The 144179-nt window shown below is 40.1% G+C and overlaps 6 protein-coding genes and 1 long non-coding RNA gene across 13 annotated transcripts; 1 reads left to right on the top strand and 6 right to left on the bottom strand.

The window, feature by feature from the left end:
* Positions 1-12024: 12024 nt before the first annotated feature.
* LOC145445431 (uncharacterized) lies at positions 12025-17143 on the top strand. The gene is made up of 6 exons (XM_080323622.1): positions 12025-12127; positions 12188-12382; positions 12453-12656; positions 12713-12845; positions 12903-12982; positions 16338-17143. The coding sequence occupies exons 2-6, from the start codon at positions 12239-12241 to the stop codon at positions 16596-16598; spliced, it is 822 nt and encodes a 273-aa protein (XP_080179748.1). The 5' UTR covers positions 12025-12127; positions 12188-12238; the 3' UTR covers positions 16599-17143.
* Positions 17144-47912: 30769 nt separating this feature from the next.
* On the bottom strand, positions 47913-51063 carry LOC145445421 (uncharacterized). Of its 2 annotated transcripts, XR_013917019.1 has the most exons (3): positions 50808-51063; positions 50521-50609; positions 47913-49571 (listed from the first exon to the last, which is right to left on the bottom strand). It is a non-coding gene; the product is annotated as an uncharacterized LOC145445421 (long non-coding RNA). The 2 variants fall into 2 exon arrangements; XR_013917017.1 differs by having other exon boundaries at positions 50521-51063.
* A 29258-nt stretch (positions 51064-80321) lies between these two features.
* Positions 80322-91965, bottom strand: LOC145438596 (uncharacterized). Its single transcript, XM_080315938.1, has 3 exons — positions 91682-91965; positions 89210-89377; positions 80322-80777 (listed from the first exon to the last, which is right to left on the bottom strand). The coding sequence occupies exons 1-3, from the start codon at positions 91817-91819 to the stop codon at positions 80595-80597; spliced, it is 489 nt and encodes a 162-aa protein (XP_080172064.1). The 5' UTR covers positions 91820-91965; the 3' UTR covers positions 80322-80594.
* A 10881-nt stretch (positions 91966-102846) lies between these two features.
* LOC145441306 (uncharacterized) lies at positions 102847-103707 on the bottom strand. The gene has a single exon (XM_080319135.1). It carries the CDS (start codon positions 103705-103707, stop codon positions 102847-102849), a length of 861 nt encoding a protein of 286 aa, XP_080175261.1.
* A 7257-nt stretch (positions 103708-110964) lies between these two features.
* LOC145434346 (uncharacterized) lies at positions 110965-122301 on the bottom strand. Its single transcript, XM_080311713.1, has 4 exons — positions 122128-122301; positions 121405-121578; positions 113203-113370; positions 110965-111396 (listed from the first exon to the last, which is right to left on the bottom strand). Exons 1-4 carry the CDS (start codon positions 122260-122262, stop codon positions 111145-111147), a joined length of 729 nt encoding a protein of 242 aa, XP_080167839.1. The 5' UTR covers positions 122263-122301; the 3' UTR covers positions 110965-111144.
* A 4428-nt stretch (positions 122302-126729) lies between these two features.
* Positions 126730-140499, bottom strand: LOC145434030 (uncharacterized). The gene is made up of 4 exons (XM_080311311.1): positions 140328-140499; positions 131646-131753; positions 128930-129004; positions 126730-128123 (listed from the first exon to the last, which is right to left on the bottom strand). Exons 1-4 carry the CDS (start codon positions 140392-140394, stop codon positions 126799-126801), a joined length of 1575 nt encoding a protein of 524 aa, XP_080167437.1. The 5' UTR covers positions 140395-140499; the 3' UTR covers positions 126730-126798.
* LOC145445395 (uncharacterized) lies at positions 136287-139249 on the bottom strand. 6 transcript variants are annotated; one of them, XR_013916995.1, is made up of 6 exons: positions 138068-139249; positions 137664-137739; positions 137211-137297; positions 136969-137038; positions 136845-136908; positions 136287-136782 (listed from the first exon to the last, which is right to left on the bottom strand). XR_013916995.1 is itself a non-coding variant. In XM_080323607.1 (5 exons), the coding sequence occupies exons 2-5, from the start codon at positions 137698-137700 to the stop codon at positions 136896-136898; spliced, it is 207 nt and encodes a 68-aa protein (XP_080179733.1). In that variant the 5' UTR covers positions 137701-137739; positions 138068-138218; the 3' UTR covers positions 136287-136895. The 6 variants fall into 6 exon arrangements, 3 of the variants coding, with proteins under 3 accessions (XP_080179733.1, XP_080179717.1, XP_080179726.1); XR_013917006.1 differs by lacking the exon at positions 137664-137739 and having other exon boundaries at positions 137211-137282; XR_013917002.1 differs by lacking the exon at positions 137664-137739 and having other exon boundaries at positions 136287-136717; positions 137211-137282.
* Positions 140500-144179: the final 3680 nt, after the last annotated feature.

The following is a 144179-nucleotide window of genomic DNA, read 5'->3' as shown; positions in this document are numbered from 1 at the left end:
GTTTGATATCTCCGGATTCGTAGAATCAACACATTAATTTGATCATCTATATTCTACAAATAGGGAATATAATGAATCCAGAAACAGCCATGCAATACTAGCTCATCCAACATCCTTGATCTCTTTCATCATTCAGATATTGTATTGTCCTCAACTGTCTGGGTTTAAACATTAATTATAGCAAGATAAAAATCCGGATGTTTTGGATAAATAGGCATATTGGCATCGGCGATTACCATGCATTGCACGGGACTATGAATCTACAAGAGGTGCGCCACAGAACCCTTTTAAATTGGAAAATGGGCCACGGCCAAAGAAGGGTTATGAGCCACCGATCTACGGTGTTTACCTCCTCTATGACATAAGAAATGTCCTAAAAGTGCGCGTGGATGAGCGAATGAAATATGAGGTGTATGATCCTATTCAATTACGTAGCTAGGATTGCACTCAGTACTAAAATGGACTGAGAGGATACGATGCAAGTTATGGTGGGCGAGATAAAAAAAAAATACATATAGCATCTGGGCAGACGGAAGCAATATAGAGGATTCTGTCTCTGTCCATCTGGCGATAGGTTTCGTAACATTATATGTGCTGACCATGCCACAGTAACCCGATAACGTAATCTCACTCCTTGCTTACCTTCTCCATTTCCCACATTTCGTAGCAAACGTTACTCATAGTCATGCATTGAATAGGTAAATGCCGGTTTATTTCTATATTGAAGCGCCTGAATTTCTCCACTCCCGAGCAGTTTCATAAGTATAACTTAGGTTACTTGCTATGGATGCGACAATACCGGTAAAAAAGGTGACAATATTCTATGCTTAATGCGACACTAAATAGTACTGCTGTCGGGGCTAGCGAATGACTTTGCTAACTTTGCTAACGCCCTTTATGTCCCATAAGACGGCATCATTAATTATAAATAATACATAGCCAGTAGGCTTACGAATGCTGCAAATTTGCGGTCGCAAATGCTTTCCATAAGGAAATCATCCCAGGCTACCTCAAATCTCTTCAAATACAAAGCATACCTGGAGTTAACCGCCATGCGCCTACACAAACACAGATTACTTGCTCCAGTCAATGACGATTTGTAACTGCAACGCAATCTGGTCATCAGTGCAACAAAGATGGGGTGGCATTGTTGTCTGGCGATTAGGAATAATTATTAGAATTTTGACTGCAGCGCTCTTTCTCGTCGCCTCGTCGGCAGGTGACAATCGAACAGCCAAACGACCTTGATATGTCCATGTTTTATTCTTGGAACATTGAAGATGACAATATTATTTGTATTGGATTTTGTTTTATTGCCTTCTTGGACTATAGTATATCAACTGAGATAGTGATAGAGATCTTTGCCCTCATTGAGTTTAGCACTGCACCCAGTTATTAAATTCAGCATGAATGTATTCCATACAAAAGCAACCCATAGGCTATTATATAACGTCGCTGTGCTGATGCGGGTCACAACACTAAACAGTATCATCCTGTATGAAACGATGAAGAAATATTCTGAAGATTTCTATTTGTAGCTCTCAAATACAAATATATTGAGTTAATCACTTACACCAGGGGTTCTTAACCTTTTTTCGTATAGCGCCCCTCCCAAAAACTATCGTGCCCCAATTCCCCCCACCTCATATTGTAAGGAATGTAATAAAGACAATGGGTAAGAGGGAGGTCCGTAACAGCACTTCGTCACCCCCCTAAAAAACGATTGTCTTGCGCATCCATAGCGTCATAAACCAAACTTCTGGGGGCTTTGCTCCCAAGAACCCCGTCGCGTGATTGCGATGGTCAGCAAAGTTCGTGTGGCCTGGTCGCCCTAGGCGCCAAATTTTCTATAATGCATGACTGAATAGGTGGTAATTGCATATATATGTCGCTATGAACTTTTTATCCTTTCAGCCCTCATAATCAGATTTACCAGTAGCGCTGAGTGCGCTGTTGTATTGGTAAATAAAGGCAACGTAATTAATAATTGAACGTATTCGGGCGTGCCCGTTGATACAATTAATTCGTTACATGTTGTTATTTTGTTACCCCTTGTCCGCTATATAGTCAAAAGAGTCCCATATTGACCGGAACTACATATGTCTTCGTGCATCGCGGCGTGGTAATGGCCGACGCCAATTTCTATTTTCTATAATTATGCGTATTCTTCCGTGGGGGAGTCGTCAAAACATGATGTGTAACTTATCTTCATTCACCGAAATAATTTAGGGCACCCTTCGAGCTCACCGATTGGGGGTTTGGGTTGCAGCAGTTTTGGTCCTGGTAAGAGGTCAAAGTCCAGTCGGTCTTTTCGGAACGTTGGTGTTGTAAATATTTCGCGTTTTAATCGCGCTCGAGGACCATTCGACTATAATAAACCATATAATATTATATATATATTATTCATGGTCAAATAAAGGTTGTTATAACAACAATCGGGTACGGTCTCATATCTTGTGGTTCGAACCATCCCGAATTCACATCTGCGATTGGCAATACGGGGTGATTAATGGTATTGGATTTGGTCTTAGTCCTTTGTGTAACTATAAATAAGTCAACTGAGATTGGGATGGGTATATCTGCTCACATTGAATTTAGTACTGTACCCAGTAATAATTTTAACATTAATGTATTCCAAACAAAGCCACTCATATTATATAACGCTCATGTGAAGTTGTGAACCACAACACTAGATAGTATCAACCTTTATGATACGATGAAGAAATATTCTGACTATTTAATTTTCAAATTCTCTAATACAGCAGGGAAGATGTGGTACCGATGGATCAAAAATTGCAAATTGATCTCTGGCCCTCAAATCTTCAGCCGAGAATAGCGGATCTTTTGCTATCTCGACACTTTGATACAAGCTCTAACTATCGCGGGCATTTAAATGGATATCCTCCTTTTCAAAAAATATTTATAAACGTTTAAAATTTGTTGCTCGAATGTGTCATCGGTCCCCACTCGGTGGGTCCAATGGCACACGACCATGGTACCTATGAGACATACGCTCAAAACTCAATTTTTTCAACTTGTTTTGTTGTTTACTCTAATCTAAGCTACAGCATGCCAATGAAGAATGTTTCGTCGTCATCTACAAGAATAAAATAGATTATATCAACTTGAATGTTGCGATAAAATCACGTTTTGATTTTCGCCGATATTTACAAAATTAATGCCACATACACATTACCGGAAAATCGACATTTTGACTTTCAAATACCTCGTAATAGCGATGAAAAACCACAGGTAACTATAATATACAACCTCTACACGTGTAGGCGTGTTTCTGTGGTTAAGTGATTAGTTGATCCAACTATTTTGCTGGATTTGGCCACGGTACCATAGCTCCCCCACCCTATAAACATTATAATTGAATTGAAAATAGTCCACTCGAGAATGGTATTGATTCAAAAAATATGTTCCATTATATACCCTGATACAAGCCCTATAATTCACATCAAAAATTATTGCGGGTTTGTTAGTCTGGAAGGTGATATAGAAGAATGTATATGTCGATCCAAATTTACTTTGCACCCCCTAAAACGTAAATCGTTTGTCACAGACCCCATAACTCACGCAGGTCGAAGTTTTTTTTGCATGTGAGGAAAGATTCTGCCAGCATGCCATTGTAGACAACGTCGCGTAATGTAATCACGGGATTATCACAGAGAATTTTTCAAGTATTTTCGGTCCCAGTGTTTCATCGGCACCACATCTTCCCGATATCTAGCTATTCATTTCGTGCACAAAGTTTCAAAACTTATTTCATGTACAAGGGGCTCTCACTCTCAAAAGTGACATACAGTGTCTTCTTCTTCGATTTTCACATGCTGTGCGCTGCGGGACATAATACCTAACGCGAAACATGTTGTTGAAAATAACCCTAGCAAGCGTGACGGCAGTGTTTTAACGGGAAATTGGCGATCTAAAAGTACGCGCAATTCGTTTTACATGAATTATAAAACCCACTACATTTATGAAAAAATATATGTAGCAAACATCGTCGCGTAGCGCAACCAAACATTTCGGAATTTTACATGTTTCGTTTAATGTTAATTGGTTCTGAAAACTCATTAAGGACATGTCCTACTACCACATCATCTACTGCGAAGCCATTATTCTTCAGCGCCTCCCATGTCGCCCCCTACGCGTTCCGCCCCTTCAAAATCGCCAGCGCCCCTTGGGGCGCACGGCAACCCTACCATAATGAAGTGTATCATCAGTACAACGTTCTTAAAGGAGAATCTATTCGGATATCGATGCGCGTTATTTCTGGCATCACCAGAAACGGTTGACTCTATGCACCCACGCTATTCTAAATTCCACTGGGCCGGCGTTGCTTTGAATGCATCATGCTTTGAATGAGTAGGCATAGTATCATTATCTCTAAGTTTTTTACCATTTGGACTCGTGGATCAGTAGCGAGATACTATGGTTTCTGTGGTATATAACTCCAAGAACGAACATCCTATATTTCTTCGATTTCAGCAACAAACCGAAGAGTGTAAATGATGTAAAAGGCACTTCCATGCACCATTGTAGCCTGGAGAAAACGAGTTAAATAGAGTAAATCTGATGGAGAGAGATTCGGGGAACGTTGTGATTCATTGTTCAGCTGGTAGCGCCGACTTGACAGCCGGACTCAACAATTTCCACGAGAACGCGTTACGGGTAGCCTATTATCTGACATAGAAACAGAACGCCAAAATGTTGCAAATCCATAGTATATTATGAAATAGCGATACAGGACCACTTCGTCGTTGGCGGCTGCACCTATAATATGTTTGTACCTGGCAAAACAACACAAGTGACCTTGACTAATAAAATATTTTATCTGTTAAAAATATTCCAAGATGATATCAAATTATCCCCAGATAACGAGTGTTTGTTGTTAAATAATTCAGATCATCCTCATCGAAGCAACGAATGTAATCCCAGTGAACGAACATCAACGCCTGACGTCGAGTATAACGGTAACGATTAAAGCAAAATAGCCAGCAATACTCGTCGACACAACTGCGGCGTAATTCCGGAAATCCTAGGACAGATATTCAAAGTACTGTTCGTCATAGGAGAGGGCTGAAGACCCCCTCAAGATAAAAAAAAATGAATAATACCAAAGAGCAATATCTTTCCGATACCCACTTCCGTAAGATCGTAGGGCAGGCATGGCGTGAAACAGCAGTAAATAGCCAGCGTCGTACGGTTGGTCAAATTACGAAACCACTGACCAAAACAATCGGAATTCTCGTGTTTCCCCCGCCCACAGTTTAACCAGAAGAGCAGAAATATACAGAATATGAACACCAGCAAAGCCCACCACTGAATCAGCACAGAAAGACTGACGATAAAGAGGAGTTTTGCCATGAGAAAATCAGCCTTGCACGCGCATGTTATGCATCTCTGGGTGTACTTAATTGGGACCGGCCTTGATATCGCATACGCTTCGTACGGCAACTGCAGGGCGACGATAATTGACAAGAACGGCACTAGAGGCGACAAAATACGCACCACATCATCGCTTTCTTGCGAGTCAAGCTTCAATGGAAATGCGTACATGTTGAGCAAAAGATTCGGTACAGATTCATAAAAGCCTTGATATAGTTTCGCAATCACCAATTCCTTGTTACTCAAGTCGTTACGGACAACCGATCGGTCTTCCACAGAACAGGATGAATAACAGACGCATATGGAATACCGCAACGCGCCAATACTGCATAACGTTATCATTTCCCCGAAAGACAAAGTCATCAATGCTAAAACCGCGACCGTACGCCCGTTATTCGATTTTCTACGAGTGTATATCATCGCGACAATACGAATCCAACTTGAGAATTGGGAAATAATAATAAGTGTGGTACATTGTCTTGAATATGCATAACACGGTCGATTTATGTACGGTAAAATTCGGTGCTTGTGACCAACCACAAATCTTTTAAGTCATAGTAATTGCACGACGCCAAATCGTTTCACGTTTCACGTTTCTTCTCATTTTTATTTGAAAATTACTCGACTTACTAGTTTCCAAAATTAAATTATCGAACGGATTAAGGACACTACGAACGCAATTTTCTAAGCTGCATTTAGCAACCATGGTGCCTGGGCTGTGTTTTGCTCAAGTTGTTACAATTCCACCTTTAAATGTGAAGAAAACGCATCCTAATACTACTCTCTAGTTGACAAGATTCAAAGAGAAAAAGTGTCAAACATGAACTTGAATTTGTCGACACCTACAAATATTTGGGTATCACGTTCGACAAATTTCTCAACTATAAGCAACATATCGATACGATTTCCAAAAAGTGCTCTAACAGACTGAATCTAATCAGAGTCGTGACTGGTATCGCATGGGGAGCGAGTGAAAAACCATTGCTGCAGCTTTTCAGGGCGCTGATACGCTCACTGATTGACTATGGGTTACTCGCATATTACTTCGCCCCAAAAAAGTATCTGGACAAGTTACGCACCGTACGAAATCAAGCTCTCCGCCTCTGCTGCGGAGCAAGGCGCAGCACCCCCATTTGTGCACTGGAAGCATCATGTGACGAACTTCCTCTCCATCTACGCCACAAACAGCTTAGCCTTAACTATCGCTGCCACCTTAAACGTTACCAGGCTCACGAACACCCAACATTAGGAGTGCTTGAAGACTCTTGGCAGGAGATATATAGCCTCATGAACCTAAAATTCACTACCTTCAACATCGCCACCAATGTCGAGTCTCTGAATAACCTTGTCCTGGAAAGAAAAACTATTTCAGATTTGCCTCCATGGCTGATGCAATCACCTAATATTGATTTAGACCTTGCAAAAATCATTAAAAAAGATATCGCACCTCTGTCACATAAACCCATAGTCCTGAACTTCATATTCGAACGATATAACGATGCCACTGAAATATACACTGACGGCTCTAAATCAGCAGAGGGAGCCGGTTTTGCATTTACCATCCCGTCGCTGATGATAAACTTTTCCCAGCCGTGTTCCACCCTTAAGTCAATCTTCTCCATAGGAGCACAAGCCATTCTCCACGCTTTGAAATGGATCTGCCAGAATGGCTCATACACTGTAAAAATTATTGTTGTAAAGTACCCTGTAACCAGCTTGTAATGGCGGACTGCAAGCTTGTGGAGGTTGTAAACGCCAAAGGCAGGCACATAACAAGCTGTCGTGCTTGTAAATTAACATGCTTCAGAAATGATGTCCAATAATGGTCAACGCAGTTTGAACGTATACTTGAGACATAACTCATACATGATGTCAGACTGACAACGCAGGTCGAACACCCCCGGATATGCCCCAGACATGCCCCAAACATGACGTTTGAGTTGAAACGCAGTCCAAACTCACCCTGCATGATGTTCGATCTGCAACCTTGTCCGAACATACTCCAAACATTTATTAAACATGATGTCATGTGTCAACACAGTTCGAACACACCCCAGACCTTTGCCATAAATGATGTTTGTGTCTCAAACTAAGACCGCAGCACTCTCGCCACACATATCCCAGACATGATTTTCGAGTGACAACGCAGTTCGAACACACATTCGATATGACCCGACACGATGTCGGAGTTGAAATGCAGTCTGAACCTAATCCATACATGCCTCAGACATCATGTCCGAGTGTCAACGCATTCCGAACACACCCCAGACATTAGAACCGCGAATTATTAATATGTTCCATAGCGTTATAATGTTCGTTCATTGGTTTCCTCATCATCAATACTTTTAATTATCATTCTTATGTTCATTATATTTCAACATCGTCTGTTAAATCATCCTGATAAACCGACACTGATACGGATACTGCTTGTACAATGTACTGTACAATATAAATACATGCGTTATGGTTGAACGGTTCAGGAAAAGAGCGCGAAAGGAAGACGAGTATGGATATGGATTTGGATTTGAAATAATCGGAAGCAATGATTTTAATCGGGTTTAAAAACAATGGATATTGATTTAAAATGTATTTGAAGATGAATATATTTATACTTGGACATGTAGCGTTTTGTAACATTAGATGTTGATGCGATGATTCGAATAAATTTCAGCCTTTTTCTGACTTGGACTTGGATTGGGATCCCGGATTTGGAACAAAATTTGGATTTTAATATATCACAGAACGGCGCGAATGGCGAATCACCCATTTTCGTGCAGGTGGAGGTCCGTCTGTTTCACTGTTTATTGCAATTTGGGATGAATCTGTGGCCGTGTCCTACCGAAAGTTGCGCGTTTATACCGCCGTTTTCCAATAGAAAGTCTTTAATATCTCATGTGAATCGTTTCCACCGAGAGGAAAGCACATTCTTGTGCAAAATTGACCGATGCGACCGCGAGTTTGGTACGTGTAGAAGTTTCGTTGTACATGTTTATCGAACGCACAAAGAAGTCATAGAGAAGTCAACAAAAACGGCAGATATTCAACTTCAAGTGCCTATTGCTGAGAAAGCAGATAGTGATGATGGACAATTGATGATTGAAAGTCAGAGCGGTACTGGTACATTTTTGCAGGAAGTCGCAAAAAGAAATATAAATTTCGAAGACAGTTTCTTCTTATTTACGTTGCGATGCCGAGAAGAATTCACTTTACCAAAGTCGACGTTTCGCGATATCATGCTGAATGTTGTGGACATACTAGATAAATATAGGATCGAAATATCTTCGCAAATTTCTGCATCCAGCATGAACTCAACTGCTGCAAGTAGTAGCTCTCGTTTGGTTTTGCCAGACTTGGTCAATATGATGAATATTACCCAAAGTGACTGGCGTTATTCCAACGTGTTAGATCGATACGGCTTGATCAGACCCGTCACGCACCAATTTGAGGATCAATGTGAATGTCAGTATATTCCAATACTGAAAACCTTGCAATCGTACATTTCTCACAGAGATGTTATACAAAGCATAGATGATAAAATGCTGATGCGTAAGGGCCCTGATGAATTCTTGTATGATTATACTGATGGAAATATTTTTCTCAATAATGCATTTTTTTCGTGGCCAAAGGGAATTGTTGAGGATTCATTTATATTTAGACGACCTGGAGTTGTGTAATCCTTTGGGGTCTGCTCGTGGGAGTCATAAGCTATCAGTTTTCTATTTTCAACTGGGAAATATTGAAAATAAGTTTTTGTCAAATATCCGTAGCATTCACCCTGTGCTCATAGTAAAGTCTTCTGTTGTTAAAAAAATTGGTTACCATGCACTGTTGGAGCCATTACTCTCCGACTTGAAAATATTGGAAACTTCTGGTATCGACGTAACTTTGTGGAATGGTTCCAAGAGACATTTTCTTGGTGGCTTGGCAACGATAAGTGCAGACAACCTCGCAAGTCATGAGATAGGCGGCTTTCGCCAATGCTTCAGCTCTGGCTACATATGTCGGTTTTGCACATGTCATTATTCTGAGTTTCGTGAAATATCTAATGATCGTATGTTTACCCTGCGAACATCAACGAATCATAAAGCACATGTTGAAGCAGCACTGGCAACAAATGAAGAAGTATTTGGAGTGAAAAAAGATTGTGTTTTTGAAAGCTTGCTCTCATTTGACACTGTAAATGCTTTGCCCCCAGACATGATGCATGACGTGTACGAGGGGGTCCTCTCTGTCACGTTGGACTACATCCTAACCAATTTGATCTACAAATTCGTCCCAAAGCAGCGCTTTGTGGAACGTGTAATGTTATTTCCGTATGGAAGGCATGAGATACGTAACAAGCCTAACTTTACTGGAAAAATGAACAGGCTGAGTGCGTCGCAAACTTGGTGTTTTTTTCGCCATCTTCCGTTTTTTGTTGGTCATGACATCCCTGAAGGGAATATGATCTGGGCCTGGTATTTGCTCCTATCAGAAATCTGTGATATTTTATTTGCTGAAGTTACGAAGAGGGAAAATGCTCATGAACTGGTGTATCTCGTTACTGAATTCTTCGAGACTGTAAAAGAGACAGCACCCGAGATTATAAAACCTAAATTTCACTTCCTCTTGCATTACGGAATAATGATTTTAAGGTATGGAAATCTCAGGAATGTCTGGTGCATGAGATTTGAGAGTTACCATCAACGATTGAAGAAAATTGCCAGGGCAAATTCAAATTTTAAAAACATTTCCTTGTCAGTCGCATGTAGGCTACAGTATCGAAAATGTTATGAATTTTGTTCGCCTGATATTTTGCATGACGATGTGCCAAGTGTTGACTCGCGGTCGTTACACTGGGATTCGATTCCAAAAGAGTATGTTGAACGAATTGAAGCCCATTATGAGGTCGACAGCCAGACGGTGACTAGTGTCAAAGTGTTTCATGACATGTCTCACAAATATCAGGTTCAAGATATTTTTGTTGTTGAAAAAACTGCTGATGAACTAACATGTTGTAAAATTGAGTATATATTGTATGTCAATGCTGAGTGCTTCTTGTGTACCAAATTGATAAAATCTATTCAGTTTATTGAACACTTTCATAGCTACTCCATGAAAGAAGTTGGGTATCGAGTTTTTCGTCCCACAGACTTGATATATCATGAGCCCCAGCATATGTACGTAATCAATACCAGGAACTTGATAAGATTACGTCGTGGTGTGTATAACTGAGGAATGCAATCATTTGTGGTTTGATGTAATTCAGGTTATTTATATAGTCTCGGTTGCTATGGCTGACTCTGAAGAACAGTACAAGTTGAAGGTGACCTACGGTGACCCCTCAAGAATGTTTAGAGTGTACTGTAAATCAGACGTTAAAACGGCTGTGTTACACGAATTCCCGGAAGTTGACGCTGACGATGCCAACATTGAATACTACGATGAAGATTTTGGCTGGGTTGAACTTGATTGTGATATCGTCGAAATTTCCAATGGCGGTATGTTGAAATTGAGTAAGAAGAAAAGTTCAGGTAATCGAGTCCCATAGCTATAGGTGCTTGGTTACTTGGTATTGGTGTCTTGCAGATTCTTTGAAAGCTGCAGATTCGCCTCGTGCTGGTCTTTGCAATTCAAATTGTGGCACCAGTATCGTGAATGTATCACTGACCGAAGAGCAGGAGAGTAGTAAGTATTTTGTCACATTTGCCGGTGTATAGTAGTGTTTTTGAAAATTTATCATATCGCTGACAAGCTTACGCGTACTTAGACGAGTCAATGCGTCAACACGATGAATCTTGTCCTATCCATGTATTATGGGCAGTTACTGAGTTACGCACATTATTAACCGTCATAAATTAATGCTAAGTATTTAAAACCCCTCCCTTTTCATCTGTCCACCGCATGTAGAAATAGAAGTCGCCACCTATGCACGAGCTTGGCTAATAAACCCTCATGAGGGCTGAGAATGCTGTTTTCTGGAATTCAGTCGCATTTTGTTTTAGTAAGTGGTATTTCAATTACAGGCGATATAGGCAGTGATCTGGCAAATTCTGAAAGACCCCATAATGTTTCGCCAGTCGTGAATGCGGAAGAATGCACCAATAAGGCAAAAAAGTGGCCAGGTTCTGAATACACGGTGCGCCTACCACAGTATTTGCATAACCAAGTGGAAAAAATGCAAAAGTTGCAGTCAAAAAGCGGCATGGGGCGAACTTTGAGATCAGCTATTGTGGATCATCTGTTCAAGGATATCGTGGAGTATTACGGGTGTGTATTGGCCAGGGGCGGGCAACATACGGCCCGCGAAGGGATTTTGTCCGGCCCGCGGACTGTTTTCGGTCTAACATGATAATGTGGCCCGCGGCCCCAGTCAGCCGAGATTCCCCAAGACTGTATGTTATTATATACGTGTATGCGCAGCGTGCGATAGTGGAGCTTACGCGTAAGCTCGTCGAAGCGATAAGACTTGCATTATCGCCATATATCGCGCAAAATAATTCCAGTCGATTGTAGCTTTGTGCTCCCTTCAGATGCTATGGCCATGTTTTACTCCAGTTCGGCTCTGTTACTTCCACAGCCCAATTCACTGTGTACCAATTTTAGTGCAATCGGGTTGATTATATACGTGAACGTTTCGTTCAGACTTTCTCCACCAACGCATGCAAGAAAAGAGGCATGTTCAGCTCTAATTCGGAAATATCCAATTCTGAAATTAGTTACGGCTGATGAAGATAATTTTCTTCCGCCATATGTAAGTTTTGAGGCTTGCAGTGTGGAAATATCACACTCTGTCAAATTCGATACAATTTAGCACTCATGGATAACGAGACTCAACGACAAAATATATAACGAGCATCGGAAAATGAAAGACACAGACGATCCGGTTCTCCTAGCAAACAGAAAAAAGTTCGGACGGACTGGCCCGCGGAGACGGCTTCCTGCTGAAGAATCGCCGACGGCAAGCGCACGATGCAAGAAACCCAGAAGTTCTGATGTTGCAGACGAAGTATGAAACTGCTATTTCAATGGAACCTCAAAGTTGAGAAACACCGATTCATATCAATTAAAAATTTCAGGAAATTGAATCTTTGACCAATGATAAAAGTTCAGCTGAACACAAGGCATTCATATTGTCTGAATCGAGTTCGTCAAACCCAGCGAAGGGAGAGCTATTGAAATCCATGAAAGCCACCTTCAAAAGTCGCCGGTCTGACATAGAAGCCTGCATGCCAACTGCTGAAATTCTTATGGAATATCCGCTTCTGAGAGAATCATATTGGGTAAGAAAAATATCATTTGTTCGATTTCTGTTTACTGGTAATTGTTGATGTTTCAGCTATTGGAGGAGATGAAGATCATAAACAATGGTCTGAATATACTGGACAATATCCAAGAAAAAGCAATATTCTCTCAGCACGCGACAAAAATAAACTGGAGTCGCGTGCCAACCAGCATTACAGCTGTGATGGGTACGATGCTTCAAGAATACAAATTATTGGATGTCTCAAAATAATAATTTTTTTCAGATTCTGTGAAAATGAACTGGATGGTCGGTATACCTGCAATGTTCAAAGAGTCATACGACAAATTTTTGGTTATAGATCAGGTTCGTACCATATACATACCGGCATTGCATTACTATGAAGATAACCTTGCTGCGATCATTATAAGCCAAGAGTTCGATATATTAGAGGATAGCAATACCTCAATATTGTAGTTCAGTGGTTCTCAACCTTTTTGACCTCGCGGCACCCTTTGAAAATTGAAAATAGTTTGCGGCACGCTAGCACAGTGGTTCGCAACCTTTTTGACCTCGCGGCACCCTTCGAAAATTGAAAATAGTTTGCGGCACGCTAGCACAGTGGTTCGCAACATTTTTTGACGGATCTGTAAACTGCCAGAATACTGCATTGTCACACAGGCGCCGCCATGTCTGCTGAATTCAGCCTTTCAAGCACGCGATGGCATGACAGCAATTTCGTTTTGTCATATGTACAAACTTCAAATCGAGTCTGATGTAGTACTGATCATTTCCTGTATCCTAGAATTATTTTGCACATAATTTCAAAATTTAGAAGAAATCTCTCACGGCACACCGGTTGAGAACCACTGCTGTAGTTCTATTGGCAGCCACCTGCAGCTCAATTCTAGTTCCAACAAACTGGGACAATAACCTCAGCGACGGGAAAATTTGTTAGCTGATATAATTTGATCAACTATACTTCTCAATTCTCATATTCGGCACCTGTAACATAACGTTACGTTGCACTTCGAGCCTACATTTTAACGGCAGTACTGATACGCGACTTAACAATCGCAATGTGGATGGCTATGTTCGTCAAATTTTTGAACGGGACCGGCACTTCCAAGTGGGTTCATTTCTTCTGGTGATTAGGAAGACGATGAGGATATGCCGAGTAAAGCGAATTCGAGCGGGGTATTGATTGCGGGCAGGACCAATGTTCCCTCTATTTTTTACGAGTCAGCGCGCACTCACTGCGCGGTTACTTGGACAACAGTACGTAACCAGTGTTGCCACTCTAGGTTCCAGGAAAAACACAAGATTATGTCGTGAAAAAACACTAGATTGGCGAAAAAAACACTAGATTAGTAAATTGCTGGAAAAATTTGCTGTTGCCAAGTAATCATGATGACCAAGGTACAAATCCATAGATAAGAAGTGTTCCGCACATGAATTCGATACATATGCATGATATACTGCATGATTATTCGACGATAATTAATGAAACGAATTGATACTACTGCATAATTATTCAACGAAAATTAATGAAATGAATTCAATAGCGCAAAAAAAATCAAATATTGTCGCTTTCGAATTGTACGGGGTCATAAAAATTTATCATTCGATTGTACACTATGGACTATGGACTGACTGTGGAAATGCTCTGCTTTACGGGGTAAACCAAAATTGCATCGACAAGCTACAAAAGATCCAAAACATCGCTGCTCGTTTGGTAACTCGGTCAAGGAAGCGTGATCACGTAACGCCGATTCTTAGATCCCTTCATTGGTTACCCGTGAAATTTAGGTCTGAATACAAGCTTCTTCTGTACGTCTTCAAATGCATGGAGGGAAGTGCACCAACGTATCTTCGTGAGCTAGTGACAATGTATAATCCCGGAAGAGCGCTACGTTCTCAGTCCCAAATGCTCTTGTCAGTTCCAAGAGTTAGAACATCGACCTACGGTGTGAGAACCTTTTCTTCCTCGGCCGCCATTCTGTGGAACAATCTTCCAATTTCTATCAGACTATGTGACTCGCTATATGTTTTCAAACGCAAAATCAAGACCGTTTTATTCACACGAGCGTTCGAACTAGAGTAGTGTTCTTTCCGCCCTACAACTATGCACTTCGTCTTTTATACATATCGTTTACTTTTATATTTTATTGCCTTTTATGTACAGCGCCCTAGTGTAGTAATGACATATTGTTATATTCGGCGCTCTATAAATTATTATTATATTATATATATATATACACCATCCATCAAACATGCGTATCTTTTGTGTGGCATCTTCCTCACTACAGTACATCTTCAACCAAACAATGGGGGGTGTTCATGTCCATGTGCAGCATACTTCATTTCCACGAATGCAGTGGAATGTGGCAATGCTAAGAGATTCGTCATGAGCTTCCCCAGTAAAGGGAATTTTGATTCACCAAACGCATTGTGCACAGATTTCAATTTTTGCAAAATTTCTGTTGGAGGGCACCTGCAACTCATTTTGCGATCTTGCCAAAGCAGCCCATTCTTCCGACAAATCATCAAGCTCATCAAATAATATCACAGAGGGAAATTGCACAGCTAGAGGAATGATTGATTTTACTATTCTTTGTGTTGATTAGGCTGTTAATGGATTCTATACACTCAAGTATGCTATCTTCGGCAAATGAAAATCTTGCCCGAATCTGCAGACTGAGTTCAACAAAAAACGACAGAGCATCAGAGCGAAATCGCTCTTCATTTTTTCAGAGACTTTCGCTCATAAGTACGAATTCACAGCGCACCCTGTTACGTAATAGTTGCTTGTTACTACACCACCACATAGTCGCTGACCTCACTGCAGTCGCAGTGCATTGAAAAGCCCAGATGTAGGCGAGCCGCGCCAAAAAGTCGGCAGTACAGACGAAGATATACGGGCGCATGAAAAACGAGGGAGGCCGATGGTGAAAGAGTGCGAGTGTGAAAAGTCACCCGGAAGATGACGAAAAAGCAAAGACCATGAATTGTTACAAATGTTACTGTCGTGGCGCACATGGCCTTACTAGGCGAAAAGCGCCACTGTAGTTATCTCAATAAAAACAAACAAACACCACCACATAGAATTATTGAAAACAAATACAGCCAGAGACACTAAATCAAATAAATAATTTAGCGTATTATTTAGTAGTCTAACCTTAGAATATTCATTGTTAGCACAAATGCAGAAAAACACTAGATTGGCAAAATTTTGCGAAAAAAAAAACTAGAACACTAGGACGACCGAAAAAACACTAGATCTAGTGTTAAAACACTAGGAGTGGCACCACTGTACGTAACCACAAAAAAAAAAGGTTATCACTTCGAATTTTTTGTGCGCAGCTTAGAGGGAACATTGGGCATGACAGCAATTTTGATTTGTCTATTAACGTCACATCGAAGCCGATTTAGATTAATGATCATTTGCTGTATAAAGACTGGAAGTATTTCGCGCATAATTTCCGAATGTAGAAGAAATCTCTTGAAGCACCCTTGCGAGACATAAATGGCACACTAGTGTGTCGCGGCATACCGGTTGAGAACCAGTCTGTTAGTAAGTGGTGTACTCGTCATCGATGGACCAATTGCACCAGTTTGCCAAAAAGTCATTGTTGGACCAATTACACCAGTTTGCCAAAAAATTACTCTTAGTCGTACTACTCTCATTGCCTTCAATATACAGATGTGCCTTTCTTTTCAGGATGATTCGGAATCACCAAACCCAATCATACATTTGGACACTGGGAAAAAGACATGGACGGTACACTTTGATGGGCTTAAGATTAATGACATTGTAGATTTTGCATATGCTTTGGCTATCATTCTATCGCTGCATTGGGTATTTAATATCCAATTCGAGCGCAGTGTGAATAACACCTTGCATTTCTTATCCATCTGCATTGGCAAAATCAAGGGACTGCGTGTACCATCTGCAGTCACTTCAATCTGTGATAAAATGTGATATAGAAAGTGATTCGACTGATTTTACCACTAATGGACATTGATGTAAAAGTGGTTATCAAGTTTTCAAGGAAATTTACCTTTTTTGGAGTGCTAAATCACATTTTGAACTGCTCTGAACTTAATTTTTACTCTGCTACTTCTGTAAAGTACAAATAGAAGTGGAATAAGTTTGTATCTGCCAAATTAACTGTTTCAGAGTACTTGAGTACTTTCCATTCATTTATTATACTACGAGAAGTATCAGCACGTGGCAATTGCTGCCCCTGAGCAATAAATTAGGACATTAGGTTTTACCCAAGTTCCAATGCTGAATAATGTGATCTTGCCTTTACTTTGACCTCTTCAATCTTATTAACATACGTCTCTGATGGTCAAGTCGTGACACTTTTGTTATTGTTCCATACTGTGTTATTATACTGTGCTGACTGCTGGTGTTACTACTGTTCCTGCTGCATGTGTTGCTTCTGCTTCTATTCATTTGCTGTATAAAAATGCCCGTTCTTTCTATTGATTTGTGATCAATTATGACCACCGTGCATCATGTCAGTTGTAATGTCGGCTACTGCAAGTATCAGGTGCAAGATTATAGGTGAGAAAGAGAGAGAGTTACAAGCTTATGGTTGTAGTGAGCTTACAGGGTTATGGCTGTAGTGAGCTTACAGGGTAATGGCTGTAATGAGCTTACAGGGTTATGGCTGTAGTGAGCTTACAGGGTTATGGCTGTAGTGAGCTTACAGGCTTATGGCTGTATTGAGCTTACAGGCTTATGGCTGTTGAGCTTACAGGCTTATGGCTGTAAGCCTGTATTGGAAATCACCAGGCTTATTGTCGTAAATTTACAACAATAATTTTTACAGTGTACCATCAAACATATCTGATTCTCTCGGATAGTCTGAGCGTGCTATCCGCTATGACCAACTTGCAGGCACAGCAAACGCAGAATGTTATATTTGAATGTGGTCGCTTGCTGAATCAAGCGGTTCAGAAAGGCGCCATTGTTGTCCTGGCCTGGGTACCGGGGCATGCTGATATCGGTGGTAATGAGTTAGCCGATAAATTGGCTTGTCAAGCTTCCAGGACCGACATCGAAAATACCCCTTCTCAGACGCTTCGAGACGAAATTAGCCACGCTGAGGCGAAGGCCAAAGTACACCAATACTGTAGAGCGACCTGGAACGCCGAATATGAACGAAATGAGCGAGGAGGTCACTATCGAAATTTCCATAGATCATTGACTGATGGCCACTTTCCATCGATGCATCGACATAGGCTTTACGAACGATTAATATTTCGGCTTCGTTCAGGCCATTGCCGCCTGAAAGCGCATTTATATAAAATTGGATGTAGCGACACCGACCTATGCGACCATTGTGCAGTACCTGAAACAGTCGAACATTTTTTGCTGCACTGCAATCGATATGATTTTCATCGGAACTTTTTATTTGACAGAGGGCGCGCGAGCTCGGGATCGCTGCAACACTCGAAAATCTACTGATCATCCCCGAAATGTTATCCCATGTTGCAGAACTTGTTCTATCTTGTGGTACTTACTTGTAAATCGGTTCTTGCCCACATTTTGGTATATCGATCGCTCATTCTAGTCCGTGACGCACCTGGCCTCACAGGCGAAAAGCGTCACTCATATTTTCATCAATAATAATAATAACTGCAGGGCGACGATTATTGACAAGAACGACACTAGAGGCGACAAAATACGCACCACATCATCGCTTTCTTGCGACTCAAGCTTCAATGGAAATGCCTATATGTTGAGCAAAAGATTCGGTACAGATTCATAAAAGCCTTGATATAGTTTCGCAATCACCAATTCCTTGTTACTCAAGTCGTTACGGACAACCGATCGGTCTTCCACAGAACAGGATGAATAACAGACGCATATGTAATACCGCAACGCGCCAATACTGCATAACGTTATCATTCCCCCGAAAGACAAAGTCATCAATGCTAAAACCGCGACCGTACGCCCGTTCTGAATATCGTCCCTTCTCCAGTACTGAACAGTGCATTAGATATCCGTACCGGTATCCAATATCATGAGTAGCCTACATGCCTAAGCCAGAAAATAACCGGATGCAGGATAGGCGGCGGTGCCTTGCGCGTCTTTATTCGATTTTCCGTGTTTGTCATTTGTTTTTGAGGTTTTTCTTGTTTAAAAAACGCATACGTGACTTCACCATGCTTAGAATTGGTAACTGACTTAAAAACTGACGTCTAAATCGCATCGTAAAATGTAAAGGCGGATTAGTAGTCGTCGAGTAATAAGCAGTGCTGTATGTTATATGATTGAAAAATAGGCGTGTTTACAAGATACCTTATCTATTATAGAGCAGGGCGCATATCAGGCCATATCCACTTCAGTTAGCACAATTTTTTGTCACACCCTCCGATCGACTCGGATACATCAGTCCTTGCACCAGTGGTACGTCAACCGCGGTGCTGATTTTATTGGACTGCTTACGGTACCGCGGTAACATGAACGTACAAATTCTAAATACCACTAGAGAAGCATTGAAACCAGGGGTCGCCAACTCAAAATGGGTCGCGGGCCACTTTTCCGAATTCCTAGAGGCCGCGGGCCGCAGGACATGAATATCGATATAAAAGTTGGCAACGCAGTTCAACAACCACATCTGTTAACTCTACGTTATTACAATGCTGTGCTCTCTTACATGGATGACGGTTATAGTCACCACAAAGAAATAATATTTTATTGAACAAAGACAAATATAATAAAAATTATCATGATCATCAATTTCGTTATATTTTGAACTATGAGCTGTACACGATACCTGACAACACTCTGTAGCCGCTAAACAGGGGTGGCCAACATTTTTGGTATTCATGGCCGCATTTCGATTACTCATTTAGCCTGCGGCCGCATACCGGTGGTTTGTCGTAATAAACTAGCTGGGGCCAAATGCCCGGGTTAAATTGTCCATGTCCATTGCCGGTACACTCCGAACTATAATCCATTTATACATATCGGCTTACTAAGCGCACCGAAATCGTTAGTAGTTATGTTGTAAAGAGCCACCGGAACCGCGGTCCGTAGTCGCGCGAAGCGCGAAAAAATTTTCATGTTCATTAGTGGATTTCGTCAATATTCGTATAGTTTCACATATTACTATAAAATATTTATCCTTTCTCGGCCAATGTGATCAGATTCACCGATAGAGCTGATGCAGGGAGTATCTTAGAAAACGTAGGGTTGTTATCAAAAGTAACGACAGCCACATAATTTCCCTTCTACTGCCGCAGATGGCCACCCCTGGATTAAAGAATCAATATTTGGGTTAGCTAGACACGGTAGGCCTGCTTGCTAGACAACTATCTCCTCGTAAAGCATGGTCTTTCGGAGAGCCTGAAGTTGTTTTTACTGCGTCTCGGTCTTGGCAGTCGTGGGCCATTACATGTCAAGGCAATATATTATAGCCATTCGTACCGGCAAATTCTTCATCCAGGGAATGATATTACTATGCCGAAGCCGTATCAACTAGTAAGGAATAGTGATATTTGGCACAATTGGCTTACTTTGAACAACAACAACATTATGTTTCAATTGAAATAAATTTCAGCGTTTCAAAATGATTTACTAAGCGTTTTTCTGATTTTTTTTCAAATCAGGTCGCGGGCCGCAAAATAGGACCTCGCGGGCCGCATGCGGCCCGCGGGCCGCGTGTTGGAGACCCCTGATTGAAACCGTGATATTGATGGATGACCGAGAGTGATAGCTTTTTCGTGAAAATATAAGAATGTAGGGCTGAGCGATAATATGGCATAGGCGGCTAACCTATTTTAGTTATCACTATCAGCGTCAGAAACCTCGCAGTCATAACAATAAAAACGTGTTTAACAATGACATCACGGATATTTAATTGTGACGTCACAGTGGATTGATTTTAACAATGGAAGATATAGGTTTAATATGACTCCTTGTTGAAAACGGCTTCCGACCCATATACAGACCAAAAAAATCCAGGACTATACATAGATATGCAGCATTTTTACGGCCGACCGCCATCATCATCAGAATACCCATTCAGCACCAATGTTCTATATCTACTTTCTAGAACTGTTGAACCGATTTTGGAATTTCCAGCTACCCCACATCGTATACGTCCACTATATTGGGTGTAAATCGTCCGTAGGCTCGCATCACATGTTTTTAGAATGTCATGGCATAACTAGGCAACGTTTAAAAAAATATACTTTATTTTTAAAAAAATGGCATTTGTTTAAAACACTGTTTAAAACATGTTTTGAACAAAATGTTCTAAAACACCGTTTATTTTAAATGCAACCCTACTTGTATCACATTTAATCACAGTTAGTCAGTAACTAGTTATCTTCCATTGTTTTACGGAATACTCAAGTCATTAGTTACTGGACCACCTACGTTTACTGTTAAAACTGTTTTATAATTTGGATTGTGACAATATCGGGATAAGTTTATACCATTATTATGACTGAACTTGTAATCACACCCGTATCACTGTAACCCGGCGTTTTCAAACTTTTTCAGACCCGCCCTCGTTTATGATAGTGAAAAATTTGGCGTCCTCCTTATCGTCATATCACAAAATTCAACCAAAATGCTAGCAATCGCAACAGATAGTTTGATGGAATGGAAGGTTATGACTGTTGATGAGAGATTTCTCAAATATCAAATCGAGACTACACGCAGAGCAATGCTTGTTTGATGTTCATGGTGTTTAGACTACGTTGGTCATTATACACCTGGCCGATATTCTTTATTTTGATTCCGTATTTAACGACGTTTAGCACGGCTCACTTCTAGACTTTGACAAGACACCGCTTACTCGGATCACGGGGCGAGGAGTCTAGTTGAATATCCAAGACTCGGTTAGGAATTCTAGGGTCGACCCCGGTCGGACTCGAACCCGCTACTTATTGATGTTGCAAATGTTAAATCATATACCGCTATATGACATTTCGCCAGATCAGTTCGGTTTTCAGTTGACCGCAGCTTCGCCCCCTCAGTTTGAGAACCACTGCCGTATGCGAATATACATTGGAAGATTGCTCACATTTGTTGTGTCATTAGTAGGGCCATTTAAAGTCATTAAAGTCATATTTTTTTCTATGCATTAGTAAGTCGTGAAATCAATTTTACCGCAAAAATCGCATCCATATCAGACATGGGTTGATTACTTTATGAATGTAATCGATTGCGATTACGATTACTTCGGAATCACGCGATTACGATTACGATTACGATTACAGCAAAATCAGGATGTAGTCGATTACGATTACGATTACATTGAAAAAGTAATCACGATTACATTTGTTTTGCTTAGGACTATTATCTTAAATGATATATGGGAAGACAATACAAGGATTGCGATGAAAAGGCTTAATGAGATATCAACTTTCTTCATACGTCTTGCGTCATTTGCTTATTACGTCATAATATATCAATTGCCAACTTTATAGTGGATGATTTATCGCATCCAGCGATTTGCATTATTGCCAGGTCTTTACCTGCCGCACCCCAAATTCCTTAATAGAGTGTGGAGCGTGCTCGAAGGGGACTCAAAAGTATTTCGTAAACCAACATATATTATAGAGTATTTTCGATAATTTAATTAATTCTTGAAAATGTTGTTCGAGCTTTGCGATTCAAATGTCTCTAGTACAGGGGTCACCAACGCGGACCAAATGAGTCGCCCGCGGTCGCTGTAGTAGTGGTGGCTTTTTGGGAGGGTGAGTTGGGCGGTCGCCGGGGAGGGGGGATGGTCGAAGGGCTCGCCTTTTTGGATTATACGCTTTTTCCAAGGATAATAACGAATAAACATGGAAATCCGTGTAAAGCAAGAATCGGATGCCGTACAGATGTGTCAATCATCATCAAATCTCTGCATTTGTTAGAAAAGTACCATATCCCGATAATCATTACGTCTCTGCATGCGGTAGAGCTACTTAGTTTTAATGTAGTCTATCCTTGCACACATGAAAAAATAGACCTGACCGAATTCAGCACCTCGCCAAACCTTGATAGATAGATAATAATACCAGATGCGAAAGGGGGGTCTGGGGGGCGAAGCCCCCCATAAGTTACGGATAGATACTTATAGGGGCCCCCCGGTAAGTCTCGCCCAGTCCCCCCCCCCCCCCCCCGTTCGTATGGCCACCACTGCCTTGTTGCAAATATCCAAATGAGAGATTTGAAAGTTGAAGCTCGTTTCATATGAGCAGCAGTTGAACATGGGTCGGCTGACGCCAAGGAACATACGAACGCAGTCGCTCGGGGCATTGGTTGTCTTCGCCCACGCGGCGGCTCAACGGGAATCTATAGTTAATATTCCCGAGTCTAGACGCCGAGATTGGCGCTTCTGCGCGCACGGCAGCAACGCAACTGAGCTTGGAGGAGCTGGTGTGAGTCCCTGCGAGTGAGCGTTTTTTTATTCTTGGTAAGGGGCGGAAACCCGGCCCAGTTCTCTGATTGTCTAACTCTAAGTGAAGAAATCCAACTGAACATGGATAAACGATGGGAGTACGTGGTACCCCGTCGGTCGTCACAATAATCAGTACACACTACACAAGAAGTAACTTTTTGTTTCAAAACAGTTGGTGACCCCTGCTCCAGTAGATAGCTGGGTTTGAAATGCATACCTCTTCCCTTCAAAAAAAATATACATAGGCTATATTTTATGGGAACAGGCATTTCGGAGCCGGTCATTAGCGCGCCACGATCCCACAACACACCAAAAGACATATGCAGTTTCGGCCAACACGCCACTCCACGGGATGTGATACCAAAGAAATACCTTGGCCGAAACTTAGGGTATTCGACCATTGTCAATAGCCGCGCTGGGCGGGCGTGACTAATAACTCCTGTCCTTCCAATCTGGACCCACAATGCAAATGTCACCCGGCGCATCCACAAAGGAATAAAGCCATGACAATTTGTGTGTGCGTCTCACAAAAGATATTCTATTAGTCTGCTACGTTTGGGCGAGTACAATATATTTTGATTATACAACGGACTGGAGGTGGCGAATTAACAACATAAAGTCATTATAACAACATACCAGATGCTATGAATATGAATTACGTGCCCCAGCTTTACAGGTACATCTGACACTCGGGGCTCAGAGAGGTTATAAATGAATAGTAATATAATGCAATTACCAATATTATTGACGAAATTCAGTATTGAAAATTGACCAACGATTGGACAGGGGAATTGCTGATTCTAGCTACAACCCACGCTAACATGTCAGGCTATATCAGCGGATGGTTATGGCGCAAGTCCAAATGCTAAGTAACGAACTGTGAAATAACGATTGACGCCCGTTTCAAGTAGTTATATGAGAATAAGATATAGTTAACATAAAAATTCTGCCTTCAATTTAATACATATACAGCGAGCTGCTATTTATTTGTAATGCTCCGTTGTGGAAACTGTAATGTTTTATTCGACGAGTACAACATTCCGAATCTTCGTCAGGTGCACGTGCGTACGTAGGCCTCCTGCTCGCCAAGCAGCAATGGTAAACTGCGTTTAACTAAGCACAACCAAACATTAATACTATTAATAAGTTACTATTTGAAACTATAGGCAGAGTGGTGATCAATATCCTGCTGCGAGGTAGCGGCTTCTGTAGTGAATTGATAACATGATATACACCACGAGAGGTGTTCTTACAATCACACTACAATGTCCATCGCATGTCTGTTTACTATGTGGGGATACTTCTTACGCAATGACGAGCGGAGCTAATACTTCTTACGTAATAATGAGTCAGTGGCGTTTGAAAACAAACTTTGTGCTATCGCTAACGTGGTACATTATCTCATTCTTGTTCACGAATATTTAGTTCATGTCATAGTCCTTGTACAAACAAAAAGTAATAGTTCTTTCACAAAAAAATCGATTAGATATGGGAAGTAGTCGATTACGATTACGATTACTTCGGATTTTTTTCGAATGTAATCGATTGCGATTACGATTACTTCAAAATGCTGTAATCGTCGTAATCGATTACGATTACTAATCGCGATTACCCCATGTCTGATCCATATGGGGTATATTAAGAAAGTTATAAAGTCATATAAAGTCATATTTTCCTGGTTAGGTCATATTTGAGTTATAAAGTCATATTGTTGTATACTTTAAATAAAAAGTGCCAATTGAAGCAATTACGCACTAAGAAAGTAAGGCAATTTCTGATTGAACGAAGGCAAACTGTAAGGTTAGCCTACATAACATTACAGTCGCAGACCTATGAGGTCACACATTGCATTATGAGGTCACACATTCCATTGTGTTGCTACACAATCTGTTTTACTTCTGTGCACTGAAGTGGGACGTCATTTGAAGTTCAGAGACTTACACAAGTGAAAGAAATAGTCAACGCATGGGAAGCTGAAGGAGTTATTGTAAAGAGCGTCAAAGATTCAGTGAACGATCCAAAGTCGACGAGTCAGTTAACAGAAATATGCCTCCACTATAACAATATTTCAAACTTGATACTGAAAATAAAAAGTTGTACGTACACTATTAAAGACGCTCATGCTGATCTAAATGCCCTCGATTTCGGAAAAGATCCGCTTGAGCTCAAAAATTACTTTAAGAACCGACTGGACAAAAACGATGTGAAACAAATTATGGAGCTACAAAGACAAGACATTTCACCAGCGCTGTATGCAAAACTGCAGAAGTGTCAACCAACATCAGCGTCTGTGGAGCGCTCATTTTCCTTACTAAAGTCATTTTTACGTCCAAATCGTAACTTTAAAGACTCCAACATTCCACACTACACGAAACTGTACTACAAAAGTGGTTTAAACTAAAAATAGATGTGTATTACTGTTATGTTGTTCATGTTTTACTCGTCAGTTTCATGAGTGACATTGGTTACATAAAAAAATACACGATTTTCGCATAAAGTCATATAAAGTCATATTTTCCCAAAAATAAAGTCATATAATTGATTTTTTAAGGTCATATAAAAATGGCCCTAGTCATTAGTCACTTCTCGGTGGACCCGATCTTCTAGTTCCGAAAGCAGATACATGCAATAAACGGCTAAAAGTATGTAACCCCTCCTCCTAATCGTCTCTCTGAAATAAATCCAGTACTTTGTCTGATCTTCGTTTCCGACGTCAAATTGATCTAATTTCGACATGTCTTGAAAGTCGCGATTTCTACTTGTGATTGCGTTGAAAACGACGGCTTCACTTCTCTTCGAGTAATATATGATGACTGGGGCATTTTTTTTTTTTGACCTAAAAAACGGAAGATTTTGACCTAAAAAATCTAAATTTTGACCTTTTTTGACCTAAAAAAACTGAAATTTGACCAAATTTTGACCTCACGTATGCAAATTAGGTGTTTTCGCATATAATGTTAAAATTGTACTACTTATCTTCATTTCTGGTTGGAACTGTCTATCCTTACAAAGTAGATTGGCCTGAAAAAACGTTTTTGGCTCAAAAACTGACAGATTTTTACATGAAAAACTAGTATTTTAACGAAATCTGGCCCTATGAAGAATTCCAGTAGTTACATTACGTATTCTGGTGGAAATAATTAAAATTTGTTGTAGTACAACGAAAGATCCTTTCCTACATTCTCGGGTAGAAAGTGTCTGTCCTTACTACGTAGCTTGCCAAGAACGGAGAAAGAACGTTCAACAGCAGCATTTGTTGGCTGACAACACTCAAGTTGTGTGCACACTGCTGGTGACAAACCGTGTTGCTTCATTCTGACAGTGTTGTCTATATCACAATTTTTCAGCTTGCGCTTCTTGATATAAGTACCATGCAATGTCCAAGCAGTCTTGCTTTAGCTAGGATATTGCGGTACGTTGACCATAAAACCATGTCACTATTTGTTTCATTTGACCATTTATGATTCACAATGAGCAGACGATGGTCCGTTTACAACGGTAGGCCTATAAAGTAGGCTACAAGCTGTAAAATATGAAATGATAAGTTCACCGACAGCGCAAAATCTACGATACAAACGAAATGCAGAGGTCAAAAAATGTTTGACTTTGTAATCAATTTTGACAAATTTTGACCTAACGCTACAATTTTGACCTAATTTTGACTTTTTTTGACATGTAAAAAAAAATTGCCCTAATGATGACTATACTTTTACCACCTTTACCCAGTTTCTGAATATGTGGAGCATGTGGCACCGTCGATGGGGAGAAACTTACTGCGACACAGAGCACAGTATCGGCATATTCATCAAAGATGTATAGTAAGCATATCATAGACATTAATATGTGAAATTATTCACGTAAAATCATAGACCTCGTTGGTTCCTACGGTGTAATAAAGGTTTATTTGCGAAGGCTATTCTTCTGATACAGACCTTGCTAAGTATAAATTTATTCGACATTTTGCATTTCACACTCTTAGGTCGCGTCATGTTGGTCTTATCCTTCAACTTGCCTGTCACAACCATTTGCATCAGGTGGAGATGCTAGAGGATGCATATTAAAAAATATTATTATTAATAAATTCATTTTATTAACTAGTCTTAAAAAAGAATACCCACAAACTTTTTTATATAATAATGTAACAGTGAAGGCATGACATCATTACGCTGTAAATTACTGAGCACGACGACATTGTACTCCGTGGATAGACACCGACACCAACAATTGACTAATGCCTACGAAATTCATCAGCAGAATCTTCTCATTGCCGATGAAGCATTCGGGGATATATTTGAAATACGCTTCATCCCAGAATATGATCGACAGGCCGGCTTGCAAGAGCTGATCTATCGCGAAATAGCACACTTTTAAAATGGAAGATTCAGTGCCGTCGTACCGCAATAACGGGGTGAAAATGTAGTACCAGGCTAACAGTCTGATACTTGAACGCTTTTGGAACCACCGCGCGAAGGAGTCACGATTATCGTTTTCTTTATAGCAAACAAGTACCAGCAAATGCACAAACCATTGACCCACTACAAGGCAAAGGTCCACCATCCCATAACATACGTTACTTGCATTAAGAACGTCATTTTCGCGGCGAACAATGCAGCCCGACTCAAGCAAGTGAAGAAAAATTCTCGAAATGAACTAGGGATGTCTCTGTATTTCAGATATACTACATGCGGCAGATGCAACCCGACCATTATTGATATACTGAATACCAGAATAGGCAGGTAAAATTCAAATTTGTCTAAGTCAACCTGCTCGGCATTGGGTATTTGTGTATACAGATGAAGACAAAGTTGGGGAATTGACTTAAAAATAGTTTGCAGTAGTTTAGCGACCATATAATATTCGGCTACGTCCTCCCTCCATTTCGCGACATCTTTCGTGAAAAATCGTACCGCAAAATAATACAATGACACCAATCCAGTCACAAGATAACCGAATAGCATACTGAGCATAATGAGAAGAGGAATCAAAACTCCGTCCGACAAGTTGGCGTCCTGCCAGTAGACTATAGTCGTATACGCTGATGTCACACAGTTCATCAACATCAAGACGTTTATCGCTTCATAGTCAATTTGATTCCAGCAGTAGCCACAGATTGCGGAGCATATCCTCCCGAACATCATGCCGAGCGATTGAGCTGTCTTTACAAACGGGTCTGAGATTACAGTAAATATTCAAAATTGAAAGCAACATATATGCGGTTCTGTCAAGGTGCACAGGAGCGTTGTAAAATATAGTGAAACGAACTAGAAATTATCAATTTATCTGCACAATATCCGGATATTTGAGAAAAGACAGTTTTCCGGCAAAATAACATAATGATACGTTTTAATATTTTGCGAGCTATGCAGCTTTAATATATACTATGAAGGTGGATGTTATATGTTGATTTACAACGCGACGCAATAATTATTAGTAAATTTAATTATTATAAACCATCCGCTCGATGATGGTGTGATGGAGTTTTCCGTTCGTAACCCACACCCTCACCCACAATTTTGTTTTATGTCAATACGAAATACGCGGAATTTATGCGGATTCCTGATACCCTCCCTCTTTCATTCATTGATATTACATAGTCAAGAATGAGGAAATTGGCGACTAAATTATGGGCAAATCAATGAAATCTAGCCTATAGTACTAAAGACGCAATCCCGGTTTGAAAGAATGCATGAAAATAGTGAGATAAAACTCCATTTAAAATACGATTTTCTACGAGTGTATAACATAGCGACAATACGAATCCAACTTGAGAATTGGGAAATAATAATAAGTGCGGTACATTGCCCCGAATATGCATAACATGGTCGATTTATGCACGGTGAAATTCCGTGATTGTGACCAACCACAAATCTTCGAAGTCATAGTAATTGCATGACGCCCACTCGTTCAACTATGGACTACGACTGCTCGAGTGCTACTGAAAAGTAGAAGTACGTGTTAGACCACCTATGCCGAACATAGACCATCGTCCACACATACAACTTCGTCCGCGTGCTCGTAGATTGAAATTCAGTATCGTCGTTTCTCGTAAATATCATTTATGTTGAAGCATCAGCATTCACAACCAGCTCAGTACATGACTATCATCAAGCTCGCGAACAATATGCCTACAATATGACCTACATTCTCATCCGGCAAAACGACATGAACGACAGCCAAAGTTGATTTTCCACCATTCCTTATTTACTTTTGATATTGGTTAAGCATGGTGCGTGTGTAATTCATCTCTCTGTGTACTGCGCCTTGAAATAAAAGACGTCGATGCTAACAAATCGCATCTCACTCAGCTTGCAACTTCGCCAGCTTATACCAAAAAATGCTGTTGCACAGTAGCGACCAGTCACGCCGCTAGACAAAACAAATGTTTAGTGAAGCGTTTTCAATAATGAAGGAACTCTGTATTACGAATAGGGCTGGGCACAATGATTCGAGTACTCGAATCTGAATCGAGTAATAATATTAATGATTCGAGTCGAGTAGTAAAAGGTAATTTTTTCGAGTATTGTAATTATACGCTCCTCGCCTCTGAAAGTTAATTTATCAACGAGAATTATACTTTCGATACTAATTTCCACTGTTGAAGCCTTGAAACCTTGATTGTCCCTATCGTAGCATACGAAACATATGGTACAGAGTTACGAACATTTCTGGAAATATAACATTTCCGAAGTCATGGTCGTCCCACAATATTGTCGCCAAGTGAAATGAAATCGGTATGGTCGAAAAAATACCAAATTATCTTGCAGTGATGGATAGCAGGCATTATTATATTCTTTATGGTGGCATAAAAGGTAGCTTACACGTTTGAACTTTGACTTGTTACATTCTGGTATGACGTCATAATGAGTGATACTCGATTACTCGACTCGACTCGAAGCATATTACGTTATTCAGAATCGAATCACTCAGCTACCCGGTTTTGCCCAGCCCTAATTACGAATCAGCGCATCCTACGACCTACGCTGTTTTGGTGAGAGTAACTAAAGCAGACTTGGACAACTAGATAATTTTTTGAACTTTTCCAAATCAGATCAGAATTAAAATTAGAACTATTAAACAGTTTTTTCAAATTAGATTAGAATTAGAATTAGAGCTACTCATTTTTTCCAAATTAGATTAGAATTAGAATTAGAGCTACACATTTTTTCCAAATTAGATTAGAATTAGAATTAGAGCTACACAGCTTTTTCAAATTAGATTCGAAATAGAATTAGAGCTACACATTTTTTCCAAATTAGATTAGAATTAGAATTAGAGCTACACAGTTTTTCCAAATTAGATTGGAATTAGAATTAGAGCTACACAGCTATTTCAAATTAGATTAAAATTAAAACGACTGAACTCGCAAAATCTTGGACATTGAATGAAATCGTGAATGTGATATAAATAGTTCATATCAAATCACAGTGCGTTCCCATAACGATGAGATGGTTAACGTCTGTACACCAAGCTTGACTCGGTCTGCACTCGCTCAGGGTCAGCAACACGCGGCTCACATGCGGTCGGCGACCTGATTTGTGATTTTGGAAGAACGCGAAGTAAAGCATTTTGAAAGGCTGAAATTGATTTCACTTTTAAATTATAGTTGTAGTTTCAAAATAAGATATTCACTTGTGCGCAACAACACTGTTGCGCACTAGTCGAGACGGCTTCGACGTTGTACTAACCAACTAACGCATGGCTATTATTCGCCACAATTACTACTATGATTGTAGGCAATGTTCCCTCTAAGCTGCGCACAGTCGCTATTGCGCAGTGCCGACACTGTCTCTGCGCACAGAAAATCTATGCTGAGCACAAAAAATCCGAAGTGTTGCCTCTTTTTTAGTCGTTACGCACTGTTGTCCAAGGGACCGCGCAGTGAGTTTCTGAGTGCGCGCAGACTCGTGACAAATTAGAGGGGAAATTGATTGTGAGTACGGTGTAAGCAATGCGATGGTGACTTGTCACTGGATTTCCCTGCGCGAGAGGGATTTTCTTGTTAACTCGCTGCAACATGTCGCGGACAACGAGGCATTTTCAGAAAAACAATAAATCAGATTAGAATTACAATTATAACGTGGGACCATTTCACAAACTAGATTAGAATTAAAATTAGAGCATCGAACATTTCACAAATTAGATTAGAATTAGATTACCTGCATTACGATCTAATTTAGTGAAATTAGACAATTAGAATTATCTAATTGTCCAAGTCTGAACTAAAGGCACCGATGATCACGCGGCCAAGAATATTTGTGTATGGAGGTCGTTTCGAAATCCGTCCCGTAGCGTCTTCAGATGTTTTTCTGATAACGCGCAGCCTTCAACTAATAATTTGCTGTCTGTGTGGACTTTCACTGTTCTGCTATTCCCTCGTAAATTTATTCAACTGCATATCGCAATTAGAATATGTTGATGCTCATCTTGGGCCACACTCTGAAACACACATTGCATCCATGCCCGCAGAATGCAATGTAGACCATCAATAACCAACAACAGCAACCGCATCGTGCCGTCGACTAGTACGAGAGCTAGTGGACATTGATTCATCAGGAAATATTGCTCGATATCTTCCATCGAATAGCAAAATTAGCTCAAAATGAGCCTATAACCCATTGAGCAATACTTGAGTTTGAGAAGCTTGACAAGACTCCGCTGCCGTTCACAACATTGGCGCAATTTACAACCGTGATAAGTTAATGTATTTGAAATCGGTTGGACCAGGATGAAATGAAATCAGCGCAACGTAACCGAGTTGAGTAAGTTATCCTGCAGTTAACGTCTAGCCCAGTTGGGAATAACATCAGGCTATCAATACATTAGGGGCCAAAAGCAACAGTCTGAATATGACGCAATGACATCAAAATGCGACATCTAAAGCTGCCAAAACAGAAATCAACAGCATTAATTTCGATTTCAGGTGACTACGATTGAGAATGTGACATAATTCCAACCTTGGCCATGACCTAGCAACAAAAAGAATAGGATTCTCATTGACTTTTCATGAACCCCAGTTTGAGCACCCATGCTATGCACCTAATCGACTTGTTTCGTTCATTACACTTTGTAATTATATTACATCCGCGTATAGTTCCCAAACAAATGGGACTACAACGCAGATGGTTAAATGTCATGCCAAACATGAAGTAACAGTCACATCGGATATAGGAGTAGAAAAATATTTATGTTGTGGTAAGCATATCAAGGAGTCACATTATATACAAGCCTCACACACAAATATGCTTGACCGAACTTCCTCCATCGAGCGCCGGTATCACACGCATATCCCCTATCTATATACTTACCGGAGCTCAACAACCGCATTTAGTAGGTCAGCTCCCCCGTAAAATTTGCTGGCAACTATCTAAAATTCCTTCTCTGCCTGACTGGTTGTTTCAGTGGGGAAAGTGCAACAGCCAAGAACTGCGCGCTAGAAATTTGGCAAAAGGCTAAGAATCGATGTCGTAAGACTGACCTAGATATCACAGAGTTGAAGTGGATTGGTAAACAATGTCCCAATGTTCTATCTGCAGCTCTAATACGGGTCTTTCAAAGGAACATGATTGCCAACAAATTAATTTCGCAATTTCAAATTCCCCTTGAAACCTCATCCTCTATAAACGGTAATTCGCATCACAGACTGTTGACTCGGCGTATTAGATGGCTGAGGAAACTCTTCCAAACCAACTCTGGTGCGTTTGCTCATTCAAATGTACAACTACTTCATTATTTCCACCCTTCGCTATATATCGCACTGTTTGAGCGAGGATAACTTCAACCGGAGGAGGATCTGTGACGTCGATATCTCCACGTTGATCAGTGATGTGAGTGTTCATTTTTACGTAGTAATGTTCGGAGAATGAATACTCATAATACAGTACCAGAAGCGCTTTGGTCTGTGTGACAGAGTCGAAGTATATTGTAGAGAGCTGTAGCATGGCTTCAAATTCCGCAATAATATCATTACCGCGGTATGTGGGTTAGGCTATTTTATTGAATATATTCACAGAGACTGCCAAATTTGTAGAAAAATAGTGACACTTTTACTACAGGTAGGCCTATACTATTTTTATATATTTTAAGCACATAATTGAATAGTGTATACCTCAGTGGCGGCTCGTCCTATAGGGCAACTGGGGCATTGCCCCACCTAAAATTCTGTTCAATAACAATTTAACCATTTATAGACGCACAGCAATCAATACATACCGAGATCACAGCGAAACCCGCGTTCTTCTTGTGCTTTCGCTTGCAAATGCCCATACATAGCGAAGTCTCTGCGAAAATCGAATTCTCTTCTGTGTTTTCGCTTTGAGAATGCCTAGCCGGGGCTTGCCCCGGTAGCGCTCATAACAAGCAGAGATGCCACTCCTGGGTTTTTCCACCCAGATCTGGGTTTTTTGAGCATCATCTGGGTTTCTGGGTTTTTATCCTTGAAATCTGGGTTTTTTTCAACATCCAGTTCGCCAGGTCAGTTTTACGCTCGAAAATTAATTATTAGATTAGTATGGTCGCAATATCGTAAAATGCACGCACTTGAGTTCACCATTGTCAATGGATTTTGCTGTTATTGTAACGACAGAGTGTTGAAAATCTATTTCACTACTAAAATGAGAGGCTTCGGCTTGATGCGAGGGAGCTTCATTGAATGGTAACTTCCAGGTCGCAGAAAGTCATGTTCCTATAGGACGATTGCCAGTAGCGAACTCGGCACTTGGTGAACAATTCGGCATGTATCGATAAATGTCATGTAACTGTATGGTATGCACAAGCACATGAACAGACCAGGTGATAATCCGACTAATATAATCCTATTGTTATCTGAGTATATTTATAGTTCCAACAGGGACACTCAGAGAGAGAGAGAGAGAGAGAGAGAGAGTTAGTTAGTTGGACACCCCTAGCAAGTTAATAGGAGGCATTGGTTTTCAGCACATTCGAACCCTAACCCTAAGTCCCTAACCCTGAATTTCATGATTTGGCAGTTATTTATTTCCACTATACATTGGTATGTCTGTGATTACTCCAAATAAAAGTGACTGTCGTAGGATTAATCAATCGAAAGCTACTTTCAATCTGTTCAGGTCTCTGAAAATACATGAAATCATCCTTAGAAATAGGGAATGGATGGCATTGTATTGAACTTTCGCAGCGCGATGATATAATTAGTACCGGTACACTATTAAGTCTTCACGCTGCGCCCCAATTGTTTCAACATGTTTTTTGGTGCGATTCGCAGTGTTAACCAAGCAAAATGTGTATTATGAACTGTTGTAAATTCAATATCAAAGGCTTCAATGACTGTATGAGTGCATTCGATGACTATCAGGCTCCATTTTCACAGCTATCTCGTGTCTTTAGAGTGAAATATAGGATCTGGGTTTTTCTGGGTTTATTTCGCCTCCAATTCTGGGTTTTTCCGAAATATTCCAGTGGCATCTCTGATAACAAGCTTTCACTATCTATTCTCTCAAAGCCGCGCACAATAAAGAAACGGTGATTTACTCTCTCCTATTCGTAAAATGGCCGAGCAACCGGGGCAAATATGCCTGTCGTATCTATATCTGAACTCGGTTACCGTAATATGCGTTGAGTCGACCTTTGCTGGTATAGGTCGATTTTGACTGTGTTTCGCACCATGATAATTCTTGAAACTTGGTATGATATGTCGTGAAGGTAGTATTTAACACTGCTCCAAGTTTCAGGCTTGCTACTTAAAGATAAGGGTAGTAATTTCGTTTCCGAAGTTCAGTGTGTGCTGATCTATCATGTACAATTGTACATAGTACAGCAAACAGATTTTACTCAAAAGCCAGTATTGGTCTCCATTGATTTTGACGATGTTCTATACCGAGATCGGTCATGACATTTGGCACGGTAAGTGTTAGTATCGACCGCTGTAACAAGTTTTAAGTTTGTCACTGAACTATGTGGGTGGTAATTTCGTTTCCAAAGTCGAGTAAGAGCTGACTCTTCATTTATCGCTAACAAATTTACGCAAAAGCCGTTATTGGTCTCTATTGATTTTAACGATGTTCCATACCTAGATCTGTCATGAGCTTTTGCACGGTATGTCTTGATTTTAGTATCGAACGCGGTGCCAAGTCTTAAAGTTGACACTCAATGATTGAGGCAGTTATTTCGTTTTCGAGGTCGAGTATGGTAGAGATGCGCGCTGATCTTATACTTAGCCTACCTACGTCATTGCGGATCTCACGCAAAAGCCGGTGTCGGTATGTGCTAATCTACAGTCTGCGTTCCCATAACGAGATCGGTGATGATATTTCCAATGGTATATATCTCGATGATCGCATGAAACAGCTAACCAAGATTCTCGGTTTGCATTCAAATATTCACATAATTTTATGTTCGCCAATGTCCATTTCACTGTGAAATTGTGGCCTTCAAACCATATGCTTACAATTTTCTGTCAAATGCGATAGCTATTTCATTTTCGATGTCGGCTAACAGCTGATCATTCGATCAGCCTATTCCTCGATCTATTTTAGTCAAAGTTCGGTGTTCGTCTGTTTGTATTGATTTTGACAGTGTACCATACCGGAATGGGTTATGACAGTGGTTCCCAACCGGGGAGGAATTCCCCCCTTGGGGGGAATTTTGCAAATTTTAGGGAGGAATTCCACTTTAGAATTGTAACGGACTTCCCAAAATGTTCATGTCCGAACTGTCATGTTGGCAACCAGTTATATCAGAGCGTATGCTCCTTATAGCTGTTTTTTTGCTGAATGTATGTTCAAATGCTATTTGAAATCTCTTTCTCCCATACAAGTTCGCCCTTTTTTTTTGAACTAGTTCAGATGTGCTACAGTTCGCAAGACAATTTTGTAGGCCAGCGACGGCCTTTCAATCAAATATATTCCAAGCGAGCAAATGTCGTGCCGAATCTATCACAGCAAGGCCTCTAACGAAAATATTCATCTTATATTTTCATGTCAACATTTTCATAAAGTGACAAAATATTCCAACGTCATCGATTCAAGTCAAAGAGATCGCTAGCCGTGCTTTATTTTTAGTGAACAGCTACTCGATCGAAAAAATATATGTTAAACTTGGTGCAATGTTGCCGAAACCGAATGAGTGTCCTAAATTTCAATGACCTGAAGCAGGAAATCTGATCACGTGTATGTGATATATCAGGGTATATATCAGGGCTGTAACCAAGTCACGAGGCTCCGAGTCACAAGTCAATTTAACTTTCATAGTTTTGACTCGAGTCAAGTCGAGTCATTTTCAATTCACCATTGAGTCAAGTCCGACGGTCCAAGTCACTGAGCATAGGGTCGAGTCCGAGTTATGGTATGATGACTCGAGTCCGAGTCCAATTCCTTGTGTTGACTGCTCAGTTTCCTGTTAAAGTCTTGTTAAATTCACTTTTTATAACTCTGTTTGGTGATATTGAATGATTTTGATTTATAGCATACTAATTTTACTCACTTTGAGCAGTTTATTGTCGCATTCTCAAGTACCAGGACCAATAGACGAAATTCCAATAGGAAGGCCACTTTACTGTTCTTCGAAATTACAATGAAATGTCGCTCTTGGTCGTCTTATAGTCAAGAGTCATATGTCTTGGTTCGAGTCATGTACAATGACTCCAAGTCGAGTCAATACACAGATTGTCTCTATTCGAGTCGAGTCGTTTCCCTATTTTGAGAAAATGACTCGAGTCAATTCGAGTCATCATAAAATGCTGACTCGAGTCCGACTCGAGTATGGTCAATCCTGCTATATATGAAATTACCAATATTATTGGCCAAATGCATACGCACACTTGATAAAAAAATCGCGAGACTAGCAAATTTATGCATACTGATTTTTCACAGCAGTTATATTCGCGATTGGTGCATGATAAGCCGAAAACACAAATGGAAGTATGGGGGTCTGTTGAGTCAAGCCTTCCAGAATTCGTTTGATTGGGACCAAGATCATTGTTTTCGGAGGTCTACAAAGTATTGTTACAGCCCTGCTAGAAACAGACACTCCGTACCTCCGGTCTTATTCTTCGGTCAACAGCTGATTGCGCGGTAAAAAATGACCTTTTTTATTCATCGGGCAGATTTATCCTAAGGGGGGAATTTTGGCTCAAATTTCGGCCAAGGGAGGCACGAGATGAAAAAGGTTGGGAACCACTGGGTTATGAGATTGCGAACGCTACTTCTCGATGATTTCTTGTAACAGTATACTAAGGCTTTTATTCATGTATTTATTGATTAATATATTTTCCAACGGCGATTTCGCAGCAGACTTATAGACAGTAAGCCGTATGTGTTGTGTCACAGTCTCCAGTTTCAATGCCAAAATGTCCTATGTTGTTCCGAGACCGAAGTTCCGAGGCTGCTGTCCTTAGTTGTTCAAAGACCATTCAAATTGATGTTCTGGATTCAATATGACAGGCCCAATCTATGAGATAACAATTGCGTATGTGTCCGAACTCGTTGACCTTTCCAGATAGGCTTACGCAATCTCTCGAGTTCTAGTCATTGGAATTAGTCAGGTCAAGCCTCAAGTCAAGCGCGAACATGAATCGTATTGAATCTTTGCTCCGTATGTAGTTTACGCAGTTGCCTTTAGAGCGAAAATGAGAGGTCTAGAAGTTGTCCACTGTCCAGTCCATTGATCCAATCGTACGCCGGGTGCCTCCGCTTTGGTTGCCTATTATCACCTGGTCGTAACCAGAGATGGCCACAGTCCGGTTCTGGAGCCGGAGCAGGATTTCAATGTTTTTTTTACCTGGCCGGACTGGATCCAGATTTTGAATTTGGGGTGACGGTCGGATTTTAGCCAGATTTTTTTGCTGTGATATGATTAATTAGCATTGTTCTGGCAGGATTTTTTCGGATTCCGAACTGGACATTCACCAGCCGGATTTCTTTGGACTCTGAATTTCCAATTGCAAGCCGGATCCGGATAGATTCGGATCCCGAAATTTTGGAATCCGCCCATCTCTGGTCGTAACCACCAGCTCAGTGGTCGTAACACACCAGGATCGTGTACGAAACACTTTCGGACGGGCTTAGAAAAATTAGGGTCAATCGATTTGCGTAATCTCTAAGTCTACCATGAAATCATAACGCATGCTACTAAGGATGACCTGATACTTGATTCGTGGCATAGGGCGATTCTTAGTTCACGTTCATTTTGTAAAATAATCCTTTGATTAAAAATAAATGAATAAAACATTTGTTACCACACTTCAAGTCACGGCTCACCGGCAAACCTCTCGCGGCACCTACGTTAAAATCACTGTTGTCGGGAAATTCATGTGACCATCATAAAGTTACTTTTTTACGTTGGAAAACGCCATTGTGACGTCATCTTGATAAAAGTCGCTCGCAGCCCTTGCCCCACCACCCGATATTGTCACGAGCCGCCACTGTTATACCTATTGAAATGATCTTGAATATTTTCGGCTGACACTCGTCAAGCGTAATCGTCAGCAACTATAGTAGAGAATTAGAAAGAACACTGTACAATCGAATAGTATTATATTCATATTGAAATGGAACCCGAATATTTTCGGCTGACACTCGTCAGGTGTAATCGTCAGCAGCTAGTAGAGAATTCAAAAGAACATCGTATATCAACTATCGTAGCACAAAATTTGACTTTACCAGCATGAATTGTCGAAATGTCTCACAGCTTTTAATATCATTTAATACATCTACATCGCAAGTTCCAATGAGAGTTTGTGCTGTTACATCATGTCAGACTGAAGTTTCCGTAAAATTGCTTAAAATAAGACTAAGGCCCGGTGGTTGAATGTCATGACATTCACTAGAGGCTCCACTAAAAAAAGAAGGGTGTAAAAATACTTATGTTTGCAGTAAGCATTTCAGGGTCGAATATTACGTAAAATTCGACAAGTCGAGATATGGGTGAAGTGCGGTCCGTGACGCGATTCTGACTGGCCCGCGAAGAGTAGTCTGGAATTTGGAACATAAAACCTATTCTTGAATACTAATGTGTGTGAACTGAAACCATAGGCTGTATAATCTGAACCGAAAATGCGCTTACTGATAAGTCTACTCGTCTATCTGCCGTTTACAGTGATTACGTATGGACTCAAAGTAATACAAATATAGCAAAGTATGCCGTGACAATTAAAATGAAAAGTAACGGTTTTCAGATAGTTCAAAATTTGTCTGTTACCATTGTTAAATTGTGAATTACCCGCACCGTGCTTTAAATTGTCAAGTCATACGTATCCAATCCCTAATTCGTACAACAGGTCAATCGGAGGACACTAGTCGCGGTCACCAAAAACGATGAACAGGCATATTAAAAATAGAGGTTGGGGCTCAAGGCGGTTATTTAAAGCAGATTTGGAGCAGTAAATATTAGTTTACTCGATCATGAGGGAAACCCGTCATTTTCGTCTGTGGTGAGCATGGCGGTCGTCGTGTTAAGAGCTATATTTTGGATTCGCATTATGAGAAAAACACAGCGAAATACCGACACTCGTCAGCTGGCTAAGACCCAAAGTGCACTGATTTGAGGAAATCGGCCAGCGAAGTTCTCCAAACGACAAGGCTAAATACCACAGATCGGGACCACAACTAGTTTTGTAATATTCAAAACAGACATGGGGTGATTACTTCACGAATGTAATCGATTGCGATTACGATTACTTGTGAATACCGCGATTACGATTACGATTACAGCCAAATCAGGAAGTAGTCGATTACGATTACGATTACTTTTCAAAAGTAATCACGATTACTCACGATTACATTTGTTTTGCTTCTTAGAACTAATTTCAGAAGAGATATTAAAAGACAATATAAATAAGGCTTGCGATGAATAGTTCTAATGAGATAAAACCTTTCTTTATTAATCATACGTGATTCGCTTGTTACGTCATAATGCACCAATTGCCCACCTTTATGCAGGACTATTCGTCGCACCCAACGATTTGCATTCTTGCCAGGTTCGTAACTGCCACACCCCAAACTCTCCAATAGGACCGGGAGCGAGCTCTAAGGGGACTCAAAAGCATTTCGTAAATCAACATATTTTCAAGAGAGTTAATTACCTTGAGAATTTTCTTCGAGCTTCGGGATTTAATGTCTCTAAATAGCTTGATTTTGAAATGCATACCTCTCAGCCTCAAGAAAAAAAGCATGCATAATTTATAGGACTAGGCATTTCGGTGTCGGTCATTACCCCGCCACGACACCAAAAGACGCATGCAATTTCGGCCAACATGCAACTCCACAAAGTGTGCTACCAATGAATGACCTTGGCCAAAACGTTGGGTATGTGTCCATTGTCAGTAGCCGCGCTCTGTGGACGTGGCAAATAGTCCGGTCCTTCCAATCTGAGCCCTACCAATGCAAATGCCACCCGGGGCACTCACAGAGGAATGAAGACATGACAATTTGTGTGTGCGTCTCACGAAAGTTTTTCCTTTAGTCTGCTACGTTAGGGCGACTAAAGAATCTTTTGATTATATAAAAGACGGGAGTTCACGAATTAACAACATACAATAATGAAATTATAACAACATACCAGATGCTACAATTATGAATTACTTGCCCCCAGCTCTACCGGTAAATCTGAATGAATAGCAATATAATGCAATTACCAATATTATTGACGAAATTCAGTCATTAACTTGAAAACTGACCCCCTATGGGGCCCCAATACCAAGGGTTGTAATGACTCGAGTCATGACTCAACTCGAGTCGCGCTTTTTTGGTGACTAGACTTGACTCGAGTCATTTTTTTGTATTGACTCGACTTGTACTCGAGAGTCATTTTGCATGACTCGAACCAAGTCATATGACTCGAGACTAGAACGGCCAAGACAGACATTCCATGTAACTTCGAAGAATAGTAAAGTTACCACATTAATTGTATTTCGTCTATCAGTCCCGATACTTGGAAATAGGGCCGTAAAGTATGAAAACTGATGAAAATTACCATATTATGAATACGAGCCATTCTATATCACTCGAGCAGAGTTGAAAAAAGTGGGTTGAATCGGATTGATCAGAAAACTGATCTGTGAACATAACGACTTGGACTCGTAGCCTACTCGAGTAAAAAATATGACTCGGACTTGACCCTATACTAGCTGACTTGGACTCGGACTTGACTCGGGGGTAAATTGAAAATGAATCGACTTGACTCGAGTCAAAACTAAAAAAGTGAGATTGACTTGTGAATCGGAACATTGTAACTTGGTTACAACCTTACCAATACCAACGTTTGAAGTGGGGACGAATTGCTGTTTTGGTCCTGATTGTACCTACAACCCACGCTAACATGGTGTATAAGCGGATGGCTATGGCGACAGCTATACATGTCGAGTGAAGAATTGTGAAATAACGATTGGCGCCCGTTTCAAGTAGTCATATGAGAATAAGATAAAGTGAACTTGAAATTCTACCTTCAACTTAATACAGATACTGCAAACTGCCGTTATGCCGTTACGAGAAACGGCAAAGAGCGGCTCAGTTATGATATATAAACGCAGCTGCTGATTTTAACCATCGTAATGTTTTATTTGACGAGTACAAAACTTCAAACCTTTGTCCGGTGTATGTACAATACATAGCCTACGTATACTACATAGATAGGCCTACTGCTCGCCAAGCAGCAACGGTCAAAGTGCGTTTAACTATAAGCATAACCAAACATCAATGCATAAGTTACTATTTGAAACTAGGCAGAGTGGTGTTTATTATCTTGCTGCGAGGTAGTGGCATCTGAAGCGTATTGTTAACCTGATATACAGCGTGGCTCACACTGTTCTAACAATAACACAAGAATGTACATCGAATATTTATTTACTACGTGTGGATACTTCTTACGCAAGGACGAGCAAAGCTAATAATTCTGACGTAATAATGAGCAGTGGCGTTTGAAAATCAACCGCTGGCGCTATCAATAACCTGGTATAATATCTCTTCCTTGTTCACGAATGTTCGGTTATGTCATATTCATTGTACAAATAAAACGTAATCGTTCTTTCACAAAACAAATCGATTAGATATGTGAAGTAGTCGATTACGATTACGATAACTTTGGATTTTTTTCGAATGTAATCGATTGCGATTACGATTACTTGAAAATGCTGTAATCGTCGTAATCGATTACGATTACTAATCGCGATTACCCCATGTCTGATTCAAAAAACATTTTGACGTCTCCATATAGAAAATAAGACCAGGGGTTAATAGCATTTAAGTTAGTTAAGAATGTTTCATGTTTCATGCATTGTTTTGAATATTGACACTGAATAAATGCATAGTGTTTTTTTGGTCAATTAGCCCTCTTTCCTCATAATCTAATTTTAACGCAACCACTTGGCATCTTGCGTTACCAATGTAATTTATTGCTGTCCATTTAAAGGTAAAATACGCCACGGAATATAGTTTGAACTTTTGGCTCGGCACGCCAACTTATTTTGGCTTGTCATTTGGCCCGCCTGGAAATTAATTGTCCACCCCTGTACAAGCCTGACACACAAATAAACCTTCATGACGAAATTTCGTCCATTCAGAGCCGGTACCATACGCCTACCAGATATGAGCAGAGTTTTCAACGTTGGTACTAAAGTAGTACTGGACGTGCCGTCGTAAATATCAACTCAAGTACTGTTGTAAGTACTAATTTTCGACTAAGTGGTAAAGTTAGTATTCCAGGCCTATCTATAGAGAAAATTAAAAACTCTGACGCATAAATAGTCTAAATATGTATCCACTTTAGTAAGTAGTGAAAGTAGTAAATACACCGTGGAACTATAAAAGAGTAGAAACAGTTCGTTACTGAGCACCTATGCACACCGCAGTTAAACTAACGCGGAACTCTGATCGACTGCTTGATCACGTGGCGAAAGTGAAACGGCGAGGAAATGCGTACCAGAAATTACGAAATGATCTAAGAAGAGATGTTGTAAGAATGACCTCGATACCATAGAGATGGACTGGAACGTCACAACTCGTCGAGGTCATTTAGTAGTCGTTCGTATAAGATGACTTTCTGAAAAAAAATGTCCGTGACCAAAGCAAAGTATTCTCAAACTTTGAAATTTAATTTCAGACAATATCATATCCAGAGAGCAATTGCCGCTCAATTATTAATTCGCCAGATTAGAAAATGAAGGGATATTTTCAGGACGAATTTAGGTCAGACTTGCACAAATTTTTCATTTAGTTGGTTGATGGTCTATTAATTAACGGTTCGAGTATTTCTAGTTCTAGTGCTAGTTGCGATTTTTCAAAATTGAGTAGTTCTAGAGTTTTGGTCGTAGTTGCGAGTTTTAAAAAGTGAGTAGTTCTAGTTTTAGTTGCGAGTTTTGAAAATTGAGTAGTTCTCGTTCTAGTTGTAGTTGCGAGTTTTGAAAAGTGAGTAGTGCCAGTTTTAGTTCTGGTTGCGAGTTTTTAAAAGCGAGTAGTTTTAGTTCTATCGCGGGTTTTGAAAAGTGAGTAGTTCTAGTTTTAGTTGCTAGTTTTGAAAATTGTGTAGTTCTCGTTCTAGTTGTAGTTGCGAGTTTTGAAAAGTGAGTAGTGCCAGTTTTAGTTCTGGTTGCGAGTTTTTAAAAGCGAGTAGTTTTAGTTATATCGCGGGTTTTGAAAAGTTAGTAGTTCTAGTTATAGTTTTGCCTTTTGTAAATGCAGTGGTTTGTTCAAGTCTGACTTAGAGGCTTTGCTTTCATTCAAACGCGTACAGTAGGCCTATTCACTTCCGACCTGCCTATCACAGTGTCTGCACTAAAAGCACGAGGATAATTTCTGTGAACCAAATCAACTGGATGACGATCAGTGACGGAAACATTTCCACGTTCCTAATCAGCGTGGACGCCGTCTTCAACAGCAGTGTGAGCATAAATGAGTAATGGAAATTATTCTTGAATCACTAAGCTGTGGGTTGACACACTTGAAATAGTGCGCCATCACCCAAAGTGGAAAAGCCTCTCTGAGCGCGAGTCGGTTAACAGTTATCGTTATCCAGACATGCCGTTCAAAACCGCTTTACTAAAGTTAACAGATCGCGAACCCACAATGTGATTGTCCCGTTGACTCGATTCGACATGCTGGATTCAAATCCTATGCTGCATCAAAAAAGTGACTAGATGTGCACAAATCGTGATTGAAAAAATAGCACACACACTATCCATATCGGTTTGACAAGTTAGTGAATGTATACACGATATACTCCTCAACTTATTGATATAGCCCAACTTTAAGCGGCGTTTGAGGTAGCGGAATCCTTCGACCATCGAACTACCCTTATTTCAGTCACAACGCTGCTGATAGAAGTGGGACAATGAACTATACATCTTCCTCGCTGGCAGGCCTGGGAAGATTATGTAGGAATTTTCAATATCCGATGAGGATTCATGCATACCTACCCATTTTAAATATCGTGTTTTAATTTCGTGCGCAGTAATTTCGGAGGCGGCTATTCACACTGTAAGAATCAAGATAACTAACCTGCGGATAGATACGCAGCACGTGATTTACGGTCGAGTGATTCGATGGTCGTTAGATTTGTTATCGCTTCATAGCATTAAACGGCAACGAAATTGCTAATCCCATAAATCAAGACTGTTGCGCTCAAATTAAATAAAGCTGATCTTTAAGGCAATTTTTTTTACCTAAAAAACGGAAGATTTTGACCTAAAAAATCTAAATTTTGACCTTTTTTGACCTAAAAAAAAAAATGAAATTTGACAAAATTTTGACCTCACGTATGCAAATTAGGTGTTTTCGCATATAATGTTAAAATTGTACTACTTATCTTCATTTCTGGTTGGAACTGTCTGTCCTTACAAAGTAGATTGGACTGAAAAAAACGTTTTTGGCTCAAAAACTGACAGATTTTTACATGAAATACTAGTATTTTAACGAAATCTGGCCCTATGAAGAATTCCAGTAGTTACATTACGTATTCTGGTGGACATAATTAAAATTTGTTGTAGTACGACGAAAGATCCTTTCCTGCCTTCTCGGGTAGAAAGTGTCTGTCCTTACTACGTAGCTTGCCAAGAACGGAGAAAGAACGTTAAACAGCAGCATTTGTTGGCTGACAACACTCAAGTTGTGTGCACACTGCTGGTGACAAACCGTGTTGCTTCATTCTGACAATGTTCTCTGTATCACAATTTTTCAGCTTGCGCTTCTTGATATAAGAACCATGCAATGTCCAAGCAGTCTTGCTTCAGCTAGGATATTGCGGTACGTTGACCATAAAACCATGTCACAATTTGTTTCATTTGACCATTTATGATTCACAATGAGCAGACGATGGTCCGTTTTCAACGGTAGGCCTATAAAGTAGGCTACAAGCTGTAAAATATGAAATGATAAGTTCACCGACAGCGCAAAATCTACGATACAAACGAAATGCAGAGGTCAAAAAATGTTTGACTTTGTAAACAATTTTGACAAATTTTGACCTAACGCTACAATTTTGACCTAATTTTGACTTTTTTTGACATGTCAAAAAAAATGCCCTACTGATCATATTTTGAAAGCTACAGTCGCGCTGATTCCTATAATATACATTAAACTTTCATCAACGCAATGGAACCACCACGAAATAGCCTTTAAAATTTGAAAATCGGCAGTGCCTAACAGGTCAAGCTCTATAACGCGAGTGTAATCATGGATTCGATTAATTTAAAAAAATGGATTCATGTATTCAGCCAGTATTGCAATATAGTTGTGATAAATGTCCTCTGCCTCATTTTAGTGAAATGCAGTTGCTATCGAGCTTATGTCGTGTGCTGGCAATAAAATAAGGACACATCATAATATGCAGTTTTGGAGTTAATTAATATGGAATCGTCAACAATGTAGAGTTATAATATCCGTCAGATTATATATATGGATCCGATCGAGGCACGCACAATGTATAATGCGACACCAAAGACACAATGCGATTGTAGCGAGTTGTGCAGTGGTATAATCCGCGGTTGTAACACCAGGAGTAGCTGGTCCGAGTCCGAATGAGGTCGACTTCAGTTTTCCAATTCCCAAGTGTTAGAGGATTATCTAGGCTCCTCCTCGCCACTTCATCCACGTAAGCGGTGTATTACAAAAAAGCCTATATAAGCCGTATATATCAGTCGGCAGTTACGGAATAAACATGAAGAATATCGGCCTGGTGTAAATGACCGCAGTAGTCGACAAACACTTTGAGTACCTCAAAACCAACCACCCAACACAATGCGACACAACAAACAGATAGGACGATGCTGAAACGACCATTTACGGTGTCTTAACCGGCAATCATTTCGACCTGGTGCCCGAAGGCACAGTTTTCAATATTAATATTGATCTCCTTTCCATTACTTTACAACCGTTTCTTTTTTAAGTTGATTCTGGTACATGATATCTGATCTTTCGCTGAGTTAGTTCGGCGACACGGGGGATCAAGAGCCCAGAATAAACTCCGACGCGAGACAGGAACGCCACTTTTCCCTTCATTTAACTATTAAATACGGTGGCGAGATAGCGCATGGGTATAATCCGCGGCTGCAACACCAATTGGTGCGGGTTCCAGTCCGACCGAGGTCGACTTCCGAATTCCGATACCCATGTCTTGGAGGTTTATCTAGGCTCCACCTCGCCACCTCATCCGCGTCAGCGGTGTCTTACAAAAAGCCTAGAGGTGGGCCGTGCTATAAGTCGGAAGTTACGGAAAATAAGAAGAATATCGGCCTGGTGTAAATGACCATAGTAGTCGACAAACACCATGAATACTCCAAAACAAACAACACTGTTAAATATGATTGAAAGGTAACCCGACACATCCACAATTGCGGGTATTACGTTGGGCATTTCGGAAATACTTGTAAATAATTCTGGTTCCCCTGGTATAGGCCTATCACTCTAAATTCTAATGCGTGCAGCGGAACGCAAACTTACACGCCAAATCCGTTTTTCTTAACTACCACACAACGTGGCAGAGCCGATGTGTGTCTGGCTATCCTATGTTTCGTGGTGGTGTGTTCATGCTGACTCGTGCAGAGCTCGAAATTAATACCAGCCATCGATGAACTTTTACTCAGCTTGGGCTCAAAAAATATTATATTGCAACGAAAGATGAATACGGAACATTCATTTGCAAACGATAATGTGTGAATTTCTAGCTTGCACAATTGAAAAATTTAAGATTTTCCAAATAGAAATAAGAATTACAGCTTCAAAGTTATCATAAATCAGATTCTAATTAGAGCAAAGAAACATTTCACAAATTGGGGTAGAATTACAATCATAGCGACACATTTGTTTTCACAAATTAGATTCTAATTAGAGCAACGAAACATTTCACAAATTGGGGTAGAATTACAATCATAGTGACACATTTGTTTTCACAAATTAGATTCTAATTAGAGCAAAGAAACATTTCACAAATTGGGGTAGGATTACAATCATAGCGACACATTTGTTTTCACAAATTAGATTCTAATTAGAGCAAAGAAACATTTCACAAATTGGGGTAGAATTACAATCATAGCGACACATTTGTTTTCACAAATTAGATTCTAATTAGAGCAAAGAAACATTTCACAAATTGGGGTAGGATTACAATCATAGCGACACATTTGTTTTCACAAATTAGATTCTAATTAGAGCAAAGAAACATTTCACAAATTGGGGTAGAATTACAATCATAGCGACACATTTGTTTTCACAAATTAGATTCTAATTAGAGCAAAGAAACATTTCACAAATTGGGGTAGGATTACAATCATAGCTACACGGTTGTTTTCACAAATTAGATTCTAATTAGAGCAAAGAAACATGTCACAAATTGGGGTAGAATTAAAATCATAGTGACACATTTGTTTTCACAAATTAGATTATAATTAGAGCAAAGAAACATTTCACAAATTGGGGTAGGATTACAATCATAGCGACACATTTGTTTTCACAAATTAGATTCTAATTAGAGCAAAGAAACATTTCACAAATTGGGGTAGAATTACAATCATAGCGACACATTTGTTTTCACAAATTAGATTCTAATTAGAGCAAAGAAACATTTCACAAATTGGGGTAGGATTACAATCATAGCTACACGGTTGTTTTCACAAATTAGATTCTAATTAGAGCAAAGAAACATGTCACAAATTGGGGTGGAATTACAATCATAGCTGCACATTTGTTTTCACAAATTAGATTCTAATTAGTGCAAAAAACATGTCACAAATTGGGGTAGAATTACAATCATAGCTACACATTTTTCACAAATTAGATTCTAATAAGTGCAAAAAACATTTCCCAAATTGGAGTAGAATTAGAATCATAGCGACCCAGTTGTTATCACAAATTAGATTCCAATTAGAGCAAAAAAAAAACATTTCAAAAATTGGAGTAGAATTACAATCATAGCAACACAGTTGTTTTCACAAATTAGATTCTAATTAATGCAAAAAATATATCCCAAATTGGAGTAGAATTAGAATCATAGCGACATAGTTGTTATCACAAATTAGATTCTAATTAGAGCAAAAACATTTCAAAAATTGGAGTAGAATTAGAGTTATGGTAACACAGTTGTTTTCACAAATTAGATTCTAATTAGAGCAAAAAAACATTTCCCAAATTGGAGTAGAATTAGAATCATAGCGACACAGTTGTTATCACAAATTAGATTCGAATCAGATCAAAGAACACATTTCAAAAATTGGAGCAGAAGTAGAATAATTACTACAGTATATTTTCTGAATTAGAGTAGAATCCGAATTATAGGTAGTTTTTATTTCAAATTAGAGTAGAATTAGAAATATAACTATAGTTGCTTTCTAAATTAGATTCGATTGAGAGCAAAGAAACATTTCACAAATTAGAGTAGCATCAGAATTTATAGCTACACAGCTTTTTCCAAATTACAGTAGAATTAGAATTGTAGCTCGTTTTCTTTTCGAAATTGGAGTGGTATCAGAATTATAGTTTAGTTCAGTTTTTTTCTTCATATTATACAGTAGAATTAGAACTATAGCTACACTGTTTTTCCAAATTAGAGTTCAGTTAGAACTATAGATTCAGTTGTTTTCACAAATTAGATTCGAATGAGAGAGACGAAGCACTTCACAAATTAAAGTAGAATTATAATTATAGCTATTTTTTTTAAATTAGAGGATAATCAGAATTTTTTCGACACATTTTTTTTCACACTAATTAGACAACTAGACTAGTACTAGAATTGTATAATTGTCCAAGTCAGCAAACGAAATCTAAATCATTACTGGGATTTCTGAAATCTGCTCATAAAACAGAGAAGCTTGTTTGATTGAAACCCAAATTTTTGTCTCCAATCAGGACATAATGTAAAATTGACAGTATTTGGAAAACTTTTGGATGTGCGAGGTTACAAACATAGTAACACGCGAGAAGATCCAGCACCATCTCAACGGGTTCCGCTTTATTGTGAGACGATCCCTTTATGCGGATGCCATTCGCCATGATCCATGACTGCAGGTTACCATTTACATGGTGCGCTAGTACGAGTTGCCGGTGACTCGGCTTTGTGGCCGTTAATTCGACTGAATGGGCCTGGAATTGAAAAAAACATATTAAGCAAAATTATATTGACAATGATCCATTTGTGAATTGAAAGCACAAGATTTAGATTAAGTAGAAATGCTTTTATGGGACTTCTGCACAATGAATATGTAATAAAGATAGAGCTGAATGGGTCAATATACTTCTGTTTCAATACGGTTTAACAAGCTTAACTCGTGGGAACAAGTGATATCAAATTCTGTCGTCACGATATGCTGTCTAATCGTTGACATGTATGGATTTTTCCACATAATCAGATATCTTCTGCAAATCAGTACTTGATCATATGAAGTCCTTATTACTGTCGAGGGTAAACCATAAACTAGTAGCCTAAGTTTACTAACCTTTATTGATCCAATCAGATTTGATCAGTATACCATCATACAGGTTCCTTTTGGAACGACACATAAATTATGGACTCATCATGGACTCAAAAGTCAGGTCAACCAAAAATTACATTAGCAGCAGAAAACATTTTCCAGGGTATGGACGGATGGGAAAACGAATTTACACCAGATCATTCTAACTTAGACTTAGCCTTATGAAAAAGATGATGTAATTCAAAAATATTTAATAATCATTTATTGTTTCGATGCCTTTTTATCAGTTCGAGTGTGTTTATTGAACCGTCATAACGTAAACAATCAAAACATAGGCCTCGCCTAACATATTTTCAGCACATAAAAACAATTGTACCGCATTTTTGCAGCACACGTCTGAACTCAACAGACCCCGAATTAGAACACATGTTTATGGCGCAACTCAGAAATTATGGCATGCAGAACGATCCAGATGTTACGGATAACGCCGAACAATGTTTGCTGAAATCAGGTCAAGAGTAAAAATCGGTACAGATCTAACAAATCAGGAGATTATGGTACATCTACATTCATTGTTCACAAAGTACCAGGTTACACAAGCAGCAAATCTTACAACTCACCTCATAAAGCCTAATCGCCCTCAAATCATGCTGTGCCCCTATTCTCTTTTCAGTTACTGTATTTTGTAACAATGTCAGGCTTCTTCTCCCTACAAATAAATATAATCATAATAGCCATGTAGAAGATTTGGTTGAGGGAAATTCCAGTTATTGCATTCCGGTTGATATGAAGGCAAGAGTTGTGCCACAACAATCTTCAAGATATAGGCTACAATATAAGATTGCAACAAAAATAAACATGACTATCACAACCAATATTCATTCTAGAATAGTTAACTATTACTAACCTTTGCATCTGTCTCTACTCCAAATATTTTGTCACGAGTAGTAAGCATTTCGCAATACTTATTACACATCGCTTCGGCACTCCTCGGAATGAGCATTTGAAACTCCGGTCTGATCTATTGCAAAGGCAAAGTGTTACTATAGAAGCGGCTAGTAGTGAGCTGAGCATGCATACACACTTCTATAGGTTATATAGACCGAACTTGATATGAATACAATAAGATTAATTTCACTGGATAATAATTATATTGTCATGAAAGAAATGTCATGTAATTGGATGAACATGTGAGTCAACTGCTAAACAAGATGTACCCTACTCAACTTAGTCAAGAATTGTAGTTGTGGATCAATTTATCTTTTCACCCTAACTCATTTCTCCGCAAGACACTTTGAAAGGGGGTTACCGGTGAAACATGAACAGACTACACGTGAAACATTTAATATGTATGGCTCAGAGGTTTCCTCGAGGCATTTCGGATTTTGGTTGTTTCTTTAACTTATTGGCATGTCAATCCATGCTATACATAGCCCTCAAGGCATGCCATCCGCTTGCAGTGTTTTCTTCCGCTCGAATGCATTTATCTTTTGATAGATTAGATTTATTCCGAAGTTTCAATGACGTGATGTTTGATTTTAAAATAACTCCCTCAGGGCAAGTCAGCACATTTCTTTAAAACTGCTTCAAATTATATAAAATTTTTAAGCCGACAATCCGTCTATTGCACACAATTTCCAATTTATTGCCACTAGGAATTGACTATGTTTTATCCCGAATGTTTTTATCGCGTTCCAAAACTTTTCTGATTTGGGCCCATCCAGCTTGCAAAGAACGTCGCCATCGCTGTCGATCGTCAGCCAATATTACATAATCGTTTAGTACGCCTTTAAATGTGAGTGTTTGTATTGGTAAGGAGAAGGCGGGAAGTGCCCTTATACCGCAAATCCCTAGATTTGGCGAGCGCCCACGCTCTATCTCCACGTCTTATGAGGAGGTATGGGAAATATATCAACATACCTTTCGCCATAACTGTTGCCCATGACTAGGATGCGAAACGACATCGGATCCCATAACTTGACATGTGCTCGTTAATGAATTCTCTTTGACGGCCTTTTTTCTGGAATTTGTTGCGTCCTAATGTTACCAGAACTCCCCGACCACTGTGCTAAAACTAAGCAACACAGCATTATCGGTTACTGCGCTGGAAAATGGTGCTGTCGCATTCTTGACAGACTTTAACACACTTCGTGCGACCACATTCCACTTTTCCGGGTTATTATTTTGGCACACCCATTCGTGCATATATATATACGCAGTACTTACCAACCGGTTGGCTTAGTCGATTTTTCACATTTAGCCTTCGCTAACCGTTTCACGCTTCACATAGGTGTCATAATGACGCTGTAATAAATACTGAAATACATTTATTTTAACCTTTGCTTGCTGTGACTTTTTGACTGTAGAATATTGTGATCGATTTTTGCTTGGCTCACCTGAGGGCTGAGGTTATCAATTCTCCCCCCGCTTCCATTAAAATGAGCAATTGTGTCTATATGCTATAGAATGAGGTTCGGTCTATGTGCTTGTAAGTGTAACCGACTTTCTGTAAACCGCGATGATTGCTTCATGTTTATTTCATAGTTATTTATAAGAAGTGATTTGAGACGATTCAGCACATCATCGTAGCGACTTCCCACCCCAAGATGCAAAACTGAATTCTGGAGAAAATGTCATCAAAATAAGTTGTAGGGTGACATAGGATGGCTGTACCTAATTTAACAAGTAGATCGTTGTTGGCAGATTTTAAATTGAACAGCCCACATCGTGTACTATTGTCATAATATGAGCAGTTACGCCAATAATAGGTGCATTTTTGTAATTCTTTTAATGTGACACCGTGATAAGGATGCTACACCTAAATCACCATAACGATTTCACCCGCAAAGGCGAGGACTAAAAAATAACGCGCCTATAACCAACATTACATTGATAACATGGATTATATACGGATAATCTGGATAACAATTCCTTGGTGTAAACGTATTTCTAATCTCTTATGTAACAGATATCGAATATTTTTTATGTTGTGAAATCCGTCAAACTACCTTCGTCACTTCCGCAAATAATCTCAAAACACTTATTTTATTTATCTCTCAACGTGCCAAACATAATTTCCAAATCTAACTATCGCTCGAGTTGTGCACTATAATATAACCTATGACATACTGCAAAAGCACTTCAAGAGATTAAATTTGATTATCGTATCAGTTCCGTGCATTCGCTTATTGGTCACGACATCACCTACAATATTTCTTGATATTGAGTTACCTATCGCACTAATACGTAGGCTACTCTCTTTCATTGATGTGACATTTATTCGAAAAATAATTCCAGAGATTATATCTGCATATAAAATTAATTTTAACAGAAAGTTCGCACGCAACTACTATTTTTCAATCTATTTTCTACTTGTACACGATAGTTCTACCCAATGTTATCATATTTTAACAATCGCGTGATTTTTCTGCTGCACCTCGATTAACACTACAACTTAATCGTATTACTTTTATACGACCTTGAAAACAGATATTTACAATGTAACCACTTGAATATTGGAATATAAGCCTGGTCCTAAAGGTGGGAATAATCCATCACTGACCATCCCTGGCGAATATTGATATCGCAAATAGCGGCCCGGTCCTTCCGGGTCAATGAATACTTCATATTGATTCCTTCCAATTGCCAATGGTCGCCAAGTTCGTGTTCAGTCCAAACTCCGGATTGGCATTGTTCTGAAATATCGACGACCGCGAGATAACGTCCAGTTAGTTGGGACTGCTTTTGCCACTCGTCATTGGTTTGTTGTCGTAATAAAATTCGCATGTAGGTTTCTCGCACAGAACATTTGCTTGCTGAGAGTCACATGACGAGGAGAACTGATGAGCCAATGTATTGATTGGATTTGGCTTCATCATTTGGAGTGCTTTCTCTTTCATATGATGAAGGCATAGGACACTGGAACGCTATTTCTATCGACGACAATAGCGTTTGTGATACCGTCCAAGTAGCTGGGATGATAACTAATACTACCCCCTTGAAGAAAATCAAGATCAGTCCCGACTGTGACGTTTCACAGGGCATGTACGTTGAAAACCCGGTACTTCAGAAGTCCGTACTGGCCACCAATATGGGAGAGATGAGAGAAAGATGCCTTGGGTTCAAGAAGTAATTTTCACAGTTGTACTGAACATCAATCAATGATGGATAGTGCAGTTTACAACAGTCTTTTGGTGAACTTCAGGCAAGGATCCCACTCTCGGTTCGTTTGCTTCTTCTATAGAATGTACCAGATGTCCAACTTTACGCCTGACAGCGTCAACAGCGACCTTATATGGTCCAGTATTTACCTAAATACTCATTATGTGTATTCCGTACGTGATATTTTTTTTTTTCGGTGACCGCGGTCATCCCTATTTTATTACACAAAGAATAGCAATACATGAACGCAAACGTGAAATATATATCTATGCATCATTCACACAATTCAGCACTCATTCAACTCAGACACAGTAATTTTCATACACACTCACAGTCATACCCACACAAATGCAATTCTTTATGTTCCAGTATCCATTTCATCGTCATCGTTTCGTCTTCACCGTCCTTCTCCGTCGACATCGTTCTCCTACTTCATCGTCGATCGGTTCGTCATACTTCGCTTCTCCGTCGCCAACGATCGGATCGTCGTTTCTCCTGGATTTTCTTTCATCTTCTTTATCAGGTTTGTACCTGTTTTTTCTTTCACGTATTTTCTGCTTCTATAAATAGCAGTTCGTTGCGAAAAAGTTGATGTTCTGTTCCGTCTTTGAAAAACGTAATTCTTTTTATCAGTTTCTTTATAATTTTCTTCGTCGTCGACTTGATTGCTAATTTCTGATCCTCCAATTTTTCGTTCATTTTTTCCTGAGTGAATTTTTGCATGATTATCTTTCTTTTGATTATACTAATTATGGTCCAGTCTGTTGCGTATTTTAAGCCATGATTGAAGAAGATCTGATCTCTGTTGAGACTTTTCTGTTTCAGTACTCCTTTGAAGTTACTGAAAATCCATCTGGTGAAACTGCAATCCATGAACAGATGTTCAAGATTGTCTTTCTTCGAATCACAAAGCTTGCAGTACATGCTTATTTGTTTTTGCGAGCCAATGTTCATAATGTTTAATCTTCTTTTATCGTCTCCGAGGAAATATCCTCCGGGCGCCGTTCTTAAATTAACGATTCTTTCTTCGTTCCTTAGTTTATTACTGCGACCGTTCAATGTCGTGATTTCCTTCCAGTTCACCGGTTGTCCGGAGTTTAAAGAATTTTTTTTGCTTAGGGGTTCTTTCTGATCTTTTATCCCCATATAAATGTCTTTGTGGGACGCCTCTGTCCAATTCTCCTCCGTCCATTTCAGACTCTCTGCTCTCTTTATTATGAAATCCCAATCTTTTGCGAGCTCGTCCCTGTGTGGGAATGAGTTGGTATATAACTTTTTGTTAATTCTGTTTATTTTTGTGCCGAGCACATAGATTGCTTCCCAATGCCAAAACTCTTCTGGTTCATTGATAATCTTTAGTATTTTATATTTTTCTAATTTGCATGCATCAATTTTACTTTTGATGCATGTGATTTTTAGGTCTCCCATGAGATCGCTGGAGGTCATATGGGACCTTTTAATCGTTTCGATTTTCTCCGGGTTCCAAATAAAGTTAAAGAACTGAGCCTCCACCTTATTTCTTATTCTTACAGGAACCTCAACTATTCTGGCGTTATACACAATCTTCGTTGAAGCCATGCTACTTAGTATGGTCGATTTCCCATACCAGGTGAGTTTTCTGTCTTTATATGCCATTAGAGTTTTCCTTATCTGATCACTTCGTTTCTTCCAAGTTTTATCAAGATAATTGACGCCAAATGCTTGTCCGAGTATCTCCGTAGTGGGTTTCAAATATTTCCTAAATTCTCCGAGGTTTGTCGTGTTTGGTTTAGTACATATAATTTCAGTTTTATCTCTATTTACAATTTGTCCTGTGGCCTCTGCAAAGAGTTGTATCTCGTCGAATAGTTGCTTCACTGAGTGTTGATCTCTAACTATCGCAGTGAGATCGTCAGCGTATTGCTGCAGTCTCAATTCATGCTTTCCTATTTTGATTCCGTTCATTTCCTTATTTTCCATTATTATCCTAGCCAATGGGTCAGCAGTCATCGCATACAAACACATGCTGAGTGGACAGCCTTGGCGGAGTCCCCTGCCTATGTTTATTTTATTTGATAGTGTCCCATTTACTAGTATTTGACTATATGAGTTATCGTACACTTTCTTTATTAATCTTCAGATGCTGTACGGTACTGCATAACTGTCAATTATCTTGTTTAAATAGCCATGATGAACTCTGTCAAAGGCTTTTTCTTGATCTATCGATACTATGATTAGATCAATGTTCTTCGTGTAAGCATGGTCCCACGCCGCTTTTATATTTCTTAGGTTGTCCGATATCTGTCGATTTGCTATTCCGCATTTTTGCGTGTTTATTATTGATTTCCCAGTAACTGCTTTTAGCCTATTCGAAATGATCGCGGTGAGAATTTTATAGTCTATATTAAGTAACGTTATAGGTCTCCGATTCTTGAGTAATTTAGCATCTCCTTTTTTGTAAATTAATTTGACTACACCTGAATTCCAAGATTTGCATGCGTATCCTAGAAATAGCGCGTTATTGAATAGTTCTTCCAACTGATCTTTAATTTGGGACCAGTAAGTGACATAAAACTCTTTCGGTAAGCCATCATCACCGGGAGTTTTGTCGTTACTCATTGCTTGTAATATGATCTTGATTTCGTCAGTAGAAATCGGTATCTCAAGAAGATTATGGTCCTTTTCTGACAGCTCAGTGCCATCTATCTGATCCAGATATCTTTTCTGTTTACCTTCATCTATGTTAGGGTGGGCCTTCCATAGGTTTTGATAGTAATTTTCGATTTGATCAATTATCTGTTCAGAGTCCATGATATCCTCTCCATGACTATTTTTTAATACGTTCATTGTTTGGATGGCTTTCCTCCTTTTTAACATATCAAAAAAATATTTGGTAGGTTTTTCTCCTTCCTCTTTGTCTCTGATTTTTGCTTTTTGGGAGGTAAAGTCCAACCTTTTCCTCTCGATGCTTTTTAGCTCGTTTTGCAAAAGAGTATTTTTGACGCTATCGTTAGTATTTTGTAGCGTCTCAATCTCTTCTGTTATTTTCTTTATTCTGACTTTCTCTTTTATGCCATACGTTTTTTCGAATGCTTGTATGGCTCTTTTTATTTTTCTTTTGAGGGCATCCCACCACGTAGTGATGTGGGTGTACTCATGTTTATTCTGTTTCATGTCTTCTATTATCATTTTTACGTTTTCTTTCATCATTTTATTTTCTAATAAATCCGTGTTACATTTCCATACGCCTCTTCCATATTTATCACTGTTGTAGTTTGTAATGCATATTTCTAAAAGGTATATGTGGTCCGAAATAGGGTTTATTTTGTAAATACACTTATTTACGTCCTTTGCCAAAACCTTTGATGCAAAGGCATTGTCTATGCGTCTTTCCTGTTGCCCTGTTTTCTTCGTAAACAGTTTTTTATGTGGGTTTCTCCACCTATATATATCCTGATAGCTGTTGGTGTCAATGAAAGATTTCCATACATCCGCGGCAGGTGTGTTTTTGTAATTTCTGTTGATCTTTGCATCATTCTTGTCTAGAATGATATTAAAATCTCCTGTGATGATTGTTCTGTCCCCTGCATTTTTCATTGCGTAAGTGAGGTTTTTATAGTAATCGGTTTGCTGTTTAGATACTGTTGCAGGGGCATATAAATTCCAAATTTCTGTTTGCTCGTTCTGTTTAGTCAATTTAATTCTCTGGGCTCTGTGCTCAATTATTGTTTCTTCCTGTATGTCGTATAAGTTCTACAGATTCGATTTTATTATTATCAAAGTACCTTGCCAATAACATCTTTTTTGGCCTTGGTCGTCTGTCCAGGTATCGTTCAGATCTAGGCAGTTTGGAAAGTTCACATATTCATTGTCCTTGCACCACTCATTCAATTTTGTTTTGTTAACTCTATGCACTTCTTGTAGACAGTACACGTCGCTTTTATATTTCCGAATCATCTTTTCTATACCGTTCCAGTTTTTGTTGAAACCATTGATGTTGAGGGAAGTGATCTTGATAGTCATTGCAATGGGCTAAAACGGTTTCTGTTTGCTTCATGATCAATGACGTTTCTTTTCTTTTTATTGCCTTTTCTGCGATCATTCGCTGATCGTCTTCTCTTTTTATTAGCTTTTACTAGTTGGAATTCAGCCTCACTCTGATTGAGTGGAGCAGTTATCTCCGAGTTCTGTTCTTTGGTTTCTGTTTCTGATTGTTCCTCAATTTCTGATTCCTCACCATCGGTGATTGTATGATCATCACTTTCTGTTTGTTTTCCTTTCACCTCCTTCTCCGGTTCTGATTCGGAGGTGGAGATGTTCAAGTCTTCAACTAGTACCGATTCGTTCTTATTGCTCTGCTCCTCACTTTGTACCGGTACCGGTACCGATTCGTTATTAATGATTTCACTGTTCTGCACTTCGCTTTGTGGCTCTTCGCTAGTAAGTTCAACCAGTTCTTTGTTTTTATTATTTTCTGTTTCATTTACATCTCTCCCACTCGTAAGAGCTGGGAAATCACTTTGCAAGGCTTGACACTCTTGCCTGTTGTGCCCGCATTTGTTGCAGTGGCTGCAGTAGGGTGTTCTGCATTTCGCCGCCAAATGGCCTGGCTTGTTACATTTGAAGCAGTTTCTTTCTGTTACTGCTGGTCTCTCGATAGTAGGTGCGTGAACACCTTACAAGATGCCCCTTCAATTCTTATGAAGGGTGGTAGTTTTCCTTTTTCATAATCCGCCACGGCTACCGTACGGTAGCCATTGTGGAGGTTAAGTCCTCTGTGAAATTGCTTGCGCACACCCACAACACGCCCTGCTTTCCATCCCTCTATAGCTCTTGCTACAGATTAGTTGCTTGCCTATGACGGCACGGCACGAATGTTTATTACAGTTGGCAATGCACCCGGCAGTGATATTAGATACCTCTTGCCCTGATAATCAATGTCGTTTTCCTCATTTAGTAGGTCATTTCTTGCTTTTTCGTTTATCAATGTGACATTGAAAGTGTCTTGCGCTATCTGGAACGCTGCTTCCATTTTATCACGGTACGGCACCAGTGCCGGTTTCTTTTCAAATACTTTTAACACCTCCATCAGTGTTATGTTTTGATCTCCTTTAAAATTCACTGAGTTTGGCCTGCGGCCATGAACTCCGTAAAATTCCATTTTATTTCAATCTTTTCTACCTTTGTTTTCAGTTTGAATCGTTCGGTACAACCCCGCTATGTGGAGATGTTTCTCGTGAAGCGTGTTTGTTAATCTGTATTGATTTTATTTCAGGATCTGAAGGCGATTGTCTCCTTCGCCCCATGCACGGCTGCAGGATCGAGACCGATTGAATACAGAGAGCCAAAGCTTCTCAGTAAGTGTTACTGTTGTTTCCTTACGTTGTAAGGTGCTGCAGTTTGCTCACTTGCGTGAGTACCGGTAGTTAGGCTAGAGAACACAGCCTGTAACGCGAAGCTGTGTTCAGATGTTTCGCGTGACGCGTATTTATTAATCTGTGTTGATTTTATGTCAGGATCCGAAGGCGAATGTCTCCCTCGCTACGTGCCCCGTTGCAAGGACGAAACCGAGTGAAGACGGAAAGCCAAGGCTTCCCAGATAAGTATTACTGTTATTTCCTTACGTTGTAAGGTGCTGCAGTTTGCTCACTTGCTTGAGTACCGGTAATTGAGCCGAATACCACAGTCTGTAACGCGAGGCTGTGTTCAGAAGTTTCGCGTGAAGCGTATTTATTATTCTGTGCTAATTTTATTTCAGGAACCGAAGGCGAATGTCTCCTTCGCTATGTGCACTGCTGCAAGGCCGAATCGGTGTGAAGATGGATAGCCAAGACTCTCCAGGTAAGTATTACTGTTGTTTCCTTACGTTGTAAGGTGCTGCAGTTTAGCTCACGTACGTGAGTACCGGTAATTAAGCCGGAGAACACAGCCAACGACGCGAAGCTGTGTTCAGCGAACCGTTTCTCGTTAAGTTTAAGTCGGTACGTCTCACCATAGTGTCCTATATGGTGTCGACACAAGCAAATCTCACGGTTCAATGAAATTGTATCACATCACAATTTCCATTTGGCTACAGGCAATTTGACGGTTATTTTTGACCGGCTTGCCGAGCAATAAATTTGATGAATCGGGTATCAATCGAAAGCTAACTCTGCACTGATTACGAAAATATAAATTTTATTCCACTCTTGGCCCTGGAACCCCCACAATCAGCCCCAAATTATTCATTGTTGAGTAGATTGGCAGTGTGACGCAACAATGCTGTCTGGCGAAACGAGAGAGAAACTCAATAGCAAGGATGCGGCCGAGCGGCGAGAGTGGGATCAGCTGACGTCGCGGCAATAGCTATGTGCATTGTGCAATTATAGATAACTAACCTAGCTATACTTAGACGTAAGGATCTCTAAAAGTTGATGAATATTGCAGGAAAATTCGTAAGTCCCAAATACATTCTGTGGACCCAGTTCTACCTTTACAAATCAAGGAAAGGCTGGTAATGTGTGCTCGCTTTTAGCGAAGCGCCTATAGAAAGTATCAACAGCGCCACGCATCTCTGGAGCCCTACGCAACAAGCGGGCTAAGGTAATCGATATCATAATAATATGACATATCCAATGTAGACTACTTAGACGTTGCCTACATATCTCTATCAGCTGAAGGATATTGCGTGAAAATTGGTAGGGACCAAATACATTCTGTGGACCCAGTTCTACCTTTACAAATCAAGGAAAGGCTGGTAATGTGTGCTCGCTTTTAGCGAAGCGCCTATAGAAAGTATCAACAGCGCCACGCATCTCTGGAGCCCTACGCAACAAGCGGGCTAAGGTAATCGATATCATAATAATCTGACATATCCAATGTAGACTACTTAGACGTAGCCTACATATCTCTATCAGCTGAAGGATATTGCGCGAAAATTGGTAGGGACCAAATACATTCTGTGGACCCAGTTCTACCCTTACAAATCAAGGAAAGGCTGGTAATGTGTGCTTGCTTTTAGTCAAGCGCCTATAGAAAGTATCAACAGCGCCACGCGTCTCTGGAGCCCTACGCAACTAGCGGGCTAAGGCAATCGATATCATAATAATGTGACATATCCAATGTAGACAATTTAGACGTAGCCTAAATATCTCTATCAGTTGAAGGATAATGCGCAAAAATTGGTAGGGCCCTAATACATTCTGTGGACCCAGTTTTACTCTTAAAAGTCAAGGAAAGGCTGATAAGGCGTGCTCGCTTGTACCGAAGCAAATAGAAAAAGTATCAACAGCGCAGCGTTTCTCTGCGACGCGATTGCACATAGCTATTGCCGCGACGTCAGCTGATCCCAGTCTCGCCGCTCGGCCGCATCCTTGCTCTTGAGTTTCTCTCTCGTTTCGCCAGACAGCATTGTTGCGTCACACTGCCAATCTACTCAACAATGAATAATTTGGGGCTGATTGTGGGGGTTCCAGGGCCATGAGTGGAATAAAATTTATATTTTTGTAATCAGTGCAGAGTCAGCTTTCGATTGATACCTGATTCATCAAATTTATTGCTCGGCAAGCCGGTCAAAGATAACCGTCAAATTGCCTGTAGCCAAATGGAAATTGTGACGTGATACAATTTCATTGAACCGTGAGATTTGCTTGTGTCGACACCATATAGGACACTATGGTCTCACAGTCAAATAAAATTTATTCCTATGAAAAAATCACGTCCTGTCTAATCTAGTTCTATCAGCGTTCACCACAGCGGTGAGTCCAACACTATTAGCTATATCTGAAATGAACAGTTAGAAGACACCTGCCTTGGCAAGAGATGCGATACCTTAATATAACCAAATACTCCAATAGTAATTGCACTGCTAAATCGGGTCTAATTACTGATAAACTCGATTATAAATGATACGCATGTAGCACACTTCAAATTATAACACGAATTTATACATTCCCATCCAGCATGCACAATTTACAACTTGATTAACACTCCAAGGTATGTTTCAACACATAAATGCTGAGGGCTTTCCTGCCCAATATACATCCATATAAAATATACCAACAATATGCCGATAGATGACCACAAAAGGACTGACATTCCTTTGATTTATTACTTTGTATTGGTGTCTTAAGCTTTTTTATATATTCGTATAAGCTGTGATCCAAAGGCAACATAGGTCCTTATTCAGCACGAAATTGAAACTCATTCCAGCTAGGGTAGAGGGTCTTGGCTTAATATATGCATAGCCAATTATGACGCGTATGTGTAGAATATCAGTCATAATAATTAAACAATCAATACTGTAATAACATTAACACATGACAATTTATTATGCTTAAAAATATGACTAAAAAGGTTCTAAAAACATTTAAGGTTACATGGCAGCAGTGTTTTATTCTTTTGTTATTTAGGGAGCTAATTTGGGTCATCTGTTTTATTCTACCTCCCCCAATTATTTCAAACGGTTACTATCCCATAACTCTACCCTGTACATATCACTTTAGTTTTAGTCCAACGTTTTATTTCATTTCCGACGCATCTACTAATTAGCCTGAGGGCATGCCAGGTGCCGATGAGTTGAATGCCAATTAAAGTATTTTAAAACATGACGACATTAGTCCTTATCCGAGCCAATTTTGGCGTAGCAATACAAAACTGCAGCAATTAATAACAATACGTGCTCACATAACTAGCAATAGAGGCATGCATTTACAAATATATTCATAACCCGAAAGTCAATTGTCACATCCACATTTCTGCCTTCAAATCAAGATCACGTAACTCTATTGATGACTTATTGTTCTCAAAACACTCAGCGTTCATTCTGACCAATTTAAATATTGTCACCTCACAGATCAGAGTCTTTCGGCCTTCGAGATATTTTTGATTACTCGCAATTGCAGTTGAGGCATCGATTCCTCGTTCGCGTTATGTCGTTTCCTGGATTTATCAAGCACTTTCGCTTCACGTCGCATAGGCAAGTTCGACAGTAAACGGGGTTTCGTCTCGAGTTCCGCGACTTCCAATGCAATATCTTCCAAATACTGTTCTGATTCGTTCTGTCGTCGGTTCATCGGCTTTGTGGAGCGATTCCGGCGCAATTTATCACGATGCTGCATTCTGTATGCTTTGCTACTGGTGCAAGCGGCCGGTTTAATCATTATATGATTAAGTGCCATTAGGGATGACCTCCTAATTTCACCCATCTGTATCCTAACAGGTGATATTCATCCAATGCCCATTAACGGTCACTGGTCAGTTCTGGTGTTCGAGTCTGATAATGGCTATGTCTTTCGGTACTTTGTGTTGATAGTTCATTTCTGTGGTGTTTTGATCACCACAACTGAGTGCATAATTCATGCGGATAACATACAACATAACATATTATACGTACAATTATCTATCCATGAATTTTGCAAAAGATTCGCTTACACGAAAACACGAAAATAGTTGCGCATTTTTCTGGCGATAGATTGACCAACATAGTACTAATGTAGTTAAACATAAACTAAAACGTAGCTTGCCGGGTTGGCGCAGCTGTTGCATGCAACATACGTGAGCATTTGTACTGTAACTGTTATTGAGCACATAATTTCTAAATAAAGGATAATATACGCGATAAAATTTTCAATTTCCCACTGCGAAGCGCTCATATTTCGAAACATACAATGATGTCACAATTTTTTTCAATAACATTATAGTAAACTTGCGGATACTTTGATCATACAGATCGAGCATGATCTGACGGTTTAGCGTTAACACCTTCGTCGTGACGAATGCGTGAACCCGTCGTATCATCATTCAATTTTCGACAAATCTGTTTCGTAAATCAGATAAGTGTACTTTCAAGAAACTATTGATAATAAGGCATCATTCACTAGAAACAGTTACTAACTTACTCTATGACATTTTTGGATACCACGGGACATGTTTCTTGAATTGAAAATCAAACCAGGATTAGCTCTCGGATTTAAATTCAAACATACATACATACATCTAATTCATTTAGAAAATTCATTTTCACGCAGGTCTCCAATGTTTGGTTGGGTAGCCTATTCACATTAAAGTCCGTCGTATCTATATTCACTATAACAGATCAAATCGTTTTATGTAGCCCTGGACAATATTAACTATGTGCTCATGCTTGAACAAAATTTGAATAAAGGTCTCCAGAGCAAAGGCAAGTACTACATGATCCACAATAAGTAATGTATCCATTTCATTGGACAACTCGAGACAGTTGTAACATCCTCATCATTATTATATAATTATGCTCCAAAACTTTCTTGATATATCTTAGGCTTCCACATTCGCCATGATGTAACCAATAAATATCTCAATATTTTGTTTTCGAATCGGTTATGCTATGTGCCGAACACCCTGAGATTGAAATAAGATTTCGAATCAGGACGTGTCGTATATAGATATATCGATATATTTTAGCTGTCGGCGATCAACATTCCAAGTTTCGAAAAAAAATACATAAATACATCTATTGTCATCAGATAACGTCATCTTAACCTATCATGTCGAAATTGGCCAGTTTATTTGCAATTCTTTCGGTTTGAGCAACATTCTTTCAGTAATCTTCCGAATCACCTCGAAAGGAAAGCTACCAAACCACTTCCATTGTCGTCACACCACGTCAATCCTAATATAATATCTTTGATATCTGTCACATTTTTGCAAAACTAAAAATGGCTCTGGAAACATGCAATTGTCGTACTTGACGAAATTTGGTCTTATCAGGCTTCGCACTTTTTTTTCAATAATTTTTACCACGGATTAAGTGAAATAGGTGAGGCGTTCCGCATTTAACATTCCAATCTTATACCTAACACCTATTAATCCCCATCAAGCAATATATCACGTAACCATAGAGTTTTTGTGATTCCTGAAATGCATTGGCTTTATCATTTCGTACGTCTACAGGTGTCTGGTATGTTCGACCTTTATTGATAAGTAAAATAAATCGCATGCATATTCATTGTATTAATAATAAGTTTCCATGGTATTAATTTGATTCTTAACTGAAATACCGCACTACACCGTATTGTAAGGGCAATTCCGTCGTGTCTTTTATAACTTAGTTATTATCGATGGGACCAATATTAGTGAACTAGTTGTACGAATAATACATATTGTTTCCCAAATGGCTTGTATCAGTTCCTAGTCGGCATTGTATGGTATGGATAGCCTGAGCCTCCTTCGTTGTAAACTTACCTTCTGACACTCTTCAACCACAAAGCCTTTATGGTTTCTTCGGTATTGTGTAAAATAGTGTTTGAGTTCATGTTCCTCAAACATCAAGGCATCCGTTTTTGTCTATCCAGTTAGCTGGACTTGAAATGCATGTATACTAATTTCAACTCACTATAATCACTTCAATAAACCTCAGACACACATAAATGAGTTTATCAGTGCCGCTACAATAACTCATTATCATACAACTCAGTAACCCTTTTTGTGTTTCTGGCGCTTACGTCTTCATTACTGGTTTTTGACCACAGGGTGCCGCCGGGTCATGAGGTATTATTACACGACTACGGCCAAATATCTGATTAGTTTGAACTTGTTCCGTGCGGATTTAATGTATATTAAACCCGGATAATTTTGCTATTCGGCAGGTCTGTCGCTTTCTCACAACATAACGTAAAATTTGTCAAGACAGACCGAAGTACGGAGCCTGTGAAAGCGGATATATTGTTATGACACAATTATCGTGCTTTGCTTGACGTTAGAACAGAAGGCAACCACAAGAAAATTTCGATTGGCCTTCTTCATTCGTAATATTCACTTTCACGGCATTACATACAAAGCATTCGCTCATCTTTAGTTCTAGACTTCATTGATTAAATGATTCTCATAAGCAATTCGTCGATAAATCAACAAAAATTGAAACCAGTTTTTTTAATATCGCAGCAAAATTTTAATAAAAATCGACATCTTTTTTTTTGCATTTTATCGTGGGTTTTCGAGCTATATTAATTTTTTTATTGTTTTTATGACTTATTTTCATGACACACCAAAAGCATATATAACAAAATATTTTTGTATATTTTCTATTCATTTCGTATATGCACCGATATATAGTAAATAAGTAGTTATAACTAGGAACTGCAAGGCATGCTATATAAAATCCAATTTGAACACCACACAATATAGAAAAGGGTATACTTCAGAATTCATTTCTTCCTAGCCAGGACCGCGATAGGAAATTAGGATTCGCTATTTTATAACCTGCGTTTATGTGCCATATGCGCAAAGCTTGACTGAATTGTTTTAAACACGTTTTATAATCTGGGGTATCCGGCCAATATGAAATTATGGCGATGATCTCAATAATATCTAGTATTTCGCACCCACGAATCGCGCTTACCGTATCTGAAGTTAGCTGTTAGTTTTGCGATCTTTTGTCAAATACAATGTGGACATATCAAATATTTATAGGAAATATTTTGTGTGGTATCAAAATCACAATAATTAACATTTTCAGTTACCAATATATGTCCTTTCACGAGGTCTTTGAAATTACTTACCTCAATAATGATGAAAATATAATAATCGACTAGTATTGAGTAATTAATCCACCATTTTAAGTATTTCATGCAAATTCTCAGTAACGTTGCCGTGTGATCCCAATTTTATTTATTCTATAGAGTTCCTAATTAGTACATTGTTTCCCGCTGTATTTTCGATTACAATACTTTATCGAACCATTGACTCCTTATTTTGATACTGCAATCAACATGAAATATGGTTAAGTTACGTTTTAATAGAGGACTCCGGTGCGCACACTATTATGTTTATTTCTTGAACTCACGCACTCATCGGCTCAGTTATCGAAGACTGCCTCCAACTTTAATCTGGCCTACATAATGTTGGTCGAGTTGATTCGCGATGTCGCCATCTATGTCGTGATAGAACGCTCTTGATTCTAAGTCGTCGCCCACCCGGTTGTTAGCATCGTCTCCGCATTATTCGTTCTCTGTTCTGATACATTGACTTGAGAAATTAAGTTCTTGAATGATCGTCGTCTATTCTAACTTCAACCGTGCTCATGTATTAACCATATGCAATATACATCCTTGTCGCCACTATCTCAATATTATCCTTGCGGTGATTCCTATTGTATTCACGGCTAGATCACTGTTCATCATTTGTCCGGATACGAGGAATGTCATGTGTGTCAAGATCCACTTATAATTTGTTTATTTTCTGAGCATCTTCCATTTAAATATACCTTACATTCACTTGACGCGTCGTTTTATTATGATTTAACCGTGCATTTTGCCTAGACCAATAATACATTCGCCTAGTTTTTGTATAACGTAATTAGTCATTGATTGTGAAATTCTTGAGCGACGTCAATTTCGTACGTCACACATTTTGTTTTCGACTGGTTCCGGGATCGCCTGTTTCGCGCCCACGTCAAGAAATGTCATATTCTCACTTTGATTTCTTTTTTTCTTGTTATGACCACCTTGCGTCTTATTTGAATACATGATTCACTTGTATCCGAATTCCAAGGCTATACGGTGAATAACTCACTTGCTTATATATGGATTAAGTATCATGTTCACCCTATGACGGTGAATCCTGCACTAGATCCGTAGTTGTATCACTAGGTATAACCCCACATTGCGTCAATTTGAAGGTTTAACTGACATTCTGAAACTCAGTTTTGATGCTACTGCAATTTGATCTAAAAGGTAATCTATGCATGTTTCTCATACTGCTGCTTGCTGTAAAAACCCTCTTGACAACATAATCATAACATATGACATGCTGATATCCTTAAACGAATTACCTTGAATTAAATCAATGTCTTCTCTCTTAATCCCATTTGCAATTAGGAACTTCACCATTCCTTCCGCTATGATGAGATTCGCGACACGTTCATCCACATCCGCAAAGTCACTGTACTGCGACTTATTGCTCCATTTACTTATGCGGTGACCTTTCAAACTGACTGAGTTCCCGCCGTTACCGCGAGAAGTGAAGCGTAAATGAAAGAGAGAGAGGAAGAAAAGATAGAGGTGTTTTTTGGTTATTCAGTCAACAGTCAAATGCAGAATGCACTGACAATAGCCATGCAGGTTACACTAAAGATTAATAACCAACGTGTTTCAGAATTACATGGTATTGACAATGATTGATTGATTGATTGGTCGATTTCTTGATTGCTATACTGCTGATTTGCTACGGCAATGAATCAATAATAGGGAAACGCGATAGAATGGAAGTCATAGTCAAGTCAGGCAATTATGTGGTTGTAATGATCAATTTCTTCTGTCATTTTGGTGGGAAAATAAAATGATAAGAGAAACGTACACAAAACCTAGTAAATGTAAAAAAGTCACTCACTAACATAAAGTAGCGACAGTGATTAAACAACAGTCCACGTCACGTCATGGCTCCTGTGCAATGTTCCCTCAAAGCTGCACACGTGTGCAATTGCGCAGTGCTGACTACTGAGACGGTCACTGCACACAGAAAATCTAAGCTGCGCACAACAAATCCGAAGAGATGACCTTTTTTTAGTGGTTACGCACTGTTGTTCAAGGCACCGCGCAAGGGTCGCAGACTCGTCAAAAATTAGAGGGAACATTACTCCGACTAGATTGCGTAATGCTGAAGCGTCCGGCTTCTTGATCGGTAGATCGTGGGTTCGATCTCCGGCCGGGTCAGACCAATGACCTGGGGTATCCGCGACTTCCGTGCTTGGCGCACATAAATTACTGGGATAGCAGGGGGGGGGGTGTTGCATGACTTAGAAAGCCCTACAACGCTATATCTGTATACCTTCCTTGTCCAGCGGCATATTCACACCATGCACTCATGGTATGCATAAGCACAGATCGTGTGTATGTCTATCATGAGTCGGCGTATATGCCGCAAAAACATCAAGGACAAAAATAAACTTCGTCTTTCCTTTCCTGAGCAATAAGTAAACGGTGCTCAAAGCACGCATTACTCACACTCAAGTCGGTAATACCGTTCAACATCTATTATAGAAATGCTGCATCATTGGAGCGGCTATATCTTGCGGCTTACAGCCTTTCCTACAAATAACCCAGCAGGAGCAAACTGGCCCAAGGGTCAGTGGCTTTACCGATGATGTCATGATCGGCAAACGAGTGTTGGTTGTATATACCCTGCGTTGGATGATCTGGTAATTCACCAGTGACATTATGATAAGTTCCCGATAGCAACGTTTCCAGCGTTAACCTCACAATCCCTCTCAATCTTACTGATCTCACAACTCGTGCCGTAAGTTACCGGGCTATTAAAATGTATACATAAACTCTTTCATATTGACCAAAGCCGGTGACAGATGATAATATGTGAGCAGAAGCACATATTTCGTAACTTTCTCTGATGAAGTGTGGACTTGCACTCATTATGACACCACTGCGGTGAAAGATTACGGTCGACTTTATGTGTTTGTCCCATATTGCATCTGTGAATGCACAATTTTGTGTCTAAATCGACGCTTTCAATTTAGAGTGTAGCTGTACTTCCGAATCGCAATATGGTACAATGCTGGATAAGTAAATAAAAGCCTTATGGTTGTATGCCTAACTTGAATCCTGAAGATATAGTTTAAAAAATCATCGCATTGGTGATTAAACATTTATTGATCAATACACACTGACTAATAAAACGGCTTTACTGAACATCACAATATAAATTCGGAAACTCATAACGTAAACACATTTTTATCAGTTACGTTTTTAGTATTTATCGTTCATCAAAGAAAGGATTTTAGCATTTATTGATGTAATTCTGTATATAACTCACGTGATTCTATTCCGGTATTATATTATATTATTATAGGAGGAGACGACAACTGGATAGGTCGAATTTTACATGCATATCAAGGAACATGTGGAGATAACGATATCAAAGGAGAGTAAATACCTAAATATTTGGTATTTAGTATAATCCAGTGGTTCCCAACGTGGGCGATATCGCCCCCCAGGGGGCGATTTGGCGGTCTAGGGTGGCGAAAATGACGAAGGGGGCGATAGGGGGGCGAAAACGGACAAAGGGGGCGACGGGGGGCCAAAATAGCGAAGGGGGCGATAGGGGGGCGATAACGCGTTAAAACGGCTATATTGGAGTCAAGTCGGAGAAATGACTTTTTTTTAGTCATCCTACGAATATTCAGTTGCAAAAGTGTATAATTCGACATCGAGCGGTAAAGTCGACCTCTTTTTTTTAAAGTCAACCCGCCGGTGATTACAGTTTGTATACCGATTTTTCGGTTCACAAAATTTGGGGGGCGATGATCGGCGTTGAGCTTGAAAAGGGGGCGATGAGTCGAAAAAGATTGGGAACCACTGGTATAATCCAACATGCGCAATAAATCCCACTCGATCAGATAATCTCTGACTACTTTGGCGACGACAGTGAAGCCAACACGTGATATGTTTTTTTTTAGTAATTTACTATACGAAAAGAGATCATGAATCGATGTCAGTACAGTAAGTTAATCAGTACGGAAGACTACTTTAAAAATCAAGCGACTTCTATGAGTAAATTTCTAACTAATCCATGAAACGGCAATTCATGAACACTACCATACTACAATTATTATGCTACCATGCATTTCTCAAAATACAAAAAAAAAAACTTGTTGCTGATGATGGATCGCTTCCACAATAATCTAGTGTGCAATTTTCGCGACGTCATTTTTACGGGACTTCATTTATTTTCGACCCATGATTCCGTAACGTTCTATTCAAAAAGATGAACATTGGTTTTGACCGTTTTGGCTCCAGAATAATTGATTGTACATGGATTTCTAACATTGCAGAGAGGTGATGATTTTTCGTGTACCTTCCCACAAATACAATCTCGTAATATTGATTAACAAACATTCCCCACCAGTTTGACTTCAGTTTAAGTGACATTTTGGAAATTAGAATTCATGAAAATCGTTCAATAATAATTTACAAATGTTGAAGGTAACGATAAAGTGCTGAAAACCGCAACGCATCTTCCTTTATTGAATTTCTGGAATTTCCGTCCTATGTGTTGATTTGGCGTCGATGATTTATTGGTACTTCGCCCTCATATAATCTTCGTGTCATCAAAGTTGCGAATCTAGTTCCGCATTGACGCACGCTTGTAAACCTCACTTCCGTCCGGAAATTGTATAGATTGTATCTGTAGAATCACACAAAAACGAAATCCTATCAGGGAATATATGAAGCAAAGAAAGGTAATTCCGTTATATATTCTCGAGGCTTTCAAAACAAACAAATACATGAAGTTATCAATGAAGATATATACGATCGAGTACAGTGAAGCAAGCTGATTTAAATGTAGTTGTTGTCGAAGACATGGCACGAGATATGAAATCACCATCCATGAACTACACGGTTCAGCAATAATATTCGCCGGATCAAAAGCGTACTGTGGTAAATACGATTTCACATATAACAGCACCCTTTACGTCAAGCAACAAGCCGTGACGCACGAATGGTCAAATGGTACATGATGTTGCTGCAAGAGAATATAAATGCAGATTGAAGAAATCTAAATCGCAGTAATAATGTTGATTCTGTATAATCGATATAAAATGAATTTCGTTTTATCCACGGCGTGGAGAATAAACTAGTTCATACTCCCCGATTTATAGCACTGCGACCGATGGGTTTGCGCTATAATATTGGTGGATTACGACATATTTCTAGTTCAGTGGGTCTTAACCCTTACACTAGCCCGCAGAACACCTACGCGAGTTTTCAAGCCTCCGCGGATCCACAAATTTTGTGACGTCATAAATACAAAAATATAACACGATACACATGTAATGCAGCACATCAAATAGGCCTACACTACTATTTATTATTATTGCACAAAATGGCCTTCACATCAAAAAAGTGTTAGGAGATGAGAAACAATCAATATTATAGGTATTAATATTATTGGAAACTGAAGTGTTATTTATCGCCATTTATGCCATTTTGTCTCACGGTCTTGACGTTATTTAAATCAAGCGGTAACTAAATGAACTTCGTTCGATTTGAGCAGCGGCGGTCGACACTCCCTATATCGAAAGTATAGGCGGCGTAGGGTTAGCGGGATAGGTAGCTCATTCCAATAATGTATTCAAAAAGATACGTGGAAAACATATTTAATGCTCGTTTTCAACTATGTGCTTAGCTGTGTCGATCACGCTGCATTCGCCGCAAATTAAATAGTCCGAACAACCGATTCTATATAAATTGGTAGGTAGTCCACAATGTCCTGACCGCAGTCGAAAGATAAGATGTCGACTTCAGTTGGTATCTGGTTAAAATATAATTTTCACACAAAACGATAACCTTGGTAAGTGTCATGTTCGGTTGAAACGAAACATGGTGACACAAATTTCTTATTTGCAAGTGAGATCATCAATATAGGGGAGATAATTCACATTTCATTAGGAGGAAGTATCGATTTTGAACCCCAACCTTCTTCTGCGTACACCGCTGCACATATACCCGAAAACCTCAACAGTCGCAATGGGACTACTGATCGAGCCAACTTTCCAGCAATCCATGATTATTGCAAATTATATGTATGAATTGCGTCTGACTCTTAATCTTCGGGTAACCTCCGAAACTGACTCGCGTAACCCCTAGTGTTCCGTGTAACATACTAAGGATCATTGTTCTAGCTCAGGGGTGGGCAAACTACGGCCCGCGGGCCGCATGCGGCCCTCGACACCGTTCTGTGCGGCCCGCGAGAGTCTAAAGAAACTTATCAAAATATTGATAAAATGCGTACCAAAAATTGAATTAATGCAGGGACTTCATTGACCATTTCTTAGTATATTTCAACATAATAATTCTAAGACAGTGGTTGTCAAACGGAGGGGTGCACCCTCCTTGGGCCTCGTGAAAGCATCTGAAGGGGGCGCGAAGCTGAGCTCAAGTGGAATTTTTTTGCGCGCTCGGCGCGATTTACATACGATTCTAGGGTGCATACTTCCTATGTTACTTTTATGTTCAATTTCTGGCGCGACAGCCCGATCTCAAGGCCCATGCAGTTTAAAAGGTTTTAACTGGTAAACATCACAGAAATCCTAAACGACATTGACATAATTCGGATCACGAGTGTGATTTCAGGTTAATCAGTTTAGTTTTAAATATTTCAATGGTGTGCTTATAACAACGATTCGCGCGTGTCTTAAATAGATTCGTTCTCTGTATGCGTACAATTAGGGTATTTATATTTTGTCTGCACATAGTGGAAGCGTGTTTGAAGCTAACATGGTTATGATGCTGTCAGCATTGTGTGTCCTGGAACTGTACCAAAAGTGGAATTGGTAAATCTATAAACAGATCGCTGCGCTCAGAATCAAATTTCAATCCTGTTCTAAGAATCAGGACAACCGACAAATTGGTTATTGAGGTCGACCAGCCTATGAAATCTCGCCACTGTTTCTCACGCTTCTCCGATATCATCAAAGTAATGTTTGGTTTGCATTGAATAAGCATATATATTATCTCCATGTCATCGCTATATGATATAATCAAATACCAATACTGCGTTTTGGTGTATAGTCCCAATTTTATATAGAGCGGCCCGCAAATGGATTCAGATGTCGAATGCGGCCCGCGAGCTCAAAAGTTTGCCCACCCCTGTTCTAGCTGCTTGCAGATCTCCGATCTCGAAATGATCTCTAAACGGTATGATTCTCAACATCTAATTCTAGAATTACTTATAGGCCGAAACGAAGTGCGAAAACACTGCTAAATTAAAGTGGAGTTGTAAAGAGGAACTCAATATTGCGCCCTACACTGGCTTTAACGGAATATAATGGTATAACGCCATTTTAATAATATTGAATAAGGAGTTGGTAAACCTTACGTAATTCCCTGAACTGAGACCCGATAAGACCTTTGTGAGTAGTATATTTTGTCGTGTGAACGTAGATAACAGAATATGAAATCGTACGATGTTTTGTGCATGTACTCTCTCGCGGCTATGATGGATATGGGTATGTAATACCACGAAGAGATATTCATTCATTCTTTATTCGCCGATTCGGAAGTCCGATGCATTGCCGTATGTGGGTCAATAAAGTTACAAGTCGTGGAGACAGAAACAAAATATATTCGTCAGTGTGGTCCATCGAATACGTGTGCAATAGACAGGCTTCGTGGTACGTCAGCCAACAAGGCCGTACGGCGTGGTTACGCCGGTCCGTCAAAAGAAGAAACACGCAGCGAATTGTAAACGTAACCTTCTGGAGTCAGATAAAACACAACTATAACATCTACAAACATTCGCTCTGCGTTATACTGGCGTAGGTAGTTGACATACGCCAATCTCCAAGCTCACAATACCTTCTCCATTTGACCAAAGACCATTTATCGCATGAGCACAAATTTGGGAAAAAACATATACCCATCAGAAGCTACTGCGTAACAAATTGTGGAGTTATAAATTTTATTGTGCTCGTATGGTCATGGAAAATGAGTTTATAATTTTGTATTGTGAAGAAATCCTGCAAGAGGAAGTGTTTTACACGGTTGCACGGCAATGAGCAATGCGCTACCGGCACATCTTATGTTCGTCCTAATCATCAGTAATTCGTTCTTTATTTCAAAGCTAATAGTAAGGGCATTTTATGAAATATTTCACAAATCTGTGAACTATATTGTTACCAAACAATTTCTTCACCAATATGTCTGTCAAGGTCTCTTATAACATGTGTTGAAATGTTGAAGTTCAACTCTTGTGGGAAACCCAGAAAAAAAGCTGTTAAATTTGACAAATTTGAAAAAATAAAATAAAAAAATTAAAAAAAATATTTTTATCGGCTATAAGTAACTAAGGATGGGTTTAATGATGGGTTTTCATGTTTCTCAATTGATTGTTAAAATTAGCATTTTACCACAGGCTGTTTTGTGGAAATATATTTAAAAGTAAGGGCACTGATGGCATGGTTATCTAGTCATAAGTACACCGTTCAAGTAATTCGATACCGAACGATTCAACAAAGTCTGTATACTGTAAAACTGGGTAACAGACACATATATATACTTAAAAGCAGTTCAGTAATTCCTTAAATACAGTTCTAAGCCATGCAGCAAGGTCTACAGCGGTATTTTCTGTATCATTTTGTTCTATAAGATGGACGCAATTGTACCGAAGTAAAAAAGCGGCTGTGAATCCAGCACGGCCTTGTGTGAGTTCATTGTCAATTGTTACTGAATGGTTCGTCGCTGTTTCACCATAATTTCTGATCCTTGGCATATGGACCAGCTTGGATCAGCCTCTCATCTATCCAGGTAACACACTATGAGCAGTGGTTTGGGTCATTAAAGCCAACGATCTTGAGTTTCAACATTTCAACTGGAATGGCTGGATGAAGAGAATCAATGGTAATGATGTAAAACAGCGCGCACAGATCGAGTTCCTTCCAGTTATTGAAGGAGACCCTGATGACCTCAAAACCTTCTTCGCCAGTCTTAAAGAGAGGGGTAGCTATAGTGACCGTCGATCTTCCGATTCCACTCAAGGCTATTGAAGCAGACAAATTGACCAGTCATTCCAAGGTTGAGTGGTTTTCACCTATTGAAATCTTATATTGGACCAATTGGTGACAACATGGAATATTCTGGGCTGCTAGATGTGATCCAGGTGATCTATGCTGGAAGCACAACAAGCATCCACATCATGGATGGAGGATGTTTTGACAAGGCAATCCCTCCTCACCTCCTCGCCGATGCAGCTATCTATCAACATACCACGGAAATGGCCTTAACTGAGGATAAACGTGGTGACATGAAGTCCTTCATGGAAAAGGTGGGTGGTGGGAAAATGGGAGCCAGAAACTGTGACCCAGTATTGCGAGTATTTGAGCGAAGGTTTGAAGAAACGTTCAATCGATTCGCAAAAAGAGGAAGAACACCTGCACTCTGGGTGGAGTACCAATACATGGTAGATATGCCCAATGTCTTTATCAGAACTGAGTGACTCGCAGACCACAATGGGAATCTGTCCTGCATTGTTACCAAGATGCGTCACACCTGCAGACCATCATCAGCGGTTCTCAAAACCTTTTTCGGCACGCCCTTTGCTAAAAAATTTCGCCCCCCTCTTATCGTCATATCGAAAAGTATTAAAAAGAGCAACCAATGTTTGCAACCCCAATGCATTGTTTGGTGGCACTGGAGGTATTATGGCTGTCGAGACACTTCTCAAATATGTAGTTGCAGTTGAATAATTTATTAAACATAACCATGTGCAATGATAACATGTAGCACATAGATATTTTAGCGATATTGGTGCCTAACCCCTTCTATTACCCCACTTGATCTTAGCTCGAACGGACCTGACCACAACCTAAATCAAAAACCAATGGCAGCTACACGCAGTTACACTTCATTCAGGGACATCTTCTGATTAGTGCAAGTTTCGGTATCACTCAAAATCTAGCATCAGTGTGTGGATGGTACGGGGGAATTATGACATTTCAAATCGAATGGCCTCATTAGGATTATTTCCATTGTTGAAACTGGAGGTTTCAGCACAAATTAAACTCATTCCGAGTTCAAGAAAATCATTTCTCTCAGGCGGCTTCGCGCCTCCCGTCAGATGCTTCCACGAACCCCACCCCCAATTTGAGACCCACTGCATTGGAACGTCTGCCGCCCACGGGAATCACGTTGGTGAACCCGCAGAGGAAGAATGAGCAACAGCTTTTCTGGCCACAGATGTTGGGTGCCGACTCTCAGTCATCTGTCATATGTCAACCGGCGAATGGAGGAGGACGTCAGTAGACATGTACCCGTTCACAGAGAGCTTACAAAGACACAGATGAAGCGAGATGCAGGGGCGATTGAACTTGCCCTAAAATGGTTTGAAGAAATGAAGCCATTCGTCAACGATAGATAAAAGGGGTTGCCCAGGTATTTCTCAACTGTATTCACAAGTATACGGTTGATGACGTAGTCGAAATACTGAGGGAGCAGCTGAATTTACGAAGGCCATTAGCCATGCAGATCAACCTGGATGAAAAGTCAGTGACGCGGACCGTGGTTGTCATGTCAAAGGTTAAAGCAGGGTTTTAATGACTCGAGTCACGACTTTTTATGACTCGACTTGACTCAAGCCATTTTCTAAAAATACGGACCTAAGTATTGACTCGACTTCTCGAGTCATTGCGCATGACTCGAACCAAGTCATATGACTCGAGACTCAGACGGCCAAGACCTACATTTTATGGTAATTCCGAAGAATAGTAAAGTAGCCAAACTTTTGGGATTTCGTCTAATAGTAGGCTACTTGCACTTGAAAATGCGACCAGAAACTGCTAAAAGTGAGGAAAACTAGTATATTAGAAATGCGAACCATTCGATATCACCAAACAGAGTTATAAAAAAGGGGATTTAACATGGCTTTAACTGGAAACTGAGCAGTATCAACACAATGACTTGGACTCGGACTCGAGCCATAATACCATCACTCAGACGCAACCCTCTGCTCGCTGACTTGGACTCGGACTTGACTCGGTGGTGAATTGAAAGTGAATCGACCTGACTCGAGTCAAAACTATAAAATTGAGATTGACTTGTGACTCGGAGCCTTATGAGTTGGTTACAACCCTGGGTAAAAGCCCTGTCATCGCAAAGAAAATGTCCCAAGGTTTACGAGTAAAACATTCACATTGACTCATTGGAGTTGTTCAACCGACTTATCATTTTCAACCTGCGGGATAAGGATGTTGCGACAAGCTTACAGTATGAGTTCACTCCTTTCCCGTTGTCCATGTTCAGCAACAAAAATCAGAAGATGAACAAGGCTACCAAGGCAAAATGTTCGAATACAACCTTGTAGGCCTTAACTGAACCACTTGATTTGACTAATCAACCATGCTGGACCCTCATAATTGGTGATGGATGGCTTCTGTACATGGTGAAGTGCGGTCAACGTCAGACATGACAAGGAATTGCCAACAATAACCCAAGCTACGCGCAGTATCTGGGCCGTTGCTTTCAGAATTTCATTCTGGTCTTTGAGGGTTACAGCAGTTCACCAAAACATACAACATGTTCTCAAGGAAGATAGCGACAGGAGTGATAAAACCAGAGACACTACCTCTAACAGAGGGTGCAGCTTCATAACGTTCACTCAGCGAGTACCTGCAGACCCGGGATTTGATTCTTTTACAGAACTTGTCTCCGAACCCCAGCGATTACGGATGGACATTAGGCGTGCATAGATATGAGCCTGATGAGCTATCGCAGTTCAGAAGCTATAGTTGTCATAAAGATTGCAACAACCGAATATACAGTAGGGCTCTTCAAAAATGACTCTTTTTCTCCAATCGTACTGGCTACTTGATAAAATTGTTAGGTTACCTAATTTGAGCCTACACAAAAATTTGGTTCAATTCCAGCCACTAACCGCTTTTCTACAGGAGAATAAAATTTCTATTTATTATTTGGTTCATGGATGACCATTATTAAACACGTCCTAAGTTACTTATGGTTATGGGCGATAAAGATTTTTTATTTTTTATTTTTTTATTTAATTTTTAATTCGTCAAATTCACAAAGCAGAGCCTGTAGTGAATTATAAGTGCTAACAATCGATTGAGAATCATAGAAAACCATTATTAAACACGTCCTAAGTTACTTATGGGCGATAAATATTTATTAATTTTTTTAAATTTTTTTTAATTCGTCAAATTTAACAGCTTTTTTGGGGGGTTTCCCACAAGAGTTGAACTTCAACATTTTAACACATGTTATTACACACCTTAACAAACATATTGGTGAAGAAATTGTTTGGTAACAATATAGTTCACAGATTTTCATAAGTTTCCCTTACTATAAGTCGATCTAGAACGATCTCGATATATAGCCGGGTAGGCTGAAGAATTCGCGGTAATTCCATATCGCGGACCAAGTGCGAACCTTGCAAGACAAGGATACCACATCGGCATCGCTCCAGGACTCAACGCCCGTATAGAAGCGATAAAATATATCAAAAATCGTCATCACTAGTGCAATGTTTCTTCGGGGTGTGTTGTACTTCGCACCGACTATTATTTTGGGGCTGCGAGAACTATGGGCAACGAATAACCGGCAATTCCGAAAAAAAAACGCAATATCTTTCGATTGGCCCGGCTTTTATCAAATTTCGGGGTTGAAAAGCCAGCCCAAATATTGGCACAAATCGCCTTTGGTCATAATAATGGAGAAGGGTTGTGAACCAAGCGCAATCAGACGTGCGATTTGGTTGTGTCTAAACTATAGTGAAGGAAACCTGTCGCTAAAAGAGGGAACTTCAGTAATGTTCAATTCAATTCAATTTATCGCTAACAATTTAATCTTTTCGGTACACCACAAGACAGTGATACAATGAAAGATAGGAAGGTGTCGAGACGGCCTGGAGTGGTCTTTGAAATCAGACACACAGCTGGCGTAGGCGATTTTAAAATTAGGCATGCACACTGAATGAAAAGTGATCAAGTCAACATAAATGACAAGCGACGAAATTAGGTGGAATGCGACGGTAGACGAGATCGATATGTCCGGTCGTGGTCCGGTAAAGTAGAGGGCTGACAAGTATTCATTCAGCAGAAGTTGCTTGTGTGTCGACTTGAATGTGGACACGCTCGTCGACTGGCGGATAGCCGGCGAGACATATACTCTTGAATACCTTTAAGTTCGGCTTATTTGATAGAGCCATCGTATTTCGCGTCGATCATATATGATGCTTGGACGACGAGGACGTGCGTGTGTAGTAGGCCTATTTATGCATTTTTGATTCCGAGGTAAAGAGGTAATTGAAATTTTCGGGGCAGAGACCACAGTGGAACTGATACTTAGGGTTACCATAGTCCTTTAGGAGGATTTGTCCTCCTTTTTAGGGTTTTTGAAGATGTCCTCCTTCGAGGACGCCTAAATGACCTCCTTTTTGGCAATTCGTCTTCCTTTAGAGGTTTTAGAGCAAATATAATGGACAGATTGTAGTGTGAATGGACTTGACTGACGCTAAATGAGAAATTCTTGGTTCAAACAAATGTGACGACTTTTCTTTCAGTTAACCTACGGAGAATGTGGGAGATAACCTGTATTTCGGGAGTTGGGCCGGAAAGTTGACCGTTTTTTAGTCCTTTTTAGTCAACCAACCGCAATGTCGGGAAAAATTTATATTTTTTAATTTATAATTTTTCCGAATTTTACTTCACAATCCTGAGTCTTGATATTTTGAAAAAAGTGTCCTCCTTTCCCGATTCCAAAATATGATAACCCTATGATACATAAACTTGGTAATTTATAGTTTCCGCATGGGACAACGATGCGATAAGTTCATCAGTACTAAATGATGAAAACCGACGATAGTACAGCTGCGGTATAAAGATTTTCGAAACGACGTTTTAACGACTTGTACAGGTACACGCGCAACAAGGCGAGTGATCCTGATAGTTTCCAGTTTGTAGATCAAAAGAATTCCGTCGCCGAGCGTAACGAGAGTACTCCCTGCCGACTCGAGAAGTGGATGGATTACCAATGCAAGGTAGCAGTGAATAAAAAATTAAACACTCGGTACGGAGTTAGAATCTGACCGTAGAGTTTTCTAGGTGAAGTGTATCTATTAGTCTTTGCTTTCTTTTAGCATCAATTTCCAAATTAAATAGAGCCAGCATTTCCCCAACAACCGCCATCAAGTCGCACAGAATTGATATATGATCATCAGTTGCAGTTATATACGACCAATCAATCCCAAGTGTAGGAATCTGAAATCAACATGTATAGATCTTGTTATATTCATATCACGTAATGAAATATACCTTTATTATGAATCGGGCGCTTATTTTTTGACCTATCAAAATCAGAATTTTGGCATATTCTGACATTAAAAAAATATATATGAAAAACTTTTGACCTTAACTTTTTAATTTGGCGTTGCTTCACAAAATGTTAGATGTGGAGCACATCTGTTTGGAACTGTCGTTACTTAACGAAGTTTAAGAATTCAAAAGTTTTTTTTGCCTGTCGGTGAACCTATAATTGGACATTTTACGCATTGTAGTAGTTTATAGGCCTGCTGTTGTAGATGACCAATTAACTAGTCATAGTGAATGGTAAACGGCCGAATGAAACAAATCATTCGACTTGGTGCGATGAAAATCCCATCTAGAACAGAGTGAAATTTCAGTAAGTCTGACGTTTTTACAAGTTCACGCCGATATCTCAAATCTGAATCTTGACTGCGTGGTCGACATTGGTTATCATAGCACAGTCGTTCTTAACGTATGGTGGATCGCGAGATGTTGGGGTCTAAATATTCCGATGTAGACAACATCACCGGTATGAAGCAACGGGTTTTGTAATTAAAACTCCAGCACTATACGCTGAACTTCAATACTGCCAGCATACAGGTGCTGCACTTGAACGTTCATTTTCTATTCTTGCTAACCTCCTTCGTATGGACAGACAGTTCCAATCAGAAACGTAGAAAAGAAGAGATGGTTGGAACCCTTGAAAAGTTCTGTTTCGTGTGAACGTGAACCTTTTTGTGAGGTTCTATGCAAGTGTTTCTCAAACTGGGGGCGTGAAAGCATCTGAAAGAGGGCGATGTCGCCTGAGCGAAACGATGTTTATGAACTCAGCATGAGTCGAATATTTGTACCGAATTTTAGCTAATTGCCTAATCCCTTATATTTCCTGACTTGGGTTTGGCTTAAACGTATCTTACCCTTAACAAGGTGTCACCAACACGCGGCCCGCGGTCATATTTCAGATTTTGGAAGAGCGCATTGTAAAGCATTTTGAAATGCTGTAATTGATTTCAGTTTTAAAATATTGTTGTTGCTGTTTGCAAAATAGGCTATTATCTTGTGCCTCGCATCATTATTCCTCGCTAGCTGAAATTGCTACAGCATTCCATCGAGTAAGAATCAGCTGATATGAATCGGCAATTTGGCATAATGCCATGACGTGCAATTGCCTTAACACTGCAATGACCGAGACGCTTAAAAAAGATCTTATTGCTCCCCACAAGATGAAGATTTGCAATACAGTGTACAGCAGTGATTCCCAACCGCGGCCCTGAGGGCCGCATGCGGCCCCCACAAAAATATTGATAAATTGATCTATGAAAAGAAATATATTTATAAAATACTCTTGCTTGGATTGGAGTCTGGAGTTTTTGATTAGGATTGCAGGTAAGTTGTGAGTAGACTGCTAAGATTACGTCATTGCTGTTTTAATGCAATGTGCCGTAACTTTCCATTTGAACGGGCGGTACCTCTACATATAGTTAGAGGTATTGACGGGACCGTAACTGCCGCACCCCAAGCCCCCCAATTGGGGGGAGCGAGCTCGAAGGGGGCCCAAAATTATTCAGTGAACTAGCATAAATTATAGAGTATTTTAGAAAATTTTATGCAACTTTTTCAAAGATTTTTGCGCTGCGCGCGATTATCAGTTTTCAGGTACCATAATTATTGGGTACTCTTCGACCAAGTTAAAATACGCAAGATTTGTAGAAGTGGGCATATCGGCGTTAGCCATTACCGGGCCACGCCGCACGAAGACATATAAAGTTTTAGGCCATGTAACATGCGACTCCAAGAAGTGTGCGAGAACGATCGGCAGCGAGAAAACCTTGGCCGAAAAGGACTGCCCTTACGCTGACCGAAAACTTCGTTATGTATATTCAAAATACATATAGGTATAATTGATCATAGGCGCCTAAATGACTGGCGCCGAATGTTCCTGTCTTGGCAATCTGAACGTCACGAGACAAATAGGCTACCATCGCGCAGGGAAGAATTATGTGCCAGTGAAGAACTACCAATTTGAAATCGTGTGCATCTTTTAGTTTAGTACGTTTGGGCGATTCTATATTTTTTGATATAGCAGTCTGGAGGTCACGAAATACCAAATAACATCATGTAACGAAGTTGTACCAACGGGTCCGCCCGTCTGAATATGTTTAATTATTATTTACGGGCCCTACAGTTTCCAAGACACCTCACTCAGCTGTACCGGTAAATCTGATTACGTGAGCAGAGAGGACAAGTAATTGATAGCAATTTATATATGCAATTCCCGCTACTATTGACCTATTTTGAATTATCGAAAATTATCGCACACCGCGCTGGCTCACTAAACGGGGATCCTGATTTCGTTGCAGAAGCGAACAACGACACGGGGTTCGGTTTATCACCCTATGGGAGCTCAAGACCTAAGTGTTCTGGGGGGCCTGACGAAGTGCTGTTTCGTTCCTGCCACCGGGTATACGCCCGCAGATGTTTAATTATTATTGAGTGGTCCTACCTTTTCAAACACAACTCACTCGGCATACGTTGGCAGAGAGAGGATAAAAATTGATACCAATATATATGTAATTCCCGCGATTTGTCGTGAGAAGCTGCCTAAAACGGGCATCCGATTTAGATGACGAATAGCGGTAAACAGCCATCTAGCCTGAGGGGGTCTGGGGGCTTGGAAGTTCGGTCTATCACCCTATAGGGGCCCAAGAGAAACGTTTTTTTTTGGGGGGGGGGCTGACGAAGTGCTGTTATGGCCCAGGGTATTGATAACTAATTAACGGATAGATGTGCAACAAGGGACTCATGATTGAATACGACGAGATGCGTACAGCTTGGCCGGCAAAAAGCATCATAATTGGTGGTCCTCTACAGCTAGCGACCCAAGCGTCCAAATAATTTGATATGTCGGTGTTTATCGAAAGCAAGTGTCGCACTGATTCAAAAAATATGAATTGAAATCTCGCCATAGGCCGATAAAACTACTCCGAAATAGCCAACAAAGGTTGATTGTTCTGAACAACGGGAGCGCGGCAACGCAATGGCCAATGGCGTCAAGCGAATGATCGGAACAATGCCAATGTTCATATATTGGTGACTATTTTGGGTTCCTTTCATTGCCCTGGTATTCGTGCTGCCCCGGCCGTACTCTGAAATTCTAAATTTGGCCCTGCCATCGAAAAAGGTTGGGAACCACTGGTGTACAGTGTCTCGCTGGCTAGACCCAATATTGATTTGATTCTTTGTTCGCTAAAAAGCGTACTCGGCTATCGGGGGCAGCTCATATTTGAAAATAATCTTAAATTGATGATAATGATATTTGTATTTTTTGAATAAAATGGTACTATTTCATGGAACTATGCCAGTCGCCCAAGTTAGAGAGCACAGCGTTGTACTATAGAAATTAAACATGGAACGGCAACGACCGCTTTTGCAGCTTCGTTCCGCTTCGCCGGGGCTGGAGTGGAGAATCGTTTTGCGTAAGCGACTGTAGGATTTCTGGCAATCCAAAAGCTATCTTCCCGAGCGCAGAAATTATTGAATCTGGTCTTGATCGAAAGCTACTGTTGCACTGATTCCGAAAATATAAAGTAAAATAATTATCAGGCACTGATCCACCTAGAATCCGTCCTCCAATCTGAAATATCGGCATTGTTCGAACAATCGGAGAGTCGCAACGGTTCATTGTTATGGTCATTGTGTTGCGGTTACCCCATTGTTCTAAACAATGCCGATATTTCAGACTTGAAGGACAGATTCTAGGTGGATCAGTGCCTGATCAATATTTTAATGTATATTTTCGGAATCGGTACAACAGTAGCTGTCGATCAAGACCAGATTCAATAATTTCTGCGCTCGGGAAGATGGCTTTTGGATTGCCAGAAATCCTACAGTCGCTTACGCAAAACGATTCTCCACTCCAGCCCCGGCGAAGCGGAACGAAGCTGCAATATCGGTCGTTGCCGTTCCATGTTTAATTTCTATAGTTGTACTATAGAGTATGACTGGAGTGACGACTCGATTGTTCTCCCATTGTTAGCCGGCAGAATGGTCACGGTCAGATGGCTGCACCCAAAACAGGATCGCTCAGTGCTTGTTTCTATGGCGTTCAAGTCGATTCGTCGTGTATTTCGTGAAGCTGCGTCGGATTTAGTTAGACAGTTCAACATTTAAGTAGCGGTGGCGAGTCGTTATGACTAGTGAATAATACCGTGTATCCTCTGTTATATTTTTCGCCAGAATTAGATCATACTTCGTCACGCATAGAAGTCGGTATCATGGCTGATTCGGCCGCATCACTTTGGCCTTCGGGGATGACTGGGAGGGACTAACTGAAATGGAAATTGAAGAATGTTTCGAAGGACTCAATATCTTGAAGGGTGTGTTTTGTGAGGAATGCGAAGCATCCTTTCCTACTGTGAAAGCTTTGAAGAAACATTACAAAAATCATAAAGTTCTCACCAGTAATTGGAATATATCTGAGGATGCTGTAATTGCTGTTTTGAAGAGGGCTTGTGTAAATAGCAAAAAATACTTTGAATGCACCCCATCATTCGAGGAACTAGACATGACCAAAGCTGTTCCATTTGTGGAAAAACTCCATTCTGAATATTGTAAAATTGGTGTTGACGGATTTTATCAACATTACTCTAATATCCTGCCATCAAGCTAACAAGTTTCTGGGTTTGCCACAATTGCCAGCTTCAGCATTACTTTTGAAGATTTTTGGTTCTCTCGTCTGCGGTAAAGAGCAGCATCCAATCACAGAGATTGGAGGAGTCAACAGCAAGGAATCTAGTAAGTAAATGGCCTATACTTTGCCTTTCCATGGAAAAACTTTGACGTGTTTTTAGACATACTTGAATATATTGGTGGAGTGCTTTTGGGAGCCATTTCTAAGCAAGCCAACGAAGCAATTGCCACATGCCTAACAACTGCAGCGCCATCGGGAAACCTCATTAAAGTGATGCAGAAGAAAGACGATGGATTGAAGAGCCCGTCTGAACAGTTTCATGGCATGGTTCTCCGCTTTTATGTTATCCACAGTAAAGAAATGGCAAAACCCCTGAAAAATATATATTTTTTCACGGTACTTGAGGCAATTCAATGTGATCCATTCTATAACATATTGATTCATGCTGTATCCCTTCAATCTGTTTCAGATCTAAATGAGGTTGAGGATGTCATGGACAAGGCAGTGAAACACTTGAATAACATCTGTTCTCACAATTTTCCTAATGTTTGCGAGATAGCTTGAAAAAAATGAACAATATGCTCTTTTAGCACCATTTTCTATACTTTCAAACCTCTTGTTCCAATAATGATGCTGTTGAAAGTCTTTGCTTTTTTGTTATTGTTGAAATTCTATAAGTCATGGTATTTCTTTACCAATCTGACAATTGCTACTGCTATCACGGTGGGGTTTACTATAATGTAAAGCAGGGGTGTCAAAGATACGGGCCGCATCCGGCCCGCCAGACGATTTCATCCGGCCCGCGAAGCAATTCCGAGTAGTATTCTTATATTTTACTGCATATCTGTTACAAATGTTGAGATTTTTGGCAGGAAATACTTCCATGTTCATAGGTCTCATTATAACCACCCGACTATGTGGTTCCACTCTAGTTGCCACTAGGAACAACTCGGTGAAATTTACATCCAATTTCAAGAAGGCCAAAAGTGAACACTAAGTTCAGAGTTCTATACTAGGGTTACCATATTTCAGAAACCCAAATTCCGGACACTCTTTAGCGCCCACTAGTGGATTTCAAAATGAGTTATGACGTCAAACTAGCAAAGCTTTGCTCAGAGACCAGAGGTGCTGCTCACGATCCGGTTCAGGAGGAGTATGGAGTATGTGGCCGTGTGATGTGTAACCGGGACCGAAAGCACATGTTTACAGCCTCCTCCCGCCCAAATATATAATGATTTTGAGCCCACACTATAGGGTAATCGATGCAACTTCTGGGGGGGGGGGGTGCTTGCTATATGGATCCGGTAGATATATGCATCTGGTCGTAAAATTATTTGTTTGAATTCTGTTAATAATATTGGTCGTTCCATATATTACTATGTAGCTACTGCTCTCCGCCCATATGATCAGAGTTAGCGTTATAGCTGGTGGAGGATGATGAGTTCGAAAATACAGGGAGCGGGATTGCACTTCGTTATGTCATGTTCATTTCCTACCGATAAGATTGTTTATCATCCTTATGCCGGTGCGCACCACGGAGCTTTATAGACACCCAACATCCAGTGGTTTCAAACCTTTTATGGTCGCGACTTCGTCTCTAATTTGAAAATGTTCCGTGGCCCAGATCAAACTTTGACGAGCTGATTACTAAAAGAAGTCAGCACCTTTGCCCGGACTTACTCACGGGCTATTTTGGAAGCTGATTACATTAAACATATTCGCAAACCCCAGAATAAAGGCCGACGACCCCCCCGTTTGGAACCACTATCTTTAAATAAAGCATTTAAACGGTTTTAACGATCTCTAGGAATATACCGTTCTCATATAATTGCGATTGCAATTAGGCTTATTTCAGTAAATAAAGGTTGTTTTTATTAATATTCTATTGCACATTTTGCGATGGTAGTAGTCTCCATATTAAAATCAATAAATGTGATAGTAAATCGCGCGCAGCGTGAAAAAAAAATATCATGCATCAGCATAAATAGCCTATTCCCAAAAAATATTGTTTTTATGCTGATTTACGAAAAAATTATGAGCCTACGTCAAGTCTTCAAAATTCCGGACATTTGGCATATTTTAGAAATTCCTCCCGGACGCCAGTTTGAACAGTGAAATTCCGGACATGTCCGGGAAATTCCGGACGTATGGCAACCCTATTCTATACAAATATGGACCAAGAATATGGGCAAGCTAGCAATTCGGCTTTTGAATGGTGTTATGGAATCAGTATCTTCCAGAGTCCTAACACAAGATGTTCTGGAAGCAGCATTTGGATCTTGGGTAACTTCAGTTGACATTCATTAATATTATTCACGAATGTTAAAAGTTAACAGCGGTCTTCGATGAGATACAGCAGGAATCCAGTTATTGGCCAAGTCAGTTACTCAGTAAATGCCTTAGGCCAGCGTTTATGCCAGCGTAAGGCTATAAAGAGAGGGAAAGGTGCCAATACAACATAAGCCTATGTTGATCAAAATCCTTGGACAAAAGTCGGCTAGGAATCCATGACCAAGAAAAGATGCAGCAAATGAAGCGAATGTAGTTTCTGGTAGTGTTAGTATGGTAGTTTTTTCTCTCTGTGGCAAATGCTGCCTATCCACATTGAGATTCCCTACCTAAAAAAGGGAAAAAAATGCGTTTGTCGAAACCTTGACGTGGTGCATTGGCTGTCTACTAATGTCACTGGCAGAGGTCTTCCAAGCGAATTCCAGGGTATTTTTGGCAATGACAACGAGTTCCATTCAAGTGCGATTTTGCATACTTCCAAGGAGTAAGCTCTGACTATTGTGAACCGAGATCAAGCAGAACATTGACATTACACAAGGCTCTGGTTCTAGTCATACTCAAGTTTCTTCGGTTATCGGACAGGCACACAAGACTACAAGACTGTTGCGATATTATTTGTTATATTCATACTCGAATTTCTGCAGTTAATATAGGATATATTTTCAATCAAAGCTATTGCGAACTGCATATCGATATAGTTCGAGATCTTTCCACTTGTTCACTTTGTAGTACTCTTCAGTCGTCCTTTCCATGAATTCATCTCACAATAGCCAATGTACACGAACCAGATATTCTATATACCTTCTGTCATTATATTTATATACGTAGCAAACTCTATAAAGGATCAAAGCCACAATATCACATCAATCTCGTGAGAAATGTAACATAGGCTACACGGTAATATTCACTAGTCATAACCACTCGCCACCGCTACCTAAATGTTGAACTGTCCAACTAAATCCGACGCAGCTTCAAGAAATACATGACGAATCGCCTTGGACGCCATAGAAACAAGCGCTGAGCGATCATGTTTTGGGTGCAGCCATCTGACCGTGACCATTCTGCCGGCTAACAATGGGAGAACAATCGAGTCGTCACTCCAGTCATACTCTATAGTTGTACTGACGTAAACAAGTAATGGTTAGTAAAAGTGTGGTCTATTTGGTCACGATATTGCATTCTTACGGCTAAAGGCATCAATGAAATTTGAAAAGTGGCTCTCTACCCGTTTCTTTAAAAAGTTTTAAAAATGGACCTTCAAAATTTGAAAACTGGACATGTCACACATGGACATGTCACTTTGAGACAATATACTCTACATTCTTCGCTGCTTCGATTTAAATTCTTGTTTCTTAAACTTGAACGCAAAATTTTGTCTAAATTAGGTTTCTTAATATTATCAACTTACCAAGATGCGACTTTCCTTGCAACCCTTACCCAAGCTTTCCAATTTCTGTATTGACAAATCGCAATATCGGAAATACAGAATAGTACATTTGGTGATTTTGACGATATTTGCCACGTCGTAATAAGCGTCTGGAAGCATTGTACTATCCATGATGTTCAGTCTCGAGAGCTGTATGAAACAACTATTGTGTATCATACTCAAAAGTGATTTTGATTTGGTTATATTATATTATTCTAACTCGCATTGATATAATATACTTTCGACATATCCAATGATATGGTGAATTGTATGCTAACTAAGCATCAATGAATTCGTATAAATGCAGACCAGAATAAAGAATAAGTCAATAATTTCTAAATTATATTGACAATTTGCACAACCATCTAAAGGCACCACACAGTCACATATGATTAATTGATCATGCTCAACATATGGATGTGAATTCGAACCAACCGTTCGTTTTTCAAATACATTTTAGGTACCCAATTCAATTGACAGTCAGGTATATAATCAATCAGCCATTCTAGATAACAAAGCGTCAAAGTAATAAAAGTTAGTTAGCATTCTTTCAAATATAGTTGTTACTGTAACCGTTATCGATATCAATCTACTCAATAAATTTATATATTTTTTATTTTCATTGTCGACATATTGCACACATATATGTAATACCACATGCTTGCATAAACTTTCAATAAAAGAAATACTATTGACGATATGGCGAATAGAATATAATGATCGCTAATAGAATGTCTACAGTTAGAATATTAACGATTGAACGTTGTGAAATAATCAAATATGAGTTCCGGTTTATATGGGACTGTAGATTTAGCAATACGAATACAATCATGGTCCGTAAATATTGACTGCAGATACTATCTGAACATTGCGTTCTTCAAAACCAAGGTAACGAACGCCGTTTTATTCGATAATAATCAAATCCCATTCTGGAAACCGTTTGCCGTACACTACATACTTTTTCACATAGTTTACTTCTGATATTTTCAGCACGTGAAAATAGTAGAAAATGATCAAAGCTAACACTAGCTACCGAATTAGCAATTTTCCTGTTTTTTTCTTAACAAATATATTCACTGGGGACTTTAATTAATTCGGACCTGTCTCTTTTTTCTCGTGCACAGATACACATGCACCACACAAAATTAAGATGTAATCCTTCTTAGCCCTATATGGCAGCGATCTAAAGCACGCATCTCGCTCAAATTGTTACGCAATACATTTCCAAATCCCTAATTCGTAACACAAGTCGATCACTGTCCAGTGTCCGTGCTTAACCAGTCATCATCACCCATAAGCGATGAACGTCCGGGCATGTCAGCAATCGATGGTGCGGGCCGACTGCCAAAAAAGATTTGGAGTACTGAATATTGGTATACTGGAGTCAGGGGTGAACCCATCATCTTAGTCAGTAGCGAGCAGGCCCCAGTGGAGTATATGTTAAGTCTGTTTGTTGACGAAAAACATGAAGATAGACACTCGGCTAGGGGAGGGCGATTTTGGGAAACACTGCTAGTTTCCATCAACAACAAGGCTATTTCACCAAGCTACACACTACTTCGGAGGCGGCGTCCCAGACAGGAATTGTGATATCCTAAAGTAATTTGAATGTCTCACCAGAAAAACGTGTCTGTGGAATAAAATATAGTTTAAAACTATGATGTTACCGTTGTTCTGAATCATGATGCTGATTACCCATCACTTTCTCATGGCCTAATACCAATACATATCCTGAGCAGCATGTGTGAACAATGTAATTCTAATACGCCGCAGATTATCATTTAAATTCTTGACTCGGCCCGCCAACGTATTTCCTGCTTTTGATTTAGTCAGCTGCGTAAATAATTGCCCACCCCTGCTATATAGAGTAGGCTAGATGAAGATAACCAACTCGCATGATAGGCTTACGCAAATTTTGATCATGTTTGCAGTGTCGAATATGTGCCTATTTTAGCACCAAATATGTCGACGAAATAGCGAACTCTAGAAATCGTCATATCCGGTAATTTGTTGATTTGTGTTCTCATGCCCCAAAACTCAACTTTCAATCAATTTACGATTATATCCGACTTTATATAGGAAGTAATATATATCATGAATTGTCCAAACTGGATCATTGATTGATGCATATTCAGAGCGAATCCAAGCCAATTTTCAACTACCACTGTGATATATTGAAGTAGCTTTGATTATTTTATTACGATTCAGACCAGGGGCGATCACAAGTCAGTAGTAAGTCGCTTTTTACTTCACAGATGCACAAATCTCCGTGGTCTGTCAATCCCACGAGTAATGACAAATTCATGTCAATATTGCCCTTACACCCAATAAGCCATTTGGTTTGTATTGTGATGCTCTCGATTGGATCTTGCAATCTACCGACTGATCACGATCGCCCTGATGTTAACACCCACTCTAAAGAATTCGCCTTTCAGGAACATTCTTTCAACTTACAGATAGATGGTGGTCTTTACATCCAATGAAGAATTCAGAGAGCTTCCTTGTTGTCAATTCGCAGTTTTGGAACTGTATCTTTTTGCAACATGTGGTCTTGAGTGTCATTGCGATTTCACGAAAAGTTTCAGCAGGCATTTTTGCATCGAATATACACAGAGTTGTGAGCTACAAAATAAGCATTATTTACCATTACGGATTACTTTACAATACTTCTGTTGAGTAGATGACTGTTTCTATGCTTCCCCATTTCAGAAAGGTCGCAAAACATGAATTACCAATATACGTAGCAATGTGATTGCATTTACGGCTTACGTTTAAGAATTATATATTAGGCCGAGTAATTTTATCACAAAAATGCACTCGGAACTTCCGTAAATGATTGGGTCATATTGAATACCGTAATTTTCCGAATATAGTGCGCCCCCATGTATAGTACGCACCCTTAAAATGACGTGTATATTCTGGGAAAAAGCCTGTACCCATGTATAATACGCACCCTGCATTCTCAGTACATGAGTACATGAATTGTTGCGGTTTAGTATTAAATGTTGTTCTGTTTTGAGATGTCACTGTCGAACAATCATGACATGATGATCGCTAATCATAATACAATTCACGGCATTGTCTCTAAACGAGAGTAGATAGTAGCCAAAGCCTGTGAGGTCGGCGACGCGATAGCTCAGGCAAGCGACACACGTCATCTTACGCACGTGGCCTATTACAATTACAGATGCGATTGCTCAGGTCAACGGTTATGTCGGCGCACCAGTCCCATTGGAGATGCGACTGATTACGCAAGCGATTATATCTCGTGCACATGGCCTCTTGTGTATGCGATTGTTAAGGCCTGTCGTTGACGCGATGAGTCAACAAGGATTGCCGCGCACGCTTGTAGCAATCAGCGACCTAATTTCGCTCGCGTACAAACGGCAAACCAACTCAGCAACAGATCGCGTGCTTTGCAGACGACACTCGTTAATTAGAAACACGCTTTTCGTTAATTGGCAACACGCTTCTCTATTTGGCAGCGCGTTACACTCTATAACACGTATTACGATGCCCAATGGCTAGAGGTGATGCGCGATTTAAACAAACATGAATAAAGGTGTGATTTCAAGTTTTTGATTGTGGGATTTTTTTTTCAAGGCTTGCTGTACCCATGTATAATACGCACCCCCTATTTTAGGGCAAAAAATCGGTAAAATTTTGCGCATTATACATGGAAAATTACGGTAATAGTCAATCCAGTGACCATTGTCTTACTATCAGTGGCGGCTCGTGACAATATAGGGTGGTGGGGCAAGTAGTCTACGCGACTTTAATTGTCCAAATGACGTCACAATAGTGTATTCCGATGTTAAAATGTGACTTCGTGGTGGTCACACCCGTTTGTATGGGGTATAGACATCAGACATGTTTGACAAAGCTTACGCATTTCAAATCATTCGAAAGAAAATATTAAGTAGCCTACAGTAATTTATAAGTGCTTATTTTAAAGTTCGTATCGGTAGGCCTATTGCGCCCGGCGTAATTCCATAGTTTCAAAATGTTCAAGCATGACTCCATTGAAATCTGGAATACCCAGAATTAGAGCGTTGAGAAACGTGAGCACATTTAACGCCCGGAGCCTAAGTAGTGCTGCAAAGTTGACATAAATCGATTTTTCAACTTAGGAATTTTAAAAGCTCACTATAGTGGTAAAAGATGTATTGGAATATAAACAAGTCAACTCGAGCCGAGCAATGTCGAACATCAGGAAATATCGAGACGCCGTTTGCAGTAGACCACATGCTTCAGATCACGACACCGAATTTCGGTCGAACTAGGAACACTGCCCCTGGCACCAGCAGTGTAAAAGTGGATAACAAGGCATCCTTATCCTCGCTTATACGTCAGCCATTCATTTTTATCGAAATACGTTGGGGAAAGGTAATATTGCACTTTTCTCCCGCGTACGATTAGATCAATGGACAATTTCTAGTCTGATAAGGGCCGAGTCTTGCGTGAAAACACCGAATTAAAATTTGTTCTAGCACAACGAGAGATACTTTTCTACATTCCTGGGTAGAAAGTGCATGTCCTTACTAAGAATCTTGTCAAGAATGGAGAAAGAACGTTCAACAGCAGCAGCTGACATCGCTCAAGTTGTTCGTACACTTACTGGTGACACTCCGTGTTGCTTCATTCTCATAATGTTGTCTACATGACAATTTTTCATCATGCGCTTCTTAATATAAGAATGACGCAATGCCTAGGAAGTCTTTCTTCAGTTAGGATATTGCGGTACGTTGACCATAACACCATGTCTATCTATTTGTTTTATTTGACCGTTTATGATTCCCAATGAGAAGACAATTGACCGTTTACAACGGCAGGCTTATGAAGTAGGCTACAAGCTGTAAAATATCAAATGATAAGTTCACCGATAGTGCAAAATCTACGAAACAAACGAAATGCAGACGGCAAAAAAATTTGACTTTGAGAACAATTTTGAAAATTTTTCCCCTAACGCTACTATTTTTAGAACATTCTGATAAATGACAAACGCATGCATCCCTTCATCCTGTTCTCTCACGCGTAAGCGGTGTCTTATAAAAAGCCCAAAAGTGGGAATCAAAATTAAGGAATAACGGTCTGGTGTAAATGACCATAGTAGTCGAAAACCATGAATACAACAAACAACAACGACCAGGCCATAAACATATGTATTTAAATATATATAATAATTGGCAATGAGGTTACAAGGCGAATTTGCTTGCAGCAAAATCGCCGAAAGCTGTAGCAATATCGGAGATCAAAGTCTATTCCACGAGCGTACCAAAACTGCCAGTATACGCACAGAGAGTATCTTATGATGTTATTCGCAAAACTTCCTCGGATTCAAAATGAATGGAAAATGTATGAAACGCCACACGGTTCAAACGGTACGTCACCAACGAGAATTTAAGGAGGCTGCCCGACAAAGAAAACTGATATGCGAGTCAAGTTTCAAAATAGTAGATGTGTTTCTTTGCAGAGATACTGACGTAGACAGCGCAAAATGATTCCAATTCTGATTATCTCTTCCTTCCAGTGTCAAAAATGCCGAGAAAGGAATAAGCATAATGTCCACGATTTTGCTGATTTATTCTTCATATACCCCACAGGTCCTGTCGTCATTTACTTTGTCATTGAAATTATGTGTTCATTTTCAGCACAAATTCTGATGATACCTATATTAAAATTGGAAAGCCCATTCACATCAAATCATGCGTAGCGTGAAGACTATTTTCCAGTTGAATAAATTGGTCAAGAAAACATTACACAGCATATAGGCCTAATTCCACAATGCAACTCGTACACCCTGATGTGGTGCTTCTGCCCCGATGGGGTCTACGAACCCTGGTTAAGAACCCCTGGAATAGAAATGTCCAATTGGCGAAGAATTCATTGGTGGTACAGCTGTAGAGCCTTACCTTACTCGCCACCGATGATAACATGGATAAAGAAAACAGGCAACACTCAGCATGTAACTAACTATACGTCATGGAGGTCACATAATACCAATGGTTGTCATACTGACCTGATTAGATAGCTATATACCCTACGCAACGCAAGCTACTAACTTTTGATAAAATATTACTCCCCATGCCAGTTTCATAGATTGTTGCGTCCGTAGGATTACCGTTCTAAGTCGCAAGTCCTTCTCTGATTTCATCATTTGACCCGACTCAACTGGGTTCGTTTTTATTAAACACCCAGTCAATCCGAAATCGAGTAATTTTACGAAAAGGTCGCACCAAACATAATTTTCTGTCACGAATCATGAACTGGTGATGTTTTATCATCTTGAAGTAGAAATGTGACGTAATAGCTTATCTTCTACCACATGGTAGCTTTTAAAAGTGCTGTGATGAAGAAGTTTGTTGAGATTTCAGTGATTTTTATAGTATTTTAAGCGTGAACTTCAAGTTCTTATATCTAAAAAAGATATATGGCCCTTGAATTTATTGTTGAATACTGGAAATTCCAAAATACCGTCGGGGGCCGCATGTTTGAGACCTCTGTACTAGGGAGATGTCTATAGATATCCGACGTCGTACTATCCCATATCGACAGTTACGAAATCTGATCGATACTGTAATCGGTCAGTTGTGTTTTGCATGGTTAAATTACTAAACTGATGGATTTTCAGTGCGGTTTAGGAATTGTTGTAATATATTACTATATATCAGAAGTGGTCGAACAGATCAGCGTTGGTACTTAAGTAGAACAACAAATAACCCCTTACATATTTTCCCAATTTCAAGTACAAGTGGTAATTTCTAAGATATGACAAAGCTACTTCAGAGAGAACACATTGATGAAAGGTTTGAAAAGTACTAAGTCAGAATGTGTCAAACGATTATTTGGTCGGGATCGCATAGTTTTCGCAGTTGCTCTGAGGTGGATATATACGAAATCTCAAGATGCAACTTCCGGGGATAATGAAAGTGGCCATTATAACGTTACGAATAGGTTGGATATTGGTAAATATACCCCAGCCAGTTACCTTGATTCCGGGCTACTTCACCACGCTACTGCAATGACCACTAAACTCGTGATAGTGGTGCAATATTATTCCATCACTAGTTTTACGTTTCAAAATCCAAATTACAGTTGTATGTAGTTCATCAAAAATACTGTACAAGTAGAAGTGGAGGTAGTATGAAAACATAACCACTTCAGTAAATAATGCAAGTAGGCAAAATCTACTTCAGTAAACCGAAAAGATAAGAAAAGGTTATATACATAATATCTCAAAAGTAACGCCAGATTCGGATTCAGCGCCCCAAATTAGGTAAAAATAACCAGCAAAAATTGTTTTGACCATGTGTTATCGTTAAAAGTGATTTGCAACTGGCATAAACGTTACATTTGAACTTTCTGCTTCATTCATATTGTTATGACGCCTTACTGAATGGTCGACTACACTGAAAACCTAAGACTGCATTCAGCATGGAATCATCACCGATGTTGCCCAACATTATTAAAAAACAAATTTCTAAAGCACTTCCTGTTTTGGCTAGCGATGCAAAATCGAATACCCATTCTAGTTCACGTTCTAGCATGCTTCTTATCTTCGATTCACAAGCAGCTATATCGGTAAACATGCTGGTAATGGTGTCTTTCAAAGTTTAGTGCACTTCTGGTTAATAATTAGAACCGATCGATATGTCTTATCACATGATATAGTAATAACAACACCTTGTACGAAGAATTATATAGGTCCCGGAACACGTTGCGTCGCAAGGACAATGAAATTAAAGAAAGTATTGACGGGAAGCTCAGACAAATGTGTTATCAATGTTGCACATACTTCTGAGTTCAATACGGATTACCGTACTAAGTAATTAGGTTTTAACTGGCGTTGGAATAAATAGATTGTCCAATTGATGGGATTCCATGTTGACATTTCTTCCATTCCAGCTCGAGTTGCAGTTTACTCGTAATCTGTGATTCTCTTTGCGACACACGGCGGGTAAACACCAATTAATACTAACGAGCGCAATGTGCCAATCCGAGAGTTTGTCGTATAATATAGTCGAATATGGTCGTTCTTATCAGAAACCAAGTAGTTTGAACTAATTGGCCAGTTCATCCGGTTGTACAGTCCCAGTGCTTTACATAGTGTCGCCTCGCCACTGAGATTGACATTGCGTTCATCGAGTTATATTATGTCGGGAATAGCTCACGATGATATTAGTAGAGCATCCTCAAGTTGAATTGACACGGAAAATAAATTAATCATGTGAAGCAGAACTATAGAGAGGTTGTCGCACAATAGAAGCTGATATCTAGATCAGATAAATGTAACTAATACATTTGAGAATAGTTGATGCTTTGTGAGAGAAGAAATACTCGCGTCGACATAGTTCCAGTGTCGATTCAAGTTTTGACAATGTCCATTAGCCTATACGTGGCGGCATCATATCTTGGCATTTTGTCGATTTATTCTGCTCTCATCTCGAAGTATTTGAGCCATTACTGTTTTTTTTTCAAATTACGTTTCCATCAGATCCCGATAATGCAATTTCAACCTCGTAATGTGGAAGCGAGATGATTGCTTTCTGCACATTAAGAACAAGCTTGCCTATCATTGAATACTGTCGTGACCTTTCGAGAAAAAACCCTCTTGATATACACACGGTTTTCAAGGTATTTATCGACTAAAATTGTAGAATAAGCTACAAAGAATAGAAACGTTTGAATGCAAGTAAATCAGGAAATACATGCTACTCTCGAAACGCCTTAAACCAGAATGATCAACTAACTGAAGGACAAACAGACGAAATAATCAGGAAAGGAAATGACGCAAAGATAGACACCTAGTGGATGCATAAAACACCACAATCTCCCCGGCCTAAAGAATTAACCCTACGTAAAGTAGTCAAGTTCTGCGATCACCGTACCAGTCCGGCGTACGTCTTATTCTTGACGACCTCTTGACAGGTGGCTCTTTAGCAGATATATGAGAATCGTTGTCATATCCACCGATAGACGTATCGAAACAGTCCTTTCGAACAGCGGCTGGAGAACTAGAATGCTGATCTGAGGGCGCCCGAGCTGAACGATTCTGATCATTGAATTCTCCAGGGCTCATCTCGACCACAGGTTCGTCAGAGGAGAAATCAGACGTATTCGTGTCCTCTTTAGGTGGACAAGGGGCCAGGTCCTTGACCGATACCGTTGATTCCGTCCCGTTCCTGTGACGAATCAAAGCATATTTGGTGTTATAGCATCTAGAAGTTCTACTCTGACGACTTCAGGATCACTCTTGTTGTGAACGAAGTTCCGTAGCAGCACAGTGCCACCGCCCAGGAGCCAATCAGGTATCGATACACCTAACATGGATCTCTGTTCAAAGCTGAAAAATCTGTCATGAGGACAACAGTTATAGTAGAGGTGCATAGTAACGATCTTATCGGATGCAAAGCATCAGGAAGGACTTGTTCCCAAATACGTTCAGGTAATTTTTGAGTTGCTAAACGGAGTTTAATTGCTTTCCAGAGGGTTTGATTCAAACGTTCGCATTGAGCATTGCCAGTTGGATGATAGGGTGTTGATTTGCTTGACGCAACACCTTTACCAGTCAGAAATACCGTTACGTCTTTCGATAGAAATGATGTACCTCGATCACTGTGGACGTATTCGGGGAGTCCAACAAGGGAAAACAATGAAGAGAGGCACTTGATAACAGTCGCAGAAGTCATGTCACGACACGCATAGGCGAATGGAAATCGACTATACTCGTCGATTATGACGAGTATGAAACGTTTGGGCTCTGAGACTGGAACTTTGAAATCAATGCTTATACGCTCCCAGGGTCTCGTGGCTTTGACTAGATCAGGGGTGGGCAAACTTTTAAGCTGGCGGGCCGCATTCAACATCTGAATCCATTCGCGGGCCGCACTATATAAAATTGAGATTATAAACCAAAACGCAATATTGGTATTTGATTATATAGTGAGGACATGGAGATAATATATATGCTTATTTAAAACAATCCAACCATTGATTTGATGATATCAGATCAGAAACAGTGGTGATGGATTTCATAGGCTGGTCGACCTAAATAACCAATTTTTCAAAACTATAGAGATGAATTAGATTGAAATTTAAATCTGTGAGCAGCGATCTGTTCATAGATTTACTAATTCCACTTTTGGTTCAGTTCCAGGACACACAATGCTGACACCATCGTAATCATGTTAGGTTCAAACACGCTTCTACTATGTGTAGATAAAATATTAATAGCTTGATTTTGCGCATACAGAGAACGAGTCTATCTAAGACACGCGCGAATCGTTTTTTATAAGCACATCACGGAAATAATTAAAATTGGAGTGGCCAATCTGAAATCCCACTCGTGATCCGAATTATGTCGATCTCGTTTAGAATTTCTGTGATCTTTAGTAGTTGAAACCTTTCTGACTGCGTGGACCTTAGATCGGGTTGTCACGAAAGAAATTAAATATAAAAATGATGTATGAAGTATTTACCTTAGAATAGTGGTTCTCATACTTTTTAAGACACGCCCTGCCCCCTTATGATGGTAATAAATTTCTCGCCGCCCTTGTCGTCATATCACGAAACGCAACCAGGCTGTTAGCAAACCTCAGATAGTTTGATGGCATGGAAGGTGACGACTGTGGTTGAGAGATTTTTAAATATCAAATTCAGACTAAATACAGAGCAATAATAAAGAATGGGCTGTTAATCGTGCCTAGCGCGAAATTTTTAGTTGAGCTCAGCGTCGCGCCTCCCTTCAAATGATTTCATGCCACCTATAGGATGGTGCATCACCCAGTTTTGAGAACCACTTCCATATACTTATCATGGTGAAATGTACTAAGAAAAAGTTTAAATCAATTCCCTCCATTAATTCGATTTTTAGTCCGCATTTTATCAATATTTTTAATAAGTTTCTTTAGACTCTTGCGGGCCGCACGAAACGGTGTGGAGGGCCGCATGCGGCCCGCGGGCCGTAGTTTGCCCACCCATGGACTAGATGATTCACTTGGTTGGATTTGAAGAAACGCGGTTTACATTCGGAGCAGAAAGAGCAATTGGAACAGATGTTTTTGACATCCTCCATGGAAAAAGGCAGGTTTTTCGCACGAACAAAGTGATGAATCCTGCGGACTCCAGGGTGACTCAAAGCTTCATGAATCTGCCGTAACGACATTCCAGACGACGATGAAATGGAACACAGCCGAGAAAGAGCATCTGCCCCCACATGTTCCTCACCGGGGCGATGAAAAATTTCATACTTGAACGAGCTGAGTTCTAATTTCCAAATAGATAACATGCTGTTCTTGATTTTGCTCGGGTGACTTTTTCGAAATATAAATGAAAGCGCTTTCTGGTCGGTGATTAAGCGAAACTAGTTTCTAATCAAAAGATATCCCAATTTTCTGACAGATTCTATAATTGCCAGCGCCTCTTTCTCTACAGCTGGATATTTCATCTCGCTTTTAGACAATGTTCGGGACATGAAAGCGACAGGTCTGCTCCGCTGGCTTAAGATAGCTCCGATCGCAAGATCTGACGCATCACATTCCACTTGGAAAGGTTCATCGTCATAAATACAACTTGGACAGGCTCGTAATAAGTCACCTTTCAGTTTACTGATGGCTTCAAGCTGAATACCTATCAACGGAAATTCGCAATTTTGACATGTTGGTTTGATTTTACTGGAGAAAGAGGGAATCCACTTTGAATAGTATGCCAACATTCCCATAGCGTTTCAAACTGCGATTATCGTTAGGAACTGGCATTTCAAGTAATGGTTTCAGATGTTCAGGATCTGGCTGAATTTGATTATGTGATATCAAATGTCCAAGTAACGAAAGTTTTGAAATAGAGAACAGACATTTATCACGATTGAGTGTTAATTCGCAATTCGTCGCAGCCAACACGAAAGCCTGGATGGAGCCTTTCATCATGCTCTTTTTGATTTTCTCCGTAAATCGTGACGTTATCAAGATAAGCAACGGTACCTTTAGGTCGTGTTCAGCAATGAAATTGTCAATGAAACTCTGAAACGCAGCTACACCATTGGTTATTCCGAAAGGCAAACGGAAAAATTGATACAATGATCCATCAGCTTCAAAAGCAGTATATGGCCTATCGGATACAGATAGTAGCACCTGGTGGTAAGCGGACTTTAGATCAATAGTGCTGTATACCATCCCTTTCGCCACTTCATTGACTATATTCTCTATTTTTGGCAACGGGTACGCATCAAGAGGAGTAAACCTATTGATTGTTTGTGAATAATGGATTACCAACCTCTTCTTGTGCCGAAAATCTTTAGTTACCAAGACTTGAGTTCGCCAGGGAGACACGGAGTGTTCTACCACACCATCGCACAGCAGCTTCGATAACTCACTCGCAATGAATTTGCGGTCATCTGAACTATAATTTCTTGATCTGACAGCCACGGGTCGCACTTCGGGGTCGACGAATTTGAAAATTTGAGGAGGTGCAAATACTTTCGCAGCTGCTACGGCGCAATGTGAAGCATTAGAAATGACGAGATCCTCCGATGGTCCCCAAATTCAAATACTACTTTCTCATGCTGCTTCATGAAGTCCAATCCCAGTGTGCGATTTTGTTAACTGACTGTTATCTCGGACGCTGATCACAGCGCGTGCGACTGATTGATTGATCGTTGATTGGTTCGAATGGTGTTGTTTGATGGTCGTGAATATTGGCACACAGAGCTCGTGTGACCCGTGGAGAGAGGGCGTTTTGTTGTTGTTGCGTTGCCGTTATGGCATTTTCCGTTTTCATCTTTCAAATATACTTCACACAAGCTATCGCGTCCCATCAACGATAATGGCCAGTTTCATGGTGACGGAGGTGTTGACGCGGTATGATGGAACGGGTGATATAGCAACAACAACAATCGTAACCCCAATGGTTCTGGACGGTGACGCATTTGCCGTGTACGACCAGTTACCGGAGACTGAAAAGAGTGACGAACATCGAATCGAAGAGGCTCTGTTGCGTGCCTTCGCCTGTGATCAGCTTTCGGCGTATGGGGAATTCAAGACGAGGGTGTTGAATGAAGAGGAATCGGTCGACGTTTTCCTTGCCGACTTGAAACGATTAGCAAAGCTGGCGGGTATCTGTCAAAACGGTGACGAACGGCTGTTGAAATTATCTTTCGTCTTGGGGTTGCCGAAACGTGTGTCTGCTCAGATAAGGGCGACACCAAAGGCGGAGCAGGTAAAATTGACTGAGGTGCTATCGATAGCACGTGCCCTCGTTACCGATCATGGGTTGGATGGTACTGAGATGAGCGCCGTTGCCAATTCATAAGATTGAGAGAAGAGATGAGAGGCGGAGAGAGATGGAGAGAAGAGATGAGAGGCATAGAGAGATGGGGAGAAGAGATGAGAGACGATGATGAATGGTGATGAAGAGTGATATTCATCACGGGGGAATGTGCGATTTTGTTAACTGACTGTTATCTCGGACGCTGATCACAGCGCGAGCGACTGATTGATTGCTCGTTGATTGGTTCGAACGGTGTTGTTTGATGGTCGTGAATGTTGGCACACAGAGCTCGTGTGACCCGTGGAGAGAGAGGTCGTTTTGTTGTTGTTGCGTTGCCGTTATGGCATTTTCCGTTTTCATCTTTCAAATATACTTCGCACAACATCAGCAATAAGATCTTTAACGACTCTGAATTTGACTTTGCCGTAATTACACCCCGGTATCTCGAGTGAAGCTTCAATGCACCCGAGAACAGTTATTACGGAATTTTTCTCTGCGAGTGTGATGGGGTATTTGCCACCTAACAGGCGAAGGCCGAGGTATTTCGATAAAGATTCACTGATATAGCATTCATAAGCACCGGAATCTATCAAAGCTTCCACGTTGTATTGCGCAACGGAGACGTCGAGGCAAGAATACAGAGGAGATTCGGATATTCCAGCAAGTACCGAGCCAGAGACTAACGAGTTCAACGAGGCAGCAGGTTCTCCTCTGATACGCAATCTGCATACTTCGCATCGTGTCCTCGCACGCCACAATGAAAGCTTGAAGCATCTTTCGCGGGACAGGATTTCCGTGTTCTTTCGTGAATTTCTCCGCAGAAAATTCACTTCTTCTTCAATGTATTCGCGGCAGGCACATCGCTCTTGAACGCTGATAAATTGGAACCATTGGCGGATTGATCGCTGTTGACATTCAGAACACGTTTGACTCTGCGGCTCATAGGAACTAAACTTTTGCGCCTGTTGAAGAGACTCAGCTATCTTTATCGCCTTTTCAAGAGTCAAATCGTCATGTTCGAGTAAGCGCAGACGAATGGCCGATGATTGAATACCAGTAATTAACGAATCTCGTACCGCTTCTTGTCTGTGCTTGTCAGCAGTTACAGCGTCAAACGAACAATCACGTGCAAGCATGAGCAATTCCTGTGAGAACTCGGTGATCGATTTACCCGGGTCTTGTTTTGCAATGGCCAGCAGATGCCAGATGCCTAGCATAAATTACATTCTTCTTCTTTCGATACAGGGACATGAGCACGTCAATGGCCGCTGTGAAGGTGTCCAGATGTTCGAATAATGCATAGACGTCAGGAGATACATACCCTGTAAGGATCGCCAATTTATCGAGAACCAAGGCGGGAGGGTTTTCGTCGGAGTTAGAAGGAGCCTGCGTCGTCGAAGCCTCAACTGCATTGATGAAATTGTTGAGCGTCTTTTCCCAGTGATTGAAGACCTTTAGCGAATCTTGAGCACTTGCAAGGATTTCAAGACGAAATAATCACGAAAGGAAATGACGCAAAGATAGACACCTGGTGGATGCATAAAACACCACAAATACTAAACTCGTTTATAGTTAGGAATCTGATATATTGGACTACTACACCGTAAATTCTCAATTGTTGAAGCACATCTTTTATCAACCGATATACTTTAGTGTATTAGCTATTTCATTGTAACCTTCGGCATACATTTCCACATCGTTCCTTCAACTGTTGAGAGCTTCAAAATAGAATTAAATACATTAACCTAATGCTTTGCAATATATGTAGCTCAAAGTCGATTTATTCCCTTGTGTCTTCGAACGGTTAGGAAACAGTGGCGGCTCGTGAGAATATCGGGTGGTGGGGCAAGGGCTACAAGCGATATTTTATCAACATTAAGTCAGAATGACGTTTTCCAATTTGAAAAAGTAACTTTATGATGGTCACATGAATTTCCGACAACAGTAATTTTAACGTAGGTGCCGCGAGAGATTTGCCGATGAGCCGCGACTTGAAGTGTGGATAAAAGTGTTTTATTCTTTTTTTTTATTCAACCGGTCATTTTACAAAATGTACAAAGAATCGTCCCTATGCCACGAATCGATCATCAGCGCATCTTTAGTAGCATGCGTTTTGATTTCGTGGTAGTGATTACGCAAACCGATTGGTCCTAGTGTTTCTAAGCCCACCCGAAAGTGTTTCGTACACGCTCCTGGTGTGTTACGACCAGGTGATAGGCAACCAAAGCGGTGGCACCCGGCGTACGATTGGATCAATGTACAGTTTCTAGGCGTATAAGGACCTAGTCGCTTTACCTCTAATTTTTGCTCTAATGGCGACTGCTTAAACGGTGTACGGAGCAAAGATTCAACACGATTCATGTTCGCATTTGACCTGACTAATTATCTGCATAAATGACTAGCACTCGGGAGATTGCGTATGCCTAACTGGAAGGTCAACGAGTTCGGACACATACGCAATTGTTATCACATAGATTGGGCCTGTCACATTGAATCCGAAGCAACTTTTGAATGGTCTTTAAAGAACTAAGGATAGCATCCTTGGAAAGTCGGTCTCTGAACAACATGTTGGAGATTTTGGCCTTGAAACTGGAGACTGTGGCACAGCATATATGGCTTACTGTCTTACTGCCTGCTGCGAAATCTCCGTTAGAAAATATATTACTAAATGAATGAGTCAGTGAAAGCCGTAAACTTATTACTCTTTTACATGACATCATCGAGAAGTAGCATACGCAATCTCATGACCCATTCCAGCATGTTAAACTGTCAAAATCAAAAAATAAAGACGAACACCGAACTTTGAATAAAATAGAATGAGGAATACGCTGATCGAGTGATCAGCTGTTAACTGACATCGCAAATGAAATAGCCATCACATTTGACAGGGGATTGTAAGCACATGGTTTGAAAGCCACAATTTCACAGTGAAATGAACATTGGAGAACATAAACTTTAGTGAATACTTGAATGCAAACCGAGAATCTTAGTAAGCTGTTTTGGGTGATCATCGTGATATATCATCACCGATCACGTTATGGAACGCAGACTAAATTAGAACAGATAGACACCGGCTTTTGCGTGAAATCCGCAATGATGTAGGTAAGTATCAGATCAGCGCACATCTCTGCCATAATCGACCTCGAAAACGAAATAACTGCCTCAATCATTGAGTGTCAACGTTGAAAATTGGCAAGGCGTGACATAATAAAATCAAGACATACCGCGCAAAAGCTCATGACAGATCTAGGTATGAATCAATAGGCCTTTTGCAGGACTTCGATCACGTGACTAGGTCGCATAGCAACCACAAATTGGTTAGCAAGCTACTTTCTCGCGCACCTGCTTCAGTGCTAAATATCGCATATTGTACTGTTGATTTCTGGTTGTAAACATTTCGGAAATTTGTTGTAGAAGCCATCAGAGATTCACCTATGCTAGATGCCAATCCTGTACAAAGCATATAGAATGATATCGTCAGAATTACGCAGAAATCCGTCGTTAACGTAGCCGTATTTCGGATACAGTATATTATCGTTTTAGGGCTGTAAACGTTTTATATAAAACGCAAGTGTCATGGAAATGCGCAAGGATTCAAATATGTTTGATGTCTTCGATTCATGAACTATGTAAACTCCTTGCGTCAAAATGATCGACATTGTAGCCGTTATATGGTAGTCAACTATGATTTTATGACACAAAATTCGACATTGCAGGACATTGACTGCGTGATATTTATTGCAGCATTAAGTTAGGTGTGGATAGTAAGTATACTATACTATAGTTGTATTGTAGTGGTAGTTGATAATCATTGCAGCATTTTGATGATTGATATCGATTGCAATATATATAGGATACTGCTATTTTTAAGCCTAGAGACAATGACTGCCAGTGCCAGTACGTTGATGTGTTAGGAATTCATGCCATGTGCTACATACTATATATATATTAAACATCCTATGCTATTGTATGGCTTCTCAGTTGAACAATTCAAAATATTTAGACCTGTACACCTATATTACAAGTTATTGATCATTCTGTCATGCTGCCAAGTGCCACTACCCGAAGAAAAATGATCATCAGCTCCAATTGAGGGTGCAACAAACTGTCCCGAGGCCTGGATTACTTGATTGATTGCCTGGATGGGATTACTTGACTCTTTGGCACAGTGCAAATATCTTGAGTTTCAAGACATGGCTATACCACATGTATACGAATTAATGATCTGATGGATTATCCCAAGAGAGCCGAACATAGGCAACTAAGAAATTGATGATGCCCTCGTCAAGAATTCAGCCTGGAGCCAATTATTATCACCACATAAAATTCGGTCATGCAGTAGAAGGCAGCGTGGTTTCATGCCAACAGAAAATGTCAGCAGATGATCTGGCCAATGACTAACTGTCCTGAACTTCTTTCCCGATGTTGATGTCTGCTTCGAAAATGATATTTCATTTGTGTACAACAAGACAAGCGCTCTTCCGCAGATGCTATGAATCTGTCTAGACAAGTGGCTCTGGAGGTAGATGAAAATACATAGGCATAAGAGTCTCGGCAGTTATTGAACTTGATAAGGTTAACATGCATTTTTCTTCAACTATTTCTTATGCTCTGGGTATCGAATGCACAAAAATTAATAAATTGCACTTCTTTCCAAGTTTATTTGTAAATTCAATGAATCAAAGAATAACATAAGTTCAGAATATTACGGAGTCAATGCAAAAGAAACAATGTTCGTCGTCTTTAGAGGATGTTTCTGAGTTGGTTGAACCAATACACAGAGGGGGTCAGCAACGAAGTACTATTTTACCTGAGTACTAGCGTCATTATGAGTTTAGGCTACTTCCACTTCTACTTGAGACTTTTTAGGTAGTACTTTTTTGTCAGTTTGTGGATTTTGTCAACTAGAAAGTAGCTTTGACGCATGATTGCATCCCCTTCAAGCGTGAGGTTGTCATAACAACTGGGCAAAATAGCCCCAGTACCACGGTAACTAAATTAATTTTTGAAAATTGCACATATTTGTGGTGTCATCACCCTTTTGCGTTGATCAAGAAGATGCAACATGAAATGTTTACAGTTGTCACGTGGCATTAATTTCTAAAACTAAGGGACCCAACCAAATCTACTTCATGTAACGAATTTCTTGACTACTTTTCAGAAATTCATTTCTACTTCCACTTGAAGTACTTTGGACATGTCCTGGAAGTAATTATTGCTACTTGTACTGGAGTATAAATTGAGGCATTACTTGTACTCGGTTCCCAACAATGACCACGTTGACCACCTCTGGGTATAGGATGACCGATCTTGTCACTGCGTTTGAGCTGCTCTAAGAGTTATTTGATAGTTACTTCCCTTAGTTCGCTAAATAGCGCACATATGTGACATCAACTATTTATCAAAATCGCGTGTGATTTGCCAAATCCACTTCAATCGCAGTTGTGAAGTAGTGCTAATAAGATCGGCATTGTATAAGGCAACAATAAAGTGCACTGCATTACTTAGTCTTGATGGCAGGTTCTCCCAAAAGATACTTCCGATGTGTTCAGCGGTTTTATAGCAGCACGCCAGCACCCAAACCAGCAGACAGTACATCCTGATCCTTGCGGGTCCCGGCTGCTTCAGTCATATCTTCCATCCAAAATCAGGCTCCACAACAGACAAATAGTTCTGCTTGAACTAACAAATACTCTTACCAGAATATAAACCAATCGCTTTACTTCAAATGCATAAATTTAAGTACATATGATCAGAGTTGAGTACCGTAATACGACTACGTTACCGATGGATTTCTGCGTAATTCTGGCGATATCATTCTAAATGCTTTGTACATGATTGACATCTAGCATAGGTGAATCTCTGATGACTTCTACAACAAATTTCCGAAACGTTTACAACCAGAAATCAACAGTACCATATGCGATATTTAGCACTGAAGCAGGTGCGCGAGAAAGTAGCTTGCTAACCAATTTGTGGTTGCTATGCGACCTAGTCACGTGATCGAAGTCCTGCAAAAGGCCTATTGAGACCAACAGCGGTATTGGCGTAAATCTGTTGGCGATAAATGACGAGTCGACTCTCACTCGACTGAGGAAACAAAATTACCACCCACATAGTTCAGTGAAAAACTTGAAACTTGTAACAGCGGTCGATACTAACTTAGCGTATCAAATATCAAGACCGATCTCGGTATGGAACATTGTCAAAACTATAGAAATTAAACATGGAACGGCAACGACCGATTTTGCAGCTTCGTTCCGCTTCGCAGAGGCTGGAGAGGAGAATTGTTTTGCGTAAGCGACTGTAGGATTTCTGGCAATTCAAAAACTATCTTCCCGAGCCCAGAAATTATTGAATCTGGTCTTGATCGAAAGCTACTGTTGCACCGATTCCGAAAATATAAATTAAAATAATGATCAGGCACTGATCCAGCTAGAATCTGTCCTCCAAGTCTGAAATATCGGCATTGTTCAGAACAATCGGGTAACCGCAACACAATGACCATAACAATGACCCGTTGCGACTCTCCGATTGTTCGAACAATGCCGATATTTCGACTTGGAGGACGGATTCTAGGTGGATCAGTGCCTGATCATTATTTTAATTTATAATTTCGGAATCGGTGCAACAGTGGCTTTCGATCAAGACCATATTCAATAATTTCTGTGCTCGGGAAGATAGCATTTGGATTGCCAGAAATCCTACAGTCGCTTACGCAAAACCACTCTCCACTCCAGCCTCGGCGGAGCGGAACGAAGCTGCAAAATCGGTCGTTGCCGTTCCATGTTTAATTTCTATAGTCAAAACCAATGGAGACCAATGCTGCCTTTTGAGTAAAATCTGTTTGCTGTACATGATGGATCAGCACACAGTAAACTCGGAAACACAATTACTACTCTAATCTTTAGGTAGCAAGCCTGAAACTTGCAGCAGTGTTAAATACCACCTTCACGACATAACATACCAAGTTTCACGAATTATCATGGTGCGAAACACCATCAAAATCGACCTATACCAGCAAAGGTCGACTCAACGCATATGACGGTAACCGAGTTCAGATATAGATACGATTGTTACATCACACCTTGGGGGCAACAAGGGAAGGTTGCCCCAACTTTCTCAGTAATTTTATGAATAGGAGAGAGTAAGTCACCGTTTCTTTCTTGTTGCATGGTTTTGAGAGAACCGACGGCGAAAGCTTGTTATGAGTGCTACCGGGGCAAGCCCCGACTAGGCATTCACAAAGCGAAAACACAGAAAAGAATTCGCTCTTCGCAAAGCCTTCGCTATGTATGGGCGATGGGCATTTACCAGCGAAAGCACAAGACGTATGCACGTTTTGCTGTGATTTCGGTATATCTTGAATGCTGTGCGTCTATAAATGGTAAATATTTATTATTGAACAAAATTTTAGGTGGGGCAATGCCCCAGTTGCCCTATTGGACGAGCCACCACTGCTGGAAAATATGATTGAATAATTAATATCCATGGCGATGCGATTGGTTAACTATGAATTTCCCAAAAGAAACTTATATTATCGTCACTAAATCATTATATTGCTGAGCTTCATTTTCATGTCCTGATCTGTGTACCAATCAATTTTTCAGCAAATATTCATACTAACAGAAATTTGTTTTTTCTTGCATGTTGCCGTGAAACATTCCAACTTTTGTTGCGTCAAATCACAGTTTCCGAAAACTACTGTCGAACATCGTGTTATACTGATAATATCCGCGACGTCGCAGTAGACATCTGACATCATCGCACCGTTCCATATCGACAGTTTGGAAAGCTGAATGATAATGAAACTTCTCAGTAATGATTACTGGAGAACATTAAATTTCTCGCTGCAATTTCTGACATTAATTTCGAGTCGACTGAAATACTTGGCGGATATGATAAAAATCTTCGAACGAAATACAAAAGAAAATATTTGGTTCAGAAGTTTATCGGAATATGTATGAGCAAACATAAAAATTATAGTTGCCAAGGGAAAGAATAGCCTACCGTAGAGCGCGAGCGACACAATGCTCAGTCAAAATGGATTGACTTGGCCTGCAAAGGGATTACTAACTATACCAGCACTATTACACTGCAACGCGGGAGTATTAATGTTCACAAGACAGTGATGCTTATCGTATTTTAGGCCTTGTGCTCCACGATACGAATATCATACTGTTCTTGGGTCCTAGCTTTTTGGTATTCTCATGGACGTATTTTAATCTTTCTCGTAGCGTGCGCCCGGTCGTTTTCTCGCGACTTATGTAGCTTGTCTCGCGTTACGTTTTCTTTAGACTAAAGTAACTTACGGTAAGATCGCTGTCCTTACAACCGATGTAGAATTCAGAAAGTTTCGATCTCGTCAATTCACAGGTTTGGAACCACATCTCGTTGCCACCGATAGCATTGAGTGTAACAGCAATTTCACGATAAAGTTCAGCATGCATTTTAGTATCCACTATTTTCAGACTAGAGAGCTATAAAATAAGGAATATTTAGAATACACGATTGCTTTACAAATAAAGTTGAGGCTATGGTCCATTTCATATATTGTTTATTCGAATGGTGGTAATAGTGATGTGATTGTGCATGGGAAATACCACAAATGCCAATCACAATGTTCGCGACGCAGTCGCAAAATTCCTGCTACGTCACAGTTCCATTTTGATTTGGGAAATCACAATATAACAATAACAATATAATAACAGCTGTAACAGGCAAATTTCACAACTCGCCGATTTTTTATTTTGCACGCAGGTTGCCGTAAAGCATTCCAACTTCTGGCTCGTCAGATCGCAGTTTCCAAAAAATACTCTCGAACAACCCGTGATACTGGCAATATTCGCGACCTCACAATAGACATTTGACTTCATGGTCCCATCCGATATCAACAATTCGGAAAGCTGAATAACAATATAACATTGCAACTTCACAGTTACGATTACTCAAAAGCACATGATCTCTCGCACAAATTCCTGACATTCATCTCTTAGACAACCGAAATTATCATTGAATGATTGATGCAGAACATCGTTCGATACAACGAAGAAATACTGGACAGTATTTTCATTTGTTTTGCAGCTTAGACCGTTCAACAAATTTTCAAAGGTTGTTGGCTTCTGCTAAAACAAATGCTAATTCTTATCCATTTTTTACGATGAATCTAAAGAGGCTAATTAAATTGCTAATTAGCTCCAGATCAATGGTTCTCAACAGGTGGATAACGTCCCTCTCGTGGGGGATTAAGGGGTTTCTGGTGGGGAACAGGCACACCTCCAAAATCAATGACACATCATTAACAATGTAGCCTTTTAAGGCGGAATACCACGATAACGGTGACCCTGCAGTTCACTGTTCTGGACTGTAAGTGATGCATCTCTAATTTAATGGCCTGTTGGATAAAAAAAATCATTTTCAATTCTGGATAACCAATACTGGAGTCACAGACACGTTAAGCACGATCAGCATAACGCGCAATAAGCTTTTCGTAGAATTTTACTGGTTACGGGTGCACAAAAATTGCTATGTTGCAGTAAACGTGTATGTAAATGTCTACTGTCAGGTTTTTCGGGAATGATGGTTGCGCTCGAATAATGTCAGAGTATTTCTAAGATCAAAGTAGCTCACGCTTTTTTCAAAATTTGCTACGGTCAAGTCCCAACGTAGCAGCTTTAAATTGTGGTAATCTGCTATGGTCAAGCTAGCACGTGACAATTACAATTTTCGTTATTTATTATAGTTTTAGCAATTTTCCTTTTTTGATTGTGTCTCTTGATATGGACTTGTGACATAATGAATAGAAGTTACGGGACGATTGCTGCTTTTTAGTGTAATTGTTAGCAATGATATGGCATAGCCGGCTCACACTATTCCTTGCAATCTGGGGCTACATTACATTCTTACAACTACTTTTATCTAATTCAAAGGAAGGGCAACATATACGGCCCGCGGGCCCGTAATGGGATTTTGTCCGGCCGGCGGACAGCTTTACGTCTTACAGGATAATGTGGCCCGCGGCCCCAGTCTGCAGAGATTTCCCACTGCTTGCTTACTACGTCAAATTTTAGTGACTGGACGTGTGTGCGCAGCGTGCAAGAGTAGAGCTTACGCGTAAGTCGAAGCGTGCAGACTTGCATTATCCGCATTTACGATGTACTCAACCCTAATGAAATGATGTCTTGGTAAATTTGGGTTTCCGGGTTTATCGAACGCCTTGAAATCTTAATTAAGGATTGTACCGCGTGTTATCAGACAGAAGCGGACATGGCGACGCCGGTATAACAATGCTATTTTCAAATCCACAATTTCTACGTCATTATATGCGAGAAATGGCTTTGAAGTGACATTGCTGTCGTTAAAATACATCCATTTAATACGATATATTCCTTGTATATGGGCAAATATAATTTATCGATTAGGCAATCCGGCCCGCCAAATACCTAATTTTGCGATATCCGGCCCGCCGACTGTGAGTAGTTGCCCGCCCCTGATCTAATTGAATATGGTGTTAGATAGTTTGGTTTTTAAGAATATGATGGCGAATGAAGCAGATGTTAGCAAGTCCATACGCCACATCAATAAATCAGTTGAACGATTTTGAAAATTTTAGCACGTCGGTTAACTCAGCTTTCGGATTTACAAATGTATCTAATATATTCATGAATTTTCTCTTTTAGCATAGAAAAGTTTCTTATAAGCAGAGTCCTTACCTTAATACCGTGATCGCGACAAAATTGTAAAATCATGTCCACATCTTTGTCGGTGAGATCACATTTATCCAGACCCAGCATCGTGAATTTGCAGCGCCGCAGAATACCTAAATAAGCTTCAACTTTTTCATACGTCATTGATTTATCTTCAATCGTCATTTGGTCAACCTAAAAAAAGTGTTTCATAGCATTGACATTGTAATGGCGTTCGAGTGGAAGCGGAGTACAACATGGGATATCAACTACTATGAATAATGAAACAAAGATAAAGAAAGTAGCATAAGAATAAATGTTATTATAGGTAGTAATATATAGCATATATTTCGGGTTGATATCAAATTCTGAAAATCCACCGGTCCGCCAAATATTTTTTTGAAATTGTACCGGTCCGCGAGGTGGAAAAGGTTGGGAATCACTGCTCCAAAGCAGTGGTTCTCGATCTTTTTCACCTCGCAGACTGGTGAATTTTCGAAATATATCTGGCGGACCGGTAAACATTCCAAAATTAATTTCAACCCAAAATGTAATGTATGCAATCGTTTTTTTTCAAGTATGTGGTGCTAGAGAGTGATATTAGGGTTTAGATCGTTATTAATTATGTTCGTACTCGCACCCATGTGATTTTACGGTAGTTAACTGCTGCGTCGACCTATAATTGCCGTGTCCAGATAAACGTGCTACCGCCGAGAGTAGTTTACAGTATTTAGCGCCGAATGCCGTGAATTTAACCGTATACTGCTAAGGTGGGTATCGTTACACGATGGCTAAGGTAGGATCAAATTGACCCCATCAGTTAATATGCTTTTTTCTTACCAATTTCGCTATACAGCTGTCTCAAACCTTCTGCAGCACGTTATAACGATGTATCTTACTTTTTTGAACCCACGCATGGAATCGGTGTTCTGTGTATGGAATCGGGGTCCTGGGCTCACACTTAACCTCGGAAAATCATCGCTGCTCACGCTCGCCTGATGTATCAGACAAAAGGCCAGCGATTCCAATCAGGTTTGAACCTTGCTGTCTACCCATTTCAAAGCTCCCACTGAGGCGTGACGCCATTACACGAATGGCGAGCTGTGGTCAAACAGGCCCTATCAGGTATTTATTACAACAATTATTACAATACAACAATACAGTATGGCTGCAGTACAATACAATAATACAATACGATATAATGTTACAACAGTTATTTATTACAACAAAGTTAATTCAATCGGAATCCTTATCCGGTCCAATGCATGTTTCACATGTCCGTGGACATTATTCACGCAGTCAATCCATGAATCAATCCGCCTATAACTGACTTTCTCTGACCAGCAAAGAAATATGAAAGCTTGTCTTCATGCCTCTTTGACTCCACGTAATATAAGCAATGCGAAAGAGCCCTTAGAAATCGAAAATCGATCAGATTACAGTGAGGAGTAAAATACATAGTCCGACAACTATATTTTCAAAATCTGACCTATGCTCAATCAATAGCTCATAGCGGCGAGGTAATAGCGATAATCAGCTAATGCCTTATTCCGCTTGACAGTGTATACCACCATTTAGGATTACATGGCTGGCAAGAACAATCCGACCGCACATGAAAATTTGGCTCGCATATTTGTTCGCCTGGGGTCAATTTTGACCCCACCTTTACAGTCGCGGGTTAAGCGACCACGCCCACTCGTATAATATTCTTCTCTTCGACAATATCGTGAGAAGAAACGTTTCAGATTCGAACCAAGCACCCTATCGTGCTAAAGAGAGTTGAAAATGTATCATGTTTAACATTGTTTCGAATCATAACGGCAAATAGATATTTCCTGATTAACCGTCATTTTCTCATTAACGGCAAATAGATATTTCTTGATTAGCCGTCATTTTATCATTACCTAACATCACCACAGTCACCGAGCAGAATTTATTAACAGTGTAATTTAGAAATGAAATTGAAATATGCTGATGAAATTAAAATACGCTGGAGAATATAGCTAAAAATTTTCACTCGGCCCGCCGACGTATTTCTACTTCTCATTTGGCCCGCGGAGGGAAATAATTGCCCAGTCTTGTGCTAATCGCACCAATAGCGAAATTTTGCGATCATTCATAACTGAATCGGTCAATAATATTCGTAATTGCATGTAGCCTATATTGCTATAAATTTTTGACCCTCTCATCAGAATTGTCAGATTTAGTGGAAGAGCTCTCATCTTAGAAGATTGAGGGCACGTAACAAATAATAAACATATTCGAACGTGCCTGTTGAAATAGTTACTTCGTTGCATGTCAATTTTTCCTGACCTAGTGTCTGCTGTATAGTGAATGAATATTGAAATCGCCCATGCTTACCAAACTAAAAGCTGCAGACGATTCCAAATTGGTATTTATTCACCGGCAAATAATTTTTCTCTGAGGGATGGCATTTATCCTGTGGGCTACAGATTGTCAGGACAGCGAGATTCAGAGTTAGTCACTTGGGCTCCTATGCACAATTAAACAAATAAATATCGAATTTTCCTGCCAAAAAAAGCGCAGTCTTCTTCGGCCCAGCTTTTCTCGCTGCCGAATTTTCGACACACCTTTCGGAATAACAATTAGCCTAAACTTCATCATTTGTTGGTGCGTCGTGACACTGTAATGGCTGACGCCGAAATGCCTATTTCTATAAATCATGTGTATTTCCTGCAGAAGGGCACCCGATAAGCAAGACAATGAGTGGCACTAAATCGCGTAAAACGCAAAAAAAAATTGAAAAATGTTGAAAAAAGTATCAAAAATATTCTTTGATTTATTATAATTTGCAAAATAATTTTGGGCCACTTTCAAGCTCGGTCACTCTCCAGTTGGAGGTTTGGGGTCCCCAGTTACGTTACTACACAAAATGAATGAATCGAAAACGAATGATCGCGCAAACTGCGCGACATAGCGTGACAGCTCATTTATACTTGTCGCTCCTAAGTCGTCAAATGACACATCTTAAACTTCAAGTCAAATCGGACATGTTTCCAGCCCTAATGTTTCCTCACGGAGTTCTGAATCAGTTTCAAATTCGATGTTTTACATATTTTATCAGTGGACAATTCTTGAACATACATTGCATCTGGGAATTAAAGTATAGAATTGTAATATACCTGGCGGACCGGAAGGAAAGTCGTCACGGAACGGTACCGGTCCGCAGCCACATTCTTGCCGGTCCGCGAGACATGTTGCAATTTTATATCTTAATCACCAAAAATAAGGTGATGAAGTCTTGTACATTTGAATTATTTAGCAAATGCTTTTCAACTGATTCACATCAGTAGCCAACGTCTTGAATGCGGGGAATCAATTTCGATATGTATGCAGTATATCCTGTGTACAGCAATTCAGCTGTAATGAAAATGCAATTGAGAAAAAGAGATGCTGTAATTATCAATTCCGTCTTGGGAGTCAGTATGTCAGCACAATCGCCTCAGAAGTGATAGTTCTGGCCGGCGCGTCAGATATCATATTACTACAGAGGACATAGCAATCACTACATGTCGCACGTAGATATTGAAATCTGTACCATCGATATTTTGGTCATCTCCCGGCGCGTCTCCTATCATTACTTGCGTTCGATCAACCAAATTGCGATATGTCTTTCTTAGCATCTGTTGGTTTAACGGATCACTTGGTTTTTTTCCATCCCAGTGACTGCCTTCAATGGAAGTGTATGAAATGCTGTAATGTTTTTTCTGATTCGGATCGTAAAATAAACTGTCACTATAGGCGGTGCAAGGGCACGCGACATCATAGTTGGTTTGCCTGTCCGACTTGCGGAAAGTGCTTTAACACAGTTCCGAAAGCGACACACCATTTTAAATCCTGCCACTCTGAGTCTACTATCCCCTGAGTTCGGCTTTTAAACAATCCGGAATCCCCTTGGAAATTTTATTGACTGTCCCGGTTAAATATGAGGGCGGAGATACTAGGTATCCTTGCCTAGTTACCGGTTGCAATAAACAGGGCTTCCCGTACAAATCGTTGGTTTCACTTCAGAAACACATTTGTTCCAAGCACGACATCACTAAAAAATTTGTAAATTACGATGTCGTGTGCGGCAGGTGTGACCAATGGACAATTCTTGCGCAGCCAGATATGATCTCTGCCAAGAACCATTGGTCCGCCTGTCGCTTACGGGGAGCTGTGTCTGCTTCCGGTAACTTATCTCCAGCCACGTCTACGACTGTTTCGCGAGTCGACTCGATCTCCCCTATTTCTTCGCGTTCTTTAGTCCCCTTTGCCGTTGACGCAGCGGAAAGCTCTGTTACTTATTTTCCCGGTACTATACCGGACCCTGCCTTATCCGTGGCCAACCTTTCATTTTTGTAGGAAACCATATCCATGGTAACAGTATCATCTCGGCCTTGGTCACGGATTTCGAATAATTCAAGACGCTCTGTCATTTCTCCTAAAAATTCTAAACATAAAGTAAAGTCCATGAAATTCTATCCTTCCTCTCATAGTTAGCTCCGCTTCTTCTACTACCTCCTCTGGGCCGCGCGACTCGTCAACAGTCGTGACGTCACCAAATTCATCTGCACCCCGAACCCCGTCCCAAATACTTATTAGTCGATTCCCGGTCCGTAGGCCAATCACTGGGGCCTTACCTAACGTTCGTGCCTGGTTCGGACTGCCGGGGATAGTAGACAGTCCCTAGGCCATCGTACCACAACCCCCAAAATCGTGGTTTCACCCCCATGGGATTTTACTTCCTCCCCACTCCAAACGTTAGTGAATAGTCGTTTGGCCCCTGTCACTTCACATTGTCCTATTCCCTCGCTTTCGGAATTGTTTAAATTACCTCTGCTGGGCAGCCCGAGCTCTACTCACTGTTGCCCTACCTCGCCCAGACATTGCTTCATTGATCATTTGCTACCATTGTTTAATTTTTTTTCTATTTTCCTTTCCTAACTAAACATTTCTTACAGCCAGACTGTTCTGAGTCAAGTGTACCTGTTTGATGCTGGTGTGATCAGACTAGATGACCTTCATGGTCTTATCGATCATTCCTATCTAATACCGAATACTGTGCACGCATATTTTCTGTACCACCATCACTGCCGTTTGTTATGTATTTTGGTTCGATGAAAAAATAAAGACTCTCTCTCTCTCTCTCTCTCTCCTTGCCCGGTTGGACCGGGGAAGTCCGTTCCCCACCACACGCGATGATCTGAAACAGATATCGTCGGCGGGAACGAGTCCGAACATCGTAGACTCGCCTCCCGTCGGTCAGAGCGTGTCTCCCTCGCGCCCACCTGCGGACAAGACTCGCTCTGTGACGGCTGAATCAGCGGTCGAGCGCTCCGAAGTTACCGGAGCTGTCGATGGCTGTGAAACCTCGACGAGATTGCCTCCTTCGGTGAGTGCATGTGACGAATTGAATGTCGACGTGCCTTCTCCCGAACCGGGCGCACCTCGTGCACAAGTCGATCTACGCGAGTTGCGCTCGGAGCTTGCGGACTTTGTGTCCGGATGTCCTCACACCACCGAGGCTTTCGGGCACCTTGAACGTGAGTTGGAGCTCTGGACTGATCGGGCCGCTGATTGCAGCCGCCCTCCCGGCCGTAAACGCCCTCCAAGGAATATATACTCGCGCGAAGCACAACGGCGTGCCAAAGTCAACCAATTGAATGGCCAGCGCGAGTATTGGTCTGGGGCAGCACAACACCTACGGTCCGCTTCCTGGCGCAATCAGAAGGAAACGATCAGACAGATCATCGAGGATGATTCTGGCAGTAAACGGTGCGAAATTCCTGCTGAAGACATCGAGCGAAAATTTCGTGCTGACGCTGCTGACGCGGTTGCTGGTGATGACGCTGCTTTTCCTTCGTGGATGACTCAGCACAGTTACCGGTGCGACCTGGCTTCTGCTGTTGACGACGAGTCGATTACTTCTTCAGAGGTAGCGGGGGTGCTGGCGACCTTAAACACAAGTAGTTCGCCAGGCTCCGATGGTCTCATCTATGGATTTTGGAAACGCTTAGACCCCAAGGGAGAAATCCTCTCTGAGCTTTTCAAAATCTGTTGGCGTGGCCGGCGAATTCCACTTGTGTGGCGCTCGTCGCGGGTAATCCTAATTCCAAAGGATCGCGACGGCGACATGCAAGACGTTGGCAACTGGAGACCCAAAGCGCTATCCAGGACGCTGTATAAGATCTACGCGCCTGGCTTGATATCCGCAATGCTTTTGGTACCGTTCGGCATGGATCCGTGATCGAAGTCCTAAAGCACTTTAACGCCCCGGAGTATCTGGTGGAGGTGATGGCCGATATTTACGTGTCTAATGTGTTTTCAGTCGCGACCAGTTCTGGTCCTGTAAGTGTCGAACTTCCAAGACCAGTTGTACGTGAAAGCAAAGAAGACTTTACGCAAAATTTAATAACATTTGTTGACAATTGACAATATTATGGAGTCTAGCAAACAGCAATGTATTGAGCATTTTAAGTTTGGCATATCGGGTCACAGGAAAACCCAGACTGCGATGTCATGATGGTGGCCCTAGTTATGTAGGCCTAGGCCTGCATCATTACTGGTTTTCACGGTCGAGGGGACCTTGTTCTAGTCTTCGGAAGGAATATAAATCTGAAATATGATAATTTATTGTCCAAATTGAGAAGAAGTGATCACTTTAAAAGGTTGATGCCTTTTCGTATCATATTATGGGTTGATTTAAGTTTTTGAAGACGCGCCGGCCCGCCGAGTATTTTAGGAAATTTACCGGTCTGAAAGCTTTAAAAGGTTGAGATCAACTGCTCTAGGGCAGTGGTTCTCAACCACCGGTCCGCGACGACATTCCTGCCGGTCCGCCACGTATATTACAATTTTATCCCTTAATTTCAAGATGCAGTGTTAATGGCTTGTCCATTGATAAAGTAAATACAACATCAAATTTTAAACTGAGTCAAAACTTAGTGAGGTAACATTAGGGCTGTTCGATTTGACTGTAAGTTCAAGACGTGTCCGTTGACAACATGCGAGCGACAAGCACAGAACGGATACGAGCTGAAGCATTGCTAAACAGCGCAGTTTGCACGATAATTAGTTTCCGATTCATTCGTATGTGCAGGACCATAACTGGGGCGCCCATAGCCGCCAAATTGTAGAGGGCCGGGCTTGAAACGGGCCCAAAATTATTTTGCAAATGAACACGAATCATAGCGTATCTTTTGAAACTCTTTCCAACATTTTTTCAATTTCTTTTCGCGCTTTGCGCGATTTAGTGTTCCTAAATCTCTTGATTATTAGGTGCCCTTCTCCGAGAAATACGTATGATTTATAGAAATCGTGATTTTGACATCAGCCATTACCGTGCCACGACGTACCAACACATAATGAAGTTGAGGCTAACATGTGACTCCGAAAGGTGTGCCAAAAATTCGGCTGCGAGAAAACCCATTCAGTCATGAATGATCGAAAATCTTCGCTATCGGCGCGACTAAGGTATAAAATAAACTCTATGCTTTTACAGAGTAGAATGAATGTGGTCACAAGTATAGGGGAAAACATCGACCCAAATGTAGGGCATGGGGGCGAAGCCTCCTGAAATCTGGCTTATCGCCCTGCGGGGGCCCAAAACCAGCGTTTTTAGGGGTCGGCTGACGAGGTGCTTTTTCGGCCCGGATTTGCGAATGGCCCACGCTGCTGTAAAGTGTTTTCTTGCAGTACGTGTTGTGTTCGTAGTTGCCAGAGTAGCCTGCGTCTGGTGCCAGCGGGCAATAGCAAGGTAGCACGACAAGGTGCTTGGTTCGACTCCGAAATGCTTCTTCTCTCGATATTGTCAAAGGGACGAATGTTATTTTTAGTTGGCGTTGTTGGTTAAACCCACGGCCTTCGGCACGAAAGACTATAAACGACTCTCGGTGGTAGAACGTTTATCTGGTTAAAGCAATTTTACCTCGACTCAGCAGACTCACTACCATAAAATCATATGAAGATAATTAATTACGATCAAAACCCTGAAAATGTCACTTTGTAACACCATATAATTGCAAATAAACGGTGGCATAGGCTATTTTACATTTTGGCTTAATTTCAATTTTGAAAGTTCACCGGTCCGCCAGACATTTTTTGTAATTTTACCGGTCCGCGGGGTGAAAAAGGTTGAGAACCACTGCTCTAGAGTACTTGTACACCATTCCCAAAACAAACAACATGGTGCAATTTAGTAGTAACATTGAATAATCCAGTTCTCACCTTCCTTGTTATCGGTCCACGAGACGTAATAACATCTTTGAATTGTGATCCAATTATGCCAGAATTTATGTTCAAACGCAGATTTGCTAATGAGTGTATCGACAGTAATTTGAATAAACATATCAATGTGTCAATTTGCGTTATTCTTAACAAGCCAAGGTTATCCAGGCGAATCTGAATTAGAAGGAGATGATCTTTTAATCATCCAGATTCTAGGATAATATCATATTGGTTCTCAAAGTATGGATTCGAATCGTATGAAAACGATATTGTTATACTTTTTATATTGTGGTTGTCTAGGTTAAGTTTCTTGAGTAGGCTACTATAGTCGATGCGTGACACGTGCAGAAAAGTTAGTGCGACAATAAGCAGAAGGATAGAAGGAGGGAGAGGGTGTAGGCATCCGACATTACAGTAATAACACCAAACTACAAGATTGTCATCAGTTACTGTATTAATGAATATAGTGGGGTCACTGGCCAAAATACTAGAAGTCTGAACCTATCGTCACCAATATTCCGCCTGCTCAGGTCGTATATTGTCGTTAACAATTGCCAATTTCATTGATCCCGGGATCCGTGGGCTACTCATATTCGGAAACAGTGTCATTCCATTCATAACTACCAAACCATATATTAAATATTAGCATTTGGAGATTCATAGCATAGTCTTTTGCTAAAGTCCCTATCTATATCTGACAACTAAATACGTAAAATGGAATACCTGTGATCTTTTTATCCAATCAGTGAGAAATAAAAGTTTGACATCATCATCACATCGAAGCCGGACGTACCGTAATTTCGACTGGTTTAGGATTGTCATCACATCAGCGAAATGCATTTGTTTGACGGAATCCATAATTTCGTAACCAGCCTTTTTACACAATATAAGCTTATTAAATGCAATATATCATAACGAAACAATTTTGGAGAATAAAATATATATTTAATTACGAAAACTTAATTCGATAGAATTTCACATACCTCAAAAATATCAGCAAATTCGAGACAATCTTTCACATACAATATCATCAATGGATCAAGATCTATTTGCTCAGCGAACGTCGCTCTAAGGGGAGATAGTCGTTTTATCATTGTTAGTAGTAAAATTTGGTCAGTGTAAAGCAGGTCTCTCGAATTGATTGTAACTCTTTGAACGTGTTGCTTCATTCTTTTTATGGTGTCGTCCCCGCACTCGTTCAGGAGACGAACAGTTGAAATATCCCGTATTGTAGCATCAGTTACCATGTTAAGAAGTTCTTCGAACAACATCTCGCGACAATCCCTGGTTGGGGTTTTGTGACCTGCCAGTCATACAAGGCCATGAAAGTATTAATACTGATGAAGGGAAACGATTTAATGAATTTTAAAACGCGTCGCCGTTCGAATTCTACACGCAAACATATCTTATGACGGTAACCTTTATTACAGGGCTGCTGATGGGATGCTTTATCATCTATTAAATCATACAAACGAGTATTGTGAAACGTCGCTATTTGCCATGATATGAGCGGATTCTACCCTTTCAAACTAATATGTTAAATGCATATAACATACCTAAGCAAATATAGTCAACTTCGACCGAGTATAGAAGGCGGTTTCTGTATACGAAATTATCCAAATATAATTTTATTTATTATCCTATGGCTAAGATAGTTTAGGTACGGTTTATTTTGGATTGGCGGTGTCACCAATCTATATTATTTTGCTTGGACTCGGTTAATCTGAAATTCGGCGAGGCAAAATGTCGGTCATATTAATAGTTAGGGTCTTATCTTCGTACAGAACAGTATTGCATCTTACTGTCCCCCTTTCTGGAAATACGGGGAGGTGAGTGGTGCATTCTACCATCACTACTATCAGAGCGAAAACACGGTGAAATATGTGCAAGAATGTAAGCTCATTCGGATTACGCGGACACATAAACTTACCCGTCAGGAACTTCCTCATTTTATTGGTGACTTTATCATTGAGAATCAATCCGTAAAAAAGTTGTCTAGTCAATTCCATTCCATTCTCGTTTAGATCTTTCGAAATTAATCTCTTCATATTCGATCGGTCGAGACTCGCGACATGCAGTGCGCAACAAAATTCCTGGACACATGTTCAAGAAATACGCGTAGAATGAAATACATTGGTGGCCAATACGTCCGATTTCGAAACATGAGGGAAGAGTGAAATTTTCCAATCAACAATATTTCACTATTTAGGCGTCGGGAATCTTTTTCGCCCGAAGAGCCTTATCGGCCCTATTTTACCATTTTAACTCCCAAAGAGCCATACATGTAAATCAAATGCTACGTCACAATTTCAAATCTGTGACGTCATTGTATCACTCATTCTGACTATCTACATGAGATTTGTTGTCTGCGACACATTTTCACTGTGAACACTCGTACTAATCATGCTGGTTGTCGTATTTGAACAATCGATACTGGAGTTAAATAAATCGTTTGCACGTGACATCTTTTTAACCGTATTAGAGTGAGAGTAATGTGATATTTTTCGGAGCTTAAGACAATGAACATTTCCAACAGACGTAGATAACAGCAAAAGTGTGAATCTACTATTTACACGTTTTTTTGCAGTTAATACTTGTTTTGGTATTACTGATATCTTGGTCACATGATGGTCACCACAACAATACAATGACATACAACGATGCGCTACACCCCTAGATTTTTTCGCATTTTAACAGCTATGGCCATGTTTGTAATTTGAGTTTGTTATTGTGACTTCTATGGCAGTACATTTATCACCGTAGATCAGGAAGACAATGTGTATTCAAAATCCCCATGACATACAGGCGTCATTATGTTTGCTATTCTCTTTGAATGAATCAGCGTATCCTGCAATCCTAGATTTCGCGTGGGGTTCTTCGGATATTGATCGCCGGCGTGACAGCAACGTAAATTTTAGGATTTTGAAAAAGAGGGTACGAGTCCCTAACCATGGATACGGCATTACCTTTAGCATTCAAAGAAATGGTTATACTACCACGAGAAAAATTATTACGGACCGTGATAAAAATTCACTTACTAGTTTATGCAATATTCACAAATTCAGTATAAGATTTAAAAAATGGCAAAGACCCATATGTTATACCCAAAAGAGCCATATATATGGGTCGTGAACCATTAGTTCCCGACCCCGGCACCAAGGAAAAATCGCGACCTCGAAAACATCTAGAGTAGCCCCTTCGCGATTTATTAAGATTTGATACCCTGACTTTAATATAAGCACCCTCCCAGCACTAAGAAAGAAAATAAGCATCCTTCATACAAAATAGGCATTTCAGCACCTTCCATTACCGCGCCATGACACATTATTACCAAATAAAACCACCGCGGAATAATACTGTGATTCCAATCTGAGATCATAGTACAAATGTCATCCGAAGGTCCACAGAGGAAAATGACGCGCCCCGTGCAGAAATGCCAATTTCTAATAGCGTATGCAGTTTTACTTTTGGTTTAATATGGTACGTTCGGACGATTCCAATATATTTTGACTATATAGGAGACGGGAGGTCGCAAAAAAAAAAACATAAAACAAAGTAATAACTAACAGGCCACCAGAGGATAATTTGATATCCCATATATTTTTGAAGTCACCACCTCCCTCAGCTAGGGAAGCGAGGGGCTGTTGCGTTGGTACGAGTCTCGGCTCTACCAAGTTTATATGTGTCCGAGGTTTCCCTGGACGCCACATCGCGGACCTAACTGCCGTAGCAGTGTTCCGAAAGCCCGGAGTTAAAGTAGGCCAAGCCAAAAGTCGGTAGCAAGGTTCAAGCTATGAACGCATGAAAAACGAGGGTGGCCGATGATGAGACAGAGCGAGAACTGTAAGTGGTCCGAAACATTACAAACGGTGACGGACTGAAATTACTTAAATAATGTCGTGGCGCAAATGAACGTGTACGCCAGAGGTCTCAAACTCAAATGTGCCCGCGGGCCAATTCCCCACTTTTTGATGGCGCCGCGGGCCGCATCACCAATAATGGGGGAATTCAATGTATTTCCGAGTATGCCTTATTTGATGGGACCTTGCAGATTGATATTCCACACGCATCTTGAAAATGTCATTTATTATTGTGAATCCACGCCAAAAAAAATTACATTTTAAAATATTTGAATAAAATTGTTGCTGTACTTGGCATAGTTGCTGTATATTTAGTTATGGGCACCATCCGAGAGTAGGCTACAAATGCTTCAGGACATAGTAAAAGCTGTCGCGTTATGATTTTGTAGCTAGCGAACATTTGACGTGACACAATTATAGGTAGAATATTTTAGAATTTTGCAAAGATTTGCCTGATATCTGAGCATTGAAGCAGTACCGCTTAATCCGGGTTTCAGGCATACTCCTGAAAGCAAGTCTATTGATCATGTCCATTGTCTAAGTCAAATTAAATCATTTACCTTAGAATATTGGAACATATCAAAAACAACTTGAATATAATGGTTACTGTGCCATAGCAATGGAAATTTCCAATCGCCCAAGTATATTTGATCTTCCACTGCGTGGTAACTTTTTATAGTGATGTAATAGTGAAGATTGATGAGTAGTTTCAGGCTTCTGGAGTAGTTTTGGGCGAATTTCCAGTTTTCAAATTTAAACCAAAGGATATTTGATAGTTAAATATTGTCGAATACCTCGAAATCCAAAATACCGTCGCGGGCCGCACAAAATGGACTTGAGGGCCGCGTGTTTGACACCTCTGGTGTAGGCGATAAGCGCTACGGTATATGCGTGAATACAAACAAAACAAACAAACCTCCAGCAGCTCTAACGATAAATCTGATGATGTGAGCTTAGAGACGATGATTTGTACAAATACCATTAATGTAGATAAAATTCAATCCTGGACTTGAAAATCGCGACTATCGCAATAAATTGCACCAACTCCCCATCACATTAAAACGTGATTGCCGTCGAAAAATTGGGATTCGAATAAAATAGTATTTACGGTGAGCAGAACGATAATAAATAAACAAAGAATCGGTCATCGTTATACTATTTTATTCGAATCCAAATTTTTCGACCGCAATAACTCCGCTTCCACTGGTTGGAATTGAACTAAATTTGGTGAGCATAGTTTCTATAGACAGCCTAACACTTTCATGGGGTGAACAGAAAAATTTCAAATTTTTTATTATTTATTTTTATATAATAATAGAAACTTTCTTCTCCTGTAGCAAAGCGGTTTACTGGCTGGAATTGAATCAAATTTTGTGTGTAGGCTTAAATTAGGTAACCTAACAATTTTATCAAGTAGCCAATACGATTTGAGAAAAAAAGTCATTTTTGAAGAGCCCTAATGTACAGTGATGTTGGTTTCTACTGCTTTCAGAAGACACATCAACGTGTGCACAGAGGGGTGATTAATATTAATTTAACCAAAGACAAATAACAATTTCATGGTCAGCCTTACTTCTTGCTGGGTCAATCCCCATGATGACAACACAACGATGCTCCAGAAATGCCTACCCTGGGTTATTTGATACCAAGTGCATAGTGTTTGGAACGGAGCTTTGCAATTATCGAATTGGCACATTTTGGTTACATAAACGTCGCTGACCTGCATCGTCTGATGGGAGAACGCAAAAATATCGTCAAATGAATTGGCGATATCTTGATCTTTTTCCGGATTTGCTCCAGCAGACAAGAAGTCATTCAGGTCTTTTGGATTGATTCCCAAGTTTTCCAAGTAACAGCGGGAGAAAACGAATAAATTTTCCAACATTCCATGGTAGGCCAGTCTTGTGATTTCACCATACTTTTCAGAGGACAAGCGGAAGAAATTACGAAAAAAGGCCGACATGAGGCCAGAAATGCAATCAGGCAAGTTTTCCGAATTCGTTTTAAAAACATTCGTTGCGTACTTAAGAAACATGGGAATTCGACACAAATTCAATAATTTCGGCGAAGTATCTACGAGTTGATCAATCATCAGATCACCATCAACAGAGTGTCCTGATGCCGCCAATCTCAGATTTTCGTCGTCAAGTCCTCTCATGCCGATCACTTTATTGGGTTTCTGATCGTTAGTAAAGTTCCAGTAAATATTCCACCGCGACGTAGTCAATATGTATGCACCACGCCATATGTTACCACCCATGATTCTAGCAATTGTTTTACTGAGTCTAGAATTATTTTGTTGACCGGTTTTCGGTAGACTATTCACAGCAAAGTTATCTAAGCACTGATCAAGGCCGTCAATTGTCAATAATAGCTTGTCAGAATTCTGATTTAACCACTTTGCTCCAGCACGTCTCTCGTTTTCCGTTAGCTCAGTCATAGGATCGCAAGTCATTTGTTCGGTGAATAAGAGATCAAAGGCATTTGCGGTACTATTGTTGTAAAGGTGGGCTGCCTGGACGTAATGAACAAGTTGTACACTACGAAGCGTCTCAACATTTCCATCGGCTACAGCCAAACAATACATTGCTGAAATGGTCGATTTTCCAGCCCCCGCTTCTCCGAGAATCATAACATGTCTGGGAGCTTCGTCCTTCAAGGGATCGTGAAATTGGACATGAGATATTTCTTCAACGTCGCGACCAAACACAGTTTTGCTAGTACCGTGACTTCCATTTTTCGGATTGCCGTCAGTAGAGTTTTGCATATCTATCACCATTGTTGTGGGACGAGCAGGCATTTTGATTTCCCCAACTTCGTTTCGCAGATGTAGCCTAGTCTTTGCTAGAAATGACATTTCTAAAAAATAGTCGGAAATAAGATGATCGTGCAGATTCGATATATTCATTTATGTGCTATATCCACAACACAGCTATGATCTTATTAGTATAGTCATTGACAGAAAAGTATTGGGTTTGGTAGTTGGTCGTTCAGGTATAGTACCCGCACTTTCGCAATGCATGCGTCAATATGATTAATTCCGAAATCGACTCAGAAGAAAAACAACATGCACTCTAATAGTTATTTCGTCGATACGGTATTGCCATTTCTTGATCCTATAGTCGAAATACTATATACTCGAATTTCGTGAGTGAGGGAATTCAAGGAGGTGACTGGATTCCGAGTTGACTAATTGGTTTGGGTACATCGCGTCCAGTTACTTTTTAACGTTTTACTTGATGACAGGGACTGTCGACTACGGATTGAGATTGGCAGGTAAAATCGGTATAGCAAAGGCATATCGGGATTCAAAGCTACTTGGATCTACCCTTTTACTTGATTAGCCCGCAGCCAATAGCTATCCACCTCCCATGGCTAGAAGTAAGTGGGAAGTCACCGAAGGATAAAATTTATGCATGGGCCAGAGGTAGTCAAAATAGTCATGGTTGTTCGTAGCTTGCAGTTACTACTCAAGAAGAAGTAAAAGTTGAGATTCACAAATATGTAAATAACTAGGCATTCCTAAATCTATCAAGTAGAAGTAACTTAAAATATAACCGGTCTAGAAAGTAGTGAAATAAGTTAGAATAAGCTTGCAGTAAGAGTATATTTCATCACTATCATGTAGGTCAAACAAACCATTCAGATGTTTTATAAAAACTCACCAGCTCCTAAACTTATCTGCGAATCCACTCTCCTTTTAATTTCAGTACTGCCCGATAGATTAACCACAGTGAGCTCTGTAATAAATGTGCTTGTCTTTATATGTAGGCTGATACTGGTCATGTAGACAGTATCATTGACGTGCCACCAAATATTGTCAGGGGTGCCGCGAATCATTTGGGAATTTTGCGAAGAACTATAGTTTGTTTGTTTTGAGGTATTTATTTGGTCAGTCTGCTACTATGGTCATTTACAGCAGGCCGATATTCTTCACTTTTATTCCGTAACTGCTGACTTATAACACGATCCAATTCTTGGCTTTTAGTAAGACACCACTCGCGCGGATGAGGGGAAATAACTATATGGGACACTGCTTCGCAACTGATAAATAAGCACATACAACCAATTAATTCGAAAAAATCATGACATTGCGGATGAGTGTGTAATCGACCCGTCATCATTGGGCTACTATGTGTCGAAATATCGTTTCCCACTCCTATCACTAGCTCATAACTGAATGATAACTATGCGATTTCCACTTTGCTCGGATTTCATCACGGATATATTCTACTAATAAATTTTCTATTATATGCCCGTCAAGTAGATGCAATATCGTTTCTCGCAATCAAGTACGCCGTGTCGATGGCCACGGCTTAAAATCACATAAGATAGTTTATCTTAAAAAGCCATCGCACCTCGCAGTGAGCAGTAACTTCTCAAGTACTTCGTAGTTCTCGCCGCACAAAATGAACCATTCTTCCTAAGGATTCAGCCGACTGCTAAATAAGTCCATTGATGGGCAGGATCGTTATTGTCTAGTAACAATGGACTTACCCGGTATAGCTTACTAAATAGACGCAAGACCCTAAATGGCCCTGACTGAATCGATCCTGTATTTTTAGTGCGTATAAAGCTGTTTTATTCATCAATCGTTTCAACACTACGTTGTATTCTAAACCTACGCCGTCCCCATATGCTCTTAGCGCTCCCCCACCGTCCAATCTGATAGTCATCGTCCCCTAATCGCCAATTTCATGGTCCGCGCCCCCTGGCGCAAACTTTGGGAACCACTGATCTAACCAGTTCGATTTCATACATTAACGAACCTGAATCTGTATAGCCGAATGTAAATCTGATTCCCTATGGCTCAGTGTCTCGCAAACAATGAAACTCACGGCAAGCCTCTCATCCGGTTTGTGTCATTAATTACAATGATACTGTTCAATGTGATTTCCTAATGAAAATATGTCTTCATGTTCTTTATTGGAGCGAAGGATTATTAAATTAAATATAATTCCGACATTAGCACACAGTCAGGATTTCTTTTAATGTCTTCCGTGCAGTGTATAATTTAATTTCGTATCGTTGCTACCGTATGAGCAATTTTACAATTAATTTATCATTTGTACCTCTGTATATATGCCTGCTATTGTGTCGGTAATTGTAGATAAGCGAGAAATGAAAATTCTTTGGATATTGCAATCAACTCGGTTTATGCGCGATTGTGCATGTATATGAATTACTTAATATGGCATAAAGTGTACGCAAGTGTAAAGAAAAACACGAAAAAATGCGTATTTACGCTTTCAAATAGCCTATACCATTCACATTGATGAATTAGCTTGCACATGTCATGCACATGATTGAAAACCTTGCTTACACGTCACAACAGGAAGTGGTAGCGGAGGCAACACCACTTACCACACACTGATTGACACGACTTCACCATATTAGTCGAGTCTCATATATAAAAGACCGATAAAAAAACGCTGAAGATTACAATATCATGTAGCCTTCATAAATATAAGATTACCATATTTCTATTAGAACTTATTCAAGATCTGCAGTGAGGAATGTAGAGTAACTCCCATCATCGAGACAGTAGAGAAACAGGTTTCCCTACCGTAAATATAGATAAGGAAAGTAATGTTACACGGCAAAGTCAAATAATGCGGGTTTATGCCTAAATAATCGCTGCATTTGGTAAGCTTGATGTGTCTTCACGCTTGTTACAAGAGAATTAAAACAATGTTGTGGAAGATCGTTGCAGTGCTGGAAAAATGTAATTGCTCGCGGTCTCCCGGAAATGATCTCGCGTACCCTCATTTGAGAAGTCGAAATGTAGCCTAAAATGTTCAGGTCCTACTTCACAGGTTCCTTGAGTAAATATCCTAACAATTATACCGAAGTCCAGCCCTTTATCAGTGATTATCACAGCAGCAACACTACTACTAAGTAGAAGTAGATGCACCGCAGCGTTCCGTTGAATTATGAATAAAATGCTTCCAGTGGACGGGTAACATAATTGAACTGAAGAGTAGGCTACGCAATTAACTAGCTTGAAAAAGTAACTTAGACTTGAGATCACGTTTATTTTGTATTTATTCGGAGGTGGACAATTTTGAAATATTGACTTCATCTTCGAGACAAACGTATTATTCTGGAAAGGCCCTACAAATTGGTGCAACTTTCGAAACTGCATTCAGTCAACGTGATGAAGGGGCTACTTCGTCCGCCACTTGTTAAGACAATTTTACTAGTGCAAGTGACGCCAACATGTCTTTAACAGCATGAAAAGTAAACCGATACTGTAAGAGTAAGTAGTGTAACATGACAATCATAATATCCTTACTAAGTGTGCTTAATGCAATGAGGAAAAAACCTACTCGAGTTCTCGGCAAAAGTAGAACTACGTTGTTACTGACCACATTTGCTTACCATTAATCACCTTCGTGTACTGAGTGTACTTATCTCCTGCAACAACATTCACTCTGGCATTTCGGAAATCTTGAATGACGTTATCACCTTCAGCCAATATTGCATGTCCTATAATGAAACAAAACGTCGTGTCAAGGGATTTCGATTTGTATTTCCTTCTATGCCAAGAATTACGTGAATTTAGGAATGATTGACTGTAATAAAGATAAAACAACATTAATCCAACATCCACAGCAGATCTTGGATAACAATAGCAATTATACATGACAGTTAATACTATGAATGAAGAATGAACAACAGGAATCAATTTCGGGCCGAGGGTGACGTTGTTTATATTGTGTTGTGGTAATCATGACTACTCACTTGTAATGCAACGCCCGTTAGATGCGTTGATATCATGATCGCTTATAGAAATTGAAACCATTTCGGCATTAACGAAATTTTGCGAAGTTGTTATTTGAATAAAAATTTTCATGTATTGTATTCTGTTATTCTAAACTAATCACTAACATGCACACTAGCGTTTTAAGATTTGAAAAATTGTCAGGAAACTTCGGCCATTGTGACCCAAAAGATGGTTTAGTACATAAAAGCACTTTTATGAGCAATTTCGGTTATCTTGAACGTGATGTTTTTTCCCTCAAAGCCCCCAAAGATCCTGAGGCCATTTCCGCTCACTAGCTGATACACCAGAGTGTTTACGTTGATGTAGTTTTGACCGTGTAGCCATTTTGCAGCTTTTGTGACGTTACCAGTTGAAAGCCGTTGTGCAGAAATGAGAAATTGCTAGGTAATATATTTGTTTTAAAAATTGTACTTAAATGTTGTCTTATTAATGTCATATTTATCTCCGTTTTCCTCTTCAAAACATGTCTATCGTGTTCATGGGAAGCATTTGCTAGTTGCACGGGTGACAATGGCTTGTCATGGATCTTACTTGGAAGGAGCCACGTTGGGTTGCAATGTCGTGAACAAATGTAGACATTTGCAGCTAGTTTTCAGGCAGTAAACGCTATTTGAAGGTGTATGATATGTAGTGTCAGTAATATTCACCCCAATTTTAGTTCATCTGTAACATAACAAGTTTCCTCATTTGATGACAAAGTGCAATTTAGCAGAAGAACTTAATGCCGATTGATGATTTCAAACTTTATTCCGACCCAATAAAGAATGACGATTTTTATTTCAAATGATAATAATGTAACAGTTGCGGGCATAAATCTTCTTTGACATTATGGCTGCTCGCAATACTGGTATTGTGGTGGATTGTGGCGGTGAATGGCGCTTCTTTGATATACGCCCGAGATCGAAACAGTGCTCCCGATGACACCGGCAAGTATTTCTCATGAACACGATAACATTTCATTAACGTCAAAATAAATTGTTTGTTAAAGCATCTGAAGAGACGGATATTAGGGTTGGGGGATGGAGATATTAGGGTTTGATGTGGTCTAGGGTCAAAGTAGGAGTTAGAGTATCGCAAGATTACGGTTGGGGGAGAGGGATCTTAGGCTTGGATGAGAGGACGGTATTAGGGTAGAGGAAGGAGGGACGTTGGATGTGGGTTGGGGTTAGGGTATTCCAAGATTAGGGTTGTGGAGAGGGAGATATTAGGGTTGGAAGAGGGGTATTAGGGTTGGATGTGAGTGATGGTTAGGGTCAAATTCGACGGTAGGATATCCCAAAGTTAGGGTTGGGGAATTGGGATATTGGGGTTGGAGAAGAAGGGGATATTAGGGTTGGGGAAGAGGGGATATTAGGGTTGGGGGAAGAGGGGGATATTAGGGTTAGGGGAGGGCAATATTAGAGTTGGAGGTGGGTTAGGGTATCCTAAGGGTTTGGGGTGAGGGACACGATATCCAACCCAAATATCCCACCCTCTGTCGACCATAATATCCCCCAACCGTAATCTAGGGATTCCCTAACCCACGTCCAACCCTAATATCCCCCTCCCCCAACCCTAATATCCCCCTCTCCCCTAACCCTAATATTTCCCTCTCCTCCAACTCTAATATCCCCTTCCCCCAACCGTAATCTTGGGAAACCCTAACCCCAACTTTGATCCTATCCCACATCCGACCCTATTTTCCGTCTCTCCAAAGGCAAAAAACACAATTTATTTTGACGTTTATAAAATTGTGTTATGTTCATGGGAAACACTTTCTGGTGCCATGTGAAACACTGTTTCGATCCCGGGGTCTATTGAAGAAGATCCGGTGATACTATTTAAAAGGTCTATGAAACGAGACAATTGGCGTGATTGGTTTTGTCTGGTTTTGATCATTGTCTTGGCCCTCGTCTGGTCACTGTGCATTTGGAAAGACCAGCTAGCAATCAGAATTCGCATAACTTACTGATAAAACTGAATCGAACTTTGCTTAGGGTGGATTGCACAGATGTCGATTAAAAAGTAATCACCGATTGCCTTAATCGGCGATAATTTAATCAGCGAGCAAGGTCACCTGGTGACTCTGTGGTACAGATACGGATTCGCCTGTGAGTTATCTTATCGCGGATTACTGACGCAAATCGACGCAAATGACGTAAGGTAGCAATCAGCTGTTTTCGGTCGGTGGCGATATGAACTGTGTCGTCATAAGGGAGAGATGCGCTCTTCATAGATATGTATGTTTAGTCGATGTCATGTGCGTATAGTAGGGTTGCCATACGTCCGGAATTTCCCGGACATGTCCGGAATTTCACTGGAAAAATTGCGTCCGGGAGGAAATTGTAAAAAATGCCTAAATGTCCGGAATTTTGAAGGCTTGAAGAAAGCTGAAAAGTTTTCGTAAATCAGCTTACACAATATTCTTTTCAAGCAGATTTATGCTATTAGAAATTTTTCTTCGCGCTACGCGCGGGTTAATGCAACGCATATTGATATGAGTATGGGAACCAGGCACGGCCCTCGCAAAAAATGCAATCAAACATAAATATAAATCACCATCATTTACTGAAATAATTCTAATTGTAATCGCAATTATAAGCTCACGGCATATTCCTAGAGTTTGTAAAGGCCGATTGGATGCTTCAGTCACAGACAGTGGTTCCAAATCTTGGGGTCGGTTGCCTCCATCTGGGGATCGTGAAGATGTTGGACGTAATCAGCTTCCAAAATAGGAAGTGAGTAAGTTTGGGCAAGCTGATTTTTTTTAGTAATCAGCTAATCAAGTTTTCGCTGGGCCACGGAACATTTCAAGTTGGAAATGAGGTCGCGACCATAAAAGGTTGGAAATCATCAGATAGGCAACCTGCTGGTGAATTTTATAGTAGCCTAATATATGGAAGATTCAACATTATTGACAGAATTCATTCATAAAATTGAACAACCAAATGATATAGTATACGTGTCCAAGACGTTACAGCGATTACCCAATGGTAGGCCCAAGATCGGTGCTTTTTTGGAGGGTAGAAGGGGGCTGGAAAATGTTGTTTCGGACCTGGTTAAAGAACACAACTAGATAGCCGCACCGACCTAACAGTATAGCAGGGCTGTCAAACTCAATCCCGACTGGCCAGACACGGTCCGCCAGACGATTTCATCCGGCCCGTGAGGAAATCCATTCCAGACCATTGCAAGTAGCAATCACAAGAGCTCACATTACAGATGACATAATTCATGACCTATGTTTCACTCTATTCTTGTATACTGTCGATGGGCAATGCTTTGCTAGTGTGACGTCATATTGACCGACAATGTGTAATACCTCATTTGTAAATGGGCTAGTGGGCGCTATAGAGTGTCCGGAATTTGCTTCACAAAAATATGGTAACCCTAGCGTATAGCAGCTAACTAGACTGTTGCTACTTCACAGTGTAAGGTTATGAACGCCAGAACGCGTCAGAACAAACGTTTTGAGGTCATGAAAAGAGGTATTATAGGAATAGCGTACCAAAATCATCGTCTTATACCGGTATTGCTATGCCAGAAACTCTACTACAAATTTCGTATATTGCAAGACATTTATCTCATTACTCTGGGATATCTAGAACTAGATAGATACTTTTCAGAGAATTTTATTTTCCGTTTATTGGTGCATTAGCCGCTTCACCAATGTGAAGATATACAAATTGAGTTCATACACACACATTTGCATACGATTTTGATTTCTCCATACCAATGACAATTGGCTCTGCAGGAGTGTAGAAGTAAATTTCAGCCATTGCAAGGATCTAACTGTTGTGCAATGTGCTCAAGTGCTGTACAAACAGCAATGCATTTATGTTACAATTTTGCAATGCAAACTTATCTGCTGTTACCTAGTTGAGTAATCTTGTTTGTTGACAGCCAAACCTCACTTCAGTTTATCAAGAATTTGGTCAACCATAAAATTCAATACAACCTGTTTTATAGAGAGCTACATTAATATAGTGCAATATCGACTGAGAATAACAATGCATCCATACCTCAATGTTCTTGCTACCCTCAATATGTTAAAGAGCCTAGCGGAAGAGAGAGTGCCAAGAAGATTGGTCAAAGGCAGAGCAAATCCATTGGAATATACCCTGGAGGTTAGCGACACCGATAACGTGACGGCACAACCGAGCACGACTTCAGCGCAGACAGATTGTTCAAAATCACTTCTCTGGAATGTCTTGAGTATTTAGCTCGTGTTTGAAGACCAATAACCACACATTCCATTGCTCGTCAATTATTTTTATTACGAGATCCAGTAGCCTATGCTGTAGTCAGAATTGGACAACTAGAAATTCAGCTTTTCAAAATTAGACTATAATGATAATTATGGCTGCATATTTTCCCAAATTAGAATAGAATTATAGACAGTAGTTATTTTTCAATTGAATTAGAATAGGGATTACTGCATATGTGAAAATTTGGAAATTGAATCTGCACAACTCGCTTAGTATTGTAGAGTTCTACTGTAGAATTTTCAGCAAAACCAGAAATTAAGTTAGAATTATATTACTGGCATTTCGCACTTACTATTCTAATTATACAGCCAATTTACTAGTTGTCCAAGTCTGGTTTTTGTGCTATTTCGATTCGTTGCTGTATTTTCTCAATTTTGCAGTTCTTTTTCCATTTTCAGTTTCTGGTACTTGACATGCATCTGTAATTCAAAATATTTCATTCTGATATCATGCTGCTCCTTTGCCATTTCCAGGACGCTCATTTCTGAACACCACATTTTGATCACCAACATTATAGTTAAAATATGATTTTTTTCATCAACACACCTGGCTCTCATTTTCGAGACAATTGGCGTTGAGCTTTTTGTGTTCTCTGTTTCATCTTGCATATCTGAATGTAGTAATGAATAAACTGTGGGTTGCATCACCATCATTGTATGCTAACACTTACCGGTCTGTCGAGGGAACTGAAGGAAGCGTCACATCGCCATCAACAACGAAAAGGGCAGCAATTTCATTTGCTGCAATAAAACTATGGTTAACAATAGTTGTATTGATTCAATAGAGTTCAAATTCAATAGAGCAATGTTAATGTCAATCAAAACAACCCGCAATGTTCTATTTGAAGTATTCGTGTGGCTATGTTAGTACCAACACGATTCATATGGATTTCAAATTAGTACCTCAACTTACCATCGCTGTTGTGACATGAAGAACCAGCCTCTGCGCTCACATCCTCGTCGATGATGAAGGTGCAAACTGAGTCTTTGGAATATGCATCTGAATAAAAATTTTAGTTAGACATACATTAGAAAAGTTACTTTCAAATTATTTTTTCTTCTTAACCTCGCGAGGAAGGATGAATGACTAAAATCATGACTTGACTCGGGTCAAAATTACCTGTTTCGAATGGGATGAATTGATTTGACTCCAGTCACTTCTTCAATGTGATATATGAGAAATCCTGACTCAAATTCAAATTTCCAATTCAAGTTGCAAGCCTAACAATAATATGGTAAATGATATGGCTCAGGTGCCTGCACAGTAGCATAGCAAAGCCATACTGTTTCAAATTAAAATAGGATGCAAGTTCCTCTGCCGTTGGTTGCAACATATTAAAAAAGTTGATGTCCTAAATGTACTCACCGTTGTTTTTGTAGATCCAATACGGTATCGTCGTCATACGGATGTTTCAGACATTCAATTTGAGATGGAATATGGTCTGAAAAGTGATAATAAATATACCAGTGTTATGAAAAACAATTGCAGATTAATCAAGGAGCGGTTCACAGTCGAATATGCCGAGCAGTGTTCCCCATGTGTCATTTTCGTATAGCTAATGTGCAGCAGACTCTGGATATGATTAGTTCGTTGGGAATTACAAAAAGACAATGAATTCATGTTGTCCATAGTCATCAAAATTTGTCTATTCAGTTCGAAACGAGCGTTGAAATGCGAATATGAAGCACGCCGAGAGTCACGATAAACACAGATGGAAACAATACATCACCAACTGCAAATTTTAAAGAATTGCTTGTAATGTTACCTACCGAAACTTTTTTCCATAAAGGTCATCAACTGAAGGTAGCGGTGGGCCGCCGCCAGCTTTTGCTCGTTCGACGCGTCGTGATGCGTATATCTTTTTTGCTTTTTGTTTCCAAACTTTTCCATACATTCTGGATTTGGCCAATTTTTCTTACTGATTACTAGGGCCATTTAAAGTCATTAAAGTCATATTTTTTTCTATGCATTAGTAAGTCGTGAAATCAATTTTACCGCAAAAATCGCATCCATATGGGGTATATTAAGAAAGTTATAAAGTCATATTTTCCTGGTTAGGTCATATTTGAGTTATAAAGTCATATTGTTGTATACTTTAAATAAAAAGTGCCAATTGAAGCAATTACGCACTAAGAAAGTAAGGCAATTTCTGATTGAACGAAGGCAAACTGTAAGGTTAGCCTACATAACATTACAGTCGCAGACCTATGAGGTCACACATTGCATTATGAGGTCACACATTCCATTGTGTTGCTACACAATCTGTTTTACTTCTGTGCACTGAAGTGGGACGTCATTTGAAGTTCAGAGACTTACACAAGTGAAAGAAATAGTCAACGCATGGGAAGCTGAAGGAGTTATTGTAAAGAGCGTCAAAGATTCAGTGAACGATCCAAAGTCGACGAGTCAGTTAACAGAAATATGCCTCCACTATAACAATATTTCAAACTTGATACTGAAAATAAAAAGTTGTACGTACACTATTAAAGACACTCATGCTGATCTAAATGCCCTCGATTTCGGAAAAGATCCGCTTGAGCTCAAAAATTACTTTAAGAACCGACTGGACAAAAACGATGTGAAACAAATTATGGAGCTACAAAGACAAGACATTTCACCAGCGCTGTATGCAAAACTGCAGAAGTGTCAACCAACATCAGCGTCTGTGGAGCGCTCATTTTCCTTACTAAAGTCATTTTTACGTCCAAATCGTAACTTTAAAGACTCCAACATTCCACACTACACGAAACTGTACTACAAAAGTGGTTTAAACTAAAAATAGATGTGTATTACTGTTATGTTGTTCATGTTTTACTCGTCAGTTTCATGAGTGACATTGGTTACATAAAAAAATACACGATTTTCGCATAAAGTCATATAAAGTCATATTTTCCCAAAAATAAAGTCATATAATTGATTTTTTAAGGTCATATAAAAATGGCCCTACTGATTACATCCCAGGCAACATCTTTTGTTTTGTTGTTTTGCCATCTGTCTTTTTGTTTTCCATGGTTTCAATATATTATTCTATTAATTCAATTATTATAAACTTTTCTTGTCTGTTGAAATTTTCCGTCCTCATATTTTACTGACAAAGTATACTATCGAATTCTGTACAGTCTGTAAAAAATACCATACCGGTAATCACAGCATAAGGTACTATCGGCTGTGGTAGGCCCACGCTTATAATATGCACAAACAGTCCAACAGTTGTTGTAGTAGTGTCAGAGAACAATATATTCAGCTAATACCGCAACTGCACGTCAGAACATCCACTTAACACCATCTCCATACGAAATACCAATGTACCTGTAGCCAGCCCCGACAGCAGTCGCCGCGAAGCACACAGCCGATTAACTTTCTAGACACCTCGCTCGGCGGATAACATTTGGCCGATTAAAATTCATCGATTAGTGCCTAATCGTCATCTGTGCAAGGGAAGCCAGCCGATTACTGACGTTTAATCGGCGATTACGTATTAATCGACATCTGTGCAATCCACCCTTAGGGAAAAGAATCTGGAGAATTCATTGATGAAATCGGCGAAATCGACATACCAAACAAAATATACCACGATGAATACCCTCCAAGGGGGATTTTATGACGTCAAAGACACCCGCTTTAAAGATATGGAGATAATAGTGAAAATGGCCTTGGGTCCATATTAGATGATTGAGACAACTTCTGAAGGGATATCCAGTATACATATATTCCGCCTAATGACATATTGTTACGTTATGATATTAATTTTATGGAAAAGCCGAGTATCCTCATATTCGCTTAAAGGGCGATTGAATGAAATTGGTCAACAATATTGCTTTTTTCATATTGTATATACATCATTATAAGATTCACATGTAGAGCTGATAGCAGCGGTGGAATTATAGAAGCGGTCATGAAGTGCTCTTCTATACAAAGAAGTATGCTGTGGACTCTATTTAATTACTTAGTACCGACTGCATCCTCTGCAAATATTCGCAATTGGATGTTATTTCCTTTTACGACAAGGTTGTGAAAATAAGAACTCACTCGCGATAGTATGTTCCGACGACGGGTTGATATCTGGAGGACGGGGGTCGTGACCTCCTTCTGCCATTGCAGCAGTTTGGTATCTTCACTGATTGTAGTAATTCGCTTGATAAACAACAACTAGTTTTTCTAGTTACCTGTCGCATTCAAACATTTGCCTCGATCTTGGTTATCCGAAGCGCAGCACTTCCATTACAGTTACACGTCCAGTACTCTAGACCAGTGGTTCTCAACCGCCGGTCCGCGGACCGGTGCCGGTCCACGACGACTTTTCTGCCGCGCGGTACATTAGGATTTTATACCTCAATTTCAAGACGTAAGAAGGCTGCTTGTCCATTGGTAAAATATATAAAACGTCAAATTTTAAACTGATGCATAACTTCGTGAGGTAAGATTAGACTAGGAAACATGTTCGATTTGACTTGAAGTTCAAGCTGTCTCCGGTGACGACATACGAGTGACTCGCAAAGTATGACCTGACTCGCTAAACCGCGCAATTCGTACGATCATTGGTTTTCCATTCAATAATTTTGTGGATAGCCAGGTATCGGCGTTGCCAGGTGTTTTCGTGCGGCGCGTTGTACTCGTAACCGGGCTATACGTCTGGTAGTAGTGGGAAATGAGTAAGATAGCTCGACAAGGTGCTTGGTCCTACTCCAAAACGCTTCATCTTTGGATAATGTGGAAGAGAAAGAAAATCATTAGTGTTGTCGCAGTCGGTTAATCCACGGCCTTCGGCGTGAAATTATAGCCTATACATGTTTATCTGGGCAAGTCAATTTTATCTCCACTCAGCACTCAGCAGACACTACCGTAAAATTACATGAATACCATCTTAAACATATTTAATTCCGAACAAAACCCTCACCCTCTAGTACAGGGGTGGCCAACCTGCGGTCGTAGAAGGAAGTTTTTGCGGCCGTGGACAAGTAATTCAATGACTTTCTGTTGGCGGCAGCAGACAAGAAAATTCAATATGCGAATTGACTCCCGAATTTTTGATATATTTTATTCATTCTCGAAATTTTCTTTGCGCCAAGTCGCGGTTCAATGAGACATCATTTTTCGATTTTATTAAAGTCGTAGTCCCACTTGCAATATGAGCCCCACAATACTGGTGCGAACAGCGGAGGAAATGATGCGCCGCCCTCATAGAAATACCTCACGAAAGAAATTTGTTTCTGGTACGTTTGGGAGATTCCCATATCTTTCCACTATACCGACAATCCTGATGGGAGCTGGTCAATAAAAAAGAACACGCAACGAAGTGGCTATAATAACAATTTGCCCACCCAAAGATGCATCATCATTTATAACTTGCCCCTAATTTCCGAAAACACCCCCCCCCCCATCAACTCTGATCTGATCGCATTGGCTGAGAAAGGATAAATCGTATAGCAGTGGAATCAAAGTGACTTATGACCATTTTACACATTTTGAGAAAATTGTTTTTACATAAAGTTTTCATCTTCTTTCAGCCATATATATTGGCCCTGATTGACCTTGAATTAATAAAACAGATATAACCATGGCCAAGATATTGCCGAAAACCATTGAAAATTATGCAAAAACTTGATTTCTTCAAGTTATAAAAATTGTCATTTGATATTTGAAAACTGTACATAAGTCAATTTGATTCCACTGCGACGAAATATGTGATAGTAATATGAAAAACTAGGAATATTAATGAAGGAATTCATTCGTGAATCGGAAAAATTTTTCGCGCTTCGCGCGACTATTACCGTTCCCAGTCATTAGTTTTAACATGACCATGACCCCTATGAAGCGATTTTGGTGAAGTGATATAAAATGGTAGATTAGCCCGGGATTCTCCAGAAATGGACATTTTCAGTCTAACGTGGGAATTTTGAGTTCAGTTAGTTCGTTACGACTATTTTCTGAAATGCGCCCGTACGCCGTATATAAGTCATCGAAATGCAGCCGCGAATAGCACAACGGTTTGCCACCCCTGCTCTAGTACCATACTTGCGGAAATACGGCTGCATACATTACATTTTGGGCTATTTCAATTTTTTTAAGGTCCACTGGTCCGCAAAATATATTTTCGAATTTTACCGGTCCGCGAGATGAAAAAGGTTGAGAACCACTGCTCTAGACTGTATACGTCGACAATTTTATAGCGCGTTGTTCACAAAAACACATTGAAACTGTGGATCACCAATATCGGCGTCACAAACGTGTCGTAGAGACAGGTAGCATGGCTTGCTATTAAACTATCAGAGAATTCCATGGCATATCGATGCACTGGAAATTTTATGTTGCAGTAAAAGGCGACTGTCTCATCTATAGTAGTCGTTTTAGATATATTGTTTGCACTCCAACAAGCTAATAGCTGGTCAGTGACATCAGGCATATCAATTTGGTGAATACAGTTTGTAAAAACATAATGACTAAATTCAATAGAAAATGCGACCATAAATATCACTACCTCTAGTATTCGGTTCGTATTATTGGTACATAATTGAGTACTACGGAAAAAGTACTTCGACGACTATAACCATTAGTTTTTTTTAGGTGCCAATATACGGATGGGGTGATGAGTCAAACAATTCGGAAACCATTTGTTTGTATATACTTCGATTTCATGACGTATGATTATTTTAGTGCCGTCTATAATGATGTGATCCGATTCAAAGAAAATAGTATTTAGTTTCGCCATCCATTAATATATATCAGTACATAAGGGTTTAGTTGAACATCATCCGAACCGTTCCGTGCCTTGAGAGAGATCTGATAATTGCAATTATTTATACAATGATGAACTGCGCTTAACATGAGTTGAAATGTTGCCTGACTGTCAATTATTTTCAGTCAATTCACTCAACAGGCCCAAAACCTCGTATTATAATCTCTGACACCTGATTGAAAAAAAAAAACAGAACAATAAACTACGAAAGCAATCTTCTGAGTTCATAACAAAACTATCATAAGCACTGCGAAACAAACATGCCTGCTGATATATTGTGTCAAGGACAACTGACTCAGCCATGATAACAGGTAACAGGTATGATAATTACCACGTAGTAATGGCTGCGTTACACCTGTATTGCTTTAGTGAATTTGTAACCGTACGGGCATAAGGCACCGTATATTCTGCATTATTGTGTGAATTGTGCGTTGTATTGTTTGAATACAGTAAACACCGGTCTATTCAAACAACCTTAGTCTGTTTGAATACAAATATGATAGTGGGATGCGGCCACATCTGAAATAAATAAATATAAGTCGAACTGATGTATTGGTTTCACTGACATCTGGGTAGGTGTGGCGAGATAGCGCAGTGGTATAATCCGCGGCTGCAACACCAATGGGTGCGGGTTCGAGTGCAAGTAGAGTGTGATGGTTTGCACGGTAACGAGAATATATTTCTCTCTGTATTCGGAATAATATTACCGAGCAAAGAATATCTTTACAATATTTTGTTTCGCCTTGATACTCAACTAGAGTACAGCGGTCCTAATGCGTGCGCTTTGTGATGAATCAGGACATCATCTTTCTCAGTATAGTAACACAGTATTTCTAACGCAATCAAATATGTTATGGTAAACTGCAAAAACGTGTTGCATGATTTTTATCCTTTTCTGTTCGGCTTTTCTGTCCCCTTTTTCCAACATTAACCTTATGAAGAATAGATTTCGCATCTGTATGACCTGTGAAAATATTAACAATTGCCTTCGACTCACTCTCGTCACTTTTGAACAAGGAATTAGTGAACTAGTAGTAACAAAAAAGAAACCAAGTCTCTCAGTGGCTGCGATTAATAGAATTGCAAATACATCTCGGTTATTGCTTTTGATGACACCGCTTTATTAGATTTCGTATGTGGTACTA

The sequence above is a fragment of the Botryllus schlosseri genome, chromosome 1, assembly GCF_051294905.1.
Source record: "Botryllus schlosseri isolate E-star chromosome 1, Bs_hap1, whole genome shotgun sequence".
Taxonomy (NCBI): Eukaryota; Metazoa; Chordata; class Ascidiacea; order Stolidobranchia; family Styelidae; genus Botryllus; species Botryllus schlosseri.
Note: the sequence above shows the minus strand (reverse complement) of the source record. Positions and strands in the feature narration are given on the sequence as shown.

Bases quoted from the DNA above. Each gene is read 5' to 3' on its own strand.
- LOC145434346 (XM_080311713.1), bottom strand. From the start codon at position 122,262: ATGGATTCCGTCAAACAAATGCATTTCGCTGATGTGATGACAATCCTA. The intron at 121,579-122,127 runs GTATTCCATTTT...CTTCTAATTCAG, and splicing joins ATTGGATAAAAAGATCACAG to ATTCGCCTGGATAACCTTGG. The intron at 111,397-113,202 runs GTAAGGACTCTG...ATTGTTATTCAG, and splicing joins GTCGCGATCACGGTATTAAG to CTTTCCGAATTGTTGATATC.
- LOC145434030 (XM_080311311.1), bottom strand. From the start codon at position 140,394: ATGGCAGAAGGAGGTCACGACCCCCGTCCTCCAGATATCAACCCGTCG. The intron at 129,005-131,645 runs GTAAGCAAATGT...CATTTATTACAG, and splicing joins GTACACGAAGGTGATTAATG to AGCTCACTGTGGTTAATCTA. The intron at 128,124-128,929 runs GTGAGTTTTTAT...ACTATTTTTTAG, and splicing joins GCAGATAAGTTTAGGAGCTG to AAATGTCATTTCTAGCAAAG.
- LOC145445431 (XM_080323622.1), top strand. From the start codon at position 12,239: ATGAAAGACACAGACGATCCGGTTCTCCTAGCAAACAGAAAAAAGTTC. The intron at 12,657-12,712 runs GTAAGAAAAATA...TTGATGTTTCAG, and splicing joins TTCTGAGAGAATCATATTGG to CTATTGGAGGAGATGAAGAT. The intron at 12,846-12,902 runs GTACGATGCTTC...AATTTTTTTCAG, and splicing joins CAGCATTACAGCTGTGATGG to ATTCTGTGAAAATGAACTGG.
- LOC145445395 (XM_080323591.1), bottom strand. From the start codon at position 138,233: ATGGCCCTAGTAATCAGTAAGAAAAATTGGCCAAATCCAGAATGTATG. The intron at 137,283-138,067 runs GTAGGTAACATT...CATATTCCAAAG, and splicing joins CTTTATGGAAAAAAGTTTCG to ACTCAGTTTGCACCTTCATC. The intron at 137,039-137,210 runs GTAAGTTGAGGT...GTTTTATTGCAG, and splicing joins TTCATGTCACAACAGCGATG to CAAATGAAATTGCTGCCCTT.
- LOC145438596 (XM_080315938.1), bottom strand. From the start codon at position 91,819: ATGCCTGCTGAAACTTTTCGTGAAATCGCAATGACACTCAAGACCACA. The intron at 89,378-91,681 runs GTAAGTTGAAAG...TGTTTCATACAG, and splicing joins GTAAAGACCACCATCTATCT to CTCTCGAGACTGAACATCAT. The intron at 80,778-89,209 runs GTAAGTTGATAA...TGTTGATTTCAG, and splicing joins GCAAGGAAAGTCGCATCTTG to ATTCCTACACTTGGGATTGA.
- LOC145441306 (XM_080319135.1), bottom strand. From the start codon at position 103,707: ATGCTAGGCATCTGGCATCTGCTGGCCATTGCAAAACAAGACCCGGGT.